Source organism: Sylvia atricapilla, chromosome 4 (genome assembly GCF_009819655.1).
Source record: "Sylvia atricapilla isolate bSylAtr1 chromosome 4, bSylAtr1.pri, whole genome shotgun sequence".
In the NCBI taxonomy this organism is placed as follows: Eukaryota; Metazoa; Chordata; class Aves; order Passeriformes; family Sylviidae; genus Sylvia; species Sylvia atricapilla.
The window spans coordinates 20,902,772-21,004,977 of NC_089143.1; the positions used below are offsets into that span (position 1 = coordinate 20,902,772).

General features: G+C 38.3%; 2 protein-coding genes across 4 annotated transcripts; one reads left to right on the forward strand and one right to left on the reverse strand.

Annotated features, from left to right (window-relative positions):
• The first annotated feature begins 6,722 nt into the window (after nucleotides 1–6,722).
• On the forward strand, nucleotides 6,723–66,056 carry STX18 (syntaxin 18). 3 transcript variants are annotated; one of them, XM_066317253.1, is made up of 11 exons: nucleotides 6,723–6,966; nucleotides 39,647–39,714; nucleotides 49,954–50,069; nucleotides 51,152–51,229; nucleotides 51,332–51,398; nucleotides 55,359–55,474; nucleotides 59,864–59,952; nucleotides 63,047–63,105; nucleotides 63,884–63,953; nucleotides 64,523–64,603; nucleotides 65,940–66,056. In XM_066317253.1, the coding sequence occupies exons 1-11, from the start codon at nucleotides 6,802–6,804 to the stop codon at nucleotides 66,033–66,035; spliced, it is 1,005 nt and encodes a 334-aa protein (XP_066173350.1). In that variant the 5' UTR covers nucleotides 6,723–6,801; the 3' UTR covers nucleotides 66,036–66,056. The 3 variants fall into 3 exon arrangements, with proteins under 3 accessions (XP_066173350.1, XP_066173352.1, XP_066173351.1); XM_066317255.1 differs by lacking the exons at nucleotides 6,723–6,966; nucleotides 39,647–39,714 and adding an exon at nucleotides 43,052–43,074; XM_066317254.1 differs by lacking the exons at nucleotides 6,723–6,966; nucleotides 39,647–39,714 and adding an exon at nucleotides 45,905–46,067.
• A 343-nt stretch (nucleotides 66,057–66,399) lies between these two features.
• NSG1 (neuronal vesicle trafficking associated 1) lies at nucleotides 66,400–89,414 on the reverse strand. Its single transcript, XM_066317256.1, has 5 exons — nucleotides 89,200–89,414; nucleotides 88,651–88,891; nucleotides 84,874–84,990; nucleotides 74,224–74,334; nucleotides 66,400–69,008 (listed from the first exon to the last, which is right to left on the reverse strand). Exons 2-5 carry the CDS (start codon nucleotides 88,777–88,779, stop codon nucleotides 68,808–68,810), a joined length of 558 nt encoding a protein of 185 aa, XP_066173353.1. The 5' UTR covers nucleotides 88,780–88,891; nucleotides 89,200–89,414; the 3' UTR covers nucleotides 66,400–68,807.
• Nucleotides 89,415–102,206: the final 12,792 nt, after the last annotated feature.

The window sequence follows — 102,206 nt, forward strand, 5'->3', positions numbered from 1 at the left end:
TTCTTCCAGTTTGAGTTACAGATTCATAGATTATATGCCAGAGTGGACCACTGTGATCATCAAATTTGACCTCCATAATCTGCAGGATTGCCCTGAATTCATTTTAAAACCCAGTGATTTTGTAACCAGGAGTTTATTAGGAAAAGGGCACAAGAGCCACGGTATCAGTGTTGACTGATGGGATTAATCAGCTCATGTTAACACAGTGATTATCATATAGTAAAGGGAAATGTTTCAAAAGAATACTCCAGTCTGAAACATAAAGCAAAATCATTTGGACTTGCAGAGAGGTCATGGTTGAAATATCACAAAACTCTCTTTACTCAAAGCAGATGTTTATTAAGATTAATTTAGTGTGAAAAATGAACCAGAATGCATATAAAAGACAATGCCTCCTCAATTATGTAATAGGACACCTCCTCATTATATTGTGTTCACCAAAGATGATGGTATTTTCCTAGGGGATGTATAACTACAGTTTGCCAGAGTCCCTCTCCCTCATTTTAGATTAAATATCAGACTGCAGAGCATGAAGCCAAGTGAACAGAAACAAGAGAACTCAAATAAACATAATTTAAATGAAAAAGAAAAGGCCTCTTAAACATATTTTCTGAGTAAATGTGTTCAAAATAGAAAGTTACAATGATTCCAGGGTACAAATAGAGAGAAAAATCACCAGATTTTAATATAAGCAAAAATACCTCTTTTCTACATTTGTACCTGTATTGCAATGAAATGCAATCTGTAAGTGCAAATATTCAAGAAGTTTTCACAGAACTGAAACAACTTCTCTTTCTTGACACCTTTTCTCTTCTTTTTTTCCTGTCTCTTTCTGTGAGCTCCCTCCAGTGTTCTCAAGGAAGTATTGAATCATTTCATTTTGGTATATTCCATTTTTATCACAGGAATCATCATTATAAGAAAGATTATATTAATCTAATCTCCAAGGATGCCCAGTCGGGGCTAAAAGTCTGATCTAAACGTGGTTGTGAAAACAGGCACTGGAAGAATAAGATGCCCCTTACCAACCACCGATGTCCCTTAGAATGAATGGCACATGTGCCAAAAGGGCTGCTGGCTGTAGAGGCGACTAGACAATGAGCAGAAACTATGTACCAACTTTGAGATTATTTAGAGTTAAGGAGTACAAATTATTTCCTTATTTTCCTCTAGGGACTAACAAGAAAGATTTCTGCTCTAAACTGCAGGTTCATCAGTTGGAAAAGACAAAATGACCAGGAAAACCAGACTGACTCCCAGTCATCGTCATGAAAAAAACAGGGTTGGCTCTAAGACCCTGTCAGGTAAGGTACATTCCATATTGCAATAATAATGCCTTTGTACAAGTCTAAGCTGAAAAGGGATATGATTACACTTTGGCAGAAACCAACCAGGGCACTGAATCCAGTACGCTGTGGACATGCCAGTCTGCTTGGAGCCAGCTCAGGGATCTCTATACAGAGCTGCTATGCAGGCTACAGACCTGCCAAAAGTGCTCTAACACCTATTTACATCTAGTTCAACTCCTGCTTCTACCAAGATAAACAAAAATAAGAGTCAAACACTTTATTTCTGTGCCTCTTCCACAGGCTTTGTAGAGTTACTAAACAAATGAGGATAAAATTATTATCTGTAAGGCTACTCTACCTGGGTTATTTCTGCTGGTTTGTGTTTTCGTGTTTGTTCACTGACAGAATAAACCATTCTGAGCTGGGGGCTGTTGCAGTACATTCCCACCCTTTCTTCCATAAGTTATTTGTTTCCATCCCTTCCGTTGTACCCACAGTAGTGCTTTGGGCAACTGAGTCATGAGAAGAGTCAGGGAGCTTAGTTGTAATAAAACCAGGCAAATATTAGGAGAACATATAGAAGCCTAAAGCCATAAGTAATAGACCTAAAGATAACTTAATTCTGAGTACTGCAATGTCAATTAATTTGGTGTCTTTGCTGGTGCTTTAGTTACTGTAAAGGTGACTGTGACAAGCCACTCTCCTGCTAATCTGCATGATATCCAGCAGATAGTGAGCCATTGCCTAACCTCAGAAATGTCCAAATGGAACTATGGAATTACTCCAGTCCTTTGTGGGTTTGGCAAAGACCTTGTAGGATTTCTAGTGACGTGTGCTGGGCCTGACTCAAATCCCAGCAATGGAAATTTCTTTGATTTGGCTTATTGTTATTTCTGACCCTGTAAATGTGGGAAGCACTCAGGCATTAAGAAAGACATTGTTTCCCTGACATATCAGTTGGTCACTGCTGTTTACATCAATTGAAACATAATTAAAATTCCAATTTGATTTTTCCTCTTTTACTTTCAAAGCACTTAAAATAACAATTCAATGCCCGTCCAACCATCATGTTGGATGGTTTGTTATGTACACAGCAGAGTTTGAGTTTCTTATGAGAAAATTGAAAAAAAAAATGGTCCAGATTTCACAACTCCCCTTCTCCTATCATTGCTGTAAATAAATTCAGAAAAGCTCTTTCCATTTTCTCCCCTCTTCTTTACAATATTTCTTTATGCAAGTTCTTTGTACATTTTAACTTTTCTACCCTTTTTGCATTTTTGTTTTACCCATCCTCTCATCACTTTTGCATATTGTTAACACGGAATCAATGGAAGGTCACTTCTCAATAGAGTTCCTTTTAAATAAAAAAAAACATTAGTATGGTGGGTGCTGTGTTCCATGACTGAAGTGCATCTTAATGTTTCATAACAGTTTTTTAATCAATCTTTATTAAGAGGCTGGAACTTTAAAGAGTTTGTTTTCACTCTGAAACCCATGAATCTGGAGAATAATTTTCTCTAAGAATGTCTATTGTTAGACAACATATACAGACATGTTTTAAGACAAAAATATATTTTACACAAAGGGATTCTGTTTTTTAACTATTATTGGTATAAATGTTGTTGTGATGGTCTAGTTCCAAGAGGAATAACAGAATATTGTTGTTCGTGCCAACTGAACTGATTTCTAGCAGTCAATATTTCTGGCCACAGACAATACAAGTCACAGTTCATATACATTCTTTCCACAAAACTTTTTTTCAATGGAGTGATCATGCTTCCCTTGTACAGGTTGTCTTCCAGTCCCACTTTCAAACACTAAAGAAGATTTCTCTGCACATTCACAAAGTCGTATTTACTTTGAGTGTAAGCCAGTAAGTATGCACACTATTGGCTTTAAAGTTCAAACTGTCATCAAATGGAGTTTCTCCCTTTTTGAATTGTCTTGGTCACAAATATGCACTGTGAGAAAATTGCTTTCTTCTTGATATTCTCTTCAGTTTGTAACAAAGAAAGTTATTGGGTTTACACCAGAAAAAATAAAAAAAGTATAAAATGGACCACATGTAGTTTTCTATTGCCTGTGCCAAATTAGGACCTTTGTAACATTGGGAGGAAGTTCAGGAGCTTTATCCCTTTTGTTTGTCATTCACACCAAAGGAAATTACAATTTGAGGAGTTACCTTGTCTCTGAGACAACTCCAGCAGCCCTTCTTTAATGGGCACATTGATTGACAATCACAGGGAAACATGAACTTTTCACTGGCAGATTTTCCTAGGACTGCCAGTTAAGCAGGTAAGTATACCAAGACCTGATGATCAGCTTGCTATCCTCACACTGCACACAAAACTGTTGTAGTTTGCAATGTCCTAATTTCTTCTCTTCCAGACATGCTCCTGCTGGGGCACAACAGAGTGCACAGTGCATGTGGTCTCACCAATTTACCTGCATTGCTTGTGGTGGGACTGTAGTGCTTTGTGCGTGTCCTTGGAATTTTACTCCAATCTTGAAATCTTAAATTTCAAGGTGAGTGTTTTTAGCAATTACAGGAAGCTCCAGCATGTACTATTGAAACCTATCTACTCCAAAGTAAGCTCTAAGCTTTTAAAGAAGGTGGCTGTGGAAGTGCAAAAGACTACTGAGGAGATGCAGTTACTGTATACAGGAAGCTCGGATCAAGTTCAAATGAAAGCTCTGGGCACCAGTTCTTAGCAACGGATTTTAAAGCAGTTGTAATCTTCAAAGCTATCTATCTCTACAGCAGAGGCCCTGGGTATTATATACCTAATGAGTTAGATCATTTGAGCAACCTTCTTTCACATTAAAAAGGTACTTTAGCTTTTTCTTTTGCCAGATTAACTGTTCAGTTTATTTCTCACAGATGAGATCAGCTATATGGAATTTTAATACTCTGTTTCTTCTAAAATGTGTCTGTTTATTTCCTTGGGCTGGAACGGAAGTTTTAAGACTGTTGAGGTTCAAAATTGCTTGTGTAATATTACTATTACTGTTTTGGGGTGTTTTTCAGTAACTATTGGTCACATGAATAAAACATAAATAAATAAGTAAAAGTAGAAATAAAGACATGATCTTGTTCCCAAAGAATTTCCAGCTAAGGTCCTAATCTAGTAAAAGAGTTATGTGCTTAACTGAGTTATGTGCTTAACTGTGCATGCCTTGTGAGGTTCCACTGACCTCAGTGGGAGTATTCAAAGTAGTTTAATATGTGTATAAATCTTTGCAAAATTAGGAGGTAAACTATAGTATGTCTGTTAAAATTTACTCTGCTTTAATGAACTGTAGATTCCTCTTTTTGGTCAAAATATGTATGCAATATTCCAGTTATTTTAAAGAATCTAAATCTCATTAGAAAGTAATTAAACTATTACTTGACAGAGGCACCAATCTGCTATCTTTTTTCTGAAAGCAGTAAGTAAAGGTGAAGTTCAGAATTTCAAAATAGCTTTCATATTTCTACAGTTTAAATGTGAAAAAAACAGCACTCTAATAGGAAAAAAGTCTGTAGATTCTTATCCAATGGCCACTTAAATGAGAATATTTTAAGGGAGTGTAAATCTTTGCTTTATTAAATATTGGAACAAAGCACATAGTTGAATGTTAATGCTATCACCTACACTTTCAGGAGCTTACTACTGTGGGCCAAGACATGGCCTTCTTATTTCCACAGACAAAAACTAACCTGTGCAAGTACCTGTGAAAGAATGTGTACATGGAGTGAGTTATTAGTTATGATAAGGATGGCAGAACCAAAGCACATGAAAATTACCTTAACTGGTAGCATTCATGAACATGTCTCAGAAGTGACTTCAAGGAGCTTAAGACTGAGGATGTCAGCATGATCAAGTCATTCCTGAAAGTTTATTAAAAGTGACTGCTCAGGTTTTGGTAATGTAAAGAAAATCCATCAATATTAGGAAACATACCTGAAAGGATCTGATTTAATATATGTGTGTTTTGCACAGCTTTATTAAACATGTCCTCTGCTGAAGTATCATTATACCAAATTTGTTAATCTTGAAAGAAGAAAGCATTTGGCTCAGGTTCAATCAAGTACTGCTTGCATTCTTGGAATGACAACTTTAATCTCCTTCATTGTCCACTTATTAAATACCTTAAATATATTCTCTCCGGTAAATCCAGCACCGAGGACAGAGACTTAAAACAGTTCATTTCTTTAATTAAAAATATGTAGCTATACCACAATAAAAACACAATTTAAAATAGAACAATATTAACGAAGCATGAATGAATGCTAATTATAATATAACTATGAGGGAACCACTAAGATACAGTTAAGGCTGAACTGATGGGAATTGAACTGAAAGCAGAGTAGTAATCAACATGGGAAGAAAGCCTGATACCCTGGAGTAGATAGGAAAAATAGTTCTGGTTGATTAAGTTTCAGTCCACTGGGGTGAGGTAGGATTTTGAAATTGTGTTCTTTGGAGACTGTGTCAGGGAATGAATGTGCTTCTGGTCAGCGAAAGGACAGCTAAAAACTACATGGGGTCTGCTGGATCCCACAGTATTGGGTGGCACATACGTATACATAAGCATATTTACATAAACACCACCACGAGTTATTTGGTCAAAAGCTTTCTCCTCCGTGCCACTGCACAGAACAGGGTAATAAAGTTGCCCCGATAACAAAGGTTATTTCACTGTACCAGTGCAGGTGGCAGCAGATCAGGGGAGCTGGGAAGTCAGCTTTCTCTTCAGGAGAGGAAACCATCGCTGCACGCTCCAGGTTAACAAGGTTGCTCTGCCTACACAGGGATATGTGGTCACGGGACATACACGGAATCACAGAAACACAGAATATTCTGTGTTGGAAGGGACCCACAAGGACCATCGGGTCCAGCTGCTGGTCCTGCACAGGACACCCCCAAGAGTCACACCTGAGAGCAGTGTCCAAACTCCTCCTGAACTCCGTCAGGCTTGGCGCTGTGGCTGCTCCCCTGGGAAGCCTGTTCCAGTGCCTAACCACTCTGTGGGTGAAAAACCTTCTTCTAATATCCAGCCTGAACCTCCCTGACACAACTTCAGGCCATTCCCTCGGGTCCTGTCCCCGTCACCACGGAGATCAGTGCCTGATCACACCTGAGGCGTTTCGTAGGGGAGTCTCACACCAGCGCCCACCCCAGATCGCAATGCAGATCTGCTTAATACTTATTAATCAACTCCAATTAACCTGCCTTGCACCAGCACCGCTTATCGACACCTGGCAGGACGCTCTAGCGGGGGTTTGTTACACCATACTAGTTCTGTTTTCCGTACAGCGGTTACACATCGCTGGCCGCCCGCGCAGGCCGTGCGGGGACACGGCCCGTCCGCGGCAGGGCGCAGCTCTCCCGCGGCCTCCGCGCCGCGCGGCCGGAACGCGCCGCGCGGCCGGAACGCGCCGCGCGGCCGGAACGCGCCGCGCGGCCGGAACGCGCCGCGCGGGCCCGCGTTGCGCGGGGAAGGGCGCGCGGCGGCACCGGCGGCCGCCATGGCGGTGGACATCACCCTGCTCTTCAAGGCCAGCGTGAAGACCGTGAAGACCCGCAACAAGGCTCTGGGGGTGGCGGCGACGGGGGACAGCGCCAGGGACGAGCTGCTCAAGCGGGGCACCGCCCGCTCTAAAAACGACTTCACCGGCAGGGCGCGGGAGGTGGTGAGTGCAGCCCCGGGGGGAGGGCGAGGGGTAGCCGGGGCCGCCGGCAGCGGCTCCGCCCGGGCGGGCAGCCCGCCCCTCACCGCCGCCTCGGAGCGTCCCCGGGGAGAGCCAGCGGGCCCCGGAGTCGCCCGCAAAGAGCCCCGGGGCAGCGCTTTCCCACACGGGTGTGGGCTGGGAGCGCGGCGTGAGAGCCGGGGCTCGGCGCTGCCGTGGAGGCCGGGGCCGGCTCCGAGCCCGCCTGTCGCCCGCGTTCCCCCGCTACACCGGGGGCTCTGCGGGCCGCGGCCCCTCCGGCCGGGGCTGCGGTTGTGTCCGTGCGGGTCCGCCGCCCCTCCGGGCCGTGCCTGCGTGCGCACGGGTGTTTCCTCCTGCCGGCTGCCACGTAACAGAGCGCTGCCATAGCACACGCGTTCGTCAGCCTTTGCTGTGCTGCTCCCTGCGTGCTGCCTTTCGCTTGGTTGCTTCCGCTGTCACACGGTGTGACAGTTCAGTGCCAGCCCTAGGCAGATTACATGTGCAGGGGTAATCGGGACGTTTTAGGACTTGAAAAGACAAGCACTGAAAAGTTTAGGAATTACAGAGGTGAAAGCTGATCGTCATTAACAGCAGTCCTGAGTCCATAGTCGTTGTGTAAAAACAATTCTGTTGTATGTTGTTTTCCTCCATACTGAGTCAAAGGCAGGGTTTGAATAACATATCTGTGATAATGCAGTGGACTGTATTTTGAATAACTAAGAGGAACCCTGAGGAGACAGACTTACGGAATGGGTATGCCAGTTAAGACTAAATGTGGAACGTGCACGTAGTTTATAGTAGCAGGGGAAGCACAAGTAAATCTGAGGGTTTTAGGCTCCATTCTAGGAATTTTAGGTTCTAGATGCTCTTACAGCCACAGATTTGGTTGTTCCCTCTGAACAGGCTTTTTGCCTCACTGCCCCCAGTATTATTATCTCTCTCTGAATTTTGATTCCTCCTCAGTTTTGGCGTCTGTATTTCAAATCATTTACAGTCTCAGGCTGGGTTCATGCCAACCTCTTCCTCCCTTCTAGTCTTTGCTCAGTGTTTCCTTCTTCTTTGCTTTTGCCTCTTCCCAAGTTTGGTTTTCTTTTCTAAAGTTCTGTTCATACATACTCAAGCCTACCTCCACCTCCATCTTCTCCGTGCCCTGCTGTAGTCCTGTGCAGTGATAGCATGCTATAGCCAGGTCCCCTTTTCCCTGCCGTGGTTCTTTGCTTCCCCCTGTTCACAGCTGCTGTTTCCTGATAATCCCAGTTTTTTCACTGAACTCCTCACCCTTTCTGAGTTTCCTCAGTGCACTCTCCAGACAACAGAGAGAAGGACAGAGGTGTGGACAAAAAGTGCCATGTTTAATTTGTAAGAGCATCAGGGGAAGTAAGCAGCTAATGTCAGTGGGGATGAGCTGAACCGTGAGAGCTGACAATGGTTTTAATTAATGGTACTTATACAAATTTTGACTTTGGAGAAGAAGCAAAAGCTGAAATGTGGTGTTGTGTGAATACATGGTCCCTGTTGACAGCTGGTCAGTGAGAAGGAGTGAGGTGGGCTGGCTTGTACCTTTGTGACAGTGAGCCAACAGCCCACCAGACCACAGAGCATCATTTTAATGTGTGAATAAAACATTGAAACAGCAGTTAGAAGAATAAGCTTTATAGTAAAATAAATTATGATTTTACCTGTTTGTGTCAGCCAAATACAGTTCAGTTTGATTATGTATGTGTCAAACCTTCTTTCAAATACTTTATTGTAGTTTTTTGATTAAAAGTTTAGCTCCTTCAGTCAAGACTATGCACCATGGCTTGGAAATATAATATTTTGACAGATGGATTAATTCTTTAATGAATTTCTTTTTTAAAAGGTTTTCAAAAGCTAGTGAATTCTTGTCACTGAACAGGTTTTTTGTTTATTTTTTAATCTGAGGAAGGTATCAAATGTTTAACTAGTGTTGTCTGTAAAAGTTTTAATGAACAACACTGGTCAGAATCCATATAGGATAACAGTGAAGACCTTGAATAAGCTACACTTAGTCACCAGTTTCTTCATGCCTTTCTTGGTTGCAGAATAGGATATTTCTGTTGAAAGGACCTGCAGCTCTCATGTACTCCAGCTGCCTGACCCCTTCAGGGCTGAGCAAAAGTTAAAGCAAGTTATTGAGGGCATTGTCCAAATGCCCCTTGAACACTGACAGGCTTGGGGCACCAACCACCTTTCTGGGAAGCTTCTTCTGGTGCTTGACCACCTGCTCATTATAAAATGCTTCTTAATGTCCAATCTCAGCCGCCTCTGGTACAGCTGTGAACCATTCCCAGTCATCCTGACCCTGGATACCAGAGGGAAAAGATTGGCACTTCCTTCTTCATGTCTTCTCCTCAGGAAAATGTAGAGCAATGGTGTTGCTCCTCAGCCTCCTTTTCTCCAGACTAGAAAAGCCCAAAGTCCTTAGTGTAAGTTCTCCATCTGACATGCAGATATGGAAATAGTGAAATAACAGAGTCTACACAGAGATTCCTTTCAACATTATAATTCTGTGTCGGTTTGTATAGCATCTTGCAGGTGTGCTGATGCTGCTTGTGCTCCGAGCTCCAGGAGTAGCAGCCAGTTGCTCATAGCTGCTACACAGCTGGAATGTGGGGACTGGGTGGGCAATCAGCTGTAGGGTCAGAGATCTCTCTAGTCCATTCCACAGAGGTTTTGTATCACAGAATGTGTTTTAACATTTTGCTGAACTATATTAAGCGATATAAACCTATCATGCATTCAGTGTTGTCTTTCTCCTTTCTGTCCCTGAAGGACTGTGAGCTTTGCTGTAGGATTCGTGGACTGTGTAGACTGTTTTGGGTTTTGACTTGTTTGTATACAGTCTCTAAGTGGAGTTTAAGAGGGGAGATTGAAGGTGCTTAGGGTTTGGAGAAGAAGCTGACAAAATTGTAACCAGTAATCCTACACAGCCTCTGTATTTATAGTAGAGGTTCATTGCACCTGGGAGATAAAGTTATAAATTCCTATTTTATGCTTTCAAACTTAACATGATTTTTGAAGGAGGATTAAGGATTGAAGGAGGCACAGAGAATGTAGAATATAAGGGTTTTGACTTGATACTGTGTGGAGAAGTTGGTTTAAAGATGTGTGCTCTTGGTGTTTTGTGTTAATCACAAGAAAATATTTCAGCATTTGGTATTTGTATTTCTTTGAAGCTGGCTATTTTATGCTCAGGTATACTGTGTTGCTGCAGTCTCTGAGGAGCTGATGAAGGTTTTTGTATTTGAGACTAAGTTCTTGACACAGGGATGTTAGGAGCTCGCCTATAACCATGGTAATGTTAGTCACAGTGACAGGTGTTGTTGGTGATGTTGTTAAACTGTGATAAAACAGTTCCATTCATATAAATCGAAGATGAATGTTACAGCTCTGAGCTGCTGAAAGGATTTTCTTTACCCTGGCATTGACCCATCACTGTTTATTTGGTTTGGGGTTTCTTTGGTCTGTCAGCTGCCATTGTACAACCATCGGGTTGTCTGATGTGTAATGTGACTTATGCTTTTTTATGTTGAATATTTTTGGCACCCCTCAATCTCTTCACCAGCTGCATATTGACTAGGACCAGGTGAGAAATTATTGCTGAGGATCAACACGATCCTATAGCTACAGGAAAGCTACAGTTACAATGACAGACTTTCCATTACTTGCAATTTATAAAAAACTTAGAATTCCTTATGTGTATGTTAGTACTTTTTAGTGAGTGAAAACAAAACATTTTCTTTCTCTTAGACTTTACAGTGACATGGTTTTTTAAAATGCAGTATCCAGGGATATTAAAATTTGCATTTCTTCATACTTCTGTATAGGCTTATGTAGTTTGATCCAGACTGGATGCCAGGTACCCACCAAAGCTGCTCTATCACTGCCTCATCATCTAGGCAGGGGAGAGGAAATAGAATGAAAGGCTCACGGGTCAAGGTAAGGACAGGGAGTGATCTCTCACCAACTGGGTCATGGGCAAGACCGACTTGAATTGGGGAAAATGAGTTTAACTTATTACCAATCAAATCAGAGGAGGATAATGAGGGGTAAACCAAAATCTTCAAAACATTTTCCCCCCACTCATCCCATCTTCCCAAGCTGAACTTCACTCCAAGTTCTCTACTTCCTTTCCACCAGTGGCACAGGGGGACAAGGAGTGGAAGCTGAGATTCCTCACACATTGTCTCTGCTGCTCCTTCCTCCACAATGGAGGACTGTTGACACTGTTCCCCTGATCCACAGGAGACAGTCCTCTGTGAGCTGCTCCAGTATGGATCGTTCATGGGGTCCTGCCAGCAAAACTGCTGCAGTGTGGACTTCTCTCTCCACAGATCCTGCCAGGAGGCTGTGTGAACCTCCTGTGGGCTCACAGCTGCCTGCGAGCATCCACCTGCTCCACTGTGGAGTTTCCATGGGCTGCAGGGGCACAGCTGCATTGCCGTGGTTTGCACCAGAGGCTGCAGGGGAACCTCTGCTCCGGCACCTGGAGCACCTCCTGCCCCTCCTTCTGCACTGACATTAGTGTCTGCAGGGCTGTCCTCTCACATCTTCTCATTCCTCTATCCTGATGCAATTACTGCTGTGCAGTAACACTTTTTCACCTCTTTCTTAACTCTGTTATCCCAGAGGCACAGCCACTGTTGCTGCTGGGCTCATCCTTGGCCAGTAGCCTGTCTATCCTGGAGGCAGCTGGCATTGGCTCCACTGAATGTGGGGCAGGACTCTGGCAGCTTCTCACAGAAACCAGTCCTGTAGCCCCCCACTACCAAAACCTTGCCATTCAAATATTTTATTTCTTGGTATGGTGTCAGGTTTGGGATTAAGCTAAATGACTGAAGAATTTAAAGATTAGAGCAAAAGTATTTAAGTAAAATTGAGCTTGCAGGAAGTGCTCAGTGAGAAACAAGCAGTTCAGAACTCTAGTTTATGTGACACTGGTTCACAGCTTTACAATGCCTTAAATCTGGATGTTTTAAAAGATTGTTGGTTTTGCAAAGTATTTGGCATTCAAGCTTCTGTTCTAGGACAATATTAGGAAATCTGACTCTCTAGGCCTTACCTTCTACATTTTTATGGTGAGTATGAGCAGTTGGGAATATAATCTGTCAGCTATACTTCGATATTTGAAAATATTGAAAGAACAAGAACTTGGTATGATTGCTGACTGTTAAATGTGTGTTGGAGAAATGGAATCAAGGTTGATACAGCCTGTTAACAGAAGTAAATATAAATTAATGGTAAAGCAGAATTTAATGGTATTTTTAATTGTAGTAATGAATAAAATCTACTTTGCTTTGGGAAATTCTCTTTAGGGCTTTGTGAAAAGCGAAAAATGGAAGAGTTGGAGCATGAATTATTCAAAAACAATATCAGGCATATCTGAAGAAATATCCTTGAGAATGGAAAATTTGAAAGGTTAATTACTTCTAAATCTTTAAATGCAAAATTTCAGGATGATCAAATGTCCCTGTTTGAAGCTGTTGAACACATAAGGATGCCAGATTCATGAGGCTGCAACATCTGTTATTCATATAAGTTCTGCATATGGATTCTGTAGGATGATTAACCGATTCTTCAAAAAAACATCGGTACAATAGGCCAATATTCACACAAAAAATATGTTCAGCTGCTCTGTACAAATGTGTAATGAGGAGGAAAAATCCCACATAAAACTTGTCTCCAAAACTAGTTCTTATGAGAGCCAGAACAAATGGCATTGAATATAAATTTTAAGCAAACCTTTTAGTTACAAGGCCATTTGACTTTTGTAGTACATTGCTTTGGCTACACATAGGGCAGTGGTGACTTCAGAATTTTATTTTATTTCTTTAATTTTACATACTCTATGTAAAACAGCTTTTTCATGCATACCTGTGAAAGTCCAACTTATTTCATTGTTTGGAATGCAGCCTAAGGAAAATTTAAAATAGTGCTGTTAGAAGAGATGGACAGGTGTTGTTTTGTCCTCGGTGCCAGATTTGAGATATTCCTGTACATCTTTGTATTACAAATGCAAATAAATACAGATAGGTTTTTAGAGCATTCCCCTAGGACAGAAAAAGAGTCGGAGTGTTTGTATATGATGTTACAGTTTATTCATTGCCACTGTCACTGCATTAAATAAAGCCTAAAAAAGGCCCGAGGAATGCCCAAAAAACCAGGAGCTGGTCCCCCAAACTGACTATGGAGAACCACCTTGAAAAGCATCATTGTTGACGAAGCACAACTAAAAGGGAGTGTTTTTAAACATGTACATTTTCTGATCCCTTTCAGAGTGTTCAGGATTGTTTGAAGAGGTACCAAGAATAAAATTCAGCCACTGAAATTGTGTCATGTATGCAGTGCTAATAGAGAAAGACAAGAAAGACAAGACTCTCACTGGAAAATTTCTATGTGTTTACAAATAAAAAGTTTGAAAAATATTAGATATAGATTAGATTAGAAGATAGTTGAAATCTGAAGATCTAGATTTCAAACAGAGGATTCCTTGCGCTTAATACAATTCTAATATGATAAGAAAAAAGTTGACTTGCAGGCTGGGAGAATGACAGGCTTTTCCACTGTCTGCTGGTTTCAGATATGTCATAAACTTCAGTGATTTGCACCAGTGTGCTGATGCAGGGAAAATAAACCATGCCTGTTCTAAAAGTAAAAGGTATAGAAAAATAAAAATGCCAAATAATAAATGTTTTATTGGCATATGCAGTTGTTATTATTATGATGCTGGTTCTGGGTCAAGTTCAGGTTGATGACTCCTGAATACTCAGGCTATAGATGAGCTTTTCAGAAGGCTGGGAAATATCCAAAATAATGAAATAGTCAGTTTGTTGTATTAACTTTTACAGGATGGGACATGTATTCTCCAGATCTAAAACAGAACTGAAAGGGGCTTAATCTTTAAAACTTCCATATCCGAGAGTAGTACCATTGTGGGCAAACGCAGGCAGAGCACCAAAGACTGCATGGTCATGTAGTGAACTGCTTCTGTTGTAATTGAATAGCTGATACTTACCAGTGCTATGAGGGAAACGGCCAAAAATGGTTAAAGTTGTGTGCTTTAATGGTTTTGGTTTTATACTCCAACTAAAAAATTATAACCTGATTTAATAAGGTTATTTAATAAGATTTTTTTACTCTAGTGATTACATAAGAATAACTCCCATGAGAGAATATTTGAATGCAGGGGAAATATATACTGTTTGTGGTGTAGCCAAATTAGAGTCTTTATTAGAAATGAATGACTGTGCCAAATTTTGGACAGTGAGTGATATTTCAGTTCACTTAACTTTTAATGAGAGGTAAGTTCTATTAAATTGGGCCGGTTGCTGAGGTCATTAGGATTAATTCTGACTTCTCCCATGAACAGTTATGAACAGTTGCTGTTTCCCCCAAAGTTCACCTATGATGTTGCATTTGGTACTCATTTACGTACACATGGATTTCCCTCCCCCATGTTGTAGGCAGAAAATATAATTTTAATTTGTACTTTTTCAAATAGGGAGTTACAGTGTACTGCTGTCTAATACCTCAGATTTATCTCTTCCCCTGTGCAAATTACAGTTAATGTTAGTTTTTTATTTTGAGCATTTATTGGTTTTGCTTCTTATTTTCTTCATCCTTGTTGGAGAATTTTAGTCTGAGAGATGGAAGAACAAGATGATAATTTTAATTAGTAGATGGGAAACATCTAAAAAGCTGGTTAAAGAAATAGCAGAGTAAAGATTGAAAAAAAAATCCGACTTGGAGAAGAATGAAATGTTGACCTTGTTCAGTACATTAGGACTAAATGCCAAATCATTAATGTTCCCCATGTGATGCTTCTGGTTTTAGCAAAAATCACTTCAGAAACAATGAGGAGGGTATTGGTTGGCCTTGGGGAAAAGTTATGAACTCCTGCATTTTGGGAAATGTCTGTGCAGATGTCTGTCATTGTTTCCCCCTGCTTTGTTTGTTTGTTTTAAAGTACATTCCCAACTCCATGGGAATTATTTTCTGAATTTAACAGAACAGCAGGATTGAAAGTTGGCTTGGGAGACAACTTTCCTTAGTTGCCTCTTAATTTTGTTTTGACTAGCTGGACCTCATGTGGTGCTGAGGAGTCCAAAAGTATCTAACACTGCAGTTCCCATTTTGAGGATGTTGTCTTCGTCCTCACCTCACCTCCTTCCAGGCTGCTTGTGGGAGGTTCTTTCCTGGACTTGGAAGAATTGTTACATCCTGCAGTTGGTAACTGTGAACTCTTTCCTGACTGTGGTGTTCCATTGAGATGACAGCTTTTGCAAGTTCTTGCTTTTTCATCCTGCCACAAATAAGGGTGATGTTTGTGGAAGTAGAAGAAAGCTGAGGTTTATCATAGGTAGCCGCCTTTTTTTCTTAAACACGGTTTACATTAGCATAACTTCTGAAGGAGAAAGATGGGCTAGGGGCAAGGTGGTAGGGCTTGAAGTGTCTGAAAAGCTGGAGAGACACAGTGGAAAAGATAGACAATAGAACGTGTGCAGGCATAGCTGGAAAAAATGGAATGATCAAGGTTGTAGAAGAGATAGTCTAACAGAGGTAGAAATATGAGTCACAAAAAAAAATGAATATCAGAAAATTATATGAGGTTGTGATATACTTCCTCTAAATAGGGAAGAGAGGGAAGTGGAAGAAGGTAGAAAAAAGATGGAACTTAATATTTTAAGATTGGTGGATTTAACTGATGCATTTATACTTTTTGCTGTTTGTCTGAGTTCTTTATCAAAGATTTTGAAGCAAGGACAGCTCATTATTTTGAGTATGAATCATTTCCAGTAATTTGAGGAAAATGTTCTTTACTGTTGAAAACATTAAACTGTGGTATAATTGCATAGAAAGTTAAATGATGGATACTTTTTTGAAAATGTGAGTTTCCTGGCTTCAGGGTGGTGTGTCAAAACTTTCTGTCTGGCAAAAGAGCACATTTTGTAGTGATCAGGTGTTGTCCCTTTTTACCTTTTCATTCTGACTCTGCCTTCTCTTTCGATGAAGGCTGGTGAGACCTGTGGAAAAGTGCATGTGCTGCATGGACACAAATTTGCATCTATTCCATTTCTGCAGGTATTGTCTAGCATTTGAAAAGCAAACATAATGAAAACCAGATACAATTAAATGTAAAACTTTCTTTTGCTCTTTGATTTTCCACCATTAATGGATTGCTTGTCATTTCACACTGGATAGGGTTTTTTTTTGTGTGTGCATTTATTTTGTTTTTTGTCTTTTGGGGTGTGGGGTTTTTTTGTGGACTTTTAAACAGTTTTGAATATGGATGGAATCTCACAGATTCTAAATTGAATATATAATTTCTGTTGAGAAATTTCTGTAGACACAACTGCCTGGTGTTTCCCACCTCTCCAATTCCTCAGTTGGGTCAGAAGTGTGAAGTGGGTTTCAAGTGTGAGTTGGAGGTTCTGTGGGGAGATCCATAAGCTCTCAAACGTTGTGTTGGTTAATGGCGGCAAATAAAGAGAAAGGGCCTTGGTTTCCTCCTAAATTTATTCAACCTCTAATATGAAGTATTATTCTAATATTTTAACTAGAATAACCATAATTTGAATAAGGTCATTCCGTGAATTTTTAGATTTTTCTTATGGTAAAAAAACCTAAGCCCTCCAGTGTTTAGTCAAGGGGAAAGTAAAATCTTGCTATATTTAGAAGACCAGAAATAATCTTGCTGCAGGACTTGTGGGGATTCCTGGAATAAAATGCCCACACAAGGCATGTCAGGTGGAAGAGGAGGTGCGAAGGGAGCATCAGGCTGTTTGGGAGCCCACCATGAGTGCTCTGGGGATTGCTCACTGGCTCTGTGGCAGCAGTGTGCCTGTGAGTGCAGAGTAGCCAGAGTCATCAGCCTCCAGAAATGGGGAGAGTTGGTTAAAAGGGTAGGAAAACAGAGGAGTTTGTCAGTAATGGGTTGAAACCAAGGTCTTTGGTGTTTTGGGGGAGGAAAAAAGAGTCTTGGAGATCTGAGTTGTTATAAAAGTCCTGCGTCATCTGCTGGTTTTCAGACTGACGGGTAAAATCTGGATGTAATTGCATGATGAGGTTTTTTTGCCTGACTATTTTCAGGTGATTTGGATGTTTTGAAAAACAAATTTGAATTCCCAGGACTTCTGAGATTTCTCTCTTAAAATTTCTAGCTTTCCTTTGAGAGCTTTTGGCTGAGCTGGTGGTCTCACTTTTCCCCTATTTCCAATTTAACAAGGTTTTTTTCCTGCTTTTACTCTAGTTCTTTCCCGGAAAGGAAGGAAAACATTGTGTGGGCTGTGAAAGAACATACTGCTTGTAGGAAGCTTTGTGTGTATACGGCATGTTATACATTGTATCTGCCTTCTTTATGACTACTTCGCTTATGTTAAAATAAACACTGATAGCAAGCAGGTGTGAAAGACAAACGTAGTGGTGATGAAAACCATTTAATGATTAGTACAGAAACATATTTATTGAAAATAAAAACCATGTCTAAAGGCTCTAATGGTGACTTCTAAAAACACTACCATGTTGTGGTATTTGCAGTGCTGTATGTCCTGTACAGTAGATACTGTTTAAAATTGCTTGGGAACTGGAGCTTGCAATTGTGAGCTTGGAATGTCCTGCAGATAATTAAGTTGCGGTCAGGCCTTACAAAAATAAAAAGTTCTCGAACTATGATTTTATAAACATGCTACAATAACATTTCTTTATATCTAACAGTTTCTTACAGAAAACTGATACTCTCACAAGGAATTGACTAAAGGTAAAACATCAAGAAAGAAAAAATATTAAATTAAATCTTCACTTAGGATGTTGACAGTTTGCTTGTAATATTAAACAGATGTGTGTGTTCTTGGGATATTCTTCTTTCAGAGCCTTGTTGCATACTAGTTTTCAAGTGACAGTTACAAATTTTTGATTAATTTAAAATTCTACTTTCTTCAGTTGTCTTTGTTATATGTTATTGTCTTTGGATCTCTTCAGCTGGGCAGTGTGATGCCAGCTTGCAGTTTCTGTTGTGATATTTGAGGGAAAGCATTCCTTTGTGTAGGCTTAAATCGAGGCATTTCTCATTCAACTATGTAGAAAAATTATTACATATATGCAAATATACATATATGAAATACATAAATGTATCTCTTGGGCAGGATATTACCTTTGCATCTGTAATGGTGACATTTATTGGTTCTGGTTGTGGATATGGTAGGGCATTACTTGGCCTTTTTGGCTCCTATTAAATATTGCACGTAGAAGTCAATACCAAAATAATGGAACTCAAGTTTTTATAAGATGTACATTTAATGAAACATAGAGGGAGTTATCAGTTAAAGGGAAAGTGTATAGCACTATTAAAATGACAGAATCTTATGTCCAGTTCTGATATCAACCTTTTCCAGAAGTGTGGTAGTGGTGGGATATTGCTTTGTTGGGCTTTGGGGTTTTTAAAAACAGAAAGAACTACAAAAACTATCTGAAGTCTGAAAAATCTGCCTTGTAGTGAGAAATCTTAACTGTATTTTGTTATGACTCATGTTCTTAAGTAAAAAAATCTCTGATTTCTTCATGGATCCTATGAACAGCAAAATAAGATACAGGGCTGCAAGTAGTATGCATTATTTGAAAAGTGATTCAACTAATCCTTGATTTGGTAAATTCTGCATCACTTGGAATCTCTTAAGTGAAGCGCATGCATTTCAAAATACATATGGTATTCAACAAGTAATGCAGCAGTTAATGCATAGAGATGTCTCTGGAATTCCTTTTTACATATGGGACACTGCTTCATACCAAAGCAAGGAATTGGATACTGGTTTTTGAGATCCCAGACTACTGTTCCAGTGACCTGTGGCTCTGATCAGTCTGACCCTGGACTGTGCAAATGTATCAATGTTCTCAGTTCATTTTTAATAATAAATGAATTTATAGGAAACAAAGCATGCTAGAGTATTTCTAAAATAAAATAGCTATATTTGACTTCACAATGCTTAATCTACCTCAGAAGTTTGTTGCTGTGACGTAAGCAACCACTTTTTAATTTGTTTTTTTATTGTCAGATTTCTTTCCCACAGATTTCAGGGGATGAATGATATACAAAGATGGTTAAATTATATATATATATACATGTATTTGACATAATTATTTATATATATATATGTGTGTGTGTGTATATTTTTAGGACTGAAGGAACCAATATGAGATGATTATTGATTAAATAGTGCCACATCGCCATAGTCTGCATACTGAATCTGTTTAATATACATGAAGATATATATGAAGAGGATATCTTTCTTTTTTTCCCTTTAAGATTGTGTAAAGATACAATGATACAATGTAATATGACTGAGACTAGCTTGTAAGAATACACTTTATTTTTCTTGATGATGTTGCTTTCAGTTCCCAAAATTTTTATGTCATAGTGGACTCCATTAAAGTATAGATGGGAAATACTTGTGAGAGCTCAGATACTGTTTCTTATGGGTTTGAATATGATGTAAAGGACTGTACAGCAAATAGAGGAAATTACTTATTACAGATAGTGAAAATATGAAGAAGAAAAAGGAAAAAATATCAAAGAGCTGATTAGCTGGTCTGAAATGTGACCTAGTATAACTTCTTATATTGTGTTTATTTTCTGCTGTGTTACAGCATACAGAATGTGTTGTGCTATGGCTTGCCTATTTCACTTCCTTGATCATTTCTTCACAATTTATTGTCTAAAAAATTATGGTGGTTTCAGAAATAGTTTGTGTGTTCCCACAATGCACTTGAAATACTTATAATTTCATTTTTTAGGGAAAATTAGGCATGTGTATTTTTGAAGGAAACTTTTTGTTGCTTACAATGAGGGAAAAAGAAGCCTTTTCCATATAGCTCTTAAATAAAGATTGAGACTTATTTTACTGGATTAAGCATAAGCACCTAATTCAAATTCTATATGTGAGTATTATTTAAATTTTAAAGAAATACATTTAAAAGCATCTATTAGGGGTGTGGGGGAAGAAGATAGTGCAAATATTAATGGATTTTATATTTTGAATAAAAGTGCATGCTTGTTTCAAAGACAACTTTTATTTGCTTATACATGATTGCTACTGGTGCTCTTACATTTAAAAAAAGAGCTACTATTGCAGAAACCCATAGTCTGCTTGCAGGCATTTTATGGCTTGAACTATCTTGAACAAAGTGATTTGTATCAATCAGTTCTTAAAATGAAGCAGAAGTAGTTTCTTCTTTTGGTGAGACTTGTAAGTTGTGAATTCTGTGATGGACAGGATCTTCTGTCCGACATACGAATAATTCAGTCATTAGAATGTGTCTTTCTGCTGGGGCTTTGTGATGCTTGGTTCTGCCTTCAGGTTTTGTCCCTCTTGTGGAAGACTTTGAAATAATATGAATAAAATATTAATCATGGAAATTACATGAGATAACATGCTTTTTCATTAGCCCACTTGGAGACAGATTTTATTAACATAATTCCAATTATCCTTATTGCTGGTGCTTGAATACTAAGGCTCTGGCCGAACAACTCTACAGATGTCTAGATATAGATCCTACAAAGATAACTTGTTTGACTGAGACTGCTGCCAGTGAGATATTGTTGTTGATTAAACACAAATGTATGTTTTAACAAAAATAATATATTTTCTTATTGGGATTTTATAAGGAAGAAGATGGTTGCATTACAAAGAAACTGAAACTCTTGAATAGTAAGTTGTTTGGAATTGTTTCCTACCTCTTTTAAGACTATGAACTGAACTATTATATGGCCTTCTGATTGCATGGTGTATTTTCTGCTTTAAATTGCTATTACAGTAGCTTTGAGAGTCCCTAACTGAGAGCAGAGCTGGATTCCCTTTGCAGAGCATTTGAACTGTTAACTAAGCAAGACTTTGAATGATTCAAGATGAAATCCTAGTTGTACGGAAACAGGCTGCAGAGTTATGGTTGATTTAATTGAAGAAAATACTGTGCAAAAAATGCTTAGCTGAGTGAAAGTTCAGTGCTTGCTCATGGTTTGTTCCACACTTTATATTGACTGAGAGTGAGGATGAAGGCTCAAATAAGAGATTATAGAAAGAGAAGTCTCCTCAAATGTTATTAAGCATTTTTTTTATTTAGACATATTCCACTTTTTTGTTTTTTGTTTTTCAAGAAATGAACTTATTCAGTTGAGACTGTTCAAATATTGTTCACTTGGGTCCTGTGAGAACATTCCCCAATGGGAAGGCATTATGAGAAAGGACATTTCTAATTTGTGTCATTATTTGTATTTGTATCTTATAAGATATGCTGTATGCTAAACCAAAATGATTTTGAAAATATTTATGCATAACAGTTGTTGGGTAAAACTAGCAATTTTCTGAAAAAATGTAGTTTTGAAACTCTCTGAGTTGTAGCAATTAACCTACATGCACATTTATAATTCTAGAAAATGGACAGCATATTACATTCAAAGACTTGATCTGATAGACTCAAATTGCTTAAAACATCAGTTATTGAAGATGTCCCCCTGGGACTTTGAGAAACTATTTAACAGATGAAAGTACATTTTGAAAAGTCTGACCTTACAGGCAATCATAAAATGAATCAAAACAGTTCTTTCCTCCCCTGAAATGTACAGAGCCCATCTGTATCTAATCCAGTAATTATAGACTGAGTTCAATTACCTTTTCAAGCTTGGAGCAGACTGGAGACTAGGCAGTGAACAAACATAGGGTTTTGTCTAGACCTCAATTGACCACAGTCTAAAACTTGAATTTATATCTAATTTTATTTTTAGCATCGTTTGATAGTTTTTAAAGGATTTATTTTGCTACCTAGTTGCTAGATCATGAAGGTTTTTATTTGTTGACTTAGTGCTTATGACAACATTTTTTATTCCAGTAAAGTTAATAAAAAGGCAACAAGTCCTAAGAGTTTACTGTATAAATAATTTTTAAATTTTAAAAAAGTGGATTAAACAGCTCCTTTGAATCTTTAATATTGCCAAAATTAAATTATGAAAGAATCTGAACAAAATTGTGTAATTTAATGTCTGTGCCCATATTCATATATTTAATATTCAGATTAAAACACCCGCCTTGGATAGTTTTGGCTCTTTGAGAAAAATGAACCCTGACTACCTGACTGCAATATTACTAGTATTGACAGAGATTAGAAACTGTGCTGAAAATTGATTTTCAATTATTTTTTTAATTTATTCAGTTAAAGAAAGTAAACTATCCATTCAGCCACACAGGTGATGTTAGAGAATACATAGAGAGCTACAAGTCGTAGAAGTTAGTATAAGTTACCACTTTGACCACCAAGTTGAAGCCCAGGCATCTTTTGATACTATCCCACAAGCAGAACAAACCACATAATATACATCTTGCCGAGAGGAATTCCATGCTGTGTTCACTGTCTGACATAACTTTTCCAACATGGTGTTGTTATTTCTTATAGGACAGCTCTGAGCAGCCTTCTTTTGGCTTCTTTGTTCTTTACAACAAAGCTGTGTAGTTTGCAGCAGCCATTGCAGTGTGCAGGACTGAGGTTGTTCCAGGAGAACATTTCCTATCTCTTGGGTAGCCATGGAGGAGCAATGATTAAGGACAGAATAAACGCTTTATTTTTAACTTTTAATTGTACAGTGTGCTTTTGATAGACAGAATGGTGTTTCTTGGCAAGTGAAGCCTATGATAATTAGTGCGTTTAGTTTAACTTACTTACTCTTAATAATAATCAGTATTTTGTAGCAGTTGCTGTAATTAGTTAAGAATGTGGTTCATGATGACTTCCAAGTCAACACATATTTGATGAATAAGGCACACTGTTCCAGTAAGTAGTAAATTTGACATGACAAGCAGGAGTCTTTTGATGTTTAATTGGCTTTCCTTGTAACACTTGAGGAAAAAAATGATCTAATGAATGTTGCTTTGACTGTAAAGCTGAAGCCCAAGAGATTGCATGGAATGTATTTTGTCTCCATGTTTTGTAAGCATGGGAAAAGCTCTCTAATATTTCTCTTTTGGCATGTTTTTTTGGGTGGGAGGTGTTTGGTTGATTTGTTTGGTTGGTTTGGGTTTTTATTGTGTAATAGTTTAATGGATGAATGATACTGTTCTGAAGAGGTAATATGGAAATACATAAAATTACATTCATAATAATAATTTTAAAGCAAAATTTGTAATAGTGTATTATCAGGAAATGTAGTAGTATATAACATCAATCTGGTTTGTTGTTTTGGGGTTTTTTTCCCATCTCATAAAGGAAGGACTGTCATGCACTCAGAGGTCAGGAAATCCAATTTAAAATTTTAGTCCTTCATCAGAATCCTATTTACAAAAGCATTGGAAAGTTCTTTTTTCCTCCGTGCCATAACTCCACATCAGGAGCCAAGAAGACCTTTCAGCTGTTGCTAATAGCAAATATCATCATCTGTTGCACAATTGTATTTGTATTAGTAGATTTATCATAGAAGATATGATCATAATCTGCTTCTAGTAAGTTCCCTAGCACTTTTTTTTCATTCCTTACTATTATGACAATGAGAAATAAAATTCACCTATTCTGTTAAAGTTTATGCTGCCACAGAATGTACCACCAGACTGCAATGGAAAGTAGAGATGGTTGATGTAAGTTTCTGAAGTTTTGATAATTCTGTTACAGCTTCATAGGAAAAATCTGCTATGACCAGGATGTGAAATCTGTTTCCTGTGCTCCATTTCATTTTACACGATTTCAATATTGCACAGGTCTTCAGGAATGAAAGCATTTAAGACCAGCAGCTGAAATGAGTATGTTCTGAGAGTAAACTAAGGCAGTACTTGTAGCCTGCAGGTTACCTGAAATGAGGAGTCTAGATTTAGCACTGTGTTTCTTTGGATCTGGATAACTTTAATTCTAAAGGATAGTGACACTTACTGACCTCAAATTCTAAGGCTACTGACGGGAACTTAAGAATTATTATGGCTACAATAGACAGAAATTGTGTTGCAGGAAAAAATACTATTTCATAGTATCAAGATTTTTCATGACCACATCAAGTGTTTTTTTCCAAGTGAAGGTTGTTTGGTTCAGTTGCATCTCTTTGCTCATTAGAAAAAGACTTCGTTTTGTGACTGTTGCAAGAAACTCCTGTTAATTTTCAATTGCATTCTGACGCTGCCTGATAGATTTTGTGCTCTGTGCGTTGCATACACTCTGTTTTACTGTACAATAGAAACAGTATTAAAAAAAAAAACCAGTGTTTTTAGTTTAATGGAAAGGAATTTTAAAAGTGAAAACATTTTCCTTTGTGCTTCAGTGTGTCGGCTGTTTTCAAACTAGATCACTTAAGTCAGCTCCTGTCATTGTACATGTTCCCTTCCTTGGAGCAGGCACTCCAAACCCAGGGGAGAGCCCACATCTTTTAGCTGCCTCTGTTCAAGGAGATACGTTGAATTTCCCTTGAAAGGTAATTTTTAAATCAAAAGGGAATATTGACTTTATTAGAATCCCTGCTATTAATTTTGAAAAAAAAATTGAGGTTCTTCAGGAGTCACCTTATTTTCTCCTGTTTCATTTATTTAAAAGAAGCAACTTTCTTTTGCTTTCATTTGTTCCAGTTTTTGACATGTGCTTTTCTTTCTGGTTCTGTGTATTGTATTTTGTCATAAGTTTCTGTTGAAATCTGTCACAATTTTAGTGTCACTGATTTCTTAATTTTGGTATTCTTAATTTGCACTCCATTTGATTCCTTTGTTATTATATGTATTTCCTGATTTTTGGCTGATTTTCTACACATTACAGAATTAGTAGACACTTGTTTATTTAAGTGGTAAGGAACTGTTAACTACAAGAAGGATAATTTGTTGCCAGCAAATACCTAGTCAGTTGTTTTACTTTCTGCAGTAGAAGGGAAGCTTTTTCCTCTTGTTGCAATCTAATTTGTAGTATAAGACAAAGGAATTCAAAGTGTTGTCTATGTGAAGCTAAATCTTTATAGATAATTTTTCCTTTGTCTTTTTTTTCTTGTCTTGTCTAGCTATTGCTTTTTGGACTTTTTCTTGACTCCATTTGTGACATTAATTAGTGTTAATAATGGCTATTAATTAAGCAATAAAAGATGCTTACAGTAATTAAAGTTATGCTTTTAAAGAACTTTATAAAGTGCAAATTCCTCAAATCACTTTAAATAAAAGAAAAATCATGTTGAGTTACTTGAGCTACATAATGGCTAATTTTGGTACAGTGCAACGAGATAGAACTAAACAAAGTTATGTGAGTAAAACTTTCTATTTAGACACTGGAGCTTGTTCTCTTTCTTTTTCTATCCTTACTCATTTTTGTCTCTTCCATGCTTACTGATGTTGTAGTCAGACAGACACTTGAGTCGCTTATGCAGGAACCACATTTGAATTGCCTTTAGGGGACTGAAGGACGTTCAGGACAAAAAATATTAAGTATTTTCAAACTAGTTTGGATATCCTGACTTTAAGGATGTACCACTACTATACACTGTGTTCAACAGTGTGCTTTTCCATTGGTATGACATTAGAGCTACAGGCATTTGAAACTGTTGTGTGTTTCTGTGGGGAAAATTGTAATTTTGGAATGCTCTGGTTCAAGGAGTAGAACATGTTATTAAAACATGAGGTTAGGTTAACCCTCTCCTTGCTAGCATATATATAACATAAAGGTTTGTGTTTAGGCTATTTTGAACACTTTCAAGGAGAATATTTTACATCCTAAGAGATTTAATAATTGATTTGAGAGTTTGTTTCTTTCCCCTTTAAGTGTGGGGTTTGGTGGTTTTTTGATTTTATTTTAGTGTATTACCCTAAATAAGGGTCCTGTTCTTCCAATACATGCTAGGCTCTCGTGTCTCTGATATCTGTCTCTCATTTGGACTGTAAATAATTACTGCTTTAGCTGGGGTGAAAAAAACTTTACTTTCCATGGTTTTTCACTCTTTTCCTCAGACACTGCCCTTCTGCTTCTATTACCTTTCCCATCTGCAATTCTTCCCTTCCTTCACTTTTCAGTGTTTGTTATTTTTCCATCGTTGTGCCACAGTGAGCTTTACCAGCTCCTGTTCCATGTATTCATACAGTCGGATATCTGCTTGACATTTACCACTTAATCCCAGCCAGTCTCTATGGTAAATTTTCTTGCTACTATTAAGTCTTTATGTTCTAATTGTGTTCATAGCCATAACATTTTCATCTTAAAGTTGCCAATAAGATAGATCCTCATGTTTACCTTTTCCTAAGCTCATGCCAGTGCATGAGCAGACTACTGAAATGCTGGTGAAATATATTTCAATAATTCTAACTCATCTGTAATGCGGAGCAGAGCTGTGGGGCAGTGATGTGACATTTGTTACATTGGATGTTTGTAACCCAAATAGAAACTGGAAAATGTAGTATCACTTTTGTCTTTGAGAGTCTGTTCACTACTTCATGTAAGAGTTGTGTGAAACATTGTGGCAAATTGCAGTAGCATTTTAGTCTAACCTTGAGTGAAAATTGTGCGCCAATAAGTATCCATCTAACAAGAGATACTCCAATTTCTCCATGTGCTTGTCTGCTGAAACACAAGTATTTTTCATCCAGTGGTTCTGTTATTTGCCCACACAATGGAGTAGCATTTAGCTACTGCAATCCAGCCTGGGCTATCTAGGTGTTATGGCAAGACAGAGGTAACATTGATTTTTTCACTGTTCTATGGGTTGGTGAGATACAGTGAAAATGTTTGATAGACACTGAGTATTAACACAAAGCATCTTAGTAAGTCTTACAGCTTAATCTGTAAGCTCCCGGACAGTTTGTGTGTGTTTACTTCTTGGCATGGTAGTGATTTAGTTACTTGATGGTTCCTTCTTGCCCTACATGCTACAGCTATGGCAAAATGAATATGAGCAGAAAGTTGTGAAAAGAAGGCTTCTATGAAAATGGTGGCATCTATGAAATGTGAGTGCCCCAAACTGTTTAAAACCTGTGATGTTGCCTATAAAATAAAAAGTTGGACAAAGGAAAGTAGTTTCAGTTTTATTCTCTCTAACAGAGTGTTCAGATAAAATAAGAATTCAATTTGATTTTGTGAAGTAAGTATTTTAAGACATTTTTATCTTCTGAAGCTCTTCTGATTCATCAGAGTTTATAGAGTAAGCAAAGTCTTTTTCATTGCACTGGTCTGTGATCCTATCACAGTGTACTCAAGGTGCTAGATAGCCAGTGTGGCTCACACTGCAAAGTCCTTGTGAACAGGAATCTGTCAGTAAATACATGTCACTTGTCTCTGTCACTGTCTTGTTTTCTAAGATCGTCTCACAGCAGGCTGGGCACTTAGTAATTTCAGAATGGAGACTGTGTTCGTTTTTTGAGCAGCCATGAGGAAAATGCTGTAGTTTACAGCCCTCTCTTCCTGGAGGCCCTTTGGAGTTGACTGCTGATGGGAACCTCAGACTTAATGCAGCAGTATACAGTGGTGATATGTCTCACTACAGAAGCTATTTCACTTTATTTCAGTCAGCCCTTTTGTTTCCTTATCCTCTGCGTCTTGGTTTTGCCTTAGTTTTTGTTTGTTTGTTTCTGTTTCTCTCCCTATTTATGTTTCATGTGTTTTCTTTTCTGTGGATGTGTACCATTAAAAATCCCCCTATTATGTGAAGTTGTGGGTTCTTATGAATTTGAGGCTTTCTAGAGATAGATAAAACTCTTTCAGAAATTAGTACTATGTTGCAGGGAAAGGTAGCCAGTTACAGTGAACAGGTTAGTTAACTAGGAGACAGAAACAGATTGTTGTATTTTGAGGTGTCTTGCAATGAGTCAATGAGTCTCTTTTGGCATTTGTATTACAAGCCAAGCTTTGCTATGTCCGTGTGAGCCTTGGTTTGGCTCTCCTAGATCATTCTCTCCTACAGACTGAATTAAGGGAAGGAGACCACAACTTCATATCTCTTGAGGTTTTCAGAGTTTGTACTCTGACTTATGAACAGTTACTGTCTTACTAGAAACTTTTGGCTTTTAAGCAGCTTGCTTTGTTTGTTTGTTTGTTTGTTTGATAATGTTTTTGTCATTGTATAATAGAATAATTTAGTTCATGATTTAGTTGTAAATAAAGCTGAACTTTATTATTTATTTTTATGATTTTCCTGATATGGTTTGATTATTTCCTTTTGATATGGCCTAGGAAGGCTTATGTGGCGACTTACATACAGGTTATATAACCATGAGTAGTACCACAGAATAGTTTATTGTAAAACATATAGGAATTAGATTATCTGTTAAACTGTATTTTTTGATGAAGTTTCCTTCTACTGTTACTTCAGTATTTTTCACAGCTTTACGTGGCTATGACAGATGTTCCTACAGGAAACTATTTCAGTCTATTGTGATGTGAAATTTTTTGTAGATTTTGGGGTATGGTTTTGTTTAGTTGTTTTGGTTTTGGGTGGTTTTTCTTTTTTAATGCTATCTTATAAAGCACATCAGTGTTTCCTCATGTGAACTTCTTTTCCTTGGCTTTTGAAAACACAAATGCTTTCACTCTTTTAAGTCAACTAACCTATACTTAATTAGTTTAACCTTGAATTTCTTTACGTAGCACAATTGTTGTTGAGGGTCAGCATACTGGAATGTTTCAGGCAAATTTGTAAATAATTAGTTCATAGGAACCACTATTTCTGAACATTTTTTTAGCTATACTGACATATAAAATGCTTTCCAGTTTTTGCATTTTTATTCTCTGCTATTCCCAAACTTTTTATATGAGAAACTCTTATAATAAAAATAAAACGTTTTATGCTGAGTTCCTGTTGGACTTGCAATGTCAAAGAAGTTGCTCTTATCATTAAAAATGTTTCATCCATTTATTTTAGCTTTTTAAATCTAAAAATCCTTAGCTTCTCTTTTTTTTTAGTGATTGGCATTTATATCAAGTAAAATTAAAACTCAGATATCTGAATACTTTGTTCAAATTGGTTAAATGGGTATGATTAAGTTGTAAGAAGTAGCCCATCAAGTAAAATCTTACAATTGCATACAAAGCTGTCTGTTGAATTAAAAAATCAGAAACCCTACTTTCATTTGTAATAGCACTGTTCTGATTTTCATTAAATAAATCATGTTTTACTCTATTTTGTTTAAAGTCTAGATTAATTTCTATGGTTACAGTGGATATAAATCTCTAGATTGCCTTTAAAAGGGATTGTTTATTCAAAACAGGACTGACAGTCTCTTCTCAAGAGAAGCTATTACTTAATTTTATTTTTCTAAGTTTAAATGCTTAAAAAATATTTGTAATGATACCCCAAAGGCATCATAAAAATGTAAAAATAATTATACTCTAAAATTACCAAAATTACAGGAAGTGGGCATTTAAAAAATCTTACTGAGATTCATGGCTGAGAAAAAGTGAGGAAGGAAAAGTGCTTTACTTCACAACTTGAAATCTTGTCAGGGATTTCTGCTTGCAGTGATTAAAAATAATGTGTTTGAATTGTCAGTATTACTCAGATGTGAGAGAACAGAATTGATTTCCCTTTTAATTAAAGGGAAGCTAAAACTTTCCCCTCGCAAATTCTGCAAGCACTTTCTAGAGGGAAATTTTTATGTGGCATTTTTCAGGTAGTAATTATTCTCCCCATGGTGGGAGCATCTTTTTCATGGGCAAAACAGCTGGCAAATACACCTAGGGAGATGAAAACCAGCATGAAAAGCATTTTGTGATGAGCAAATCGTGGGGTTCAGAGATACTTTTGTTGAACACTTCATATGTTACCTTGGGAATGTAGTGGTCATTTGGTAGTTAACCTAATGGAAATACAGAAGGGCAATGTGCTCTGAGGGAAGAGATTCTTCTCCTGGATTTTGGTCATGTCAGAAGAGTCTCAAGTGGGAACAAGACAAGGTGTTTTTGTGCTGTGATGCTTTTAGTCCCACTTGTGCTCTGATCACCTTCTAGCCCTTGCTGTGGAGTTGAGAAGCTGTCATGGTTTCCCTTGATAACAATTTGTAAGACACTTGTTTCTCAGAAAGGGACAGGATGAAGGAAATTGGATAATATTTAGATTTCAGATTGGCTGTTAGTATTCCTCTCTGGCCCAAGAGTTATTAAAAGGATTAAGAATTGTCCTTTTTTTTTTTTTTTTTTTTTTTTTCCCAGCTGTATTTTTTGTCACCTCGGTTTGCTGTTATAAGGACTAGTGGAGAAGAGTTATTTTCCCCCGGGATGGAGGAGGGGGGGTTTTTTGTGTGTGTGGTTCTATTTCCTAGGTGCTCTAACAAAGGAGTAGTGGCTTGCTCAGAAAAGGCAATGAAGCAGAGCATTTAAAGTGGGGCAGAGGAGATGTGTGTGCCTGATGGAGCAGCTCTGTCTGGGTTTGCTGAGGATGTGAATGCCTCTCAGTGCGTCACTCTGCAGCAGCCATGGAAGAACTTAGAGCCACTAGGGCCCAGGATGTCCCTACCATTAAGGGCCGAGGATCCAGCTCTTGGGGTTTCCTGTTACATGAGAAGAAGGGGCAGAAAGGGCCCTTTGACTTAATTTTTATGCTGATGCCATAAAGCACTTGGATCAAAACCTTAACGTGTACAGAGTTGGCTTATTTCCAGTATATTTAGTTATTGCTTTTGTGCCTGATATCTATACACGTTCTTTACATAAGGATTAATAATGGTCTCATTTCTGACTGGATGTTTTTTCTTGGTGTTTTAGTGGGGGAGAAACTTATTTGATATAAATGCTAGAGCAACCACTAAAGTAATGTTCAGTCTATATAATACAAATTAAGGTGTTGAAACATAGTAGAAGTATTTTTGCACTAAGAACATTATTGTAGCAATGATGAAAATCCAGGAGAATACTTGCCCCTTTGAATAGTATTTGACAAGGATTTTGAGACAGAATATGCGTTGTATCTGTTCGTGCTCTGTATCGGTATGGGTGTATGAATGTAAATACACGGAAAATGTAGAGCTCTGAGTGGGAAGGGGCTGGCAGAGGGGCTGCGGAGCCTGAGCGAGGCGAGGCTCTGGCCGCGGCTTCAGGGAGCGCGGCCGCGGCGCCGCTCGGGCCCGGGGTCGGGCTCGGCTCCTGCGGTGCCCTGCACTGGCTTCCGCTGGGGCACATTCAGCTTGGTCCCAAAGTGAAGCACATGCCTCTGAATTGCACTGCAAAAGCCTTTCAGAAAATCAAACGATTTAATAATAATAATAATGGTCAGAAAGAGTAACCGTTTATTACTGTCTGTTAATTTGGTACTGTCTGAGAGCGGACATCTCTCTTTATATCGTAGAACATCTTTCAGTCAAGAAAATGTAGTGCTAAAATGAGCTCAGACTGTGAGAACAAGGGACAAGGAAAATAATCTCTTACAGAAAGACACAAGCAGTGTTGAATGCAGTTACTGAAAGGTTGTAAATGGAGCATTTTCAACAGCAGTGGTAAAGGCCAATTATTGCAAATACGTATTTTGACCAATTTCCTTGTATCTCTCAACCAAAACATTCCACACAATTGTTGTGGGGTATATATTTTAGTCAATGAGGTTTTGGATGATTGTGTAAAAATATAAATGTTAAAGAAAGTTATGATTAGAGTTTGACAATAAACAAGGAAAATGGAAATAGTAAGTTTTATTAAAATCAGCTGTTATGCTTTTTTTTTTTTTTTATTTGAAAGTATTTGTTGCCACTGACAATAAGTGAAAACTAGTTTCCGAAACTATTTAGCATGATGTAGTAGGAAGCCTACAGTGTATTTTTTCAGGTCATCTCATGTTCCTATTGACTGTCAGCAGATCATTTTCTGAATATCAAGATGTGCTTCTGTATGTGATAGTGTCAAACCAGTGTGTTCCCATAAGAGCTAAGGAAATAGTGACAACATTTATGCAGACCTATATCTATGTGTATTGCATTTTTCTGGTTCAGAGTTGAAATTCAGTGTTTGTAAGTAATTATTACCCTAAAAAATAAGACTTTTTTTCCCCTTTCTGTTTACAAATGCCAGAAGTACAAAGCATTAGAAACAGTTTTTAGGATATACAATATATTTGAGAGTAATTTCCTAAAAAAAAAAAGAAACAAAAAACTCAGAGACTTCAAAGTAATTTTTCTATACAGGTGGAATTTGCTGTCAATACTATACACATTTTTAAAACATTTATCAGCCTTATCCCCAAATAACAGTCCAGTGAAACCTTCATCCGTGATAACACTGGGTACTTTCAGTCTTAATTGTGGTCAGTGAGGAACTGGAGTTTTTGAGCTCTTGGATCTTAATTTTGTTTGACTCTTATTAGAAGAATCTTGAATGTCAAATGTTAGCAGTTGTGTCTGGCAAAATTGGAAGGATAGTTTTTTCTTTATGTATTTGACTGAATTTTACACTAACTCTGGATTATTTTTATGGAAAGCATAGTAAGATGAAATGCGAGGTTTTTGGTCTGCCGAATTTTTCATGGCGGATAATTAAAAAGAATAAAAAATAAAAATAAATGCAGATCTAAAATGCACTTTAGAGGCAAGCTATTTTAATGTTAACTGACAGTAGTATAAATCATTAAGATAATTTTTGAACCACAGACAGTACATATAAAAATATGTTAAGTAAAGCAAGAAGTAAAAGGTTTAGAGCCAACTGGGTGTTGTTGTTGTTGTTGGTTGTTTGTTTTAATGTACAAGACAGTGCTCCTTATTTTTTCCTTTTTGACAGTTTGATATTGAGCAAAATGAAGTGTTTTCTACTCCAGACCAGGTATCAGGAAATTGGCTTTCCTTCTTACTGCAGTTTAAAGGTTTCTTAATCACTTAGTTAATGTGCACCAAATACTGCCTGTGGTATTCTGCAGACAGGTTTTAACTTCCAATATTCTGCAATGACTGATGAAATCCTCTGTGATGATTCCTTAAAATTTTACTTCAATTTTATATTTAAAAATGGTGCTGTTTCAAAACAGAAAAATACTGGTAATATTAAACATTCTTTTAATATTTTAAAAATTTTGCTCCATCTTTACTTTGAGGTTTCAAGTAGCCTCACTCTTCCTTTTTATGGCTTTTAATTGAATAAATTCAGTTTTGAATGTTCTTATCCCATATAACACACATTTTGGTAACATGACTGACACACCCCCCCCTTCTTGTTTAATTCCTTCGCTTCAAATGCAAGACTACTAATAAAATGCAATAAAAAAATGTTTCTCTGCCTGTTGCTGTAATGTATATGCTGATGTAAAGCAGAAACTGAACAAAGTCACAATTTTCCTGAGATTAGAGGTAGCCAGGCTGGCTGTCTCCTCGCCTCCTGCTCCCCGCTTCCAGCTCCGGGCCACCCCCACGCCACAGTTTAGATATTATTTGCTCTTTTGGGTCTCGGATTACGAGAGCAATTGATCTGCGTGACCTATTTTAGAAACTTTCACGTTTGCTGGGGAAACCTAAACCAAATGTATCCCCTCAAGAGACAAATCAGCTGCAAACCGGCCGGTTGGCGTGTGGAGGCAGCCGGTGTGTCCCTGCCGTCAATCCTGGGGGCACAGCTCCACCTCGTGGCGTGCTGGGAACTCGCCAGTAAATCCTTTTAAGAACAGCCTTCACGCGATTAAATTCACAGTTCCGGCTCCCGATTCAAACTTTGGTTTAGTTTAATTAGTTCAATCTCTGTTACAAGTCACTGTACCAGCGAATTATGTATTTACATATTTTGAAGGTTCCAGCTGAAATGTAGAATCCAAGTAACAATGCTTTAAATACAAAAATCTCATCAGTTCTTAGCAATATCCAGCAAGAGCCTGTGTGATTCAATGGGCTGACAGTGCTTAAACTATTACCTAGATAAAATGTAACCAGTGTGGAACCTGTCCTGTATTTTTAAATTGTTCGTATATCTAATGAAAGGTACTTTGTACTGGAAAAGTTCTCTGTAGGAGTATTTCTGCATCAAAGCGTTTCTGACTGGTTTTAAACTGTAATAGTTTAGGTAAGAGCCAAAACTCTTCAAATAAGATTTATTTAATATAAAATTTGCTTCCATTTATACTATCTATTCTATTTGGGTTTTACTCCAGGCTTCTGAAAACACCTTTGTTAGATGCAGTAATCATGGAAAATGTATTTTTTTTTCCTTTTTTTTTTTTTTTTTCTTTTTTAATTTTTTTGTTAATATTATTCAGACATTGGAAAAACAAGTTTATGTTCTTACGTTAATTACTGTATCTCCTCCTAGTACTGAGATTGTACTTTTTTTGTTCAGAAACAGTTCCTGTTTATAAGCTGATTTCTTACTAAAATTCAGAATTCCCCTTGAAATAGGCAATGGGCATGTTCAGTTTGACTGTATGTTTGGAATTGAAAACATGATAGGTGTATAGATATTAATATTATAACAATCTTAAATTTTCCACTTTTTGCAAAGGTGCTTGTAAAATGTAGTCACCTTTCCATGAAGCTATACAGGAATCTATACCTGGAATCTGTTTGGGTAAGATGTTGGAGAACATTTTGGAGATTTAAATGTGTAGTTTTTTAGAGTTTTTTGCCCCCATGTTTTAAGGATTACTATGGCACCACAGTCAGCAGTGCTTGTTAGTGCTGCTGAATCAACAGTAAATACCATGTCTCTCACAACATTTACAAAAGCCTTTCTATTATGTTTTGGTTTTAAGCAATTTTTAAAGTTTCTTTTAACAAAGTACACTTTTTAAAAAATTCGGAGTGGCAACACAGCGCGAAGTGTAACAGTCGATTTTATACGGTGGGAAATAGTTGTGTATTGTTCTGATGGAAGAGTAAATTTGATAAAACGCTATATTTGTTCAGTGAAAATGACTATTCAGCACGGTTGAATTCTCTCTACAATATGTCACGGGAACCTACTCCAATCATTTTAATCGTAAACAATGCTGCTGCTTCTTGCAGTGGGTTAAATGCATGCAAATTGGAACCTACTGTTTCATGAGTGATCAATTCTTTGTTGAGAGTGGAAAGAAATGCTGTATATATTGCTGAGCAACTGAAGGAAGTGTAGTCAACGTCTAGTTCTAAAGTCTCTGAGTCTCATCAAGATGCTGCTTTGGAGGCAATTCTTTCCTGTTTCTCTTCTTTTAAAATAACTTAGCCTGCTCTGAAATCATTAGAAAAATCTCTAAAGAGAGGAACATCTACCATTTCTAGTGCAGACCCCAAGTATAAATGGAGCTATGCATGCCACCTGTGGTAGCAGATGGTATCCTTTCACAGCTTCCTTTTGTGTTGGACTTGCATTAGATGCAATAATTGCTTTTATGATTTAATAAGTGTTGTTTAAAAAGCACTGATGTATGTAGTAAGGAGAGAGTTTACAGTGAGGATCAAGTGCAAACTGGAACCTAAAGTAACTTTAAAAGTTATGTTAGAGGCTTTAATGTGGATTTGTACTGTTTTTCACTTGGATAAAGTTGATGCTTCTGTTTGCCACATAGTGGCAAAGTGCTGCTGCTTCACTGTAGAGAATCAATTGGTTTTTCACAATCAGAACTACACTTAGTTTTTAAATAATACCTGGAGTCTCCAGATTCAGTACTTGAGCCTAGGAGGTTATCATGTTGAATTTTTAGGTTGTAATTAAACATACCTTATCCATTCATGGCAGATGGATCTTGTAGGAAGTTCCCTTCTGGTGCTTTTCAGCTCCTGCCCTCCCTTGGTGGCACCCTACTGCTGCTGATACAGGTATTTGTAGAGCTGAAATGAAAGAAACCAGTCCTTTCCAGAAAAGTAATTAAAAAAAAAAAGTAATTTCAGTGTTTTGGTATATGATATTGACCCTCAAGGGAGTGTCAGTGGGAATGGAAAGAGAAGAGGGAGAGCCTGGAATTTCCTAAGTGGTCTTCATTGTTAGAAGGAACATAACCCACTGGATTCTAGTAGTGAACAGAAGCTCAAGAAGATGCTGTTGTGGTAATGATATAACTGGTGCTCACAATATTGTGAGGAAAGGTGTTTTATTCCCCTGATTCCATTAGAAACATCAATTATCTGAAAATTCAGCAGCATTCTTCTCTGTAAGGTAAGTTTAGTTGTTATGTAGTGCAAGAGTGCTGCAACTACGAAGGGCTTTTCTCTAAGCCCTCCTATTCTGCAGGGGTGGTGGGGGAAGAAAGGAAATAATTTCTTTATTTCAGGGTTGAAGGAAAAGCTTATTTCTCTGCTTCAGACTTTTGGAGAAAATGAAAGTCAATTTCCAGATGCAAAGAATGAGAACCATGACGAGAGACCAATACTCATCTGTGTTTGTGCTTCTTCAAATTGCTCTCATCTATCCTTTTGACACCCGTGTCAACTGGTGGTAGAAAGGTTATGAAAACAGGCATGTTGAGCAAATTGGAAGCTGCAGTTATGATGGATGCGTAAATGGAGTGAAAAACTGGGTTGCTGAAAGGCAAGTGGGATTTAAAATTCTACTAGATCTACTTGAAAGATTAATTAGAGAAGATATGAAAATTTATCCCAGAGGCAGTGGAAAGCAGGATGAGAAAGATGGACTGGCCAAGAAAACTGTTGAAGAAGGGAAGACTTTTTTACAGAGATAAAGTTAGGTTTGGCCAAATTCACAATGAGTTGCTAATGATATTTAAACCCTCCTAAAGTTAAAATACTCTTTAGTTATTTTAATAAAAAGAAAATTAGCAAAAAGTGTGGGTTTGTCATGCAATTGGAGTATAGATGAGGAAGGGTTTACTCATGGACTCTAGTCTGATTTAATAAGGAAAAAGCCATGGACCAGTGGGATAAAAGCAAGTTACATACTGGGATCTAGAAAAATAGTAGAAAAAAGGTGTTTCAAGCAGAAATAGTTACAAAGTAACCAACACCAGTGAATGCCTTTCTAGTCATTTGCACTGGAAATGGATGGATACAAACTGGAACAAATGCAGAGGAAAGCTGTGGGTTCCGTAACTTCAGAACTGTTTTGTGAGAAGGAAATAAAAGCTTGGGGTTATTTGTCTGGGCTACAAAACATAGATAGATAGATAGATAGATAGATAGATAGATAGGATTACTGACAGTCAAACATGCAGGGAAGCAGAACTTTTAAGGGAAAGGACTATTCTGAAGCAAGAAGAGATGGATAGAAGTTGGTAATCAGGAAACCTGGAAATTAGACAATAATTTCACCGTAATAAGAGCAATAGGATTCCAGTAAAACCACTCAGTAGTAATCGGGAGAAGTTTTATTCCCTTTAGGCTGAAGCTTGATAACTTTGTAGAGTGTGTGGTGGGCCTGTGATAACACCAGAATAATTGCAAGTTGATGACCCTGGAAGTATCTTCAAGATTTGTGTTTGTATAATGAGGGATATTTTGTGTCTGCAAAAAATCGAGCATCATACAGAAAACCAACCATTTTTTTAAAAAAAATTAACATTCCCTCCCTTTAATGCTAGTGAAACCTTCTTTAAAAAAAAAAAAAAAAACACAGTTAATTTTGCTCATGTGGTTATGACAAAATGAATTCAAAGCTGTGCCAGTAGTACATGGTAATAAAAGGCAAAAGAAATATCTACAGTGCAGGATTGCAGAAGATGCAGTTAGAATCTAAGGGAAACTAAAACAAGAAGTCTCACTTCTGATGCAAATCTTGGGAACTAAGAGCTTGATGTGAGTATGGGCATAATGGTGTCATTCTAAATTCATGAAAATAGCTTCTCAAATGAAGGAGAGGCAAAGTGGGGTCAGTGCAATTCAAACACATGATGACAATTTTAGCCTAAATAGAATGCTCTTTGTGACTAGATGAATTAATTACTGTAAGACAGTGCTCTTGCTTGTCATTCTGATTCTTTCTGCTTGTTAATCAATCCTAAATTGTACCTATTGCAGTAATATTAAGATTTATTTCTTACAAAATTTTGCTTATCTATATTCTAGTTTGGTGCTCATGCATTAATGTAAATGTTTTGGAATGTTTCTTATTTTACATTTATTTTCTCGTCTGTAGTACTTTCTTTCTGCCTATTAAGTATTATTGTTCCACTAAAACATTGTATAAGTGTTTTAGATGTTTTGCTTTCATAGTCAAGTGTGATTTATCTATTCAGTAAATTTGATGACATACTGAGTCTGAGCTGAGAACCAGATTATATAATATCTGTACAAATAAGAAGTTCAAGTGGTGATGAGAAGGAAGATCTGTAGAATGATTTAGCTTGCTCTTTGTGCCTCATTGGTCTTGTAGCAATTGCAGTATTTCCTTTGCTGTGTATAATGGTGCTAACACACTTTGGGAAATTTCTGATGGTTCTGACGGAACTCAGTTTGCTATGAAAGGGATGAAATTTCCTGTGTTAATCACACAGAAAACTTGAAACATGAGAACTGGGAAAATCCTTATCCAGTATGATGAATTATAGTAAAACTGAAACAGATCAAATAATAATAATGGAGAAATGGAGGATTATTTATTTACACAAGGGAACACTTATCTTGAGTTGTACAAATTACTGTCATCTTACTAAGTACATTTTATTCCTTGCACTTTTTTCCAAATAGCTGCTTTTGAAAAAAAAAATTGGGGAAATTAATCTTCTATTTATCCAAACTATTCTGTGTTCTTTCTCTGTGTTTTTTTTTGTTTGTTTAATTGCAAAGATCATTTGCATGAAAATGGGATTTTAAGACTTGAACAGTTTCTGATACTTTTTTCCAGTTACATGGAGTAAACTGCATTTATTGTAAATGAAAGCAACATTTGTTTTGTAGAATTCCTTGTGTGCTTTGTTTACACAGAAATATTAATATTTGAGAATATAGTTTTAAAAGTTGCCTCAGAAAATATATACTGCTAATGTATAGAATTCTCTTCCCTTTTTCCCCTCCTCATCATGTCTTCTCAGTTCTCTGGTGAATTAAGCTACACTTCAGTGGGGCATTCCCTAAAATAAGCAGCATCTTATGCTACACCAAATCTTTACATCAGACTGAAGTTTGCAAAAGTTGCTTCAGGTTTTTCTTCCAAAAGATCTTTGTAAAGATCTCTTAAAAAAGAAAATAAAGTGATTTATAGTAAAAGTTATCCAGACTGAGGTGGAAAATCAGAAATGGAAATATGATTGGCATGTATGATCTGGCAAAGCTTACTAATGATTGTCATACTGTACAGATACTACTTTAGTTTGGGCACAAACTGCTGACTGTATTATGGCAAAAGTAGAAGCGAGACTACCTTGCCATACAAGCTTTGATAGCTGAACTTGAATATGTATATCTGATAAGAAAGGAGTTGAAAAATTTTTTGTGTGGTCTTCCAAAATGAATTTATTTTGAAAGTGTACATTAAATTCTGGAATAATGACGTTCTGGATTGACAATTTAGATAATGTTTTGTGTTACCACTTTTAATATTTTTAATGTTGAATGCTGTAGTAATATTTACTGTTTAGTTTATGCTTTTTGGGAAGGTGTGTTTTTACTACTGTTCTCCAAGCTGGACCTTCATACAACAGACCTTTTTTAGATAATTTTTTATGTATTGACTGCTTGGAAAATGTGAAAATTTGAGTATAAAAGAGTAAATTTTATTATTCTATCTAATTATAGAATAGGAAATTTATTAATTCATGTTTGAAGTGTGGAATACTGAACTTTAAACAGAAAATTATCAGTTATCTGAAATTTAATTGTGATTTCTATTCATTCAGATTTCTCATATTGGAAAGCTGAAAGATTTTCTTCTACAACACAGAAAGGATTACATCAATGCTTACAGGTAAGTGTGCACTGTGTTTAAATGGGTTTATCTATTATTTATTTATCTTAATGCTTATAAAGTGAACATCTTTAAAACCTATAGGCATAATGACTACAACTAAAACTGAGATTGTTATTATTGGCTTACTGTAAACCACTATAAGATGGAAGAATAGTGCTGTCACAATGAAACAGGGTGCCTGAATAAAATGAGACTCAGAATTTGAAGATGGTTTCTGGCTCTTAGGGGTGAGTTCTGAAAGAAAACAGCCTGGCAGTCGAACTCCCACATCTTTTAAGGACCTGCAGAGTAAGTTTCTGAAGGGGTTCCTGGAAATGCAGGTTTTCCCTTTCACTCTGTGATACTAAACCTACCTGCCATGCCAAAGTATAAAGTCAGTAGCATCAGCAGGTCCTGGAGGACAATGATGCAAACTCTTCAGGCTCTGGAATGTAAATTCCAGATGAAGGGCAACAGTGAGAGGATGATGTCAGGGGACAGCAGGACAAGATTTGTTTTTCTGTGACAAAAGCTGTAGGCTTCAGCTCTGGTAGTTACTATTGTGTGAAGAAGAAAGTTTTGATTCTCTTTAACTGCTAGGAAGCACTCAAAACTTCTGTATCTGTTTACTTGTTGGTAACTTTAGTAGGAGGATTTTTAGAAGATTAAAATACAAATTTACATATTGATGTTTGTAAGAAAAAAATAGTATCTTCTGGTCTGCAGATAATAAATCAAGTTTTCATAAGATCTAAATGTTAGTGCAGGTTGTATTATGGGGAACTGAGTAGAAATCGTTGTACCATTTGAGAAATGTAAAATTTGCTTAGTAGTGAAACTTTGTCACATGCAAACCAGGTGAATCAGCTCTGTCTGCATTCCAATTCTGACACAGCCCTGACTAAAGCTGAGCTGTTAATTCAATCAAGGTAGATAAAATGCAGCCTAAAATCATTTTGGCTTAAAAGCTTCCCAGATACCAAACAGAAGTGCTATCCAGACAGATATCCTTTCTCCAGAAAAGGACAATGAGAATAGATGAGCCATCTGCTATTCCATAGGCTCAGTTCATATTGGAGGAGCAGCTTTTCTGAGAAACAACTCTAATCCTGAAAGGGTCTGTCACATTAAAAGCAATACTACCTCATCAGTGGAATCAAAATGTGTTCTGTCTGATAAGTTATCGGAAGGCTTCTGGCACTCTTTTTTTGTCTCCACAAGAGTTTAAAAGCAGTATTTTGTTATTTTGAGAACAAAACAAAAAGATGGATTCTTTTATATGTGAGAAGCTGTGGAAGCTATTCAATCAGTGCTGGTGAAAATCCTGCTCAGGGTGTGCACAGTGCAGTGTGTGAGGTGAATGAGGGATTCTTTTCCAAGGAGCAAGCAGAAGCAATGTATACAGCTCCATGTTGTGACTGGCTCTCTGCTTTTCAATGCCTGTTGGAATAGGGCATGAGCAACACTAGGTGGAGCCAGCAATTTATTACTGACAAAACTGGGTGTACTGTATGAAAACTTTGGTGTGCATGCAGAGGTTGAGAAACTGCAAATAATTCCAGTAAGAGCAGTCAGTAGGGATTAAATTTTGGGTAGTGTTTGTATTTTATTAACAGTAGTGTGCATCAAATGGAAGTGATTAGGGTAAAAATGTGTCCAGGTTATTTTTATTTCCAGAAATTTTTAATGTTCTCTTTGTAAACAAGTTGCAACAAGTTGTCATGGTAATTCTCAGTGCTTTTCGCCTTCCTCATCCCACCCAAGTCTTCATTAAGGAGAGGAAATAAGTGTTATTTCCTTTATTAAACCACAGAATAGTCCTGCAGATCTCATCTGTTCTTAATAGACAAACTTAAATTGTTTATGTTTGACATAAAAATGTCAAATGATTACTTGTGCTCTTCTACTTCATGGATGCAAAGAACATCATAGCATCTGTGCTGTCAGTCTTGCAGTCTTAGCAAATGCCTCACTCACTCAAGACAGCAGTTTTAACAACTCTTCAATATTTAAGTAATGGGGACAGTTTTTGAACAATTTAATACTAAAAAGCTATGCTGAAATTTATGTAGGAGATGTCAAATTTCATGAAGAAAATTGCTACTCTATATTTTGTCAGTTCTGCTGTTTGTTTTCCCAACTATAGCACGTGTTGGTGAAATTGAGCTTTTGAGTTGCCAAGTTGTATTATTGTCTTTCTTCTAAAACTTCTTCATAATGTGTTACAACCAGCTTCTTGATTGCTTCTTTGACCTTACCTTTGAAGATTATGAATTCTTTAATAATAGAGTTCTTATTTTTGGCATGCATGAAATATCCTGCTAAAGAGGGTATGCCTTTAATTCATTTTTAGAGGAAAATTTTTAGCAGTGAGAAAGTCAGTTGGCAGAGTGGTTATTTGAAACCAAGGCCCTGACCTATTTTATCAAACTTTAACTACTTAACTGAAAACTGACTTAGTAATTGCTTATTCACCTTCTTTAGTAATTGCTTATTCACCTTCTTTAGTAATTGCTTATTCACCTTCTTTCTTCTTGATTTGGCTGTTACCTACAAAATATCTAAGTGGCAAAACACAGGAAATTCTTGATGTAGTGATCTAAGCTTGCTGGCTTACAGGCCTCTGCACCCTTATGCTCTTGTCTATTAGGGTTTATTTCCTTTCTCTTACATGTAGGGTTTTTGCCTTCTGTGATAATGACTTTTTTGTCATGGTTTTAACTGCAGCTGGCAGCTCAGCCCTACAGAGCCACTTGTTCACTGCCCCCATAGTGGGATGGGGGAGAAAACCAGAAGAGTAAAAGTGAGAAAACTCATGGGTTGAGATAAAGGAAGTTTAATAGGGAAAGAAAAAGCCACATGCACAAGCAAAGCAAGGAATTTATTTACCACGGGCAGGCAGATGTTCAGCCATCCCCAGGAAAGCTGGGCTCTATCACATGTAACAGTGACTTGGGAAGACAAACACCATCACTCCAAATATGTGTCCCCCCCACACCTTCCTCTTTTCTTTTCCCAGCTGTGTGTACTGAGCATGAAGCCAAATGATCTGGAATATCCTGTGGTCAGTTGGGGTCAGCTGTCCTGGATGTGTCCCCTCCCAGTTCCTTGCAGCTGCAGCCTCCTCACTGGTGGGGTGAGATGCAGAGCAGGAAAGGCCTTGGCTCTGTCTAAGCACGGCCCAGCAATAATAAAAACATCCCTTATCAGTGCTGAGTTATCAGCACTGTTTGTAACACAAATTCAAAACACAAACCCCTACTTGCTGCTGGGAAGAAAATTAATTCTATCCTAAGCAAAACCAATGCACACAAGTTGATCACCCTTCCTGGAAAGGAGAAGACAGGGATTCTTGAGTCCTGAAGTTTTTTACAAGATGTGGGTACTTTTTCATATTTTCTTATTAAGTAATAACTCCTTTCAGAAGAGGATTTCAGATGAGGTCCCATTTTTAGTATATTGACTGCTATACATTCTATATTCTTCCTCTCAGTCCATTTGCTATAATGTTTTCCTACATAGCTTTTTACACTGTGCTGGAAGAGATCCTGTCTTCAGTCTTTGGTAACTTGTCTAAAGTCTCATCTATGAACAGTTTGTGCCTTTGCTTTTCATGATCAGCTCCTTCATGGTTATGATCACTGAACCACCAAGACAATTCATATGTATGTGTTAAAGTACTTCAAGGAACTTGCTGTAGTGTCTTAACACCTGGAAATCTGAAATTACCCTCTTGGGATTCCTTCACAGCCTTCAGTTTCTCTGAGGGATCTTTAAAGGTTTAGGCAGTCTAAAGACTGGTCATTCCAACTGTCTTAATGAGAATGTTTAATTGGAAAGGAATTGTGAGTATTCTAGATTTTTATCACAGAACACCTCATACTTAAAAGAAAAATCCTTGAGAGAAGAGCTTTTCATCTGGGATTATTAGACATCTAATTAATTGTGTTTTGCAACTGCAGAGATACTTATGTAGTTGATCAGTGTAGTGTAGATGACTTTGGAATAGAAATGTCACTTCTTCCACCAGAAAGGCTGCATGGGTGGCTCTTAATGTATCTTCATTACATGCTTCTGTGGTCCTTCTATGCCTTTAAGTGTTTGAACATTTGTTGTCAATTGCAAATAATATACCTTAAAAAATTATTAACAAATTATCTTTCTGTCTTGAAAAATAATGTTTGTGCCCAGTAATTATGCCTCCTGCTCTTGCATTTATCTGTGTCTGTCTTAAGGCAGTAAACCAGGTACATCATTTGCCACTTATTAGAAAATCATTGAGTGCTTATGCAGCGTTTTGTGGAGAATGTTTCCTTGTATTAATGATAAAAGAAGTAGCCATTAAAGGACTCTAAAAATAGTATTTTCCTGACTCCTGTACAATGCCAGGCTGCATTATTTTCTTGACTTAGTCACACTTTTACAAGAAACAAGGCCTGCTTTGTTGTATTGAGGTAGTAAAACATGTAGATGATCTGTAAAGGCTTCTTCCTGGAGGAGAGTATTCTTCTATTCTCCAAGGAGTTATTTTCAAATAATTTATCTACTTTTTTTTTTTTTTTTAATGACATTAAATTTATATATCACATTTCAGAAATAGTAATTTTTCATAGTAGACTCTGGAGTATCTCAGCAATATTTTAGAAAACTGATAATGCTATTTCAGGCATGCCTGTATTGCCTATTCTAGTAGCTGAGGCTTCAACACAGAACTAAAAAAATGTGTAAAAATTGTTGTGGAATGTTTTGTCATTTGAATCAAGGACCTTTTAGCTTGGATTTATGTCAGACAGCATTCGGATGGAAAAAGGCAGTAAATGAAAGTGCATAAAACTTAGTTAAGTAAGAAATTAAACTATTTAAAATATGCTAGATGCTCAAAGAGAAGAATATGACTGCTGCATTTGCAGCTATGGTAAAACATACTCGTATGTGCACTTAACACATGGGGAACATTTCTGTATGTATTTGCAAGGCAGTATCTGCAGATGGTAAGTTGGGCAAATCTCTACTATTTTACAACTGATTTATTTCTGCATATTGCTTCTCTCTCTCTCTTTTATAATACACTATTGGAAGACAATCAAATTTTTCTTTTTGATTTGTTACATTTACCAGATTAGTAAGCAGAAGATATTTTATGTATCAACAGAGTTACTAATTCCAAAAGCTAATGTAGCTTTTGCTTCCTTGTGCTTTGCCAGCAAAATAGGATCATAGAAATATTAGGCTGGAAGGACCATGGCTAAAACATCCAAAAAGAGAATGACTAGTGTTTTGCTTGCTTTTAAATATTTCTTTCTGTGAAGATTTCATATTCTCATTATGCTTTTTCCTGTTTCCCTATCCATGTAACTAGAATAATGTATCCCATTGTAATGATGGTATTTTATGCAACAACATGTTGTTCTAGTTGTTATGTTTGGTTTGTGATCTAGTATGATCCCAGATGACTTTCTGAAGAACTGTTCCCTAATCAGTTGTTCCCCATTCTCTGTGGGTTCAGATAATTGTTCTTGCTGCAGCAAAGAGCTTCTGACCATTCCTTACTCAAATTCTTTTGTGTCATTTCTCCAGGCAGTATTGTTTTGAATTGAAGTCTTGTTCTCTTGATACAGTTTTAATATGCTTAACTTTATGCCTCTGAATGTTTAGTAAATATGTACTCCATTCTGCTGAGTTATTAATGAAAGTATTAAATAGCATCAGATTCAGGACAAAATCCTCTGAAACATGACTCAGTGTTTCTGTTTTGTGTGTAACTACCCCCAAGTTCAGTTTTGCAGTTTCATTCATATGGTGCTTATTTCTTTTAACTCCTTTATTCTCTGGGAGCTTGTGAGAACATTATGTGAGATGATAACAAGAGGCATACCAAACTATAGAAGTGATTGCTTTTCATCCATCCATAAGACCTGTTACTGCATCCCAGCAGTAAATTACATTGCCTATGACCTACTGCTGATACATCTTGGGTACTGGTAATTTTTCTGTTCTTTCCCGAGTGTTTAAATATTACTTATTTATTCCTGTAGTTTTCTAGAGTGAGTGGTCTTCAAGTCTTCTGCGCATTTTTTGTCCCTTTAACCCTATTTTCAAAGAAATTTGCTAACCTTTTTCTTTTTATCCGTCATTTACTTATTCTCTCCTAGTTCTTGGTGAGGCTACATCTTGTCATTTGATGCATTTCCCATTTTATTCCAGGGCTTGGTCTCCTGTCTCTGCACACTGTACGAATGTGCATACGCCCTGGGCTTTTTTGGAAGTTGGTTAGTTCCGTTCAAGAGTACAGCTTTGTCACACAGATAGGAGGGATATGCACTTCACCAAGTTTACCCTCAGCATTGTCCCAGGAGCCACTGTGCCTTCAGGTACACCTGTATTCTATGACCTGGTTCATGTAGCTCTCTCTCATACACTGTTCACTCAGCAGCCTGTTGGCTGATACATTATCTGACACTTGCTGTTTCTGATGATAATATCAGCGAAGAATTACAATCTTTTTAAAATGACAGAGGTATTAAATTTAGCCCAGATGATTTAGAAGCAGTAAGCGAAAAGGATTAGTAGCTGCAGCTTTCAAGTGGCATTAATGATGAAAGTTAGTGCAAAAAAACCAAACCAAAGCAATAAATATCTAGAATTAATTCATACTCTGCATATAATTTTACTTTTCTGGTGAGTAACAAGCCAAGACCACATTCTTAAGTGTTTCTTACAGTAATGTTTGCAGAGCAGTCTCTTGTTATCACTGGCATCCCTTCCCAGTTGTGTCTCATCCTGCACTTGATCCTTTTCTGAGTGTGATCCTGCATGCTGTGTTCCTTTAGACTTTTCAGTAGAAATCAGAATTAATTTGCACTTTGTATTCTGATCTTTCTGTTTGAGCTCAAAAAAGCTCAGTTTATCTCTCACTGTATTGCCTACTCTTCCTTTTCATCAAGGGCAGAACTGCAAATTATCATAAAGTAATTTCTATATGAAAACTACTAGTTCATCAGAATTCTTTTCTGTTCCTTTTTAGGTTTGCATTTTCTCTGCAATTTGACCTACTCATTTTTCTAGACTGATGAAATCTGCCTGCTTGATGGTCATTGTCTTCATTGTATTCTTCACCCACTTAGAAAAATCACAAATAAGCCATGTTGCCTTCTAGCCCAAGTTTCTTATGAAATTTTTTCATATTGGCAAGTATGAAAATACAGAGGAATTTATTTTCCTCCTTTCTCCATTCTTTATCTGTGAATATCTTGGTTAATTATTCTGATTGCTTCTGAAAAACCTGATTTGCTTGGCCCTTCTTGATTTAGTGATGGAACAGTCCACTGCTGTGATACTGTCACTGCACTTCTGAGCATGCATTTGTATCTCTGACATACAAGACACAGCTGGATTTCTTTTTTCTGTTCTGTTGTTTTTTCGTTTGATGTTTTTATGTGGTTTTGGTTTTCTTTGGTCTGTTTTATTTTAATGAACAGTTCCTCTTCCGGTAGAGGATGGTGATTAAATGGATTTTCAGTATAATCTCCATGTGCAGTGGGGACTTCAGTACCCTGTTAGTACTAGTGGATGCCATATGTGTTCTGACATAATGGGATGTGATTGTATGACTCCATTCTTGTCTTCCCAAGGAGGTTGGGTTTCAGGTATCCTTCCCTCTGAGTGGCTTGACCAGCTCATGTTCAAAAGCACTGGTACCAGACACTATGTAAGCTGTAAGCAGTTATAAAAGGAAAAGTATTCTGTTTCTTGTTTACTGGATTAAGCTGCATTTTACTAGCTTTGAAGCTGTAAAACTCCTATTTAAGAATTTGATCTACCGTATTTTTCTGTAAGTGGCTAGGAAAAGTAACTTAACAAGTTGGTTCCCAATGTTAAAAAGCTGTTGCATTTATCCTCAGTGTATCACTACACTACCACTAGTTAAACTGTTAGTAAAAAATGAAGTGTGCCTGAGGCAAGTTTTTTTCATATTTATTTCTAAGTCTGATTTAAAAGAAAATTCTGGTTTGCATTTTGTAATCTTTATTTTACCCTCTTACGTTAAAAAGTGCATAGAGGTGTAGGGCTCTGCAAATACTACAAAGCTGGAAAGTACACAAGAAGCTAGACATAAACACTGTAAAGAACTTTATATCCAGTTCAGTAGCAGACCAGTCAGAATTTATTATTGTAATCTGAAATAGAAGAATGGAGTTTTTTCGTCAAGGAGCCATCATGCAGCTGTTACTCCATCCTTACTTCCCACCTAAATCTGTGTGCCCCAAAATGCTCAAGTAACACTCTAGGCTGAGCTCACTGACTGATATTATGAATTATGCCGTACCAGATGGTCTTAATGGTCCCCTTCTGCCTGTGTGGAGCTGGACGTAGGAATGGATTTTCTGGATTTACACATGCTTAGAACTTGCTTATCTGACAGACTAGCAACAATAATACCTGTTGCTAAGCTGTGTAGAGGGACTAGGGGAGAGGTGTGCCCCAATATATATATACAGTATGAGTTATCTTGCATTTGTAACTGCCCGTGTGCCATCTTAGCCAGGTTGGGGTAATCTTCTCTTGTCAGCTATTTCTAAAATCAGGCAATTTCAAATCTTTCATCATTCAGAAGCTGCTTTCTCAGAAAGTGTGATTTAGAGATACAGTTTAGAAAAACACTGATTATGGCTGTGATAGGGATTTTGCAACAAATTTATGAAACCTGTCTGTCCTGAACAAAGGAGAGCAATGCAGCTACTAAAAGATAAATGGAAACACTATATATGACTGGTTTTCTCTAAGGAATAAAGAATAATTTTATGACATTTAGAATACTTTTAATAAGAGGGGGAAAAATGCCCTGATATTTAGATGTCAAATACCTGGCAGTTTTGGAAACAAACACATGAAATACAGGCTATTGCTTCTAATTAGTTTGTCTTACTGTTCTCTTGCTAATCTGTGCCTCTGTGTTAGCTGACCAATAAGCAGAAATTAGTTTTCAAGTCAGATGAACCATATCATGATTTCTTTATGTAAAACCAGTAATACAGAATGGGAATGAAGAGATTTTGGTACAATACTTAAAGACTTTAGAGTATAGTTAAAGCTTTATGGAGGAGATCTGAACCTGTGCTTGCAGTACATTGACGATGCAGGAAGGAGCTGCTGGGTTTGTGTAGGATGAATCGATGGGATGAGGTTGTGTGAACTGGTTCTGGGCATTCCTGCAGCTGGGATTGCAGCAGACACAGGGGAGCTCTGGCATCATTGCAGTGAAGTGTGTAGGGCATCTCTAAAGATATCAGGGTAAATATTGAAGATCCTCTCTTTTTACTTGTATTACTGCATTAATGTAGTTGCATTACACATGAGGAAATTTTCACATATAAAAGTAATAATTTCAAGTGCAGGTATGGGTTAAGGTTTTCTTTCCTTTTTTAAAAAGTAGATATAATGGGCTGTGATCACTGCATCATCAGGAAATGCAAGATGAACTTTTTTTGCTGTAGCAGAATTTTATCATCCTGTCACCTATGGCTGAGGAAACACTGTTAAATACCTTTATACAGTATTTTTTTCTGCTGGTTACCTACTGTGAGTTAATATTTTAAGGACAGGCTCCCATTTTTATCAATTGACCACAAAAAGATATTAGCATTAGAAAATACTAAATGCATAATGTATAATCTAAAATAGAACTAAATTATGGGAACAGGTTTTAATAAATATTGCAATCAATTTGATATTAAAATTGTGCTTTATTTTCCAGTATTCTTCCTCTAGTTTGAATTCACAAATTCGTAGCACAGCTACTTTAAAAATGAAGTTCTGTGCTTAGGATAATGAAAACATATTTCAGTAAAATAAGTTCCATTTTTTTGTACTTCTTTCAGTATTTGAGGCATTCCTTTATGTTAATTGGTTTTGTGGTTTTAGGACATTTTATTGAAATAAGTACTGAGTGCAATGATATATTTTCTAGTTGTATTTTCTCCTTTTCTGCTCTGTGTTTGCTTATGTACAAGATAATAGGAGATACTGCTTTTTCTACATACTTTAGTAGTAAAAGTGTTCTAAAAAATAAGCCTCCTAACTTTACAGGAGTGGCATTTTTATCAGTGGTAGTTATTGTACTTTCTGTTACTTTTTCTGTGAAAATCAGCATTGTAGAAAAGTTCTTGCAAAGATGGTGAGTCAGAAGAGGTCTAAGGTGTGTACTTGTGGATTTTATGTTGGGGATTTTTTAAGTGACAAGTTTGTTTTGTTTCTCAGCCATATTATGTCTGAATATGTGAGGATGACAGACACAGAGCGTGACCAGATAGATCAAGATGCCCAGGTGTTCATGAGAACATGTGCTGATGCCATTCATCAGCTCAGAACAGAAGGTAAACTAAGCAGCTCTTACATGTTTTTTTTAGTTCTTGATAAAGACTAAGGTAATGCTGAATACTGTTGAATAATGGTGAATCTTAAATGCTTTAGGAAAAAGATTGTTGTCTATTTGTTTGCATTGACATAATCCCATTGGCTGATTAGTTCTGTAATTCTATTTTCTTTAATGATAGTGGAAAGAACATAGAGTTTTGTTCATGTGTTCAAATACACCAGCTAACAAGTGTAAAAAAGAGTCTTAAATATTTGCTACTTGAGTAGTAATTCAGCACTATGGCACGGAGGCCTAAACCAAAGCTCTCTAAATTTGATGGTTGTCTTTTACTAGCTTGTCTACCTGTAAGGTATTACAGGTATAATACTACCAAGTTTGAGGTAATTAAATAATTTTAACAGAGTTCTGGTAAATTAAAAGTGGTTTTGGCAACTTGAATATGGGATCATACCTTTACTACACTGTTTTGTAAAAGTTGTAGAGAGAGAATTTCTGTATTGCCATTTTCAAGTTGACTTGCTGCATCTCTGTATTTTACTGATACACAAAAGATTTTCATCAGATTTAAAATGTCATCTAAACACAGTTGTAGCATTATTCAGAATCACTGAATGTCATCATGGGAACTGCATAGTATAAAAATGAAAAATATCTACATCTGTGAATTAAAAGGATGTTTGACACAATAAATCCCAAAAATTACTGCACAGTCTCTACACCAGAGAATTTGAACAAGTTCAATAATTTAAGCAAGTTAAATCTCTGGATCTGTTTTGCTGTTCTTAGCTAGATGCTGTCTATTCCTGTTTACAGTTTAATTGACATAATGGAATTCTGTGGCATATATAAAAATATTATAGGACACTAGTTATGTTCAGGTTTTGGGTGGTTGTAATGACTTGCTGTATTACAGAATCTATATTTAAATATAGATGTGTTTAAAAGAAATATTAATATATAACATATATAAAATGTAACTAGGTTTTTGAATACAACTTGCATATCAATGGAAAGTACGAACTGTTGTGGAATTCAGTAAAAAGTTAAAAGATTGTTTTGTATTTTTCTTTTGTATTTCAGCACACAAGGGTGTCCAGTCTGCTCAGGTGAAGGAGCACAGAACAGCTGTCTTGGACTTCATTGAAGATTACTTAAAAAGTACTTAGTATTTACTGAATAGTTATAAATGGATGATTGCATTTTCCAAGAAAGGAATCATGCTTTTTTAACCTGAAATTTTGTTTACTGCTGTTTAAACAGGAGTGTGCAAACTGTATTCTGAACAAAGAGCCATCCGAGTTAAGCGAGTCATAGATAAGAAGAGACTGTGAGTAGCATCAAAAAAATAGTTTAACTATGCCTTTCACTTGTAGGACATTCAACAAAACTGTTGTTCATGTTTAGATTCTAAGGAGATTGTTTTAATCGAAGTTTGTAGTTGGATGAGCAACTTTTGTTGTCAACAAGTGCATTCCAGGGCTCTTTACACTTCAGGCATGTGAAGTCAAGTCTGAAAGTGGCAGAGTGCCATTATACTGTTGTAATTCTCATTTAGGTAAAGGATAAAAGCACCAAATTAGTAAAATGTGGGTTAATCAACCCATATGACTTACACAAATTCACCAACATTTTTTTGTTTAGTACTTTTTTTAAGGTGCTATCTTTCTGCTAAACAAGTGACTGTGTTGTTAATAAATATTACTTGAGATGGCAGATGTTCATGGCAAGCAGAAACATGATGAAAATAAAAACTAGAATGTAACTTCTGAAGTGAAATGAGCTTTCTGAAGTGGCACTTTTAAAGGCTGCCAATGTGGAGCTGAAAATATCTAGGAGACATTAAAGGTCTTGCTGCTTGCTGCCTTTTTTATCAGGTGGGACTTCTTTTCAGTCAAGTTTTAAACCCCGTACTTCTTCATTTTCTTTTTCTGCGCACTCCCAATTGTGGGAATGATAGGGAAAGTGAGCAGGTTTGCAATTCATTTAATACCTGAGAGGTTTTCCAAGTCTTCTCACTCTGCATTATTTGAATAGTAACTTTAAGGTCCATTATCTATTTCAATTTTAAAAAATATAGTTCTAGAATGTGCACATAAATAAATTCTTGAGCATTTTTCCAAGACTTGGTGCTGGTGTATCAGTTTGGTGTTTGGGTTGATCGGCTAAAGTTACATTGCACCCAGGGAGATGTTTTCAAAAGTTCATAAGTATATTTTATTCAGAATGATTCAGCCTGATTAAGCATGATTAGATTCACTCAAATATATCCTCATGAGACATAAACAGCAGTGCATGTGGAGAATCAGCCCAATACCAAGAAAACAAAATACCCCAAACCACTTCTGAAATTTGGTAAGAAGTAACGAGCAAAAAGTAAAACATTGGTGTTTTTGGAGCCCCCATATGTTTTCAGAAAAAAAAATACAGAAAAAACTGTGTGGTACTTTTAATGTGTTAAAATACAAAATCTTATCAGTATTCTTCATGTGAAAGAGCTTCAAAGAAAGATAGCATTGTTCTGCAGTCGTAGCAGTAGCTAATGAATACCACCTCTTCTGTTAGTACTCTTATGTTCCTGTTTCCATGTAAAAACCCAGGTTCAGGATTTCTCAGATGAATAGAGAAAAAAACCTCAATTTGATGTTTTATTTCAGAAGTTAGAGAACCACTTAACTAAAGAGCAATAAGGTATTAATTCTTAACCCAGAAGATGCATTCTTTTTATTGGAGAGTCCCTCTATGCCTCTCTTTATGGATGCAAGAACTAGAAAACAGATGTTGACCAGGTGGAGTCTGTGTGCATTGCACATGTGATATAATGGCTAAATTGTAATTTAAATTAAAATTCAGTTCAAATAATAACAAGGCATAACCCAATCTTTATTATGACTTAAAGAAAAATAGTATGACTGATTTGTAATTTCCCTAAGGATTTCAGTAGATGCTTTATGTGATAAGAACGTGTACACTCTCTTAAAAGAGCTAGGCGTCCTTTAAACAGTGCATCCCAGACACTTTGCTCATTTCAAATTGAAAGTTTCCTGTATTTCTATTGTACTGGTTTGAAAGCAAAACCAGTGAGAGGCTCCAAGTGAGAAATACAATTTAATAGGAAGAAAAAAAAAAGTAAAATAAAATAAATGCAATAATATAAAAGACCACTGACAAAATCAGAATACAACCTGACACCCTGTTGTTGGTCAGGGTGTTGGAAACAGTACAAAAGTAAGCCCTCCTGGAGTGGCAGATGTGGTCCTGTTGGGAGCAGAGATGGTTCTGTAGACAAAAAGGTCAGAGATGGGTCCAGTCTTCCTTCAAGAATCCCTGTGTCTGGTGACACTGGTGGCTCCTTTTATCTAAGTGGAAATGGTTTGGCTCCTCCTCCCTGGGTAGAGCATCCCACAGTGAGATGATGTAATGTGTCATGTCACTGGCGAGCTTTAATGGCCCATTAACAGAAAATATCCCCATGGAGGTAATGGGAGGGTGGAAAGGGATAAGAAACAATGTCCCACTTGGTTTTAACAGCTGGCTTGTTATCAGAAAGGCAGTCACCCCCTCCCTTCTGGAGTTACAACAGATAAAGAAAAACCCCTCCCCAAGTGAGTTTCAAAGGATGGAATAGAATAAACTTTTTTTGGTTACATAACCCGAGACATGTATACTGTGCATATTAAAGACAACAAACAATAAAGGAATGTTTCTTTAGAAATAAATTAATTGTAGTGCAGCTCTTCTTTCCTGCAGCTTAATGAATTTAAAATATGTGCATATCAGACAATACTGAGAAGTTTGCCGTAGAAATAGATTTCATCATGTTTCCTTTTATATTGATAACTATCCTCAGCTCTTCAACAAATTGCCTGAGTGTTAAAATTTTCCTACAGAGGTTGCCTTTATGTATTCACTCACATTTTTTGATTAAAAAGTTCTGCTGGTTAGAATTAGTTCTGCAGAAAGAAAAGCTGAGAAATAGAAACAGAAGCATTTTTTAATCTGAAGGTCGTTGGTTGTGATTTTCAATTTTAATGTTTATTGGTATTTGAGATTATATTTAATTTCAAGTTTAAGGTTCTTTTTCCGTTTGAAGATTTTGTGAATTATGTATGCAATTATTCAAATCAAGCTGATATTTTTGTTACCTGGGGAATTGGTGTTTTAATAGTATTTAAACTATTATTTGAACTGCACAGATATGTAGATAAGTACTTTTTTCTTATTATTGGGCAGATTTGAGAGGGAGGAGATGAGAGTAGAGTTCTTCTCTGTAAAATTACCAAAAGCCCAGTACTTGCAGAGGTTTTATAACTAAAAAAAATCCCTGCTGCTGTTTTTTCTTGTTAAATAGCAATCAGTCAGTGATGACAATTGCATTATATTCTGTTACTCACAGAATTTTTTAATTATGGGTTTGAATATAGACACAATGCAAAGAAGGAACACAAAAAGCAACACCTTCTGTTAGGCACAGGGGAGAATTGCAGATCATAATGAGATTAGCTGTTGGTTATATGTGAGAGAGTGGGAAGTGAAAAAGGGTGGAGTGGAATCACCTACAGTGCCAGGTGATTCCACCCATTGGTTTTTGGGTTTTTGGTTCTTTACCTTCTCCATTACTGAACATCCAACTGCTTGCTGTGTAGCAGTTACAGAATTCACTGTAAACAACAATAATCCACAGAAATTTACTGGAAAAAATGTGTTATCACTGATTTTCAATATTTTTTGATGCCACACTGAAACATACTTGACAAGTACTTAATATATAATCACTAAAATAGCTTCTCATATTTTGCATTTCCTTTGTATTAAAATTACTTAACAGGGACTTAGAAGTAGTATAAGAAAGCTAATTCTATTGTATTTTCTTTATGATAATTGAAAATATGAAGTAAAATTATCATTATTACTTGAAAAAAATAAAGAAGTACTGCTTGGCCATTGCTACTAAAAATTTTTCAGTGTGACGTAAATGTTGGCCTTTTTTTAAAAAAGTACATTGCATTTTTGAAAGGAAATTTAATAAGGTGTCAGTATTTTAGGCCATAGCCTTCAATATTCTCAACTTTGAGCATATGGTGCATTTTGTCCAGGAATACTATTCATGCTTTCTTTGCCTTTGTAACAATATTTCAGTGACAGTTGCTAGGTACATTGTGTATCTTGGCTGGAAAATCTTTAATGTGAAGTCCACAAGAGTTAAATTATTGAATTTAGTAATCTGTTCTCATTTTACAGAAACACATCTGTGTAGTATCAGTTGAATCATAAGTTCTTGTACTTCTAGGTCCAAACTTGAACCTGAGCAGACCAATGTGTCCAAATCTACGCTTTCCACTGAGAGATCTTCACAGAGTCCTTTAGAGGATTCTGAAGAAAAACTTTCTGCTGAGGAAAGCAAAGGTAAGAGTAAAATTTAGTTATGTTTCACTTTTTGTGACAAGACCTGTCTGATCAATAGTAGTTCCTTTACTTTGGAAGGGCCAGTTGCTATGACTGGCATGTTTTCCATTTTCATCTTCCTTGAGCTGATCAGGTGAAGCATATTGTGAGACTGAGGAAGCAAAATCTTAAACTTTTTGACATGCCAGCTAAACAAGTCATATGCTTTGCTGAGTTCTTCATCCTCTTAATAACCTCTTTATGAACTCTTTCCTTTTCATTTATTTTTATCAATATCATATCTTCTGAAATTTGTCTGACTTTTCCATATTCCTTTCACTGAATGCAAGGAATTACAAAGTAGGTCAACGACTCTCTGGGAACATTCTGTCATTTTTAAGCACAGAGACCTTGAGTTGGACACTTCTACAGTAGGAACTCGAAGGTGGAACATGCTCACAACAGAGGAGGGTTATTGGCTGCTCAGATCTAGTAGTTTTGGGGCTTTCTTCTTGATAACATTGAGTTGCCCTGCTGGGAGGATTACATCTCATCTTTCAGTGGGCAGGAGATAGTTAGAAGTTCAAAGCAGTCTCTCTCACCTTGTGGCCATTTCAGATGGTGCAGATCTTGGTGGGATTTCTGAGCTTTGGTTCCGATTCCTGGTTGCGTCATTCTCAGGCTGAGGGAGCTTCTAAACCATTTCAATTCTCTTAGCCATTTCAGCCTATCCTGGGATGTGTGTGCTGGCAGAGCTTTGGAACACAGTGCCTTTTGGAGTACCACCACTATGCAGATAATTTCAGGTTTCATGCCTAAAGAGAAATCTTGTTTCTGTGATTCTGAAGTTGCCTTCCCTGGCTTGAGGTCTCCCACTTGTGTTGTCTAAAAGAGACAAAGGTACCCTGTGATTTACAGCAGGAATTTTTTTCTTCTAATTACATTACCTTGGGATAATAGTTTATCAAAATAGAACAAATGCAATGATTGACCATATTATTGTGATAAACAGTTGTTGTTTCTTAAGTGATTTTTATTAAGAGATTTAAGTTCCTGTTAGGTGACTCCAGGGCCATACAGAGGGTGGATTCATGTGAAGTGGATGCTTCACTTCTGGATGAAGTCTCTAACACTGAATTGCCTCACAATGTGTGAACGACTTCATTTTCTGATAATGGCTTTGCTTATCTTCCTAACCAGTGTGTACTTCTGCAGCCCTATCAGTGTGACTTTCTTTTCCCCTGACACTGAATTTATCGTAGGAAGTACAGGTTTTGATTATGTGCCATTTCTAGTGCTTTCCTTTTTATAGTGTGTCTTAAGTGATGCAGTACACAGGCACATAGATGAGTTTCACCTCAACCTGTTATCAGTGTTTTGCAGCTGTGAGCTGGTGCCACTGGTGAAGCAGCAGCATAGTAGCATCTTCATTGCCCCGTGCTCTTTCCTTGTTAACAAATGTCCCTGCAGTCTCTGGAAGCTACAGTTTTTAGCTCCAAAAATCTGTGCCACACTATGGAAAATACTGTTCCTTGGTTGCCTTGGACACAGCAAACCACTGCAGTAAATAGAAATGCAGCTATTTTATTGCACATTAATTTTGATGACTCCAGTTCTCACTTTCATGAGCTTTTGTTTTAATTTTTATGAGAAAGTAGGGGTCCTGCCACACAAGGTTGCTGACTAGACTTTGAGAAAACTATGGAACTTGTATATCAAAATAAATCAGTCTGGAACAGTATGCAAATACATCCAGCCTGTGATCCCTCACACAAGAGTAAGTGCTGGTTGCTGCTGCTATAGGAATCAGCCTTGTGACTTTGCTGGTAGGTGGTTGTTGAAGTATGAAAACAACATGAACAAGATGACTAAGAAACAAGAAGCTCAGTTTAAATCTTACAGCCTTTGATTTATACTTTTTTCCAAGTAACATTTCAAATTTTTAGGAAGCCAGAGAAACGTTTGCATTTTGAAATAAGCTGTTTCATCCTCAGGATGTTGGTGGTTTAGAGAATGGTGATAATTTGTTTTTTATGAATTAGCCATCAGCAGCATGCCTGGGTCCCTTGGGTTAAATCTCATCTGTAAAGATACTTTTGAGAGCAGCTTGTGGTCCTGTCCTTAATTTGAACACTATGATAAACAGCTGAAAATGTGCTACCTCATGTGCTGAAGCACCACTTGGGTTTTGTCTGTTTTTTTTGGCAGAAACCAAAGCAAAATATGATTAGCTTTGTTTTGAGGCAAAGCACCTGTTTACATTAGAATTATAGTGGACATGTCTCATGGTAGGAAAATAGTCTCTCTGGAGAGTGCTTTTATATACTGACAGTATTTATTTGCATATTACAAATTTGATATTTAGTTTATGGAAATAAATGTAAATAATGAGTAGCTTTTGAACTTGTCTACAAGTTTAGCAGCTGTCTCCTTTTAGCATGGAAAAAGGTTCAGAGGATTTGATCATTATTTTATATCTCTGTCACGAGTTAACTACTCCTGTTTCTGAAATAGAAATGTAGTTTGGCTTTTGCTTGCTGAATTGCAGAAAAGTATTAATGTCAGCTCTGTGAGAGCTGCAGAAGGCCCAAAACATACCACAGTGACAGGAGGAACCCTGGGGGGATACATGTTTCTTGCTTACCTCTTACCATAAGTATATTTGCTTATTAGCAATCACATTGGATACAGGTGCTGTTTTTTAACAGTGCTGGCAGGGCCTGAAACTAATTGGTTCCTCTGGGATGAAATAGGAGGTTTGGAGGTTTTTTCTCCTATTTTTTTTTTCCTCTGTAAACTAATTATCTTAATTTGTTTGAATGCAGTAAATAATTTTTTGTAATTTTGATATAAATACATTGATTACCTAAACAAGTAAGTTTTTGTTCCCGTGAAATAGATTTGAAATACTGAAAATACCCCATGGAAAAAAATAGTTGGATGCTTTCTAAACAATCTTTAAAGAGATTCTTGGGTTTATATTTTACTTGTCACGAGAAAGGACTGATCAGTTTTTTGGTTTGGGTTTTTTTTTTCTAATTTATTGTATTTTATATCTACATCCCTCGTTTGTAACGTTGTTGTTTATACATACTGTTGAGGTTGCTGGGAGGCGAAAAAAAAGTTTATAAAGGAGACATACACAATACTCTTTTACAATATTAAGTTTTCAAGACTTTACACAAATACTATCATGAAAGACAGAAGGGAAAAACTTCTCCTTTTATCTCTTTTCGTATATGTCTGTATAAATAGGACTACTCTTTTCAGAGGCTTCCTAAGACAAGACAGTCTCTGACTGATGCATCAGTGCTGCTTAAGCAATTGAAAAAAATTATGTCTAGGAAGTTAAATTAAAATACACATAAAAGCTTAAAAGACTGGAATAAATAGGAAGCCTGAAATGTATGAAAAGGTAAAAACTAAATCCTTCTGTATTTTAATTTGCAACCTGCATCTGATGCATCAAAGCAGGTTGAGGGTTGATCCATTGTGGGGTGGTACAGATCTCTCTTGGATTTTGTAAGATTGTTACAGCCAGGGGGGAGAAGAGAGGCTCTGTCAAGGCTGCAATCTTAAAAGGTTTTTAAACATTGATGCTAGAACAGCTTCAGAAACAGTGGATTCCTGTAGCACAGTTTCTTTTCCCGCCCATTCTAACTTCTTCATCTATAATCAGAAGTATATAATTAAGCCTAAAATTAAATCTTCCAGAATGGAATAGCCCTTAAAAGAGCTTTTATGCCCAACTCATACAAAGATTTATGCAGATGAGTAGCTTTAATCAAAGGGGAAATACTACTGGAATGAATGAAGCAGCTTTGATGTATTATGGTTAATTTGTAGGGTTGGAGCTGATTCCTGTTACACGCAGGAAGACCCCTTGCACAGTATGGTGTAGGATTTGCACTGTAATAGAAGTTTAAAGAGCATGACAAAATCGAATTTGTCTCTGAGCTTTGCTCAAAACATCTTTGAGATTCTGTCTTTAGTTTCTGACAAGAGGAGCTGGTGGTTCTGTGAAGTCTCACTGGAATATAATACTTTGTATATAGACTGTCATTTTGAAAATTGGGTGGTTTTATCTGTTAAAAGACAACTGCTACAGTATTTTGTGCCCTAAAAACCTTTAGTGCATCATAAGCTGTTTTACATCCTTCTCTGTCAGTATGTTAATGCAACTCTCTTTAGTTCACAAAATTAAACCTACATGAAGACTTTTGGCCTAGTTTGGAAATTAAAGGTTATTGATGTAATTTTGTGCTGTAAATAAAGGGTGAATCTCAGTAACTGACAAAGGAGATACAGCAATTTCATCATCAGTCTATTATGGATGAAAATTTTTTTTTACTTTGCTATTCAGTGCCCTGTACTCTTCAGTGTCTGAGGTGTTTGGTGGTTCTTTTACAGACAGGAATCTGCCTGATGCCCAAAGTAACCTTGGATTATGGGGGGATGGCAGAGGGGAAGATGAACTGTCACCTGAAGAAATACAAATGGTATGTTTATCCTGTGTCTGTTCATTTTATTGTATTTTCTGCTGTATTCACATGTGGTAAGAAGGAAAAGTACAGATTCAGCTAAATTAACTTGTAACATTCTATGCAGAACAATGCCATAAGAAGATACACCTCTTGCTTGTGACTTGCTGGTTCTTCTGGTGGCAACTAATATTTAAAAATGCTACAAAATATTTACATGGAGATGTGAAATTAATAAAAACCATCTTTCGAAAATTGAAATTGTTTTCTACCATTACAATTACTAATTGCTTTGTTTAGTCAAGAAACTATAGAAGTCAAGGCAACATCAGAAGAATCATTATGAAACTTCTGAAAGAAAAAATAGTTTGCCCTTCTTTCTTGGACAGTTTCTAGAACACAAATAGTTGTACTGTTTAACTATTACTGTGAAGTTATAGTTCATTTTATTTCCTTTTAATTTTTTTTATTATCAAAATCATATTGGTTTTCTAGAAGGAATAGCTACAAAGTATCTATCACAACAGAATTTCATGAATTTTAACATTTTTACATTTCTCTGCTATCAGCATGTTTATAGATTGATCCAATTCTGCTTACATTTGAATAGGAAATTTCTGACATAGGCATGATTGCTGACAGCCTGTCAGATTTTTTGATATTCCTAAAATTCATCCTTTTGAACATAGCTTAAAATTCTTAGAAAACCTCTCTACATTACCACACACTGCCTTGGTTTTATATAAAGAAAAACTGATTTCAATCAGTAGCTGTGCAGATATCAGAACAGTGAGCTTTATAGGGCAAAGGGCTGCAGCAGTATGACTTTGTGAAGCTTCCTTGGCAGTGCTTTGAGGTGTTCCCAGACACAGCACACATCATTCTTCCAGTCAGAGATGAGTAAGTTACACATAATTATGGTGTGGCTTGTTAAAATGTTCTTCAGAGGCTGCTTAGTATACTCTCATATTGTTCTTGAGTGCCAGTCCAAAATCTAGAGGCTTATTCCCGCTTTCTGTTTTCTTTACATATTTTCATAATTCTTTACATATTTTCATTCTCCTGTCTTTAGGCACAATACTGTTAGGCCCCTTTCAGCTTCCCATGAAACAGGGGCAACAGGAGGTGGGGATGATTGCTCTGACACAGCCTTCTGACTGAAAGCTAAATGCAGGTTGTGATTTGTAGGCCTAGGATCATAGGAAAAATCTTCTCTCTGAAAGGGTTTTCGAGCTTTGAAGCAGCCCAGTGAAGTAGTGGAGTCACCATCCCTGGCAGCATTTAAAAGACGTGTAGACATGGCACTTACAGACATGGTTTAGTGGTGGCCTTGGGTTGTTACCTTGATCTGGGGGATCTTTTCTATCATAAACAATTCTATGAAGATGGCAGCTTGCAGTCTGTAAACTGCTGTGTTGGTTTTAAATCGGGATGGTTTGTGTCATATCATACTTAGCAAGTCCTCAGTCATGGTTCCATGATCCTTTGTGTGGATAAAATAATGAATTAAAGCCCTATCACTGCTAAAGCACCAATTTCTATCGGATTTTTACCCTCAGGAGAGAGCTTGACATTGTTCAAAATGTTTGCAGGCTACTGCATGACTTACACAATAAATTTCAGTTTATAACTCCGAATACAGGTATATTAATGTTTTTTACAGTTACTGCGAGCAGATGTCTTGTGATTGCATTGAGTGGGAAAAATCTGTCTCTGCTGTTTGGAGTCATGAAAAGATCTACTTTTCTCCGACTTCATCTTTTTTTTGGTTGGTTGGTCTTGTCTTAAATTCAGGAACAACACATCTAATGACTTCTCTCATGGGATAACTAATAGGAGTGGTGATTATTTCTTTTATGCCTTGGATTTTTAGCCATATATTAAGCAGTTTGTCACTTTATGCCATACTTTGGTAGCAGAATATTTCACTGTCATAAAAGAGGCTACTTGAGAAGCCATAAATCACTGAGCTATACTGACTGCTAGAGCTTGATTTTATGTTCCTATCATGTGAATCCCTTTGTGATGCACTGGTATATGATGTGTTCAGTGCTCAAACCCTTTGTTCAATTGCCTGTTTTAGCATATCTTAACTGCTGTCTGTGCAAGCGCTCCATCAGCCCTGATTTTAAGCTGCAAAGATAATTTAGCAGTTTAAAAGGCAATCTGTGCCAGTGGAAGGTTTTAAATATCAAAGGGACTTTTTAAAGAATACTTTCTTGAGTGGATTTGTTCTATTTGTAAAGGATTAAAGTAATTTACTGTTTCTTGGCTGAAAATTTGTCTTCTCAATTAGTTACCATGTTAGTTTTTTAAGGCAGCAAGATAGGGAATTTCTAATGTTGACTTATTTGTACAGATACCCTTACAGAAGTTAGAAAAAACAATTGCAGCATGGTGGCCCCACTCACCCAAGGACCAACTGGCAGTGCTAAATCTCTTGGCTTTATTCCATTGCTCTGTTCTTGGCTTTGTCATGAGGTCACTCCATGAAAACCAGACATAGAATAGTCATGGATGTAAAGCAGTGCAGTGATGAAGCACCTTTAGCCATCTGCTACTGTGAAGTAAATGGCACTGTATTTTAGGCGATTATATTTTCAAAAATGCTCTGTTCTGTAGGTGATGTCGCTACAGAGAGCAGTGACAATGACACTTGAATGTATTGTGACACTGGTATTACTTTATTTGACAAAACCACTGGATCTTTAGAGTGGAAATCAATGGAACTGTGCAGTATGTTGCTCTCTGTTCCCCTTCAATTCATGGAGCTGGGCACCTTCCCTGAGACCTCTACCTCACAGTGGTTACTGGTAGCAATGCCCAGTAACCTTCCTCTTAGATTCTGTGGAATCCTTTAACCCAGGAGAGAAAGCTGTTCTTACCAATGAAGTAGACAGTGAGCCTCTAGTACAGAAAGAAATCTGGATGTTAAAAAAAAAAAAAAATTTTTTTCTTCATTCTTTATGATAGAAATTGCCCATGTCAGAAGACAGCCTTTCTCTGTGAGATTTACTGTTACCTTCTTCAAACACATACCTGTCATTTCAGACTCACTTCTGGGAAATTAAACCTATAAATTTTGTGTCATTTCCTTCTCCACTTTTTCCAGTTTGAACAGGAGAACCAGAGACTTGTTGGTGAAATGAACAATCTCTTCGATGAAGTCAGGTACAGTTTTGAGTTTTACTTGACAGACAATGGCCCATGCCAGTCCCATGCCCCAGTCAGCCCCTGTGTGCAGGGCACTGGCTGCAAGACACCTTCCTGTTCCTGCTCTAGTAGTGTGGCAGGAGCTGGGACAAAACACCAGTGCCCAGGAATGGAACCTTGTGCTGTCCCACAGTGTAAAAAATAGTAGCACTGGTTACATTTGGAAGGTTTACATTCTCTTTTATCCATGTTTTAAAGTACTAAATTCTCCATTTCTATCCTGGTGACTGCTGGATATCCAGCAGACAGGTGGCAGTAGGGGAGGTGCCATTGCTGACCCCATACAATGACAGGCAGTGGTATCATTCACTCTCCCCAGCTGTGCAGAACAGCCAGACAGTTACTCGAGCTAGAAATTGACTTTTGGATACCAGTCCTAGGCAAGGTGAACTGCACACACCAGAGTAAGCATATGGAAAGGGTGTGACAAAATCAACTGCTTAAGGCCCAGCATGGATATTATTATATGAAATGAAAGAAGGGTAAAACCCTGGCAGTGAAAGCTGTTCAGTGAAAGAGCACTTCTGGGGGTGCCTTTCCCAGGGCTTCACTGTGGGCTGGTTGTCTCCCAACCAGGCACTGTCCAAGCCCTAGTCCCAGACCATTGCTGCCTCACAGACAACTGACAAAGCAGTGGCCTCCTGAGCAGCCACTTACTGGGCTGGAGGGTCTCAATCTGCAGCAGCAAGACATGTTTGTGTTAGTTTCTAATGGAGTATTTCTGTTCTTTGCCAAGACAAATTGAAGGAAAAGTGGTGGAAATTTCCAGATTACAAGAGATATTCACTGAAAAAGTCTTGCAGCAGGTGAGTATAATGTAATACTACTGCAGTAAATACTACTTGAAGATTTTCTTGAGAGCATTTTGGTCTTGATTGCCAAAATTAATGAATCTTTGATACAAATGTGAAGGAAAATATTTTTTGTTTGTTTTTCAATTTCAAAATCATGATATTTACTGTTGTTACTTACTAGTATGTACCAGGAATGGAAAATGAGAGATATGTGTTAGAATGATCCCTCTGCCTCAGAACTGGTGTCCTGTTAAAGGATGTTATTTAACAGCATCCTTTCTGGAAATGTTGGCACCTTTTCCAAAAGAGCTGGGAAAAATGAGGAAGGTTAGATTTGACTCTAGATAAATGGGAGACATCCTGCTAGTCTTGGTGGTTTCCATTCAGGTTTGTAAAATCACAGATAAAAAAATTACAACTTAAATTTATTACTCTCTGCCTTTGCATCAATGAAACAAAGATGTTAGTAGTATCAGATTTTATTTTACTTTTGAGTTCTGCTTGTTCCCCAAGTTCTTGGGAGTGGGTTTTTTTTGGTAACATTCATTACTATTTCTCAATTTTATTTCTTTTTTAAACAGGAAACTGATATTGACAATATCCATCAATTAGTTGTGGGTGCAACAGAGAATATAAAAGAAGGCAATGAAGACATAAGAGAGGTAATATCTTGAAGTTGTGTTTTAGACTCTCTTAACTTTCAGTTTCTTCCAGGTGTTGCTTTAAAGACAGCACATGCAAGCTCACCCATGGGACCAGTGCAGTGGGTGTTGGGTGTCAGGAGAGGGGTTTGGGAAAACTCTTCAAGGTAGTTGAGCTTGTCAATAGTTCACACTTGCTAAGCATGATCTCAGTAGCTACATAGGACTGCAGAAATCTATTTGGCCTCAGCAGTTTTTTTAAGCATGAAGGTCACCTGGCTTGCATTTAAGCACCTGTGAAGTTTTTTTTTTTAAAAAAGAAGGGGTTGGGGGCAGAAATTGCAGACTACCAATGTAAGACAGTGCTGAAACAGTTGAAACAGAATGCTGAGTGTTAGGAGACTCTTTACCACCCTGAATATGTCTTGCATGTTCCTAGTAAACAAATCTCTTCCACTCTTCTACTAATTAAAAGGAAAGAATGTTTTCTTTTGGGAACTGAAATTTCAATAAAAACTGAGTTCCTAAATTAGGCTACTGAGTAAATGACTCACTTCATTCTCCCTCCTGAGAGCACACTGAAAAGGTATCTCAAAGATGAGTTAGCCACTGCTCTCCTCTTTGGAAAAGTGCATCAAACATGGCAAAAACTGAAGCTGTATTTTGCTTCACTTTTCACATTTTTACGTAGAACTAAGTTTCTTAAACCATCCTGAGAAACAGTAGTGAAAGGTGGTAAAGTAAAAAAAAATTTGTTACTCACATTAGTGTTTGTATCTTATAAAAAAAATTCCCTATGTAAATCAAAAAAATGAGAGCAAAAAAAGTCCCCTGCTGGTCTCAGTTTTGGAAAGGAGAAGCCAAGAAAAATATTGGCTCTGAGACTGAAATAAGTAACTGAGTTATCTCCAGAGGTGTCAGGGATTTTGTTTCTGTTTGTTGTTTTTTGTTGTTTTTTCATTTGTTTCAAGTCAGATCTTTCTAATAAAGATGAATGCCTGATTACTTTTAATCAAGGAATTTCACTTCTGGAACTTAAAAGCATGTACTTAGAAGTACTAACTTAGAAGTGGGTACTTTCTGATACAGTTCCTAATGTTTGATTGTATGAGATCTTGGGATTTCAATGGTTTTTAGTTTTTTTCCAAATGCACAATTTTAAGATTTTGAGTGTGCCTTCAGTGTGATAAATCTAAAGAGGTACAGCCAACCTGACCTGTATTCACCTGAAATTAAGGGCAAATTTTGTTGTTTCTCTTGTGGGAGGGAAGGGTGATGCCACAAACGGGTGTTCTGGGTTGCCACTGTTGAAACTGTATTTACTGGTATATGGTAACAGGGCTGACTTCCCTCACAGGCCATCAAAAACAATGCTGGATTTAGAGTGTGGATCCTCTTCTTCCTTGTGATGTGTTCATTCTCCTTGCTTTTCCTGGACTGGTATGATAATTAATTAAACATACTATTGGCTCCATGCTCTGTTTGTAAATGGTCTGACATTTTTTTAGTGGAGGAGGGTATAACAGCATACCTATGTATTTTATGCATTTTCTTACACCGCTATGACAGAAATATTTTCCAATAAATAAGTGTGTGCATATATCCATTAGTACATTCATTTTAAATCCCTGTATCAAACATAAAACCACACTTACCCTCTGGAGAACATAAAAGTCTTTAAAAGAACTGTGAAGAAAGCTACAAGCTGGAGCGGAGCTAACAGAAGAAAAAAACAATGCTGGTTTTGTCACAGCCACCCACCTGGGCAGTGGAAAGTCCAGCTCCCATCCCAGATCAAGAGAAAACTGTTACTGTGCAAAAGCATCTACACTGTCTCAGGCATTTATTTCATCACACCACTTCGGTACACAGTGATCACTTTGCACATAAATGACCTTTACTTCTAATCCTTTGAAACGACTTGACTCAGAAATCAGCTTGATCTAATGGTAGTAATAATGATAAAGAGCTTTACTTGTAAGTGAAAAGAGAGAATGCAACACAAACAGATTGTGCAATGAAACAGATGTTCTGGAACAAACCCAAAGGATAGACAATTGAAGTCAGACTCTTCAAAGTACTGAAACTAGGAGCAATTTGTTGACTAAAAAAGGTCTCAAAATCAAGTGTAGGTAAGACTTAATAAACTGCCTCCAGATAAATCAGAGGGAAAATGGTTTTGTCTTCAAGAAGCATAAACAATCTGTTTCTCCTAGAGCATAAGGCTTACTAATTTTTATTGTTTATTCTTACAAGGAGAAAAAAAAGTTGTTTCTCATCAGTATTTACTTATGCATTAAAGTTTTTATTGTCCTAAATTTAAGGGGAGGAGATGTAATGTGAATCATTTCTATTTAGGACAGTCTTGGGAAACAAACGTTTCCATTCTACAAAATCTGAATGTCCTCTACAAGTACGTTGACATGAAATGTGTGTGTTTTCCTACCTCTCTTCTGAAATGTATATTTCTGTACATTTTATGCAACAGGCACCATCATTCTTATTCTTTACTCTGCACAGAGTGAAAATGTCAAAAGTTACACATGAATTAATTATGTTCAATAAAGCAAATGCCTGTTAGAAAACGTAAACATGGTATGTTTTAAAGATCTTAACATAAGCTTATTATAGTTTATTGCTTCTTAGGCATTCCACATATGATGACTTAATAAAAAGCCTTTTACAGCTGCACTGTGTAATGCACATTTCCTATTCAAATTTAGAGCATTGAGTCATAACGGTTATTTTTACCATATTGGGATGACAGGCTTCTGCAGGAGAAAAACAGAGCTGATCACATTTGTTCTCCTGTAGATTTTGAGAAACAGACTATACTGATGTTTTCCCTTAATTTTTATACAGACTCTACCAAAGAAAAAGGAACTTTTGACATGTCCACTCTCCCTTGTCCCATTCAAGTTACATGAATAAAAAGGCAGCTTGCTCAGATGCTTCACACACTTTTGTATGTTAAATTAATAAGATCTTTTTATAATGTAATTTAAGATTTATAATAAAAATGACAACATGATTTCACACAAAGAATATGTAAGTTTGTAATTACAATGGAACTTTAACGTGCATCCACAATACTACGTTCTTCTACGTCTTTTCCCCTCCCAAGCCATACACAAACAGTTCTACTCTTCACTCTGTTTCACATGGAGCTCTAACAGCCAGTTGTGGTACCTAATACACTACTGTTTCACTTGTGATGTTCCATGTTTTTAAAAGTATCAAACTGCAAACCATACTTAAACAGAAAGCTTTCTAACTAATAAAAAGGGAAAATGTGAATGTAATACATGAGAAAATTTAGACATATTACTCCTTCAGCTGTATCCAACAAATGACACAGTGGACTACATGTACTGTGAATAGGCTTTCTGTCTCTTTACTATGATCAAAAGATGTAGTTTCTCATTAGAACATCCGGAACACTGTGTATTTTTTACACTATCCTCAACACCCACCACTAAAACTGCCTGTGTTTTTCCATAATGTCTATCTAGTTTGTGTTTCAGTGCACATCCTTACCAAGATGCTAAAGCCACAGTGGAAATGCAGTTAAATCCTGTTGACAGCAATAAGAAAACATAGAGCATGCCTTGTTGCAGAGAACTTCATTATCACTTACAAAAAACAGTAAAGGAAATGTAAGGAAAAATGCGACCTGACAGTTTCCTTCTCCATACAAGTCATTACAATATGCCCCCATGTCAGTGCTATCATTCTTGCTTGAGTCCAAACTAAACATTACTTACAGCTTTCATCTAAACAAGAGATCACTCTAGTTATGGCTGGGGTGTTTCAGTTTGCAAAATGACAAAGAATTCAAAAACTTAATAAATTAAGTATCTGTTCAGACAACAGAACACATGATTTATCTAAGGTCCAAGCCCTGAAAATCCAGTGACAAAATCTATCAGTATCCAATGAACTGCAAGAACATATCTAACATTGGATTTTTTTTTAATGTTGAAAATGGTGTCAAAGCTCTACAGCAATGCTGATATGCACCTGGGGTTATGCCCATGAATGTTCTGCAGCAAGTTTTTGTTTTCAGTTTTTTCTTTTCTTTTGCAAAGCAGTATCAGCAAACAGAAGCAGTTACACCATAAACATGAGTAACCTCTAAATTATCCATAATTATATTTAATGAAAAGTTCCTTGAAGTCCCTTAGTTACCTTCAAATGACATAGTTTTAATAATGAGCTTATGATACTAAGCTGATTTCTCAGCAGCTTCAGTCTCCTGTTCAGACAGTTTCTCTTCTGACAGTACTGTCATCCACGGGGACACGGAGCGCGTGATGGTTTGTTTGGCCAGGTTGTAGTGGTTTATGACTGTGTAAAATTTCCCTCGAGCGCTGGAGTCTTGTTCAGAGTAGTAGTTTTCCAACCCAGCTGGAATGCATTGATTGTTCTGAAAAGAAAATCCACTGCTTAGATTTCAGATACAGCCCCCCACCACACACACACACATTAATCAGGTTAGGGTTTTTTTCACCTTTTCCTTTTAGTCTTAATCCGTGAGTCAAGATGCAGCATACAGCAATCAACTATGTTAGCAATTGTCCTGTGTACAAAATGTTCTTCCCTGCAATCCTTCAACTACTCAATGCATTTGCCAGGAAGACCAATCTTGGTTTATATGCCAGAATAATTAGCATACAAGAAATGTGCTTGCTTAAAATTATTTTTAAAAGTATTCCATCTCCAGTTCCAGCCACATTTTGCTTTTTATTCCTGCCCACCAAATTCCAACTGTTTGGTTTACAATTACAGCTGCTAGTATCCTACTGTTAGATTAACTTCAGGCAATTTGCCCTGGTGTTTGCAGTCTGGGGGACAGAAATTAATACAGATATATAGGTGCCAAGGTATGAACAGTTTTGCGGCCCAGTAGTTCACACATTATAGGGAAAACTCTGTGGGTGGCCAAGCGTATGTGCAAGTGTGTACACACATACAAAATACTTCACTCTTGATTGTGAGAAAGATGTAGCCAACAGCAGGCTTTTAGAAAGCTCTCTGGAGCTGTGAGACTACATTATTTCACTTCCCAAGACTAAGGGCACTAAATAGAACCTGCTAGATGCTCAGAGCTTTGGAAAGTGAAATAGATAATTTAGAGAGTACAATAAAAGTCAAATCCATTTTGCTGTCATCTTAAAAGCCAAGTGAATGTGCCTGTGCAGTGGGTTTGTCACATGTATCACCATCCAAGAACTCTTCCAGTCACGGTGCAGGAAAAGCCTACAGAGCTCATTGTACCAAAGAAAAAAGTTATTGAGACATACACTGTGACCCCCAGGTTTTGCCCCAGAAGGTCTTGGGGTCTCTGCAGGTCCTCTTGCCACACTGGCCAGTCCAGGCAGTCTTGCCTTATACTTCAACATGTTAGGGCAGTCACCTTAGCAACTGAATTGACTCTTGTAAGCTAGAAGTAGCTGCAGCTTGAGGAACAAGTAATTTAGTCATTTCTACTCTGGCTATTTAAAAAAAAAGTAGGATATTTGGTCTTTTTGTTTCCAGCATCAGAGGACTAAAATTTATAATACTACAGCACAGCAGCTTTGAACTGCTACTGTTCTTCTACTCAGCAAAGAAAATTTTATTTTGGGAATTCCTCAGCAGAAAAACACATGGAAAAATTCCATGGGTTTCAGGACCAGATTCTACCTTAAAAGTGTCCACATTTACTTCTGAGTTGCCTTTTGTCAAAAGGCATAAATAAGCACCAGTAACAACAGTTTCAAATGGTTTTAAGTCATAAAGCAAAAGATGGGTGAAGACCCAGCACACTGTCATGGCTTAATACTGATTTTGCTTCCTAAAAAGGCTAGCATGTAAGAAATCATCAGAAGGTAGAAAAGAAGAAAGGGATACCTGCCAAAACAGAGAGGCCCACAGGTAGTCAGAACCTGCCTGCCCCTGATGAGTGCAACCATGTGGCACATCTGATGGCTCAAAGATGCCTGGCTGTCACAAGACTAACAGCCCTCCCACAGTCAGCACCTCACTGGCTCAAACTTGTCGATGTGACAGAAGCCTCGAAGTGTGTCAGACTCCCAGGAGTGCCCAGAGTTTCCACAGCCACCCTGGTTCCCTTTATCTGTAATCTTTTGTCAAGGCAGCAGCCAGGGCCAGCCTCCCTCCCAGTTTTATTGAAGGAGCACCACAGAGCAGATGGGATTTAACCCTGGCTAAACAGCACCTGTGTTCAGCACTGTAAAACAACAGAGGTTTTTCCATGCTTATAGTCAATGTATTTGCCAGCTGCAAGACTGAGACCTAGATTTATAAAAAACATAATCCAGGAATAGGGAATAGAGCTATTTGATATGCACATATTCATTTACATCAACCATGTCATCTTCTGGAAGTATTATCCATGTTTTATCTGGGATAACTTTCACTACTTCTGATGTGATAAAATGACTAAGAAGCACATAGACACAGACATATTTGTAGTGATTATTTCACTCAGTCATGGGATATAATCACAATCACAAATATTTAAAGTGGGGAAAGGAACACAATCCATTGAACTCATGAAATCTCCCAAGGAAATTCAAGCAAATACAATTATTAGAGCTGAAGACAAGCTAAGATTACTGACAGTCTGGAAAAAACCTACAGAATCTTGTGCTGCCTTCAGAAGCAATTTGCTTTGTAGCAGGCAAAAATGACTCAGTAATGGTTTGGGTTTTTTTGTGGGGGAGAGGCTTGTAGTCACAAACATGCAAAATATCTGACAGAAGAGCCTAAAGAAACACACATCAATTTCCCTCTTGACTGCAATTTTGCTCCCAGGATTTCATGATTCTAGAAGAGATGGGAAAACATCTCCTTTTACTCACTGCCCCTTGTGTACTGCCTAAGGACAGCCCCTTGGTTTAGTTCCAGTCAAGGCAAGCCATGCAGCACTCAGTGACTGAGTGATGGGAGCTGCTGCTGCTTCTTACCCTGCCACTTGCCTGGGACTTTCAGCTATGCAGAATACTTATTTTCCATCCTTTTTATTTTGTTTCCATGGTTCCCAGGTGAGAGAAGAAGGAAGGCCATGAGGAGAAACTGGGATGCTCCAAGAGTGACTTGCCAGTCTTTTTTTCACAACCCTTCTATTTTGGAAATTAGTTACAGGTTATGACCTTTGATGCCAAAGAAAACCCTGGTGGTTTGTCTATATCTGGCTGAATTAAGAGGATTCCTTTTGTTCCTTTGACATGAAGACCCCAGTGGTACTCACTTACAAATAATATCTTCTGTCACATTAACTTTGCTGGGTCAGTAATTTAACAGATGATGGTAGGATCTTCTATGTACTGAAATGACTTTGTTCTATTGTCCACAAGTCTGTCAGAACGCAGGTGCTTTGGCAGCAAAAGCTGAAGGGTAACAGATCCAGTACAGAACATACTGAAACCCTGGGGACATTCTTCAGGATGTAAGTGCACTCAGGTCTTTGTGGTGAGTCTCACCAATAGGTTCTGATGAGTGCTCCAGAGAAGCAATCTGCACAGCAGCAATACAAAGGCTGTCTCAGAAAGCTTAAGCAAGCACAGAAATAAGACTGCTGTACAAAGGAAAACGAGCACCTTTTTAAGCATACCTTCATGCCCTGGAGGCGTAGTACAGCAGAAACCTTTGGAACTGCTCCATGTATGAGAGCATCAAAGCAGAGGAGAGTGAGTCTGACTCAGAGCTGTGGTTAGCTCAGCCTTTATGCAGAGATTCCTGCAGTACCAGGCTTCCTGAGGCAGGCACACCTTTGCCCTTAACCAGGAAATCACATCAGCATCTAAAACCTGGGAATATCCAGGCCAGAGAATGATGTTGAGTCCACCTGAAACAGGAAGCCAGTCCACAGAGACACTGGTCAGAAGGTGACAGACTTCCTGTTTCCTAGGACATCTGTGCCAAGCTATGCCATCACATATCATGGGCTCTACTAAAAAAATACACAAATAAATACAAAGTCATCTTAACAGTGTCAGTTTTCACGTCTTGTGTAAACATCCTTATCCTGTAGAACTCTTTCTTAAAAGAGTTACATGACCAAAGATGGTGTCTCTCCTGGCATTATGCCATCAAGCAGCTGGAAACAAACTATCAGCTCCAATAAAACCACCAAGAGAGTAACCATGATGCAGCCCTATGTATGTGCTGCACCCTATAAACAGAGCATGAGCTATGGGATGTTCTGCCTAACTTCTGTCCCAAGCACAAGACCCAAGAGACACAACCAGACTCTGGTCACAGGGCAACTGAAATATATAACTGAAAAATGAGAAAGTGTTCTTTCCTTAAGTATTTGTGATACTGGCAAGAAGAGCCACAAGAAGCCAGAAAGCTGCAACTCAAAGGAGGGGACAACTTGGTGTGAAAGGAGGCAAAAGCAGGAGGTTGTTGCTAGACTCACACGGGAACGTGTAACTGGCTGTTCCTGCCAAGTCAGGATCACATCAAGACAGGCTTGAAAGGAATGTAACAGTCCATGTTCCAAACTGCTCAATGCCAAGAGAAAGCTTAGGGGGAAGAAAGGCCTATTGTCCCCTGAGACACGAATACAAGAGGGGCTTCAGTGCCTGAGACAAAAAGCCAACAACAGAACCAAAAGATGGATCTCCTGAGTTACAGCTAAATATTCTAACCACTCTTGCCCTTGAACAAAGGGGAAGAAGTAACCAATGGAATGCTTGAACCTGAATTAATCCAGAAAGGTCTCACTAATTGTAATTTTGGACTAGATTCTTGTAAGATACTTGTGCTTGACGTGACAGATAAAGTCTTGAACAGAATTGTTGAGGAGTGCTGAGGCAGTCATCCCTTCTTAAATCCTTTTGAAGTCTGTACTGGGTACCCATTTGATTTATTACGTGACTAAATATTATTAAAAAATTAAAGGGAAGAATGCCATTATCACTGCTACTTTCCTTACCTCATTACAGCCAAGTTCAGCTCTGCTAAATTTACAACTCGGAAGTCAATGTTACTTTTCTGACTTTCAGCCCAGGTCATAGCAAAGGAGCCAGCACCATCATCTCACAAATAAAGTGAGCCCAGCCTCCCTTTTGGTTAGAACCAGTATTTTTTACAGTAAATCTTTTACAAAAAGTGTTTTCCCTTTTTTGGCATCACTTTGGCAGTAGGGCTCAGAGGTCACTGTTCTAGAACAAGAAGTTCTTCCTACAAAAATAACCCTGAAGTAACTCTACTACTCCTAATGAGAACATCACTCTACTTTTTCTTTGACACATATTCCAGATTTTTTTTTCTCCACACTTTATCATTTTCTTATTTCCTAAGACACAGTAATCTGAAGGAACGTGCAACATTAAACTGTATGATCCATAAATGAGGGCTTTGTCCAGACAGCTGCAGGTGAAGTTAGTCTGAAAGACACCAGCGTTTAGACTTTTGCTATATGTTCCATGTTTACAGCATTAGTAAAATAACACTATTATATATTGTGCAATAGTACATAGTAGTATTGTGCATAGCAGGAAGCACACTAACCTATGTAAAGAAACACCAAATATATGCAATACAGCATACCTTAATCAAGGTTATGCCTAAAACAACACAGAATATTACATACTCTACTGTTTTTCTAGAATGGGTATGCAATTTACCTTGAAAACAAATCCTTCTGGACAGGTATGATCGTACTTGTACACCTTGTAGACTACCAGAAATACAACGCATGTTAAGAATGCAAGGGCAAAAAGGACCAGCACAGTTACCTGTAAAGAAAAATAAAACATGCTTATGTTAGTATTGCACTGCTTATTCTATTGCTGCTTGTTACTGCAAGGCAGCAGAAGTCAGCTGTGAATGCACTTTACAGTAAAATCAAGCAAAGGATAAACCCAGCTACTTAATTATTCAGGGAGAACAGAAAAGCATCATGTAAGTGCTTCTACCCTGCCCTTCTCGGAGAGTAAGAGGATCATTTGGGCAGTGGCCCATTGCCTGTGTACTGCAAGGCATTTTTTGACTGCATTTCTGTTCAAGGCACATGAGGCCAGGACATGCCAAGGTAGCTTTGTGTCTGCTGTTTTTTCAGTAAGTGGATGATATAAGCCTAAGTCTAGTTTATGTCGGCTGATAGGCATGGTTATTTTCCCTGTGCCTGTCCAAGAATGGAGTCAGGTGATAAGTTAGCACAGGTGTCATCCAGAGGTGACTTGCAGGGCATGGAGAATGCAATGTCTACCCTCTCTTGTTAAGATCAGAGTTTGTTGCACCTGCTCTGAATTTAGGGATAGTTACACCACAGTCTGCATTCTTGGTTCATGTATAGGTTGAAACAGTACTACTTCATCACACAGAACCTGTACAGGAGTAGTTCACTGCCAGATCTGTGGGGAAATATATAACGTTCAACACTGGGCTGGCCTCCAGGAGTTATGTGGCCCCTGTTTCACAGTGCTCACAGAGAAGCCATTACAGACAGCCTTGTATGGCTTTTTCACCATGTCCTTCAGTACCTCTCTGCCCCTGAACCTGGGCTGCAGAGAAGTCCAAGACACACCTTAAGGCAAATCAGTGTCAGTATCAAGCTAACCTTTCCCAGGTACACACTCTGAACAGCTGGAGACCAGCAGCCTTCTGGTGTGTCACAGGACAGGATTACCTTTAGAATTACATCACCCATTGACAAGAGAAAGCACAAGATTTTGTCCAGCAGTTACAGTACAGAGCTCTCTAATTCAGACCCATTTTTGTGGAACGTGTGAACTGAACAAATAGCATTCATTACCTGGGAGAGTATCCCAGATGTGTGTTTTTATTATTCTAAAACTTATACTGATAGACATATTAGTAGGTCATGGAGATTGCACAACAAAAGTGACTGAGATGAATTTTCTTTTTGGCAATTTAGAAAGAAGCAGACATGTGCTACAGCATAAGAAACAGTAATAAACACAAACAAGATTATATGATTCATTTTTTAAAACAAAGCATAATATGATCTAAATTTTTAAGTAAGATGAGTTAACCAGCTATATACACCTCCTGAAAAGAGAACTTAGGCGTATCAGGATCAATTAATTGAAACAAGAATAATCTGGTATTTGAAAAAGCAAAAAGAACAAAAAATTTTAACTTTGCCTCTTAGTGAAAACAACCACAATACACCCACCTTTTGATAAACCTCTGAACTAACAGAGTTTGCAACACTGCAAACTGTGTGTGGCAGTGGTTTTAGGACATTTCAGGACAACAGTAAACTTAAGGGACTTCTCATCCTGTGAAAGCAAATCTCATCATGGGCAGACAACAGCAAGTGCTGTATTTCCTGGCTGAAACAAGGTTGAGTATTGTGTGTTGCTGAAGCCAAGGATTTAGTAAGGACTTTTGACAGAAAGAAAATAGGCAGAAAAATGGAAGGCTGGAATAGAGGCAAGGAAAACTGCAGGGCAAAAAGTAATTTAGCAGGAGAAATGTAGATATTAATGTAACAATAACAACTGAAATGAGACATGGAGTAAAGGACCTTTCTGGTTAATAGGAGCAACATGTTCAGTTTCAAAACAGTCACTGGACACAAAAAAGAAAAAAAAGTATTCCTAATTAATTTCTGAAAACTTCACATTGATAACAATTTTCGTTTCTAATTAGTCTTTCTCCAAGTTTATTATTTGCTTGCATACACAAAAATGAACATGGATAGCTCACTCTGTCTTGCCAACCTTGTATGTTCTCCTTATATCTCACGTGCCTCAGTATGTCCTACATGAATCCAAGAGAAAAAGGTCATTTTCACCTTCCTTTCTGGTCATTCTCTGTAGCCCAATTTAATAACAGACAACATAACACTCACATATACATCCCCACTCCTGGCCCAGCTATGCCTAGCTCAGCCCTTCTGATAGGTTTTTTGTCAGGCTCTGACTCCACACAGCTTTCAGCAAAGGTTGCTCCCTTTAGGAACAAGGGCATCAGGCAGAACTGCTATGGCACAGATCAACTCAGCTCATATTTGTCTCCACCACAGATAGGAGCTAAGAGTTTAAAATGTTTTGAAAAATATTCTCAAGTGCCGAAGTATTTTAACCATATTTCCTGGCCCTTGCACTAGCAGCCGGTAGTAGAACTGTAACATTATTTCCCAGCTGTAACCATTCTGACATAGAGATGAGGTCTTGAGAACATACTGAGACAATACACTAAGAAGCTGCTTTGTAATTGAGACTAAATGTTAAGATAGTAAGAAAAAACTGTATTTCCACAACTGCTGCAGGATCACTCTTCAAAGCTGCAAAACTGCTATGAGAAGTCACTGTTTTTTAAAAGAAGATAAAAGCCCAGTGTTATGTTGATTGCTGGAGCCTGGCAAGTAGCAAAGCCATGGCCTCAGGGATGATTTGTTGAGACCTGTTTTCAGTGACACTCTGGAGCTGTGAGTTCTCACTGTTTGTACAAGTTCTTCCATTGCCACACAGTAAGTCATGGGAAGAGTTCTCAGGGGTCCTGCTTGAAAAATCTCACAGATTTTTCTCTCTCACTTACTGTATTTCCTGATGTTACTAATTTTGGTATTAACATGTAAATTTTTACTCTCATTATCTCCAATGATTTGCAATCACACTCCATTTGCAAATCCCTAATCAAGTAAGCTCTTGTCTCCTTCCTATTAGGAGAAAAGCTCCCTTCTCTTACCATCCTTCAGGATACGAGTAACTTCTATTTAAAGACAGTTGCAGATGAAAATGGCACAGCAATGGATTTCTTTCCAAGGTGATTGCCATCACTTGTTAATCCAATCCACTTCTCTCTTTTAAATTGAAAATCCTTTTCTTTCTTCTAATAGCCATTTCTCTTCATTCTCATAATAATCCACCACTGATGGTCCACAATGGTCGGGTCCACAATGGTCGGATCCCCATGTCCACTTCCGAACCTGAGGCAGTCAGCTTCTTTCCCTGCACTAACACAGTGCAACCCTACCTCTGTGCCTCACCCTCTGAGCCCTCTCCTCCTAGAAGCTTTTCAGAAATAAAAGCATGAAAAAAGAGAAAGCAACAAGCAGCTCTTCAGACCATAAGCAACCCAAAAGTTGTCATTTTATTGCTTTCTTCTAAGCAGATTTGCACACTTGCTATAAACTAAAGTTATTCTCTTCTTACCAGCACACTACTCAAAACTTGCCCTCTCCCTCAGGCAGGAGCAGCTGCAATGCATGAATGAGCACTACTTCCCTTCTTCTGGAAGGAAAATCTTTTTTGTGGTAGCCAGCTGGCAATGCAGGACCCCACACAGTACATTCACAAGCAGAAATCTTGTGAATTACTGTGATCATTCACTGCCACATATATCCTGCAGAACTCCAAGGTAACTGTCACACCTCAAGAGTGATGGGGTTTTAAAATACTTTTCTTGAAGTAACTGTAAGATAGGACAAACAACCATTTCTTTTAACTAGGAATTCAAAGTGTGATTTTGCTTTCATCTTGAGTGTGACATTTAAAGTTAGATTTAAGGGGATCTGGCAGCAAAATGAAGCGAACAGAGAAGATGACAAGATATTATGTATGTGGCAGATTTTTGAATAGATTGTAAGTGAAGAGCAGAAGAAGGACAACGTCTAGCCAGAAGCCATTAGAGTAATCGAAATGAGAGATGACTAATGATTGAACTAAGCAAACCCACAGCAAAAAAACCTGTCTTCAGACTCTGTAAGCAGTTAGCTGAACAAATGAAACTCACCATATCTGACAACTACACTATCATGCAAACAGCTTGTGATAAGGCCTTTACCAGTTCTAGCAGATCTTCCCCATCAGTCCATGCTACTTTGCCTCAAATGCAAGCCATATTTTCTCTGCGTGGCTACTGCAGTTCTCCTCCTTCCTCACTCCACTAATGTTTATTTGGACTCCCTTTTTAATCAAGCTGGAATACTACAGCAAAATTCATCAACTGCACCAACAGTGCCCGCTTCTCTTCACACCCTTTCCTGGTCATATTTCAAGGCATGCACAAGTCTACCCTTTTTGCTCCTGTCAACTCCATGCATTCTGCTATTTCTTTTATCCCACTGTCCCACTAAAGTCTGGGTACCATCCATTTCTCCTCTGCCTTCACTTCTACTTGTCTAATGCCTCCTCTTGGCTGAGATTTTTTCATTAAGCCACTTATACTGTGCTGTTCTGCTCCATGCCTTCCTTTGTGCTTTTTCTTCCACACAAACTCATGCAGAAGCATTCCTGTTATTAGAAGAACTAACAAGATATGCAGTGATTTTCACTCGTCAATCACTCACTGGCTCATGGTCACATCTCATCTCTGCTCTACATCTATGCATTATCTATTTCAACTGCAGTCTCTTGGGAACACAACTTTCATTTCTGTTTGCTTTGTAAAGTGGGAGGCACAGACCTGCTGCCAGCACTGAACAAGAAGAGTGAAAACATACACTTACAGAGCACCTTTCATAGGAAATGATTTATAGCCAATTAATGCTTTGCTCTCACCAGTAAAATGCAAGAGACCTCTGGGGTGAAATACAGCAACTCTGCACAACCACTTAGGACAGGAAATTAAGATCATTGCTATCCAATTTAAACTACATGAGAATTTTAGGCAGACGGCCTGTAATTACAACAGATTGTGTCTGGCTACATCCCACAGACAAAAATTCGTAAAACATTGCATTGACTTTCTTGCTAATGGCCATGACCTCCACTTCACCTCTCTCCACTAAAATCCTGCATCTCCAGCTACACAATGCCCTCTACCAGCATGTTAGACAACACAAAAATCAGCTTTCCACTTATCACTGCTTTTGGAAAATTATGTCCTTGTTTGCTATTACCTCAGCCTGTCCCTGGAAGTTTAAATGAAAAACATGCCTGAAACTACACACTCAAGGATTAAGAAATGGTCACCTTGTGGGAAATGGCAATGTGGAAGAAAACAGGAACATTTACATCTATACATGCAACGTTTGACTTGTATTCATTTACAGAATAATGCAAATTACACAGAACAGCCCGGTGCAGTGTCCTGTACTTGCTATGGAAATATACAGGATGACCAGTGACTCAAAAAGACAACCAGATGCCTTGTTTCAGGAGAGTACTTCTAACATTACATGTCACATTTAGCTGTATGACTGGTATCCATCTATTAAACTCAGCTTCTTCACCATAACATTCTCATCAAAACTTTGCACTCAAAGACTGTGATAGTTCGGGGGCAGATTGTACAGAAAAAGCAGCAGAAATCAAAGCACTGTCCTTCTCAAACAGAAATGACAAAAAGTCAGGAATGTCTTGGATGCTTACCTTGATATGACTGGGAGTAGCAGCAAAAAAAGGCAGGCAGATTCATGAGGTAACAGAACAGTAACAGAAAAGAAGCTACAGAACCAGAGCTTATTAACAGCAACAGTGCAAGACAACAGGAGCCGTCTGCAAGGGAATTGATTAATGAAACCTGAGGGACAAACTGTTACACAAAAACAGGTTAACAAGGCACTGGCCTTGAGATCCTAGAACTGCAGCTTAACTCAGCTGCTCATGGCAATATTCCTGTCATCATCTATCGTACAGTACCATATAGTACCATATATTGTGTTTCTTAAAAACAGGGATCTGAGGAAGCAGTTCAAGAAACCCTGTGGCACCAAGATAAGAACCTTACTGCCTTCCCATACAAACCCAGAAGATATTACTGAGGCCAGGAAAAAGGCTGCATAATGTTATTACGGAAGAGGAAAGAAACTATTTAAGTGATGCATCTGGAGAGATCCAAACATCATCTGTGTCACCTGTGTGACTGGTTCTGTTCCACTAAAAGGATTTCTAAGGGAGACAGTGGCAGAGGACACCTGACTTATAGCAGGGGAGCTGTGTTAAGCATCCACTCTACTTAAATCTTACAGCTCTGACTGTAAAATTCCTTTCAACTAAAAATTTAGCAGGAGGATTGTCAATGTCATATCAGAGAATACGATGAAACATTAAAAAAGTGACAGTTGCCATGCAGTGCCTTTACTTACATCAATTGTTTTAAAATAATTGTTACATTGAAAGAATCACCTCCTTTATTTTTCTTATTTGAAGTTGTAATGAAAAAAACTTAAAGCCAGCCAAACACACTTTTGAGCAACTTTAATCCTGTGAGTAGTTCCACTGGAGAAACAGAACTACTAGTGACAGAGTGCTAGAAGAGTACTTCTCCTGTGACAGGCACAGAATCTACTTAAGGAAGTGATACCTGTACAGAAATCAGTTGATATCTCCTGCTCTTAACAGACGTTTCAAGTGGGAGCAAAGAGCTACTCAACACACAAAGTAATTACACAGCAGCAAACAGAACTGTTTTTCTAGTCTCTGATTATTCTTGCAGCAATAAAAATCACTGGCATTACTAAGGAGAGGTACAAAAGTGTTGAGGTAGAAACAAGTTTGAGGGATGCCCCTTTTAAGACAGAAAAAAACCCTGAACAGTTAGATATATGTTGCATACATTTCTGCAGTCTTAAAATGACCAGGTAAAACTGTGAGAACTGATCTTGAAGTTTCAATTTCTCTTTCATAACCTCATGCAGACATTTCAACATCTACTTGCTACTTGACAGTACACAGTTTGCATGGGGAAGCTTGAGGCTTTGGCTCTGCAGTTAGATGTATGTAGAGATGTCAAGGATAAAGCCAGAAGAACAGAACTGCCTTTGAACAGAAACCAAAGGCTGAAGGCGTATCACAGCTTGGGTTGATTTAAGGGCTTGAAATTTATTATGAAAAACCAGTGTTTGCTTTCAAAATACCTCTAAATGTTCTTTATTGCGGTTTTCTCAAACACAGAAAGAAAAAGTCATGCTTTGCTACAACAGATTTTGTTTAAACTGGTGTGTTTGTACACAACTGCCAGCTGTAGCCCAATCAGTGGGTGCCAGAGTAGACATCCCACTACAAAATCCAACTAGAGGCTGTAAAAACACTGCTCTGTCAATGGGGGAGGCAAAGGTTTGGCCTTGGTTAAGTCAGACCATCAGTTTTCTTTTGCCCTAACTTCCTCCTGTGCTGTGATTCAGCCTTTGTTGCTCTGGACAGTGGACAATTTACAAGAGAGAAGAATCTGCCTTGTTCCAAGTTGCTTTCCAGATGTGAAGAACCAACTCCCCACATCAGCCTACACTGTTCAAAGAACAAAAGCAAGACTTCTGTTTCTCAATGGGAAATAATCTTAAGTGAAAAAATAACATCTTTGCTGTGGTTAGTGCCAGAAAAATAAGTTAAGACAACAGGGTTCTCAGAATCAGGAAATCTTCACATTCTTTTTGAGAGATTCTGATTTGAATTCAGAATGTGGCTTCATAGAGGAAAATTACACTTGCAGCTTTCTTTGAAAACATTCTCAGCTCTGTTATAATAACTGTGGTAATGTGAATTGAATGCAGAAAAATACATTTTATAATTGATTATTCACTAGGTGTTAAAACACTAAATGATCTACATGACATCTGCACATGCTGGGGTGACTGCATTTGTTAAAAATGTGTAACTTCTCAAGAACAGCTTTAGATGATCTGCACCGCTGAATCCCAAAGATGCAATCTGCTTTGTCATTATTTACGAAGTACATCCTAGAATACACATGTGAATTATTTGTAAATATGACTGACTGACTTGCTTTATTTTTAGCACACCACTTAGGCTGTGTCTTGTGGCAAGCTTGTGCATTGGTGATGTACCATACTGAAGTCATTAAAATGGCATCTGAAAGATTTTCATGAACACAAGCCAAAGTCAATATCTCACCAGTTAAATAATGCATTTCGTAATTACAACAAATATTTAATTTTCAAACAAATATCTTTTTGCTCTCTCAGAATCAACAGCAGAAGTTAACATGATGGTTCACAATTAATAGGGACCCAGGAGAAAACCTCACATAATCAGTACTTTTCATCTACATATTTATAAAATATTATCAACTATTCATGTAATATTTACTACTGGGAGTGGTGAATACAACCATCATCCTTGCTGGAGAACTAGTCAGTTTTCTTTAAAATGTTACAAGCAGCATAATTCAATTCTAGAACTGTTATATAGCAATTAAGGGACATTTTTAGGACCTGAATGTTCTGCATGAACATTTTTTTCAATTAACTGAACTAAAATTTTCCTAACTGATCAATCCTCATACTCTTCTTTGGAAACCTAGACTTAGCCACAGTGTGAATCACCCTGCAATTCCCAAGAGATACCAAATCTTACTGAAACCTCTCTCTGATGCAGTAGTTACCTAGCAGCAAAACCTAGCAACCCTAGTGCAAGATTAATCCTGAAGCGATCATCATAAAGTAATATCTAAAGGATATTTTATTAAAGTATGCCATCCAAAGGTACATAAAAATGCAATGCAAAAATCCTTGGGCTTTTAGGTGTTCAGCTACACAAATTAGAAAACACTACCCAACATCACAACAAGCTATTTATTTGTTTTCAGTAAAGTCTCCTTTGCTCAGCTTTCCCAACAAAGACAGATTAAACCCCCCAGATTTACAAAAGGATGCACAAGCCTTTTATGTGACTAAGATATTCAAAACCCTTCTTTAGCTACAATTTAATGTTCCAGCAATGAAATCCCTTAGGCCCTACTGCTAAACTGTAAGTGCAGAGTTCTTCAGGTAGGGACTCTGCTCAGCTGCTTGGAACCAAAGTCCTATCAGGGCACTCCAACTAAAAACTGCCTGTCCTTTCTTTCTACAATCTAGTAAGCATTTTCCAATCACCTTGGTGTGAGCAGGACACGCACAAAGACAGCCAGACATAAGCTCTCCTTGTTCTGAGCTGTCCATTTGCTTTTGCCCTACCCTCACCTGAGAGGAAGGGGATTACTCTCAAGGACTGGTACTATGGTGCCGGGAGGATTAAGAGTGAATGTGAGTCAGAAAATAGCATTTTCCTTGAGGAATGGGATGTCCTTGCTCCAAACCAAGGAACAGGAAAAGCTAGAGCTAGGTTTCTTAGCTCCTTAGTAAGACTGTATTACATCCCATAATATCACATCATCTTGTCTGTCTGGGGTGGTTCCCCACACAGCTGACTGAGAACCTGCACGCTTCACTGTAAGGCTGAGGACTCCACCAGGTGAATGGCACTTAAAACATTTGTCGCAGCAACACTCTGCAAAGTTCCTTTCCAAATATAGTCTAATCCCTCCTTGAGCCTTCATTTTGTTTGTTTAGCATGCTCTGATTCCACTGAGAGCTGCATATACACTTCTGAAGGTCAGCTTGGGCCTGGGCAGCTTTTAGAGCACTGCTCAGGCACAACAGTACCAAAATCTCGGGGTGTGCCCTAAAACTCCTACCATGCAGACAGCTTAGAACAATGCAAGAGAAAGAGAATCCACAGCTTTACTAAAGCTCTGTATTTTCCCCTCATACTAAATGTTAGGCTTTCCAAAGGTATTTGTACTTGTGCATTGAAGAGTGTGGTTTGCCTACTGCTTAAAAATTCTTTGGTATCCTTGGGTAAGATGCCAAATTAAAAACTGAAAACCTGCAACCTTACTGTTAAAAGAATAGGGGAGCATGAGCTGAAGTACCAACTTTCCTGCTTTGTTTTGATTACATAGAACAAGAAAAACTATCCTCTAGTGGGGAGGGGGAAAGATACTCAAACCTTGCACCAGTTAAACTCTCAGGTTTCCTATGGGCCTAATGAAGGGAATGATAAGGGTGTGCACACAATCTGAGTCAGATTCCTGCTGAACTGCCATGTGACAGTAATAGTCATCACCAAACCGTAAGATTAAACTGGACCAGGAGAACTGACACAAAGGAGCTCTGGTATATATCCCTAGGTTGCCAAGCCATATTTATAACTATAAAAGATACATAATGGACTATGACAGTGCTTTTAAGAGAATGGTTTGGCCACAGTGATTAATAAGAAGCCAAAAAGAATATAAATGTTCTGGTGGTTCTTGTCCTTCAGCACAAACAGGAGCTTTATCCATGCCATGAGCACTCCCTGTGTGCAGCCCACACACACCCTGGCAAGCCACACTCTGACACCCACACACTGGCAGAAACGCCTTCAGAATTCATCTGCCAGTGAGGGATTACAACCAATAATGCTGCAAGATTTGATTTTGCTTCTAACAGTTACATACTGAACAATTATAACATGGAATTAATTTTTCTCATGTCCAGCTATATCCACAACAGGCATTCTGTTATAGCCAGTTCTGACTACAATCAGCAATTGATTTTAGACACTGACTCATTAACATCTTCACACGGCACTGCTTACCTTAAATCTTTCTGAAACCCCTTCAGTGATGCTGATTGTGAATTCAGCTATTTTAGGAGTGCGGAACTTTCCCTTCTTGCGATCAGGTTCATATTCTGTTTTTGTTTTGACCACAACCTTTAAGAAAAAGAAGCAGTCACAAAACTGTCAACTAAAGCTGGCCACAAAACCCTTAATTATTCTTTAACTATATCTTTCCCATCCCCACTTTGTGTAATTCTTCTTTGAAAGCTCTAAATTATTAATTATTTTTTCCAGTTTATCAATCATCAACAGACTTACCTCTCAAAGTGGTTTTGATGAACCTACAGGAAGACTTGTTATGCAACAGTTTCACAAGGGTTCAATTTTTTCATCTGTGGCGATACTCTGCTCTTATACTAGGCAAGGATAGGTCAAATCCAAATCCCGGACCTTCCCACTTTGTATAGTTTGAAAATAGCCATCTCCATTTGCTTCAGGAAATTCCATTTTTGTCAAGGATTTCAAACTCGACACCAACAGAAGATTATTGAAGAGTACCCATAAAATCTGGCAGATGATGATGCCATATTCTTTGATGGCAGGATTTTGAGTTAAAAAAAAAAAGTGAAATAAACCATGTAGTCTGTTCACCGTGTATGCTATTCACCATGTGATAGACTATGGCCCTTGGCACTCTTATTTTTAACATCTAATTTCTGAATTATCAGCTGCAAGCAGCAAGATACACACGAACCCTTGTGTTAATGAGATTTCTTCAAGGCTCTTCAGTCTATTCCTTGCTATGAACTACTGCCCCAAGCTACACAATTTAGCACCTTACCTGTATTCCCAAAATGAATTCATTACGTCAGTTGTAACTCTAGTGTTCTCCTAGGCATTCTAATCATACGAAATTTTCATATACCTAACCTATTTGCCTCATTTTTGTCTTCTGCATTTTTCAGGAACTTTTTCCAAGTATCATTCTCAAGCTAGGGTACAGTTTATTGCAGTGATGGTGCTACTACAATTTGCTCAATTTCCTCTGTTCTTCCAAGTAATAAATATCTACTCTTTTAGATTTTTGAGAACCAAATTCTACCTTTAGCACAGCCCGTGGTATTAACAGCAAATACATTAATCCCAGAAAGGCCTGGGTTGGAAGGGACCTTAAAGGTTATCTTGTTCCAACCCTATGCCATGGGTAGGGACCCCTTCCACTAGACCAGACTGCTCAGAGCTCCATGCACCCTGGCCTTGAACTCCTCCAGGGATCGGGCATCATCAGCTTCTCTGGGCCCTGTGCCAGGGCCTCAGCACCCTCACACTAAACCTACTCACAGTTTAAAGCCACTCACCCTTGTCCTGTCATTACATCCCCTTGTAAATAATCTCTCTCCATCTTTCTGAACTGAAGACAGTGACACTTCAGGTAGCCAGACACTGAAGTGACAAAAGCTTTGAGTTCCCTTCTTCTCACTTCCCTGAATGGTACCTAGAATGTGTAACTGTACCTAGACTCAGTACCATAAAGTTTATTAGACATTTTCACAGTATTACACATATTTGCTCATGACATACGTTTAAAAACTACTTATTTAAAAGTACCTCTTTTCAGCTATAATCAGTAAGACAGTACTTATTACCTATTTAACTTTATAGCTGCCCAACAGCATCGTGGAAGTTAACTGCCTGATGATTTCTGGAATGCTTTTTAACATTATAGTTCCCTTCCTCCCCCCTTTATGTTGCATAATCTCAGGCAACTCAAATCACATTCAGCTGACACTGAATGTACAGTTCTAACTGCTTGGTTATGTAATGTCTTCTTTTGTTTAACATATCTAAATATGAATTTAAATCACTTCATCCCTTTAATTTAGAAACTGTCAAAATCATCAAATCCTTAGTGCTGTAGTCACTACTGTTGAAGAAGTTATGCTTCACTGCCATGGTGGAACCTTGCAAGTGAATAATAAGCATAGATATATGAAGTATATATTCCTTTTCATTATACATGAGTGTGTGAATACTTCAGAATTTGATCTGTGTGTCAATCTTTTCTTAATATTGTTTCTTTTTTTCACATCAGTTGTTCTGCTCCTGCCTTTGATTCTCTAGCAACCAGTAAAGAGACACTGACATGACTACCCAGTTACAGAAAGACACCAGCATGACCAATGAATTTAATTTTCCCCCTCTGTTTGCAAAAGGAAAAGAAAGCTTATATACAACTGGACAGTGGAGAGTAGAAGAACCGATCACATATTCCTTTATTTAAGTTTCTAGCTTAGCTGGACATTTGCTTTCATTCAAGGCAAATGCCACCCAAGTGGGTGGAGTCCTGCCCCATTCTAGTAGGAGCAAAGGGGCTGGCACAGAACCCCCTGGGTTCTCTACAGAGGCTCTGCTCAGGTTAAAGCTATTACCATGCAGATCCCTCCGTCAGCCTTCTGCTCAGCAGTGCAGGAGCAGATCAAATTCCTCTGGCCATTGGTCCTTGGTAATCGGTTATATCCAGTCACCAGTTGGCAGATGTATCAGACACGGTAAGACTTAACTTGTTCTAAAGCCTTAGGGTGTGATTTTGTCCTCAGTTACAAGATTTACACCCATGTAACTGAAGGCATAAAATGGACCCTCAGGCTCCTGAACAGCTGTTATGGCTTATTGCATTTACGCCTGCCAACTGGTCACCACACACAACACAGAATGGTGTTGATAGCAATTAAAATGGAGGTCACACATTTATTTGTATTGCCCACAAGCAACATTCTACTGAAAAAAATTTTACAAGCTAAAATTTTTTACCCTAGGTTAAGACTGTGTGATTTTTTTGAGGTTGGAGGAATGTATACCTAGCAGTTTAATCAGAAGTAGAATTCAGCTTGTGGAAGACACAAGGCCAAAAAATAAAAACCATATGAAGACCATAAAGCTTTTTATTACCAGATGCATGTGGGAAATTACAAGTAAGAATCCTATTAAAACAAGATACTGAAAACCCTGACAAAATCCTACTCCTGTGTGCCTCACATGTAGCAGCACTTACTGAATTCTTTACTGTGAGGACAATAAACATATTTACAGGCTACCACATCACCTTTCTGAATCTTTAAAATCAAATCCCTAATAATCAAGACATTTAATGAGGAATGCAGGAAGCACATTTCCCTTCCAACCTGTAAGCTGCTCATTGGACTGCCCCCTGCCAGCTACACGGGATATCTGAATCACCTATTTGGAGATTTGTGAACAAAATAAATTACCAAGGAAAAACGTCAATGGCCTGTTCTCATCTCATTATTTTAGCTGGTCTGGGGTTAGCACTCTTACTGAAGCACAGAAGGAAAATGGAAGTTCTCTCTGTTGCCTATGTCTGTCTTACAGATAAATAAGGCAGGGCTCTACTCCCACATCAGGGGGACATTTTTTGGGTAGAGAAAATCGGTATTATTCACACAGAACAAACAGGACCTTGTAGATGCAAGAAAGAAAGATACAGAATAGGAAGGGCTACGACAATACAGCATAGATAAGCTTACATTTGTATAGTATGTGTTTCATGCAGCAGCACCAAAATCTCTATGTGCTTACTGCTAACATTTCACACTCATTTTTAATGCAAATCACCATTAATGGATTTTCATGAGCTTAGCTATTTGGGTTTTTCCCTAGAGGGAACTAGCATGCCTTGAAACATCCCATATTTCTTGTCGTTTCTAAGCTGGTCTTTACCCATAACCTATTCTTTTGTTGTTTGCCTGAGATTTGGGTGTGATTCTCCAGGGTGGAAACTAAAGCCTACTGTACCTTATCAGGAGGTGGGAACTGGAGCTGATTGACATCCAGGGGTGTGATCAGGGGGATGGTGTCAAATCCATCCTCCAAAAGGGGCTGCTTTGTGCTCTTCTCGCTGAAATTATTCCCCAGTTTCACCATTCTTCCAGGATAGAGGGATTTTTCTGTTGGCACACACAGGAACAGGCGCACAGAAATGCAAAATATCAGAAACCAGACCTTTTCCCAGCCCTCGGGGGACCTGAGATATCTTCTGGGAGAAACAAATTTTAAAAAAAAAAAAAAAAAGGGAAAAAAAAAAAAAGTGCTGGTCGCTATGACTCGGTTAGGTATTGGCGTTCTGGGAAGTACGATGACCAGAGCTTCTACTATCAAAATTTAAAAAAAAAAAAAAAAACCCACGGAACATCAGGCACACAAAGCAGCACCCCAAACCCCCGACACGTCAGCCCGGTGCGGCACCGCCCGCAGCCCGCGGAGCGCTCGGGAGCGCCATCCCCGCCGCCCTCCCCGCCCGGCTCCCGGGGCAGCCCGGCACGGCAGCGCCCGCCTCGCACTCACCGCCGCGGCTGCCGGCCCTGGCTCGGGGCGCGTCGTTCCGCCGCGGCCGCGCAGCGATGGCGGAGCGGGGGGCGAGGCGGCGGCTCTCCCTCCGCGGGTGGCTCTGGGCGGCCGCAGCGCCGGGGCCGTGACGCAGCCGCCGCCTGGCTGAGGCAGCTCTGGAGCCGAGCACAAAGGGGCCCCGCGGGGACGAGCGGGCGGCGGCTCCCCCCGGCCGGCGATGGCGCAGCGGCAGCAGGTGGAGGAGGCGGCGCGTCCCGCCCGGCCCCCCGCCCCTCCCCGGGCGGGGCCGCGCCGTGCCCGGCGCTGACGGGGCTCGGAGCCGCCGCCCTGCCCCGCTCCGAGCTGCCTGTGCCCGGCGCGCCGAGCCCCGGCAGCCCCGGCGAGGGCAGCTGCGCTAAACGGGGCGGTGGTGAGAGGCCCCTTCCCTCGCCGGAGCCGGGGCGAGCTCGCCGGCTCTGCTCCCTCCGGTGGCTCCTGCGGCGACGGGAGCAGCGTGCGGTCAGCGCGGTGAGAGCCCGCAGAGCGGGGGGATGCGAACGCTGGAACCGGCGCTCGCGTCACTCCGGGGCAAAGGCGTATTGCGGAGCCTTGCAGCCGAGAGAGGGAGAGAGGAATCTCACAGCTCGGCTGGTTCGGGGCGGAAAAATCCACAGTGATTCCTGTTCACTGCGCTGTCTCCGATAACCCAAGGCAACCAGAATGCTCCTCTTGTAGTCTTGCAGGTGCATTGCTTCCCAGCCAGCGGAGGGAAAGCGCTGTGGGCGATACAACAAGTGCCTGGGATGGTAGGTAGCTGAGAGAAGGGACAGGTGCTCAGCCTAGAGCTAGTTTCATGCTTCAAAACCAACCAACCTCTTCTCACAGATGCCTCTCAGCATGAGCAGCCTCTCTGCGTGGTTTGTTCCAGTTGCTCAATCCAACATGCATCCCGTTTTCCCGAGGTCAATGGTCTGTAATGCTGAAGGCCCTTTCTGGCTATGGCACAAAGCAAGTTATGTCTCCAGCTATGGATCATCCTGTCTATCCCATTTATTTTTCCCATCAGTGTTCTGTCCTTAGTAAATAAAGTGTAAAATATGCTTGTCTTACCTCAGTAACATTTCATAAATCATACTTGCGTGTGTTAAGTAGAAGAAAAAGGGTCTCATTTTATATAGAAAACCGCACCTGTGACTGGAAAGGAAGGGGTTTCTCAGAGAACAAGAAACACTTGAATTATTTAATTTTGATCAAGGCCTTGTCTTCCAAGTGTTCTTGAACAGAACAGATGAATAACTCACAGATGGATGAGTGTAACCCATTCATTTGTATGTGAAGCCAAAGTCATACAGAATCCAAATGACATCAAAAGTCCAAGTGATGATCAGAAGTGTATTTGACAGTATACTACAGGGAGCCCCAATAACACATCAAATGTTTTAACAAATTGACGGACTAGGTTCTTTCATGTCTAGCTATTGTGGTTTTATATTTGAGCCCTTTTGGCTGAAGAAGGTCATAAGCTTAGGGCAATTGTGTATTAAGTGTATGCCTGAGGAAGTATCAGTATTGGATTAAGATGAATGGATGTAAATTCCCCAGGTGACTGGTGAAGTATTTTTTCTTCAGTTGTGTGACCATGTGCACAGGTTACTCTGTTTTAGTGTCTCTTGTAGAGAAAAGGAGACATTTTGATAGCCTGTTTAAAGAGCGAGTAATTCTCTTTGCCACTGTGCATTTCTTTAATGGTATCTGCCTTTTAGGAACTTATGCTGACTAGTCTTACCTGGTTCTCTAGTCTTTCAGGAAAAATATTTTTGTTAAGTAACTGGACACTACACTTGTTGTCATTCAGTACTTACACTCAGTGGCTTACATTTTTTTCATTTTCAGTGCATGTCATCCCATGTATTATGATGTAAAAGAAAAAAAGCTCTGTGTTCTTGTGTGTGTGTACTTGCAGGCACAAATATCTGTGACTAACAAGTGTCTTTATTTGCCAGCTATGTAAAATGAACAGCTAAAAGGCTTTGATTTCTGATATCAAATAGCCAACTTTATCTTGCTACTGATGGTTTTAGAAGAAAAAATGAAGTAACTTGGTTACAAAAGTGATATGCTTCCTAGTCAGAAGTTGCTGTCTTAACGAGGCAAAAAAGTGTATATTAGTGTAGACATTATTTGAAAATAAATTGATTTGTCAAAACTAGCACACCTCTTTTCTCTAGGGCTCCTGCTGAGGTCATTTTGCTTTGGTTATTCAGGGGGTTTTAAATTTGGGGAAGGAACTGTCCTCTATCTTCTCCGAAGTAACTCAGGTTCCAGGTGCTTAACAAGTAACCCACATCCTTGCTGAGCCACTGAAATATCATAGCCAGCAATCTTTATCTCATGGTAGTTACCTCTGAGGAAACATGATAGCTCCTGGTGGATATGGGGGCAACAGGAAAAGCAGCCAACACACAGAATTGATGAGCTAGTGGCTACTCTCATTAAGTCAGGTTGTACCCTGATTTACTTACTCTGAAACCTTCATGGTCTCAGTGAGGTTAGAATTCACCGTGTGTACCATCAGCCTGACTATGAAAGCAGAAAATTTGCACTTCACCATCAGGTAGGAGCAGTATTTCCTAATGAAGAAAAAAAAAATGGAAGTAATGTGAAGCTTATGTTTGCTGGCACTTGTTCTAGGAAATGATGAGAAGTCTTTTTTAAATAAGACTAGGCCCATGTATCACAAAAGCTGGAGAAAGACCAATTGCATGGGACAGCCTACGTTTTCACCACTTGCTAAGCCCTCATTTTGAACAGAAACATTAAGAATAAAGTCAGACAGGCTGTACATATGGAAATTAAAGAAATCTTATAAACTGCTATGTTCCATAGGGCTGGACATCTGCTTCATCACAGGCAAAACATCTAGAAATTACAGAATTTTTTTCCTGTAACTTTTGTCTAAAATAGCTCTGAAATCTAGAATAGTTTTTCTAAAAATGAGGCCAAAATTATGACAATTAATCTATTATTTGTTATTTGATGATGCTTTATTCAGGTTGGCCACATGTCTTTGTGGGTTGTAGTTTACTGACACAATCAACTGAAATGGCTCTTCTGGAGCCATTACAATTTGTTGTGTGAGTGCAGCTGAAAACGCTTCAATATGCCGTGTGTCACGCTTTGTCAAGTTAACAGTTGATGTTTCCAAATCAGGATTAGGAACAGTGCTGATGCAGTGCAATGCTGCAATTGCTTGTGCAACATAAGCATTCATGAAAGGGAACAAGCTCTGCTGAAGGAAAGCAGCTCTACCTATTGCTGTTTGTCAGGTGTCCCAGCAGTTTATTTTCTGTAAAACATCCAAACCCTCCAGTATCTGAGGTTACTTAAAAATACCGAAGAAGAGCATTCTCACCAATCCATTTTAGGAAGCAAATAAACTTCAGAAATTATATTAAACTCTTGGTCACAATAGGGAAACTGGGATTAAGTGATGTACCAAAGGAGGCATAGGAAATGTATGGTGAAGCCAGCCAGGTAGAGCCAACTGCATGACTACTAGCACATGATACAAGCAGCAGTTCACCTCACCAGGCAGTGCTAAGTTTATACAGTCCCTTTAGTCCCCTCCTCTGCCCAGCAAATCCAGACTGGGAGAGCAGGCAAACTAAAACTTAACTTTGCCTTTAGGATTTTATTCTTGGATTTCTATATGTGACAGGGTTATGTGTGAACAATTCTAGAATTGTGGCATTCATACTGAAATGGGTAATGGATAAATGGATAGTGAACCTGTGCATGAACAAAAGTGATACTTTGATGACAGAAAATAGCAATATGAAAATTTGTGGTTTTCACGTACTGTCAGATTTGTAGAACTGTCAAATGAAAATAAAAATATTGATGTTGAAGAATGCACATCTGTTACTTCCAAAACTACTGAAAAGGATGAGTTTGAATTCTTCTTTGGTGAAAATTGAGAAATGGTCACTGGAAAGCTGTGAAATTCTTAAAACATCAAACCGGTTTTCAAGTCTGGCATCCTTAGGTTAATCATACTGAATTCATACATAGATATCTAAATAAGGTTTTTTAGAAAGAATGTAGGCCACACATTGGAGTAGTGCTGAGACAGAACAAGTTCTAAGCACTCAGATTCTCAAGAGCAGCATTCCTCAAAGGGTGACAAAACTATCAGTGCTACATCCACATAGAATACAGGGCAGTAAAAGCCAGAAGCATTGCTCTGAGAATCAGTGCTCTGGGCTTGCAGGTGCAGCAGAAGAGAGAAATTGTGCTGCGAGGCAGATTATGTCCTGTGCCTCCTCACACCATCTGTAGGCCTGCAGGTTCATCTCTTGGTGCAGGGAAGGTGCCAAAATACAGCAGGGAGATGAGTGCTCTGGGTCTGGGGAGAGAGAGAGGGGAGGATCAGTACAGGCAGACTAATTGTTCTCCAGGCCTCCTGTTATTCCCAGGTATCAGACCCACCAGGTTGCTAAGCTGGGGCAGAAAAGTGACAGTCCTATGATGAAGAGGCAAAGCTCTGTCTGGCAGAGGGATTGGGGGAGACAGCAGTGATGGGATATACTTAAACACAAGGAAGCACAGCTTTAGGGGTAAAGAGAGGTTGATCTTCTACTGATCTCTTCCCAGGTTAATCCTGCTTATGATTTAAACAGTCATTTGAATGGCTAAAGTTACCTGATTTAGAGAAACACAATAATGTTTTGGCTATTACACAAATGGATTTCAAACAGCATCTAAGTAACACAAGGTCATGTAATCCAAAATGATTCTTTATTAATTTAGAGTATTACATGAATTTAAAGGATAAGATCAATTCCAACAGAAGCTAGACTTAACCACTAAACCATTTATTAAAAAAAAAAACAAAACAAAACTGCATAAACAAACCATTTACCAGGACTGCTGGAATGTTATCCTAAACTTCTCTTTGGCCTTGAACCACTTCAAATTAATTGGTTTGCAGCCAAAGGAGGTGCATAATATAACATCACAATTTATATTTAGGAAACCTCATTAGAAATGAAAAAGTTATGTAACTCCTCAGAGAAAGCAAAAGAAATATAGGACAAATTATACTCAAACACTGCAGTTAAATTATTTTAACAGTAGGGTAGCTTTTAAAAAAAACCTGTTAGGACAAAATCCTACATAACATGAGGAAAAAAGCTCTTATATCTCACTGTAATTAGAAACTCATCAGGTTAATTTATCAAAAGCTGCCATTTAAGTTTTTGCACATGGCATTGATCTTGCTTTATTTCAGCTTACAGATAGAACTTGGCCAGAGGGGGGGCGAGGGAAAGCAATCAGACATTTTCTAATGTACATGTAAACTCAAAGCTCTGTATCTTTTGGGTCTGTGCTCTTTCATTCAGTTCATACTTATGATGGAGTTCTAAGATCTCACTTTCACTTCAATTTTCACTGACTGAAATTGCTCAAAGCACCAAGTGATTTTGGGGTATCTTTAGCAGGGAATCTCACAGTTCAAGGGAAGAAAGCCAGCTCATCAAGATTCACTCTTTTTTTTGGCACTTAAAATCTGAGGCCAAGGAAATTAAAGATCACCTTTGATAATTAAGGCCAGCACTTTAAAAAGATGTTTGATATTTAAAGCTATGATAAGAAGAAATGCTGAAAAGGATGGAAGGGGGTGTAGCATTATGGGAAAAGTCCAAAACAGCCAAATGACAGAGAAGCCAAAATCTGTAGGCAATTCTGTTATTGACTATGGCAGGTTTTTGTGGATTCCTAAATATGCTTATTTACACAGATATCTAAATGTCAAAAGACAAGAGAGGGGGATGTACAAAACATCTGCTTGCTCCAGATGACTAACAAGGGAAAAATGAGAGGGAGCTGCAAAGCAGCTCATGAATGAGCCAGCCACCTTTACTGAAAGGATGAATTATTCCTTTTAGAAAGAAATGAATTATTAGAATTAGGTGCCTACACAGCTATCCACTGAAGGTGTTTTTTAGAAAGCTTTCAATGTGGTACATTGAAAAACAAAACTGCAAACAGAGATGTTACAAAAAAACAAGGTGCTTACTGTTGTATTCGTATTTTTCAGAGTGGGTAGAGAAAGGTAATTATGGGAATGGAATCATGGTATTGGACAGTATAGAATAGAGTATTTCAGCTGGAATGGACCTAAACTGATCTTCTAGTTTGACTGCCTGACCTATTCAGGGCTGAGCAAAAGTTAAAGGAAGTTATTAAGGGCATCATCCAAATGCCTCTTAAACACTGACTGGCTTGGGGCATCCGCCACCTCTCTTCTGATGTTTGACCATCCTCTTGGCAGAGAAATGTCTCCTAATGTCCAGTTGGAACCTCTCCTGGTGTACCTTTGAACTATCCCCATGTGAAATAAAGTAACTCAGTGAACGAAGTAGAACTGTGTAGCCAATTAACTAATATCACAAGGGTACTCTTGGATTAAAAATGTACTGATGTTTACATATAGTATCATTAGGTTTATATTCTGAATGGAAAGGGTTTTACACTTGACTGTGATTAAGACTGTAAAAGCAAAAAGCTGTGGTATGGAGTGCAGCTTATTTGCACTGCATATCATACTCATCTGTAAGATTAGAGCTTTAAAACAGCAGTTTTTCCTATCTTGGTAACCCATTTTGCATTCCTTTAGAGTGACAAACAGGAGATACTTTGAAATGAAATGACAAAAGGATGTAGCAAGCAATTTCAGTTGTAACTTCAAAGAAATAGTATTAACTCTGCAGGATCTGGTTGCCAAAGGAATAATTCTTTCTCTGCTAGCTGAAAAAAATTAAACCCAAGACCAACTACATCCAGACAGCACAGATGTTGACTACCACAGGATTACTGGTACCTCACAGCAAGAGATCTAAGAACTTAAAGCCCCCTATTTGTATTCTGTAAAATGCACAACATTGTCACCGCTGCATTTGAATTACTTATGCTACTTTAGGAAACTGCAACTGAGGGCATTAAGAACCCTACACACTAAGAAATCTAAATCCAGTACTTATAAATTTTAAATCAATCAAATCTCTAAACATGGTGCACATTCTAAAAAGAATTAGTAAAGATGAAAACACTGTGAAAAATAGAAAATAAGAATGAGAAATGAGGAATAATTCCAGAAAAACAGGCTTCCCACTAAATGTTAAGTACATCAGCTGAAGAAATTTACCAAACACATTCAAGATTACCTGTAAACTGGGTTCTTGAATCAGTGTCTTCAATCAGAACTGGCAGTAAAAACGTCCAGTTGCCTTCTGTGGACACAAGGGAAGAGAGATTTCCTTCAATAAACAACTAAGGGCTGTGGAGAGCAAATGTTATATTAGTTTCCCTGAGGAGAATATGAGCAATTGTACCAAGCAGCTTCCAAAAATATTTTACATCTTCAAAGCACTGGACAAAGATGAACTAACAAATCCCTGTTCTATTTCCCATTACAGACAAAGATGAATTCCAGAAGAAAAGCAAATCAGGCCTCAGGCCTGAGAGATGGAAAAGGACAATTCTTCAAGAGTGTTGGGATGGCCAAACTAATTAATAGTAGCAGTTTAGTTAATATCTCCAAGTGATAATTCCTACAGAAAAGTGCGAAGTGGTATATTTTAATACACTCCCAGATGCCTAACTGCATGTTTCTTGGCTGAACTCAATCCAGCTGGCTCATACCAGCAAAAGAATTTGCAGATAGGCATAGGATCATAAAGCAATAGCTCAATAGACATAGAGAGGAGCAGGTGGATGGATATTTTTTTTCTTTCCCAGTAGTCTGTTTTTGTTTTCATCTGTCTCAAATTATCATATATAAATGTCGACTCCTAGAAAATAAAAAAGGAGTGTAAGGAAATATTTGGCAGTGACAAGGAAGAATCCATCACTTCTCCTAAAGGAGGAGATCAGCCATTCAAGACATTCCTGTCTGTTCTCCCAGTCTAGTCCTACTGGGCAGCTCGGGATATTAAAGAACATCTAGAAGTAGCAGCAGCAAGGACTTGTTGCCTTCTTCCCACTGCAAGGGAAGAACTTTTAATCCATATAGACATTTTTTTCTGAAACTAGATCACATTGAGCTTCAATAAGTCTAAGTCTCTAATACTTTCTTTTGAGGAAAACTTGTGATCTTAATGCATAGAGGTTTTTAATTACTTTCTTAAGACGTTTTTCCGGAGAATCAGTGTATTAGCTCATGGAATTTCAGTGTAATTTAACCCTGTTCAAAGAATGATTTTTTGCTTGAGCTACAGCTATATGTGTTGGGACATGGGGTCTAGTTTAAAAAAAATAACAAAGAGTGTCATCATGCTTACAGAACACAACACTCAATGGCAGTTCCATTTCTATAAAGACATTTCATCCTCATCAAGCTTATCTTCTCTTTTGGGAAAAAATTGCATTTATGTATGTCAAGCATAAATAATGATTCCAAATAATAGTGACTACAAATAGAGAGCAAATATGGACCCTACATTCATTCAGTAGTGTAACTAACACTACATGCATTGTGTACACAAACTCTAAAGAACCAGTGACCAGCTGTGCTGGAAACTCAAATCCAACTTTTAGAGACATTTTTTACATATTTCTATGGTTATAGGTACAGGAGGCTGTGTTTTTGAGACACTTCAGTGCTTTCATAAGTCTAACAAACAGCCTGAATATCCTTTACATTCAATGTACATAACTCATTTAGATTACTTTAAGAAAACCCACTTAATCAGAAAATACTATTACCAAAATATTAAAAATATTTTGAAAGTAATTGTTTTCTAGAAAAGAATTGGTTCAAGTTGTTTTAGAAGGGTTTTATGGAACAGTATTTGAAGAGTATTGTATTACTGTATTACAAAACTGTCTACTAATAGAGCAATTGACAGTTCTGGTAGAGCTGAGTACTTACAATATGATAAACAAGAGTAGTACTTGTGGTTATCAGCTGCTGTGCACTCAGCAAACTTTTAAAAATTGTTACTCTGTGAAAGCACAGTGCTTTCAAATAGTAATAATGTGCAAATAAACAGTAACATTCCCTTGGAAAAATACAACTGAACAGAGCTGAGAATGTTAGAGCAGTCAAATCCCTGTTGGAGCAAGAGGGAGGGGCACATCCTGTATCACTTTTGGCAGTCTGCTGTTCTGCCATGGCACAGCTACTAACAACAGGGCAATTCCAGTTACAGCCAGCACTCACCACAAGTGGTACAGCAGTGAAATGTAGCTGGGCTGTAAAGCTGTGGTATTGACAAAGTCTTTATGTTTGATTCATAACACTGTACAGATACTTTATTGCTTCCACGTGTGTAAGTAGATTTAAAGCTAATGATAGCATTTGATCTGTATCTATTACCAAGCTGTACCGCCAAAATCACAAAGCCAAATATTAAAACTCCATTATCAGGACGTCCCTGGAATTTACATGTAGGGACCAAAATCCATACTTTACTGTTAGAGTTTACTTTTTGAAAATTTTTGAAGATAATTTCTGCTTGTTCTTCCAGGAAATACTTTCAGATTTTTTTTTTATTTTTCTTATTTTTGACCTATTCTCCTCCTGTTCTGGAGAAGACATTGCTGAACAATTTCAATTTTGCATTTCCCACTCATACTCTAATTATTCTGAACAGAGACTTCTCACTGTTTATGCTTAGTCTGGCTTCTGCAATCCCTGCCCTTTCAGCCTGAACACATGCAGCTGTGCAATATTTCCAGATCCTTGCCAGAAGTAGAAGCCACAACACTTATTCTGTAGGGGAAGTTAATGGGGAATGACTTGCTAAATTTGGCCGGTGGGCATCATGCAGTCAAAGAATGGCAGAAGGTGGCTACCAGTGAGATCAAAATTGAGCAGTGTTGTGCTGAGCATTTGCACTTCATGTGAAGGAAATGATGAAGGGTTTGTGTGAGAAATAGTATCAGGGAATGTAAGAGGTACGGGGGCCCACAGAGCTCTGCCAGGGGGTCAGTGTTTCCCAAGGGACCTTTGCAGGAGTGCCAGGGAACTGGCACTTGCTTTGTGTGACAGCCTGCAGCAAGACGAGCCCCTAGGCTAAGGCATGGGGGGAGGGCACGGTCACAAAGAACAGAGATAAAACATCACGGCACTGCTGGTGTTTTCATGTCACACAGCACAATATCCACGAGGCCGAAGCACGGCAGTGCAATCTCCAGCTCTGCCCGGCAAGAATGCCCAAGGGCAAGAAATTACGTCCTTGCAGTTTATTAAAGATGCGGATAACAAACCAGTTAACACATAATCGTTTCCTAACAAAACGGAAGGAGGTTTATCACTGCTGATACCGCCGCAGCCTGATTGCCGCGGATATGCGGGAGGCAGGCACGACCTCGGCGGGGGCACAGAGCGGAGCAGCACAGCCCGGAGCAGCCCAGCTCAGAGCGGAGCAGAGCAGAGCAGCTCAGCCCAGCCCGGCCCAGCCCGGCCCATCCCATCCCATCCCATCCCATCCCATCCCATCCCATCCCATCCCATCCCATCCCATCCCATCCCATCCCATCCCATCCCATCCCATCCCATCCCATCCCATCCCATCCCATCCCATCCCGGAGCAGCCCAGCCCAGCCCAGCCCAGCCCAGCCCATCCCGGAGCAGCCCATCCCGGAGGAGCCCATCCCCTCTGTAGCTCGGGCTTTCACTGCCACCCGGCGGGCAAACGGGCTCTGAACCCGGCGATCGGGAGTGGTGCATCAGGCGCACTGGCTCTGGGGATTCGCAGGAGAAAATAAACTGTTCAGCTTGCACTCATGGAGGAATAAGGGACAGGTAGAGAATCTGTTATTTGATACGAAACACACATTGAAAAATCCTGTGGGTATATCTTAAAGCATCATGGATGTGACCTACAGAGGCCACAGATATTTTGAAATGCTTTTCGTCTTCTGATTTCAAGGTACTTAAAGCATGTTGGGCTTTTCTTGCAATGACAAGGGCTAACCCCTTTTCAAAGGCAAGTTTTATTTAATCCTCTTTTCAAAGGGAAGGAATTTTGAGTACAGCAAGTAGCACAAATTGGATAATGGTGATATGATTACTGGTGGCTGACAAAGCTTCCTTACTTAAAACAAAGCTTTCCAATGTGATAAACTTTGATGATTCCACTACAGCCAGGCTACTCAGAAAGATGAAATTATATATCCAGGACAGTCAGAGCACTCAGGATGCTCATCCACATCACAGTCCACATATAACAGCCCTCCTGATCAGAAGTACATTAGATAGTTTCCAAACTTCGAGTATTATTTAGTGTTTTGTCACAGAAGTGTTCTTCTAAGCACTTCAAAATACAAAGGCATGTGACATTAAAGCAGTAAGAAAGAAAACTTCCAGATGCAAACATGAAGTGGAAGTAGGTGGCTCATAGTTTGTGTAACACTTTCATTAGTACTTCAGAGAAAAGCATTCTTTATGATTATTGCTTCTAGTCTTTGCAAAAGTAAACACAACTTGGTCCTTATAACTTGGGTATTTAAAAGCCACATTTTATTTGGAAAAAGAAGGTGCTTTCCAGCTGGGCACGGTCAGGATTTCTGTTTTGCCCATGTGCCAATGTAATCATTTGGATCTGAATCTGGATCTCAAAAACTTGTATTCCTGACAAATACTAAAGTTACCAGAAGAGTCACTTACTAGCCAGTGGCAGAAGAACAACATTTTCTTCTTCTCTGACTTATTACTGGATAGTTCTGAAGGTTTTCCAGGCACTTAGCAAATATCCTTGGTGCCCTAAGGCCCCAGCAAGTGTCCTTTTGCCAAAGAATAGATGAGAAAACAGAGAAGCTTTTAAGATCAAAACCTTTTTGGTCAGTGTAATTTTTCTGGTTAAAAAGTTCTGAAACTTATGATTAGAAGGAAAATCATTTATCAGCTCCATCATTATGTTCTCCATTTCAGGCTGTAAAGTAATTGTTCTGAAGCAAACATGGCATAAGCTAATCTACTTTACCATAACAGCAGCTGAACTAAGCTTTGACAGTGATTTTCTTTTTGTCTGCTCAATTCCTAAACTCAGAGTGATGTTTGAGCTTAAGAGGGTGCAGAATACAATGGGTGAAACCAAAGGCAACATTTATATGAATCTTAATGAAGTTGAATTCTCAAGCTTCAGGCACCTTCAAGTCTTCTGCAAGTCAGACAATATCTGCATTACATGAGAACTTGTTGTAACATTATGATACTCTCACAAGTACAAAAGGTTGTATTTTCCAGTACCTGATTCCCCTGTGACCCAGCTTTTAAAGTCATGATTACGAAAGGTTTTGGGAAGTGAAGGAAGTGTATGGAAAAACAGTGCAAATTGTTTGCTTAACAGCATTTGCTTTTTGAGCACGTCCAGAAGTGTTAAAAATACGCTTGAGATGACGGGAGTGATTCATGACTAGACAGCTGCTGAGAGAGACATCACTGACAGGAGAGAGAGGGGGAGAGCATGTGTGAGAGGGAGAGAGATTTGACATGCAAATTACTTGGAGAAAAAGAAATTAAATACCATTTCTTCGGTGCTCTAGAAATTAGGAATTATTTTAATGACTTTTGAATTGAAATGAAGTTGCATCTCCTGGAGCTGTTGGAATTTCAGTGCCCCTCAAATCTGCTCCACAGGCTACTATTGTTATCCAGCTGATGGTGTGACTGTCTGCCATCACTTTCTGGGCAGGAAAAGGTAATATCCTTTTGTCCATTTAGCATTTTGCAATATTAAGAAACTGACTGCTGCATTTCCTGGCAAGTCCTAACTTCATAAATAATGCAATTTGGACATTGGTGTCAATCTTTAGACAAAAATTAAATAGAATTGTCTGGAAACAAGTCCCTGCTCAACAAGTAGAAGAGATACTTTCCACAATCCGCATCCAACAAATCCAGAAAGTGATTGATTGAAATCCAAATCTAAAAGCAATGACTAAACAATTTAACAATTGAGTTTGAACTTTGATATTCTAGAGATATACAGCACTCTCCATCTAAAAGATATCATGGC

Bases quoted from the DNA above. Each gene is read 5' to 3' on its own strand.
- NSG1 (XM_066317256.1), bottom strand. From the start codon at position 88,779: ATGGTGAAACTGGGGAATAATTTCAGCGAGAAGAGCACAAAGCAGCCC. The intron at 84,991-88,650 runs GTACAGTAGGCT...TTTTTCTTAAAG, and splicing joins AGTTCCCACCTCCTGATAAG to GTTGTGGTCAAAACAAAAAC. The intron at 74,335-84,873 runs GTAAGCAGTGCC...TTTTCTTTACAG, and splicing joins GGGTTTCAGAAAGATTTAAG to GTAACTGTGCTGGTCCTTTT.
- STX18 (XM_066317253.1), top strand. From the start codon at position 6,802: ATGGCGGTGGACATCACCCTGCTCTTCAAGGCCAGCGTGAAGACCGTG. The intron at 6,967-39,646 runs GTGAGTGCAGCC...CTATTCATTCAG, and splicing joins CCGGCAGGGCGCGGGAGGTG to ATTTCTCATATTGGAAAGCT. The intron at 64,604-65,939 runs GTAATATCTTGA...CTTCCCTCACAG, and splicing joins GCAATGAAGACATAAGAGAG to GCCATCAAAAACAATGCTGG.